The 144179-nt window shown below is 41.8% G+C and overlaps 1 protein-coding gene across 2 annotated transcripts; it reads right to left on the reverse strand.

Annotated features, from left to right (window-relative positions):
• Window positions 1–14650: 14650 nt before the first annotated feature.
• On the reverse strand, window positions 14651–90814 carry ADAMTS18 (ADAM metallopeptidase with thrombospondin type 1 motif 18; the record flags this gene model as incomplete). 2 transcript variants are annotated; one of them, XM_084214877.1, is made up of 23 exons in its annotated part: window positions 14651–14766; window positions 18370–18517; window positions 19623–19835; window positions 20182–20373; window positions 22799–23003; window positions 27458–27584; window positions 28784–28925; window positions 39333–39577; window positions 40634–40757; window positions 40912–41042; window positions 42899–43071; window positions 48498–48646; window positions 49655–49750; window positions 50776–50929; window positions 52349–52486; window positions 55507–55612; window positions 56149–56308; window positions 57172–57255; window positions 57953–58152; window positions 61826–62108; window positions 88293–88609; window positions 90468–90546; window positions 90653–90814. In XM_084214877.1, the coding sequence occupies 23 exons, from the start codon at window positions 90803–90805 to the stop codon at window positions 14651–14653; spliced, it is 3735 nt and encodes a 1244-aa protein (XP_084071003.1). The 2 variants fall into 2 exon arrangements, with proteins under 2 accessions (XP_084071003.1, XP_084071002.1); XM_084214876.1 differs by having other exon boundaries at window positions 90704–90805.
• Between the last annotated feature and the right edge of the window lie 53365 nt (window positions 90815–144179).

Here is a 144179-nt window from a genome sequence, read left to right on the forward strand (position 1 = left end):
TTGCTTAGTTTGGCATCTAACACTTTCTCAGAGACAAATAAGTTCTATAATAGCCGCTTCAAGAGATGGAGCACAGCATGCAGGAAAAAGAGAGTGCAAGAAGATTAGGCTCAGTATAAAATACATTTTAAGTGATGCAGATTTAATTTGCCATTCCTCTTGCAATCAAAAAATTCCTAAGATGTGAACTTGCTTAATTAAACATATCTACACTTATTAATATTTGGTCTAGTGTTGACAAAAGTCATCTCATGAACCACAGCAAAGTAGCCAGAACTGATGAAAAAATGTAAAACTTTTATTGTTTGGTTCTTACAGGGCAAGATGGATTTTAAAATTTATGCAGTGACTCTAACTGTGTTAATTCTTTGTTGGTCCACATTTACTGTTCACCAAAGTGGATTCATGGCTCTTCTCTCATAGCAAGATGTAAGGTTTTTATCTAACTAGGTTTATTTTTTTTCCTAAGCAATTGGATGGACCCCTGCAAGTTGTGTGCCATTGGAAATGATCTAAGGTTTGAAACATGATCTTTAGGTGTTGTCCTTGTGAGCTGCAGGCTACACAAAGAGATGGAATGATCCTTTATTTCTTAGTTTGGTCATTTAGGTTTTGGTTTTTTTGGGGTTTTTTTAAGCTTTCTCAGGCACTGTTTGGAAGGAATCCAGTTTGTGTGATTGGTGTCTCAAGCCTGTCTCTTGACAATAAATATTAGATCTTATCTGTGCCTCTTATTTGGTTTGTTTCTGTCATTTACAGTTGCTTTTAGCAGTCTGTACATTGCTCAAACAGCACCAGGTATCAGCTCAAGCATTTTTACTTGGGCATATCTGAGTCATCTGATCTCCTAGGGCAGGGACCATAAAAGGGTTTGCAACATTTCTGTGAAGGGGATGTTTTGGGAAAGTGGGCTTGCAATCTCTGCAGATACTTTAAATAAGTTATTTGACTTTGTTGTGCCCTCACAATGTGCTGGAGTTGAATTACCCGGAGTTACACACACCTGGTGCTGCTGGGCAACCTTACCACAGTTTCTGGATGGTTCTCTCCCTCTGTACAGCAGTTATAATGAATACTGGGTAGTGAAGCATCCCTCTACTGGTTTGTTTTTATTAATATGGCCTAGAACTGTGATAGTCAATATCATTAAATATTTTTATCCTTCTTGGATAAAAGTAGCAGAGTGGATATTAACTGAACAAATAAAAAGGCTTTATGGAACATTGTCATGTAGATATCTATGTATTTTTTGTGCAGACATTGAATCAGCTCACCTGTGATATGCCACACAACCCTTGCAGCAACTGCTATGCTGGTGTGGAAAAAAAATTCATATGCAAGTTATTTCTCTCAGGTTTGTTTCTCAAATCTCTCATTTACTATCTCAAAACAAATTATTTCCTTGTGAAGCTTAAATTATGTTACTAGCTTTTTTATTATCATTTTTCACTAACTTAAGAAAGCTTCTTTATGCAACAGACTTCAGTGAAGCTGTTTGCATAAGAATTATGGGAGCAAAAAAAGTAGGATTAGAAACTTTCTTACTAGAAAAAAAATTGCCGTGTTTGGGTTTTTTTCTCTTTTTTTTTTTTTTCTCTCTCTAAGCAATTATTTTTTTGTAGTACAACTAGAAGTTCCTTGCAGTTTTTTTTCTGGAAAGAGTAATTCCATCATGATCATTTCCATATGTTTTGTAAAAAGAAATAGCTGTCTGTGCTCAATTTGTTTCAACAATGTGCATTTAAATATTCATTATATATTTAGAGTGGACACAGGTTTGAAGTGTGTCTTCATGCCTTGTAAATAAATGCTTTTCCTGTTTTTCTGGTCAATTCCATGCTCTTAGCCTATCTGAGATACCATTCTGTTGAAATCTTAGCTGACATGTTTTCTGCCTTTTTATAACATTTCATTGGTCTGGGTCTTGAATTATAACGCATTCCTCAGTCTGATTTATTTTGTTATTTTAGTTTTTAAACTGTGTCATCACCACAGTCTGCTAATATGTACAGAGTAAAAAAGAAAGGAATCTAGAGCTTTCTTTCAACCTGTCTTCCAAAATTGGCAACACCAGGCAGGAGACTGGCATTGGCACATACTGTTCTCCAAATATTCTCCAGGGTATGCCCAGTGTGAGGAGTCCCTGGTCTGTGTAAAAATACCACAACCAGCTCCTTTGACAGATTTCCTTAGGGAATCCGAGGACATAGGGAAATTTTGTCCAAGTTCTGCTGCACTCTGACCATCCAGGTGTGGGGTGGTCCCGTTGGAGCCAGGGTTACACCAGTTGCTTGCTGTGAAGACTCAAATGTCTCATTGTCACGTAGTGAGACACAGCTCACATTTCCTGTTGCCTTTTTCAGAGAAGAGAATGTTTCTGTTCTGAGAAATGCACTGGATTTTCCTTCAAGTGTTTCTGAAGGAGGAGGACAAAGGCATTACACTGTCATGTAGGCTGATTTCCCAAGCCCACGCTTATCTGGCAGTAAATACTTGGACAGGAGTAAGATGATGTTGTGAAATTGAATCTTTATACCTCAACAGATGATAATAAGCAGCCTAAATATGAGGTGAGTGCACCATATATTTGACTTTACTCTGAGAAGAAGATTTATGCAGTTATATTCTACCTGAAAAGGAAATACCTAAATACCTTTCCTAATCTAGATCTGTGCCACATTAACTTTCAAAAGCAGACAAGATCTCTGTTGCACTCTGATGTAGATTATTTGTTCTCCTGAGCAGGAGGCATGTAAAAAGTAACAAAAGGGAATAGGCTCCTATTGAAGTTACCAGACAAATTGATAAATTTTATGTGAAAAGGGAGGTTGGAGGTATAAATATGTTCTACATCCTTTCCATGACAGGCTATGGAATATTTATTAAAAATGGAGTCATAAAGCAGGAATAATCTTCCCCATGACCTCACTGTGACAAACTAGCTTTCTAATTCTTGCTGAGTGCTGATTATTATTTGGCTAACACTCTGAGCTGAAGATGAAGCATGTGCTAAGTTGCAAGAAACCTTACAAATAGGCTGAGCTAATTCCAGAAGGGCAATTTTAAATACACATTCATGCTTTTACTTGTCGGAGTATTTTTTCCTAAGCACATGAGTAGATCCACACATGCTGAAAACCTTGAGGCAAACATTATGAATGCACTTGCTCATTTGTGCATTGTGCAATGCCTGGTCCAGGGAAGCAGTGGGATTACTGGGATTGTTCACAGGCTAGGAAAGGCACTTTCATTAAACACCTTTTGGAGGTGATACTTATAAACTTGCTTCAGTTTTTATTAACTCAGAGAGGATGCTGCTGGTGAAGGCAGCTCACAAATACAGAGCTATAATATGAAGGAGTAGAGTTAAGGGGCTCCTTGTTGAGTTTTATCATCTGCAGGAAGCATTTGAATTGTGTTTATGGAGACTTTGCTCATGGAAGGAGACAAGGACCCTGCTTCTCATAGCAGTGCAGCTGCTGTGTGTACATCTACAGTGCTTTCAGAAGCTTAGGGAAAGCTACAGTGAGCTCCTAGGCAGAAAGATAAAGTCGTTAGTTGAAGAATTTTGCCATCCTTCATGAAAGGTTTCCCCTATGGTCATCCTGATTATTCCACCATGACCTGAATTAATCCAAAGGTATTTCTGGTGTGTTTGTCCTTCAGCAAAGAGTCCCCAGAAGTGTCTTACCAGAAGTGTAACCAGAGCATCTTCTTTCCAGACTAGAACCAAAGCCAGCCCTCCTGGTGTGCCTAGCACGGACTCTGTACTGCTGGGGTTTCCACTGACACATTTTAATCCAGCAGGCAGCTCATGCCACTCAGATCTACCAGAACAATTGTCTCATCGTTACACACCTGCCTCATGTCCCATGATGTGCTTTTCCAGCCCTACCTTTCCCCAGTTCCTCCTACACAGTAATGAGCTCCAGCCACAGCATCTCAGCAAGGTCTTTGTTCCCCTGTTTTCAGTGGCAGTCTTTTGCAGCTCTGTTCCACAGCCCTCCTGATGTGCAATTATAGCAACAAGGGGAAAAAAGGTAAAAACTTCACAGGTAACTGCTACTGAGCAGCAAGGATAGCACACTTCTGAGGGTGTTGTTTATAGCATTTCTTCTAATAGTGTCCAAAAAATGTATAAAGGAAGGATTTATCATTCCTTTTGTAATAACCTAAACACCTGTCATTTGCCTTCAAAGATTTTGCATGTGACATAAGAAAGAAACTGCATGGCCAAGTCTGCAGCAGTGGATCAAGACTGACATGATCTGCAGCCCAGGCAGTTCTCTGTTTTGGTAGGGTTTTGGCAATAAATATCTAAGTAGAAATTCTACAGCAACTCAAACAGAGTATCATCAACTGGATGGAACTTTGAAGAACCGCAATTTTGACCAGGTTTTGACAAGTATCTTAATTTTTTGTTTCAGATTATTTTTTTAAAATTTTCCTTTCAGTGATCCCATTTATGACTAGAGACCATCTGGGAACGTCATAGCAAAAGGCAATTTAGCAGGCAGTGGTTAATAGGTAACCACTGGACTGATGAGGTGCTGACTCTGGCCACTTCATTATAATTCCACACATTCTGTGTCCTTCTAACACAGGGGTTGTGGCTCCGTGAATGCTCAGAGCATGAGGCAGTAAGTGTGTAGCTTTATCAGACGTCTCCCTGGGTTAATTTTCCAAAAGCAATTTTCAAAAATCATACCTGAATGTTTTTTCTGTAGATCCTTGTGATTGATGGGGCTCCCCCCCCACCACCTTTTTTTTTTTCACAGGGCTGGAATTCAGCACACAGAGCAAGCAAATACAAATGCTGGTTTTGAGGTGAACTGGGTTCACAGGTTCTCTTTTCTTTCTTGAGAGACTTTCTGCTAATTTCACACCAACCGACAAATTTGGCGTAGCAGAAATGGCCCAACACGCACCAGCAATGAAGCAGGCTCTCTGTGCCAATCCCCAGGGACACTACTGGAGTCACCATCCCTGGAAGGGTTAAAAAACTTGTGGATACAGCACTTGATGACATGGTTTAATAGAGAACGTAGTGGTGGTGCTGAGCTGACAGAAGGATTTGGTGTTCTTAGAGGTCTTTTCCAACATTAATGATTCTATGAATCTCTCTATCCCTCCAGACTTCCCCCCTTTTTTTATATTGCATGATGTCCATCATGTCCTGTTTTCAGTCAATAGAATTGTTTTGATTTAGCAATGGATATATAAGAAAAAGGTGAGGTGTGTGTATATATACAAATATATATACACACATACATATGTATGTCTATAAATAAAACCATACACATGTACTTGTTCTAAACAAAATTCTGAAATTCACATAAATATCAGGCGTGTTTTTCAGTGCTTGAACTCTTCCCTGTGGCATTCACATTCTCTGAACAGAGAGAGACATAATTCTCTCTCTCAGGATTTTTTCCTGGAGAAGCACAGAAGGGAAAAAAAAAATTTTCTCTGCTTGCTGCTCCTGGTGTTTTGCACTGGTGGAATATGTTGGGAAGGTTGTTCATCTGAAGTCAGTTCTTAATTGGATTCTGGTGGACATTGTTTGTGTTAATTAGACTATCAGGTCCAAGCTGTGTGGACTTTCTGGTCTGCAGACAGTCACGAGTTCTTCAGTTCACTTAGTTAGAAGTTAGTAAGTATGATATAGTATCTCTCTTTTATGTAATATAGTATTATTATAGTTTAGTATAGTTCTAATAAAGTAAGTGTTCAGCATTCCATCAGCCTTGGAGTCAGATGCTTCATCATTTCTGTGGTGGGGGTGCCCTGCAATTTCAATACTCCCCCCAACATTACCTTTAAGAATCACAGAGGGATGATAAATCTTGTCTCACAGCTCAGTAACTGAAGCACCCTTCTGCTCTGCTACTGCTCTGACTGAGGCAAAGCCCCTCTGCACTCCTGGCAAAGTTTTGGCAGTGTTTTAGCACTATATTTGTAAAGTAACTCCGGGCTCTGTGAGAATTCACGGCATGTCCTTGGAGTTGTTGATTCCTCGCTAAACTCACTAGATGGCTGTCTAAGAGCACACATGGGCTGTGCCCTGCTCTGTTCTGGCTGCATTTCCCACTGGGGCACTGGAGAGCACCCTCTCCTCGGCAGGCACCGGCTGCCACTTCCAGGGCAGGGCTCAGGAAACCCAGCCACACACGCCCTGGGCACCAGATCCCTTGGATTAAACCACTTCTGTTCTCCAAGGCAGAATTATGTATTTATATCAACCAAGTTCAAGCCTTGCTTGAATGAGTGCCTCACAATTTTTCAAATTCTATGAGGTATTTCTAGGAGTTAGGTAAAAATAGGGAATGATGTGTATCATGAAGGCTGCTTTTTTCTTCCAGTAAACCAGGGCAGTGAGGAAAATCAGCTTCCAGAATCTGGAAATTCTGGTTTGCATATGAGGGGACAGACTGAGAAAAGATCTGTGCTGTTTACTGAACATTCTTCATGTTCAAGCCCTTGTTGCCAGATGTGGCTTGAGTCTGGCCTGTGTGCACTGATGCTCTGTGGTTATGAATCCTTTAATGTAAGGGAAATTATTTCTGATCAAGATGAAAATTGGACCCAAGGCTTAGGCTGAGCTGAACTTTGGGAGTGCATCTCAGTTTTCCAATGCTTTTTATTGGAAACCCTGACTTGTGAAGGAAAGTATGCACGGATCTAACTCCAGTCCATGTGTCATCCTATTGTCTTCAGTTCCACAGAATATAGAGCGGGGAATTAGACCACACAGCAACGAATGCATCTCTCCAGAGCACCTCTGGATCTGACTTGCATGGTTTGTCCTCCTCTGGACTACCCCAGGAAGAGGAGGCAGGGAATTGGCAGGGTCATTGTCTCTTTGCCTTATTGGGATTGCACCAAAACTGAATTGGCACATGGGAATGATCTTAATTGCTTATGCATGGAGAAATGAGGGAGAGGATGGGAGAAAAGAAAGGAATAAAAATGTTATCTGTACTTAATCAGTTTTTTCCCATCATGTGTTTTTGACAGGATACTTACATTCCATGAAACAATAATTCTTCTTTTAGTTCAGCCTTGTTGAAAATCCCAGATTTACCGGACAGTTTAACAGTTTTCAGTTGGAAACGGTGACATGACATACTTAGTCTGAGGGCTGGGTCAACTCCATATCTTCCAGAAAATCTGAGACTGTGAAATAGTTTGTTTCCTGTCATCAGGACACCAAATGCTGATGTACAACTCTCCAGTGCCTTCTGGGAGTTGTAATTCGCTTGTTCTCTGCCCAGCTCTGGTATTTTTTGGCACCTTGCAGCTACACGATACCTTTTCCTTGTGGAGATAAATGCATAGTTTTAAGCCCTCATTTGCCATAAATCTTAATTTGCATATTTCAAATTTAGCTGAAATAATAACAAATTGCCAAACTGTTTTTGCCTGGCCATTAGGCAAGTTTGAAAGTTAAATTCTTGGCTCAGAGTCAGACGGATTAATATGAAATGCTAAAACATGATACTAGAGCTGATCAAACTGTGCAACCTACACCTGAGGGGAATTTTTCTCATGGAATTCATAAAAAGGTCCTTATTTTCTCTTGATTAGATCTGACGGTTAAGGTTTAAATAGAAAGCAGCAACTTTTACGTGGACAGCAGTGGGAGCTTTGCTGTTACGAAGCCATAACTTTTAATCAGCACAATTCCCTGTCAAAGTGGATTATCCCAGGACACTTCACAACCCACTCTGTTCCCACCCCCCAACGGCTTCAGGGGGGAGCTCTGGAACAGGAGGAGGGAAGCAGTGAAAAAGGGAATGCAATTGTCCGAGAGAGACAGAGCTATGTGCCAAAATGTCTGAAGGTTTCAGGACAGTATGATTCCCACATTATTGGTACTTCATTTTTTAATCAACTGCTGTTTTTAAAAAGGCAAATCCACTGTTTGCCTTCCTCTACTGTGTGCCACAGTAAATCAGCTTGGAACCTGAGGTGTAAACTTTCCTTTCAAAGAGTCCTTTGGTAGTGGAGGATGCTGGCTGGGATCCATCCAGTAGGCATGAGGTTCAAAAGGTTAATGAGAAGTTCAGGGAAGAGCGTCTACAAAAGCCAGCACCAAGAACAACCCAGTTCTTGCAGCACTCTCTTGTTGGGCAAAGTGGGACTGTGCAGTCTAGGAAGCTGGGGAACTGCTTCAGTCTGGCTGCTTCCTGATAAGATAACATAGCACATAAAGAATACTTTGGGTGTTTTTTCCACCTCATGTTTGTTCCTTACATAAAACAAGATCTAGATAAACAGTCTGTAATATATCTTGTATTATATCTTGCATATGTATGTATGGGATGAATTTGAATAGCAGTTTCTAAAACTGGCCTGATTAGAGGAATCTCTGAACTAAAAGCAGAGTTTTAGTCTCCCTCTAAGTCACGATCTCTCAGCAGATCAGGGCTGCCATCAAGACGATTACACATTGACACCAGGACCCACAGTACTTGCCCTTATACAGACATGAGGTGAGAGTTGTTTCTGCCCTAAATAAAATGAAACATTTAACCAAAGGGGATATTGGATATAGTGATCTAGAGAGAAGTGGTTAAATGCTGAAGGTAATCACTGGTTTTCGTAAATCCAGTCTCTGACCACAGCAGGCTGCAAAGTCACAGGTGTAGAAAAAAAAGAATTAATCCAAATGGGATCCACTCTTCTGTTCCAGTTCTCCTTTCCCTTCCTCAGAACAAGAAGAACTTGCAAAAACACCATCTGCCAACCTACAGGAGAGTCAATGCAGCAGGTCAAAGATTCAAATTCACAGATCTAGAAGTTAAAATATGTGCACCAATACCCACAATCTCTCTGGGATGATCCTATTGAAGCTTTCCAGTACCTGAAGGGCTCCAAGAGAGCTGGAAGGAGACTTTGGGCAAGGGCCTGGAGTGACAGGACATGGTGGAATGGCTGCCCACTGACCAAGGGCAGGGATAGCAGTTCTGTGAACTTTTGTATCCTCTGATGGAGGTTTTTCCCTGGTGCTCTCACCCAACCTGCCCTGAGGCATGAAGGCACAGGTGCTTTAGCTCTGCCTTACTTTTCATACCACTACCTTACTATTACCTCACTCTGCCTTACTCTTTAGTAGCAAGGCTGGTGAAGCTGGGCAGGATTCTCAACAATGTGCAAGTTCTTGGATAGAGTCACTGTGCTAAGGAGCAAATGGAATAGCTGATGAGTGGGACAGATGTACAGCATGTCTTAGAGAGCTCAGTGCTTGTACCAGCCTGTGGGAGCTGCACTGCTCTGCTCCCCAGTGCATGTGCCAAAGGTCACACAGCTCTGCTGGAGCTGGAGATTTGCTGGCTAATCCTGACACTTGTTTTTACCTCAACAATAACCTTATACCAAGTTTGTGATTTTCATTAAAAGTCTCATTGCAACTGAGAAGCAACAAAATAAAAAGTCAGCATTAGATGTTACATGGCCACAGGACATGAGGTCAGCTCAGGTTTGTGTGACATGGTCACTTACACCCCCTGATAGCCTCAATCAATAGCTGGATGCTTTTCAAATGAGACGTTCCAGTTTGTTTCTACACAATTTTGGGTTTGCAACTAGTAGTTTGGAAGTGGACACCAAACCTTCCCAGTAAAGTTGTGGGAAATGATACAGTTTGATGAAATATAGCCTATATTTAATGGGAGAGAGCTGTGTTTACAGCTTGTTACTGTCTGTGTTGGTTGGTTTTTCCTCATACACCAGCAAAGCCCAGACTCATGGAAGTTCTGGGCAACTTGGCCTCTGCAGTTTCTTTTTAAAAAACCTGAGCTGATGAGCTTTCTGCTGACAGGCAATATCTCTCTAAGAGGGAAATGTTCTGATCCACTTAAAATATCAATGGAGATAGCTGTACAGTTAAGGTCTTTGAAAGGGAAAATTCCTTTAATAGATATCCTGACTCTTTTCAACTAATCTAAACAGAGACAGTAGAGTGACATAGATGGTCCTCAGTAGAGGACCATTATTTCCATGGAAGCAGAATGTTGGTAGGGCATTCCTGCTCTGGGGAGAATCCCTTCAGTTTGTCTTATCAGACAGACAAAATTCAGATGTGGTGACTTGAGAAGGTCCCAAAAACCAAAATTCTTGTATATGCTTTCCTCCAAAGTCTCTTTGGTCTCCCCAGGTGAGAGCTTCAGAAGTAAATATTTCCCATAAAAATCCATTTATAGTCCTCTTTAATGGGCTTTTTTGTCAGCTGTGCTGTGTTATTATGAAAGGATTAGTGAACATTATCACAACAGAACATAATGAATTAATGTTTGGCAGCCCAAGGGATGCTAAAAATCTGTCATTATTAGCAGTAAGCACACAGCAGTTTTGAGGCTGACATGTATAGCTTGATTTAATGCTTACAAAGTAAGCCTGGAAGTTAGAACTTCACTGAAGGTTCTGCCTCCATTGGCAGAATCCAGAAATTATAAAGTAGGTTCTGTTCATGACTGAATAGTTCTTATTATTGAATGGAAAGTACATAAAATATTTAGTAGCTTGAAGCATAGGACCCATAATAGATGTTTTTCTTCAGGGAACATAAGGAATATTGCATTTGATGTTACTTCATATTGTGAATTGAGGAATTCAGATTTTGTCCCTAGCTCAGCCCAGCTGGCAGATGTTTGCTCCCCTTCCCTCAGCCCTGCCTGGTGTGTGCTGGCTGCTGGAAGGCCAGAGTTTCTAATTCCCTGTGCTCCAGGCAGGGGCTGTGGCTTCCCCATGGCACTGTGAGGCAGATGCTGCCAATAACCTTTGCAGGGCTGAGGGCCAGCTCAGTCCCACTGCCCCTCTGCCAGAAACTGTGCTGGTGGGAAGAGGAAGGACTCCAGAGTGTGGTCTACATCAAAGGACACATTGCAGCCTAGACCTGGATTTGTCCTGAAGAACAGGGCATGAAGAGTACCCACAGCAGTGGTGCCCAGTGAGCAGGAAGCAGGCAGGGAGCTTGGCTTGATTTGGCTGATGTCCATACAGTAGTGCCTGGGGAGGAATTTGAAGCATCTCCTGGAAGCTGCATCTCCTTATTTCAGGACTTTTTCGACAAGAAGGAGGTTTACTGCTTTGCCAGGTCCTCACTTCTCAGTCCCCAGTAACTGGCAGGTGAGTGATCCACATGGATCTCCCTCCTCTTGGGACAGTCCCTATCTTGGTTAGGACTCAGCACTGAACACGCCTCATTTTTGCTTTCAAAGCAGTGTCAGGATAAAGTTCCTCAGCGCTGTTCCTTCAGATCTCACCTGCACAGAGCTGCCTTGGAGATGTCCTGCACTGTCCACGCAGACAGTGAACCACCAGCAGCACTTTTTCTCCTAATCACCATGAGCTCCCTAATAATGTGATCTTTTCCTTAGTTTCTTGTGGCACACTCAGGACTCTGAGCCTCTCCTGACCTGTGCATGTAGCCCTGAACACAATGGCATCCCAGTCACTCTGTAGGGCTGCACTTCAATTACAATAGAAATAATAATGTTAATTTATTTTCTTGATGCTTTTGAATAGGATTTGCTGAAAAATAAAGGAAATATAGGATATGGATCGTGTTACCATAAAACCACATGCAGTGAAACATTCATCTGTCTCCAGCATTTCATGGCTCCTGGGCATCTGAGAGAGTTGAGTTTGATTTACACAATCAACCTATTCATTAAATATCTGTTTGAGTTTTGGGCAGATGCATCCTTTACCTGAGTGATGAAATCTGACCACAGGAAATTGAGCTATTCCTTTGTGAAAAGACCCCATTCTGCTTTATAAAGTGAGCCTTGCAGCAATACACTTCCATAAAGCTGCCAAGTTTTGTGTACCAAATACCGTTGTAAGGGCTCAGCAATAAAACAGTTGTGGACTTGGGGGGGATCCAAGCACACAATAGCACATCTTTATGCAATATTTCCTCTTTCAACATCCCCCTCCAACACTGTAATTCACTGACAACCATCGGTTCATTTGAATTCCAAAATTCTAGCCCCAAACACTAAGCAGTTTATAGTCTGAATTCCTGTGTGGGCATATTAATTACTTAAATCACTAGTCCAAATCCCATTCCAAAGAGCTCTTGCTGGGAGTCCTTCAGCAGCAGACTGATCTATCATTGCTTACTGGATTGTACTGTGTGTCAGAGGCATCTCAGTATTTCTATCAACAGCCCTCTGGATATCTGGCTCTTGTGAGAGCACTGAGTGATTGTGAATGAAGGGGAAAGCACCAATATATGTTGGAGAATATATCTGAAATGATCAGTGAAATGATACCCTCCCTCCTAGGGATTGGCTTGGAAAGTTCTTAGCCAGTTTTAGAAAAATCAAGTATCCCCAGGCAGATGGGAGAGGCTGTAAAACCTCCTGCTGTGTTGAGTGAGGCTCCTTATCTCGAATACCACCTTGCAGATAAAGACAGGGAAGAATCCTGCTGGTTCTGGGATACACAAATTCCCACTGTCTTTGCTGAGAGGAGCGACAGCTCAGGTTTGTCCTGCGCATGTACTGTTGTGTATTTTAGCTTTTGTGTTGTCATACAAATAAAACCATGAATTTTTGCTCCGTTTTGCCTTTTTGGGCCCAATTTCCCAATTACACAGCAGCAGAAAAACAGCATAACCTTCTCCTTGTGGGACAACCAACAAAGATGCAAGGGAATGCACAAAGCACTTATAACACTTGATATTTACTTATAACCTCCATATTTTATTCATGAATTTTACAATTCCAAATATAATGAAACAGTTAGAGTATTTTATTACAAAGCTTATAAAATAATTAAATATTACACTTATAGTTTTTGCTTTTTTTACATCATAATTCATACTTTGTGACACTACCATTTTTCTTTCCTCAGTTCTCACTTAGGGAAGTGAGAAAAGAAATATAAAGGAAAAGCTATGCATTAATAAATTAATTATTTTACATCAAATAATAAAAAGGACACAATTATAACAACAAAACAAAAACAACTTTTAGTTTTCCTAGAAAAAAGGTTATAATTACACAATGTCCAATATCAAGACAGAGCAGTGTAGGTTGAGATATGTTTCCAATCATTTCCTAAAGTAACAGAGAATACATGTTTTTAATTTAAATTGTTTCAGAAGGAACTGCTAATTTTAAGTGACCACTGTCTGGCATTAGTGCTGAGCTGGCTAATCCTACACTGAAACCGTACTTTAAAAAAACACTCAAACTGAACTACATTCATCAAAAAAAAAGTTGTGGGATTGGGTGGAATTAGATAAATATGTCCCTCATAGGCACTCCCCAGAAAATTACAGTAGGACACAGCTCTGTCTCGGAATGGGTTTGGCAGATAGGTTGGGGTTTTTCCAATGCAGAAACCTTCTGAATGGCACCATTTGATACATGGTGCCATCAAACATCTCGACATCTGAACGGCCACAAATATCAGCATTTTTACAATTCTTTAGTTGTAGATTCTGAACTAAATACAAGTATTAGGAGGGTGTATAAAAATAGAGTTGACTTTTATTTGGTAAGAGTGAATAATCCACTTATATTTTCATGCTTTTTTTTTTTCTGTGTGTGTGACATGTGAATAAATATCACATGTGTGTGACATGTGAATAAATAACTGTTTAGAGAAATTCAGCACGAATTAATGGACTAATATTCTTGTTATTTGCTTTGGGTAATGGATGAATCAAAATTTGCAGAGAGATTTGAGATTAGAAGGAAGACATTCTTCAGTATCTTGGCATTCAAACAATCTAGCTTCTGAAACAAATCTACTTAAAAATATCAAGTTTAAATTTTAAAATTACATATCTAATGAGCTTAGAAAGTTGAAAACATAACCATTGAGCTCAATCAATCTGAGTTTCTTGAGTTAGTTGAAATATGCAATTCTATTTTACTTGTAACACAGCAATATTAAAAGTCCAAATATTCTACTGCTGCATATTTCTAGGAATACATTTCAAGTTACTAGTTAACCACCTCTGAGTTTCTACACAAAGCAGAAAATGCATTCTTCAAAATTTATAAAAACATTAGCATGATGCACAACTTGCTTTTCCAGCAGCAAGTCTGGTAGAGAAGCACCATAATATCTTTGTAGTGCACTATTTACTTCTGGTGGCCACACGTGTGACACTGCCTTCTCCAGCCCTCAGCCATGGATGTCCCTCTGGGGCAGCAAACAGCTTCCTCACCCTGGGACAACAGTCACAAAAAATAGCAAAGGACATGCTTCTGATGGTGTGGTCTGTCCTGCTGCCACGCTGCTTCCTCCTCCAGCTGCCAAGCTCTCCTGCTTTGCATTCTGGTAAATCAGCCAGAAAAGGCTCCCTTGCCTTAATTTCTTCCTCGTAACATGTGACAGTGCAAAATGACACTTTTAAAGAAAGAAGAACTTCCCCTTGAGTCTCAGTGTTCAAGTGATCCATAGTACCCTGTGCTTTAGTGAGGTCAGCAAATTAAGAAAAAATAAGAAAGAAACATTCCTTTTTCAACATAAATCCAGCAATTACTGTACCTCAGACGTTGCCTTAGAAAAAATGTCTCTCCCATCAGTGGTTTATGTGGCACCATGTCTTGCCTCAAAGCAGAGATAATTCCAACATAAATTGAAGAGAATCCTGTCACTGAAGGGTTCAGATAACACGCTGCTATCAGTTCTTCTTCGTACATGATTTACAACATTGCTTGCCATAAAATTTGTGGTTACAGACACCATGCTGGGGCACCAGATGACACCAAGTGAAGAAATCCACACAAGAAGGATCATCTGAAGGAGAGAAACCCAAGCAATGTGGTGAGACTGTGTTTTAGCAAGTCTGCAAGTCGGGCAATAGTCCCACACCCTTGTATGCCTTTGGTAATATTAAAAACATGATGGGTGACTCAATTCAAAGGAGAGGAAACATGAATGGGCTTTCATCTCAAAAAATACTAGTTTCTTGCTTTATTTTAAGAGCTATTAAATTTAAACCAAGAGATTTGTTAACTTGATTGAGATGGAACTAATATTACAGGGGGGTTAAAAGCTGAAGGATTAAAATATTTGGATCACACTTCGCAGCTCAGGAAGACAGAAGGAAGTTCCACATTAGAGGATAAAAACCATCTGTGTTTACATCTCTGATTTTATAGTTGCTCCAAACCCAGGTACTCATACAAATGAGCCTACTCCATATTTGATACCAGTTGCTGGTTGCCATCACCATCATCACGTGGAGTTCACCTGCACACAGAGCTCATGGAACTTGGAATGCCTGGCCCCTGCACGAAGTGCTCTGCTCCATGCTTGCATTCCAGCACTTTCTGGAGACACTTCTTTCTCTCCCTTTTACTCTGCAGGGAACCACAGAAATCTCTTTTCTCAGACACTTCAGTTAGGTGTCATGAGTTAGCTTTTAGGATCTTGACTATGCCATGTTGGCAAAACCTTAATTAACTGCAGTGGGAGAAGAGACTTGTTAACCATGGTTAGTTCTCAAAAACCCAGCTTTTAATTACCAATACAGCCAAATTATATTTTTAAATTAAAGTTCTGTTACTCTTCGATTTATGTCCAGATATCATTTATACACACAGCTCCATGGCCCCATGGATTTATGTCCAGATATCATTTATACACACAGCCCATAGCTGCTCCTCTCTCGTTTTGCAGTGGATGCTTTATGTTTCTTTAAAAGAGGAGAGTGATGATTCATATGGGTGATTTATAAACAAATTCACCATGTCTGAGAGAGCAGTAAGACTCAATGGGGTTTAGCAAAATTTATAGCTAAACTGAAATCTTCTGCAAGCATGGGTAAAGATTTTGTTCAGCTCTCAGAACTACTGTTTACATGGTCAATAAAAGGAATTTACAAGGAGACTGAACAAAAATCTAGCCACCACTGTCTGCATTCTTAGATCAGTTACTGAGTCACAGCAGATAAATGCTCCCTCACAGAGCACAGACAACTTCTGCATGTTCCATGGGCCAGGAGGCATCTTCATCTCTCTATAGCAATTTCTTTGGTTTAATCACCACTGCTCTTTTTTTATTCCCTGTTATATGATGGTAAAGGTGATTTTTTATGCCTTTGTCACCCTAAAGTTTATTTGAGTGAAAAAGAAAATAATTTAATAACAATAATTCTTTTAAAATGCCATTTTTCCTCAGGTTTTAAAAGCATTAGCTCGTCTTTAAACTCTAATGGTAGGGAAAGAAAATACTGTTCTTGAACAGGAACTGGGGAGCTCAGGACTGAACTGCAGCCTTCCCACTCCACTGCACTGCCTTTCTGTTCTGCATGGAGTGTCAGGAGGGATCCAGCTGGGAGTTCAGCACCAGACTTCCCATTCCTTCACCTGCTGCCACCAAACAGAATTTGGGAGGGCCCAAAGCAGACAAGAGGTGAAAAGCACACACCACACCAAGGAAGGAAAGCTGTTCTGATGAAGACAGGAAGGAGCTCTCCTGCCACAAAAGAGTGAATTAAAAAAAATTAGAAATTACTGTTAAAAAAAAAAAGTATAAGCACTAAGGAAACCACATTAATAAATCTTTATGTCTCCTTTGAAGATCAGAGAGCAATGCTAATATTGCAGAGGTATGGCTGAAATTGGGACCTAATCCAAGGACTATTGGAAGGAACACAAAGAGTCCCACAAAATTCAGTGGATGGGGATCAGGCAGTCAGGCCCTTATTTCTATTTACCCAAGTATTTATAAGTTGTTTAGATTTTCATTCATTTGAAGCAGCTGGATTTACTACGAGTTATGGTGACCGTAACTGCATCTAGAGAGGGATGGAAATGACCCAGTTTGTCTAGGAAAGTGTGCAAACTCTCCCTGAAACATTAATTTCTTGCCTGTGATCACTGAGCTGGAGCTGCATGGCTGATAATAGAGACTGATTTGCTTCAATGTGATTCCAGCCCAGCTGGTTTCCTCTCTTTTTGCTGCTTTAGACAGAAAGTTAGAGAGCAGCGAGGAGATAATTGATCTCTAGAGCCTGACGACCCAGGTATAATAAAGGGGAAAGGGCTCCTGCAGATGTGAGGAGAGAGAGAAGCAGGCCAAGGCCAAAATTAATAACAGACAGGACTTCAGACATGAAATATAGCAGGGGAAAACAGAGGTGAAAGAAAAGTCCTTGCTATATCCTAACAGAAAAGGAAGTCATACAGAAACTCTGAAGTACAGCAGAACCTTTTAGGAATGTTAATTTGAAGTGTTAGGAACATTTACTGATAAAAACAGCAGAACTCTTTACTTATCCCTTTTAGGACCATTTCATCTCCACATCCTTGTTTGGATTCAGGTCCCCTGACAGATGAGCCTGATAGCCTGCATGTCTCAGGCTGATGCAGCAGAAAGGTCTGTTAGGATCTCGCTGGGTTTCACAGGGGTTTCGTGCACAGGGAATGCCAGGAATTGGGCAGATGTGGGGGTGGTTGGCTAATGTCAGTTTACAAGATGCAGGGCCAGAGCTTGACCTCTGCTCCCAGCTCCATTACCACCTTCCTCATGCAGTCCAGCCTAGATTTTATAGAGGTTGCTTTCAGCTCCCAGTTTTAAAGAGGTAACAAGTCAATTAATGTGCAGTATTTTGAAAGTCACAGTTTAAAGTGCTTTAGCATACCTAGATAACCGAATTATGTGGGACAAATGTGGACCTCCAGGAGCATTATTTGTGCAGTTAGGAAAGAGTCACAAACAGTAACCACCCTGTAAGCAAATCTCTGGAACAAGGGAATGCACCACTCTTTGTCTGTGGTGGTGCTGAGAGAATTCCCCTTCCCTCATTCCATGTGGCACAAACCCTCTTGTTCCCCCCTCCCTTCTCACACTGAGGAGGTGGAGAGATAGAGCAGACATGAAAGTGGAGAGAAACCCTAATTTCATGTTCCCTGACTGCATATCATGCCCTGGTCAGAAGCAGTAAGACATTCTAGGTAAAGCAATTTTGGAATCCCAGGAGCTGGGTGGAGTCTGGAAGACTAAAAATATATGGCAAATTCCTATTGTTTAGATCCAAAGTTCCTATTATTCATCAAAAGCAGTACCAGCATAGAATGCTTGTGTTTTCCAACAAGAGAGTAATAAAGGTGCAGTTCAGAACCAAACAGCATGACTTTTTCACATACTTCTTTTAACATATGCCTCTTTTTAAAATCTCCAGTACCAATTGTACTCCCAAGTCTGCTTTAAGAGGGCTCACTTGGTGAAGAAGAGATGCTGTTGATATCAGAGCGTTACTGTAAATCTGGAAGTCTGGGGAAAAAGCATCTATGAAGGAACAGGCCAGATCAGTGGTGTAGCGAAAAGGTGATGTTTGCTGGGTATAGAACTCTAAGCACCAAGCCTGCTGCAGCACCTTGAGCTGAGTTTTACCTCTTTTCACGGGGACTGGGCAGAAGTTGGTGTTGCAGGCTCTCAGGACAGCTGGTTTCTGCTGGGGCAGGCAGCCAGCAGCCGGCCTGCCCTGGCGCAGGCACTGCACGCTCCGGGTCTGCACTCCCCCGCCGCAGGTCACCGTGCACTGAGCAGAGGGAAAACAAAACCTTGGCTTCATTGCAGAGACTCTGAGAGCCCTGAAAGCCAAAGGGAGAGCTTTCAAGGGCCTTGGATGAGACTTTCAAAGCAGGAGAGGTCAGGATCAGGTGTGCTGCTGTCCACCAAACCCCATCAGGACCAACTTTTCAAAGACGTGTGTGTCTTGTGGTTATTTAAGGGCTCAGCTGAAAATCTGGTTCCTTACTTAGGCATCCAGACAGAAACTGAACATTTTAGAAACCTGTGCCTGATTGTTTGCATGGATTTCTTTTGATCTCTAAGCCTCTGAGCCCAGCCCTGCTGCCTGAACACAGATAAAACTCCCATCAGAACCATAATTATGGCAGTATCTGGGGAAAACCTTTATGGGTTTGCAGGAAGAGCTATGAAGTATTTTAAAATTAATAAGCCTTTTACTTGTATGTGTTTCATGAAAAGTTGTCTTTAAGATAAATGTGATCGTTTTCATCTGATTGCAATTGTCAGGCATACATTGTTTCATGTAAATATTATTAAACTGGTGCGTGTCTCATTGATATATGACTCATAAAGTAGATAAGTTCCAGAAATACAGAAGCTTGTTTGCAAGAATGTAGAAACAAATACAGACTGATCCCACAATTAATCATAGTATTTAGGGAATTCCAGGCAATCTGTGCAGATGCTCAAATATACTGTGCATAGAGATATGCACTAGTTCAACCACAGTGCACTTTGAAGAAGACTGAGAAGAAAGTGTTGGAAAATGGGTGTGGAATGTGGTGCCTCTCAAGCATGAGTAACATTTTTAAGTGGCATTCTTCAGTTTCAGGACAAAGCACTGAGCTGCACCAAAGTACATGATGGATGTGGACCAGCTGCATCCCATGTCAGTGGCTGAGTGGTGTGGTCCTCCTTAGGGAATGCAGGAGGCACCTGGGGCCTGATGGCACTGGAGGCAGCTCCTCTGAGCCATGCCACCTCTGATTTCCCATCCCATGTCAGTGGCTGAGTGGTGTGGTCCTCCTTAGGGAATGCAGGAGGCACCTGGGGCCTGCTGGCACTGGAGGCAGCTCCTCTGAGCCATGCCACCTCTGATTTCCCGTTCCTACCTGCTGCCAGGGTGAGGAATACCAGCCAGACACCATGTTATACAACGTCTGTGATGGACAGGCTCCCTTGTTACAAGCTTCCTCCAGGCTGGTGTTTGGTTTCTTGATGTTCCTGCATCTCCTCTGGGGGAAGGTGACCAATTTCCCGTGGATGCTCTTCTCGCCGCATTTGAGTTCTCGCTGTCGCAGGCCGGGCCCGCAGGAGGCTGAGCACTGCAGAGGCAAAGCACAGCTTCTACAGCCTCACAAACACATGCAGAGAAAGGGGAAGCTGTGATGTGTCACTCAGCCCCAGTTGTGCATTATAAAGCCATCACAGAACTAATCCCACAAAGCCCATGCTCCGTAAAGTGTAAACTGAAATATGAACCCAGACAGTGATTGACAAAGACATTGGGGTCCATCCATCCACATCTGGGGTTTACAGATCCTCACTACAATACCTGACTTTCAGACCACAGCCCAGCTGTCTTTCCTCCCCATGGCTTGTGTGTCCCCGAGCCAGCATTGCCAAGAGCAGCCAGGGCAGGCAGTGAGCCATGGAACTGCACCACTTTACCTCACTCCAGGAAGAAATCACCCACTGGAGCCGGTCATTTTTGGGACAGCGTCCGAGCACACAGGTCTGCTGGGACTCAGGCTTAGGGTCTGTGCTGCACATGCTTTCAGGCAAGATTTTCACCTTGGGAGCACCAGGACTCTTGCAGTAGACATCCCGTTTCTTAATACCTCTCCCACAAGTCTTGGAGCACTGTGATGGAAAGAAACACTTCTTTGAACTGGAGGAAATGAAAACTGGCATCATTTGCATTTTCCAGCAGAGCACAGAAAGCATGGCTAATGTGCCGTACAGCTGCCACAAATTTCAGTAAACCTGAAATTCTATTGGTAAATAAGTAACAGTAACATCTGTGTGTCACTTCTAAAACATTGTCCTAAGTGCTTTCTTAAGTGTAAGCTCTAAACTCTCTCAGCCCCTTTGTGGAACAGACAAGTAATCTCTTTTCCATAGATGAGGTAAGTTGGACTTGTGAGCAAAATGCTTTTGTGAGCAAAATGCTTTTTCCCTGCTCAGCATAGTTGAAAGCTGGTCCTAAGCTCCCACCACAGAACCTTCCATGGCAAGATGCTCTCAGCTATTTGTCATTTTGTCCTCACCTTGGCCTAGAGAGATGAGACCCAGGCAGAGGAAACTGCCCAGGGAATTGATACATAACTCCTCCACCAAAGGAGACAGAATCTGATACAGACAATGGTTAAGGAGATATTTTAGTTGCCAACTGCAGCTTAGGACGAGTCACCAGAATAAATGTGCATTGCTGAGCCGTGGTTCAGTGGAACAGACCTGCTGTGGTTTGCACTGCCTTTCATACAACAAAATGCCTGAATGAGCCATTTGTGAGGAAATGAAGCAAAGAGCCCTGAAATAATGCTGCCAGCTTCCTACCTTCTTGCCTCCTCTTCTGTCCTTTCTACTAATAATTATGGGGCATGTTCCAAGGCAGAATCATTCAGTGTATCAAATTACAAATGTCTTTAAAAGATTTCATGAAAGCACCGTTGTGCTTAGGGGGTAACAAATATCTGCATGCTGAAAGTCTGTGGGTTTAATCCTTCCCCAAACAAAATGATCTTTTCATTTTAAATGGCACTGATTTGTGCAGAGAGCCTGGGTTTAGATTAGATGTTAGGAAGAAATTCCTCCTCTGAGAGTGGGCAGGCCTTGGCACAGGGTGCCCAGAGCAGCTGTGGCTGCCCCTGGATCCCTGGCAGAGTCCCAGGCCAGGTTGGACAGGGCTTGGAGCACCCTGGGACAGTGGAAGGTGTCCTTGCCCATGGCAGGGGGCACGACTGGATGAGTTTTAAGGTCCCTTCCAACCTAAACCATTCTATGATTTTGCATTTTTTTCCTCTTACCACCTTTAAGTCTGCAATATAGCAGTTTTCAGCTGAATCTTAAAACCTTTACTAACTTGTGCAATAGGCCTGTTCCCTATATTCAGCAGGACTGGTGAAGTTAATTTTTATGGCCTTATTTGAAAATCACAACTTGAATTTTACACCTTTTAAAGAGGAGGAAAACAGATTTTTTGTAATGGTCTTATTTATTTGTTTATTTATTTATTTATTTGCCTTAGAAGAAAGAAAGTTTGTAAGTGTGAATGTGTTTGAAGACCTGGTTTTCTTCTGCTACACTCAGGTTTTCTCCAGCAACATTAGAAGAAAAAGTTATTTTTTGAGAGTTGTGCTGGACTACTGGATGGTTACTCATCTGTTATAGGATGTTACAGGGCACTCCCTGAAGAGGCAGTTTGTGCTCAGCTGGAGGTGATGAGGTCAAGATGTTGTTGAACACCTAAAGAGTGACAGCACCAAGAACAAAACACATAATATATTTTTAAACTAATTAAAATCCATCTTGAATCTCACTAAAGGATGGAAAAATAAAATGAATGTAGATCCTTTTATAAGGGTACTGTCAGCTCTCTCTTAAAACCCAGATGTGTGATTTATTTGAAGGATATTTCATTTGTCCTTACATGAACAACACCAATAGCAGTGAAAGATGGAGCAGAGCTGAGTTTTGTGTGTTTTTAGCTCAGGTGTTTCAGTGTCAGGTGTGTAAAGCAGGGTATGCACAAAGGAATTTGCCCTCATGGCAATAGCTGCAGCAGCACTGCTTGCAGGAGAGTTACTCTAATAAAGGCAAAAGCACAGAAGTGAGTAGTTATTGTGTAAATCACAAACTTATCAATCCACAATCCACAGACACATGTGCATTAATATGCAACTCTAACCCCAAATATTTCTTCATTCCTTGACTGCCTGCCATCTCTAAGAGAAGTCAATACTGCTTGGGAAGTAATCTCATAGAGGGTTGTTGGTCATAGAGCCTTAAATTATGAATCCAGGAAGAATTTTCCATCTGTTTGTATGTACCTAAAAGAACACCACGTGCCCACTTCTGGCAAGGCAGCTCTTCTGAAGGCTGGCTACAATGCACATTCAGTTTACATGTTTATACAAACATGGTTTACATATTATCTTCAAGGAAAAAAAAAACCACATGCAAGGCACTCATCTCCACAAAGTTTGCTCTCTTCTTTTGGGGGAGAATTTTTTGCAGTATTTTCATTATGCCAGCAGACAAAAATGTAAGTTTTTCTCCAAATTACCTGAGACCACGGGCCAGGGCTCCATTCGGGTGGGCAGTCCTGAGCACTGCACACTTGCACCTGTGCTGGGGTGCTGACAGGACACAGGGAATGGGCCACCACCTCCTCTCTTTGGAAAGCCCTCTTCTGGACACACTGAATGAGACGACTCTGCTGTCCCCCTCCACAAGACTTGCTGCATGTGCTCCATTCACCTGCCGACCAGCTTAAAGGAGGAAACGTGTGTTAGAAACACAGGAGTGCAATTAGCTGTAGAAAATCAATAAATGTGAATTATCCAGGGATCCTGCTCAGCCTATCTCCTGGTGGACTGGTATCTGTTCAAGCAATCAAGAAGCTGCAGTTACATGATCTATTTTCAAAGCATGGAACTTTCTGCTAGGGATGAAATACAAGTCACTCAACTAGAAAAACAAGTATTGTTTATTTATAGCTTTTATCCACTAGAACCAGCTTGCCTGTGAATCTGACCTGGAATCCTGAATTCCACGGGGACTGAAAGAGTTGCTGCTATTGAGGCAGGTGGAATATTTAGAAGATAGAATTAGAAGATAGAATTAGATAAGATAGAATTTAGCTGAGGACGTACTGACTGTGTTTGTGCTGTGATACGCTCCACTCACACAAGGTGACAAATGCTGGCATTTCTGTCAAACCCTACTGGCCCTACTGGTATTCATCAAAAAGAACTTGGTTGCTAAAAGCAGCAGTCCTGTCCCTGATGTCCTGAGGAAATGAAAAGGCTCTGAAAGGCTGAGAGAGTTGGGGCTCTTCAGCCTGGAAAAACAAAGGCTCCAGGGTGACCTAAGTGCATCCCTCCAGTACCTGAGGGCAGCCTGGGAGAGAGCTGGAGGAGCACTTTTCACAAGGGAATGCACAAGGAAAAGGGGGAATGGCTTTAAGCTGAAGGAGGGCAGGTTTAGATTAGATATAAGGAAAGGAATTGTTCCCTGTGAGGGTGGGGGAGGCACAGGGTGCCCAGAGCAGCTGGGGCTGCCCCAGGATCCCTGGAAGTGTCTGAGGCCAGGTTGGACACCGGGGTTTGGAGCAGCCTGGGACAGTGGAAGGTGTCCCTGCCATGGCAGGGGGCAGGACTGGATGCGCTTAAAGTTCCCTTCTGACCCAAAGCACACTGTGACTCTGTAACTCAATGATTTACATACCCTCAGACTAATGAATCTGGCAGACAGTTAATGCAGAATCTAAATAAAACAGAGGGAATTTAACCAGCACAAGCTGTTGGGCAGTGTGTGCTCAGGCACGGGGACACTGCAGTTTACACACCATGTCCCTCAAGTGCAAGTCTGAGGGGTTATTGCCAGTTGCTTGGGCTAAGTTCAGTTTTGAAATGCCAGGAGCTGCTGACTATTTCTATTCTTGAAGCTCTGACTGGGTCCCCAGGCATTGTGGGACACTTTGTACACATGCAACCAAGTGTCTTTGTCCTTGAAGGCTTCCAATGTAGGACCATAATCACAGCCAGACAGGAAAACAAAAGTGAAAAAGTAGAAGAAATTATGAATGACTAAATGATTACTCACTGAGAACTCTTATTCAAAGACCCAGCACTGAAATTAAGCTAAAGATTTTTAAACAGTTTGACAAATTTTCAGTAATTTATGTCATGGGAAAGGTCCTTGTCTCACATCTGACCACTTGGCCGATCCTGCTTCCACAGTTTCTCACAGCATCAATCCTGTGACCACTGGAATAGCTGCTTACATAAAGCTTTAGTGACAGAAAAGCTTTTTTCATCCTATTTGAAAGATGGACAGTGTCCCATTTGCCTGTCTAGCCACAGCTGCCTGAAAACAAAGCTAATTTTAATTGTATAAAATTCATAAAAAACCTATTTTTGAAAAATGTCTTTGGGAATAGAAGAAATCCCAGCTTTCAGTATCTAGCAACTTCAGGAACTGCCAAAAGTAGTGAGAAATGTAAGAGGCACTAATTTAAGGACAAAGAAATATTAATGTGAAAAGTCAGTCGTTATGTAATTCCAGAACATGTCAGAAGTTTCCTTTTTGTCTGATTTATAAATATTTGGGCCATTGAACTGCAAACTTCTGAGAAAAGAGTTTTAATCCATTTTACAACTTCTAATTAGTTTGCCTTGATGTTTCTGACAATGGCCATTGGTGGAGTGACCAAATGTGTTCATTTTAAGAGTTTATTCACCATAACTGCCCAGAAAGTTCCCCTCTTCACAGAGGAGAGGGCAGTAAACCTACTTTAATGTCCTCTAGTAAACTTCCATTTTCCAAGATTATCTGGGCTGTAATCCAAGAGTATCTTTCATTAGTTCACATAACTAAATAATTATGACCAGATTTGGCAGCTCTGAAATCCAACAGCAGTGTGCAGTGCTGGTGCCTTTCTGTGTGGGACAGTAGTTTGGTCCCACTCAGACTAATCAGCCTTTCTTCTTCTGCAGCAATTATTCCTCACTGACCTTTACAAGTCTGGAGCCTCTTTTATGTCCCCAAACTGACACACTTCTATCTCATCCTTCACCTCCTTCCCCTGCCTGTTCTGCCTGGTGTATTTGAGTTTGCTTTATTTGCTGGCTATTAAGCATTCTTTTGTTTCCTCCATGGTATTTATTAATCCTACTTTTTTTTTTTTTCTGTTGGCAGTCTTGTGTTTATGGGAAATATTACATGCTGTGAGTTTCTGGGCAGATTCCTCAGCAGAGATATCCTGGCTCAGTTTCACACAGCTGAATGGCAACCTGTTCATTTAAGGCATGGTCCTACATGTAGATCCTCCATGCTTTAATATATCCCAAGGATTTTAAGAATAATTAGTTAGTGAGTTGAACTATTTTTCCCTAGAGGTGCTTGGGGCTTTTGCATGTTTTCTTTTTGTACTCATTTTATGGTTTGACTCATTAATTTTGTTTTAAAGTAGTAAATCATAGAATAGCTGTGATTTCAGTATGAAAACATTGCAGTGTGTGTCAAAATGAATATTCAGCATTTTCACGGTAAATATATATCAAAGGATGTTCAAAATACGTCAGGATCTCAGGTTATCAGAAATAGAAATTTTGTGTGTGGTCAATACAAGTAAATCTGATTTGGGTGGAGCTTTATAGCATAATGAGGCCACATCAAAACAAAGGTAAACAGAAAGAGCTTAGACAGACATCACAGACAATACATTTCTGTGTTCATTGGATAAAAATAGTCCTGGCAGAAGATAAGTTGCACATGAAAACATTGTGTTTGGCTACAAAGATTACTTAAAATTGGTATTGAGAAAATCATGTGGCTAAACGCAATCTAAAGAAACTGCTGAAGCAGTAACATGGGGCTCTCATGTCACAAGGTATCATTATTTAAACCTTATCTCTATCCTTTTGTGGTCATAGTATGCAATTTGGCATTTGGGTTTGGTGTACTCTGCTCTACTCTTTAAATTTGCAGGAAATTCCAAACTATTACTGAACTATTTTTCAGTATGTTCAACATATTGCAAAGTATGGATTTTTAAGTAAAACCAAAGTCACTACAGAACATATGCATCTTTTTGCTTTGACCCACCATGCTCTCCTAGACTGGGGGGGATGAGGAATGCTTCCTATTAAAAGTCATAAAATGGGATATTTTATAACCTATGGGAGCAGGCTTAGCCAACTGCTTTTACTGTTGCTTTTATCACCCCAGAGTAAAAGCAGCAGAGGATGCCAGGTCTGGACCCTTCCTCCATTTCTTCTGCTTCAATGCACCTTCAAGTGTATTTACTTCCCACAGACTGAAACACTCTTAACTTTTTCAACATATTCCTTTGGAAAATCTCCTGTTTTGGAGGCTGAAGTGTCTAGTCTAACATAATACAGCTCTTCTGATATTTAATATAAAATTAAAATAATGTCGAGGTTGCAAATTCAGGAATCAAAAGGTGAAATAACCAGTGGAAGAAAGATGGCCACTGTGTCCTTTAATCTATCCATTTTCACTCTAAGCCACATAATACTGTGTTTAATTATATAAGCACAGAGCATTTCTTTTTCCAAAGGACCCCTACTTCAGCTACTATAAATCAGTGTTAACTCCCTTGGTTTTTAAATTGATTTAGACCAGCTGGGTTCTAAGTGCTTATCTATATGTCAATGTCTTCCTTTGCATCTCGCCTTTCATACATCTTCTAGAAAATTAGATTGTTCACAAAGGCAATGCCTTCATATATATTTTTGTGGGCACCAGAAGCTTTGCTGACAGCTCATTTGGTTCAGATAGTCCTCTGTGGCATCACAATACTCTGTGGGACATTTTGTCCAAAAATCACTAATTACACTCCTCAAGACCCTTTTAACCTAATCTAATATGTGGAATGCAAGTCATGGGGCTGAGCTTCCACACAGGGAGTAGCACTTTACTCAGGAAATGGGCTTAGTGGTTCAAGATGAGGAAAGGTGGCAGAAGGAGCCCATAGAAAGCTGGATTTGCCCTGTGTCCCCCCAGCACAGGGACAGAGCCCTCAAGAGCCTTTGCTTTAGGCACCAGACCCAAAACCCCATTGGGAGCCTCGGGCAGAGCATCTTCACCAACTCCTGGTTCCCAGAGCACCAGGGGTTCATCCAGCAGGCCAACAATTCCCCCTGAGAGGATTCCCTCCGTGGCACAGCCAGCAGGCACAAAACCCCAGAGAACTTACTAGGCTGGGCAGGGGTTGGTGTTGCACAGTTTGGTCTCAGTTAAAGGCTTTGTCCTTGGGCCACAAAAGGAGGTGTTGACTCGTGCACGATGATCTTCCAAACAAATGGCTTTCGCTGTAATGTGTCCTGGGGAAGTATCAGAAAAGAAAACACTGTCATAAACCTGTATTTGAAATGTAAGAGAAAAAAGTAGGGAACAATTTTAACTAAAGAAGTCTAAACTCATCCTTGCTACAAATCCGCTGACTTGAGCTAAATAAAATATGTTAATATATAAATAAAACGTTTTAGCATTGATTTCCTTCTCTGTAGCACAGATACTCCTGAAGTCAGATAAAACATTTTAGCTATAAACAACAGATTTGAAGACTGTTCCCCCAGCAAAAATTAGTAATTATTCAAGTCCTAATTCCCTGCAGACACTAGCAGTGCTTGCTTAGAGTTGTCCTCACACTTGAAAACTACACAAACATTCTGTACATAATAGATAAACATTCTTTTTACAGGGAATCTCTGCAGACTCCAGAGTTCTGCAGGTACCTGTACATTAGATGCAATCAAATGTCAGCAGCAGGACAATTACAGAAATGCCTTAAGTGATTTTATGATTTATCTTTTAAATGAGATCTATTATTCGCCTCACACATGGTTCATTGGGCACAGTGAATCAAATTTGGGAACAAGACAGTTTTCATCACTTTTATGTCCATGCTGCAGCCTTTTAAAGGGAAGGGAGAAAATACAGCTGTCATATTTTATGGCTGCAGTGCTTCTGGTGGATCTTTCTTCCATAAACCATTTACTGAGATGCTGTGAAGTTCTGACACTGCACCAGCAAGGTATTCCTGAATTTCACCTGAACTTTTTTGCCAATACAGGAGCATTTCCTTCAGTGCCCAGTCATATCCTTTGGTATTACAGACTTCCCACATGCCAGCTTTTTGCTTTCATTACATCCCAGATTTACTTTCACTGACAAAACATGCAGGATTTATAAAAACAAAAGGTGTCAGTGCAAGAAAAGAGGAAATCAAAGTGCATAATTAATTTACACATTACTTCAACAGGAAGATATGATATGCATATGGGTTGACCTAAACAAAAAAGACTGACTCACTGGAATGACTATTTTTCACTCTAAAGGCCATACCAAGTTATTTCCTCTGTGTTCTAAGTTATCAGATAAAAAAAATAAGGACCAGGTGTTCAGTGTAAACCCCTGTATGTATCAGCATGTATTTGCAAAATCAAAGGCAGCTGAGAAGCTTTGAGATGCTTTTAAAAAAATGAAAAAGAAGAGGCTTGGCTGTGTGAAAGTCACCTACCACCACCACAGGTCGCTGAGCACTCAGACTGCACCGTCACCCAGGAGTAGCTGTGCTTTCTGACAGATGTCTTGTTTTCGATGCTGCTTTTGGCAAATGTGTACTCCCAAGAAATCCCAGGGTTTTTGCCTTGTAACAGGATCTGCAGAGGGATATTTGGGGTTTGGTTTTTTTTAAAAAAAAAAAGGTGGGGAGGAGGTAAAAAAAGGATTCTGTCAGTCTGAAGGAAGATGAACTAAATGAGATACACACAAAGCATGTTTGTGAGAGGATTTTCAGGAGACCCAAAGGAAAGACCATCAAAGCAATTCCTAAACAGCAAATCATTGCCTGGAAAAACACCTGCAGAGAGGGTGCAGAAACAGAGTCCCCTCCTGACCATCAGGGGCACCTGGCTGGGTCAGAGCAGTGGCACTGCCTTCAGCAGAGGTGGAACATCATCCCCCTCTGACCCTGCACTCCCTGGGAGCCCACTGCAGGGCTGGACTCTGCCTGGGGCACTGCAGGACAAGGATTTGGCATCTGGGCATGGGAGACCTCTCCTCTCCTTAGTAAGCAAAGCCCTGGCTGATCCTTCCAGCTGTGGGTGAGGGTCTGTAGTGACACAGAGTCCCCAGGCAGTGCAAAGAGCTGCTTTATTGCAAAACCCAGGCCCTTCTCAGCTGCACAGCTTTAAATCATAACATACATAATTCAACCAACCACCATGCGCCATGATGTGAACACATAATTGTTATACAACTCGTTTTTCTACCCCTAATTCAGCTGAGTCACTTTCCCACAGTATTTTCCTACTTAGCTGGCCTGAGCCATGGTTTACAAGGCCTTCCCTTTTCAGGTTTTACCTACGTGCAGCATCTGGAAGGAGGAAGCCTTTGCCCACCAAGAAGGACTCAGATGCTTTCCTGGCAGAACCTTGAGCAAAGCAGCAGCCCAGGGGCTGGAGATGGCTTCCTCAGTTCTTGGGGCTAAGGGTATAAAACACAACTCTCTTTCTTGTAAAAAAACTCTTCCTATGCAGACTGGTGATAAATTTTGTTTGTAAGACCCTCAGCTGGAATTTTTCTCATGGTGTTTGAAGCTGCTAAAGTTTCAGTGCAGGAGAGAACCTGTCCTTGGGTGTCTACAGAGCAAAAAAGGATTGGAAAAATCCTTTTTTCCAATAGTGAATATTTTACTCACTATTTCAGCATAATGGGTTGGAAAATTTATAGAAAGTGTGATGGCTGACTATAATAACAATCTCTGTCATCTAACTCAGGGAGCCCAGCTCTCAAGGGTGTACTATTTTAGTGGTGAATTATATTGCAGTTTTCATTCACTGTATTAATTTCAAGACTGAATTATAATCACTGCAAGATGCATGAACATCTGACATATACCTAAATGTGGGGAGAAATTTCTACTTAACAAAATTTATTTTAGAAACTTTTGGCAGCAAAGTGCATTCATATCCACACTTAGCAGAAACAGCGTGGGAGTTTACAGTTACAGAGCTCTAATGACTTTTAACTCTTCACCAATATGGATCTTGTCACAGTAACATAAAGAGCAGGTGCAGTTAACCTCAGTTCCTAAATTTGTTTTTTGATAAGCCTTAGCATTTCAAGCACAATTCAAGTCTATGTTTAATAATTGCCATTCAAAATATGCATAACATATCATAATAGCTGACCTGAGAACTTAAGCAATCCATACAAGTAGAACTGATCTCTGTAGAGACTGGTTTCATAAAATAGCAACAAACTTGCTTTTATGTTGTTTAAGACTGAGGAATATAACATTTTGAAATGTAGCCAAGGGTTTTAAGCTATTCTGGAAATGTAGCTATTAGAACACAGAAATTGTCCATGGCAGTGAAAATTCAGACCAAATTTACATGACCTGCAGTTCAATAATGTTGAACACATGAAGGATCTGGACAGCACAATGTTTACTTTGCTAGAAGAAAGAAAAAATGAATGCTAACATTTCTATTCTTAGTAGCCAAAGATTTCATTTCAGTCAGGGAACCTCAATAATGATCCAAACTGAGAAAACAGCAATTAGGGCTGCAAAAGGCAAATACTTCCAAATTAATTGAAGAGTATGTGACTTCTCCTGGGAGGATTCATATTAGAAACTCCTTCAAGCACAGGTAAATCCAGTATTTCATGTGAATTTTTTCAGCCATCCAAGCTTAATTCATGAGCACTTTAGAATAACAGTGAGGTTATGGAAGAAATAGATCTGAGAGTGATTACTGACCTCTATTTTGAATGAAAATTCTTGTTAGAAATAGGATTACCAGATCTGCTTTAGGGATGAGTTATAGGTGCAAGTATGTATCACAGCTATTTTACAAGAGCAGGATTTAAATGGAATACTCTGGAATTAGGAAACATGAGAACTGAGACTGCTGTGCAACTCTCTCTGCCCTGCACAGATGCACCCCTGACCTCAGGATCTCTGACTGGAGGAAACCTCCACAGTGTCCAGTGCTCCCAGCACATGGGTCTCCCTAATGAGGATCTCACAAAGCCTCTGTGCTTCACTCTGGGCTCCTTCCTCAGGGGGTGCTTCTGCACCCTAGCTGCTGCACTCTATTCAAACCATTCCCAGTGTAACTTTTCTTGGGACTTTTCTTTTTCCCTTGGTTATTCATCATTATCTGATGTAAATGTGGTAAGGTTTAACAGCCCCTTCAGATGAAGGGAAACATCTCTCCTGAAGAATACTACAGGATGTATTATATTTGACCGAGTTTTCATCAGGAACACAGTACTATTGCAAAGCTGCAATTTTGCCAAAGTAACCTTTTTATTTTCACAAATCTATCAGACTGCTGACAGCAAAAATTCCAGCTGTTAAAACAGCTGCTCTAGAGTCTGAATATTGAACTCCAAGTCCACTGGCATTACAGATAAATCAGGTTGCAACAATGTGCTCACTCTACTCTTCTCTCAAGGACAAATTGAGACAAATATCTGAAGCATAAAGCTTCAGAACATGTGCTTCAGAAAAAAATGCTGCGTGTTAACTGTAGTAAGAACTGAGTCCTCTAATACTGTTCCTCATTTAAAACAATGCCTTCCCTGCTTCTTCTTACAGACCAGACCTCAAAATATTTTAATTTACATTTACTCATCCTCCAAGTCTAAGGTATTAGCACAGATCTCAGCATCTTAGGCAGCCAGACACACTTTCTCCCATTTCAGTAGGTGCTCTGTGTTCCTTCAAGAGCAGAGGCTGAAATTCTGTCTGGCCTTTTAATAAGTTTTGTCAGAGGAGGAGAAAGTTTTGTCCATACCACTAAACCTCGTGTAAGGGTCAGTCTTCATCTCATTTGACTCTGACAACTGTCATAAAACTGTGCTGTGCCAGTGGCCAAAAAGCAGCAAAGTTTAAAACTTTTCTAATAAAAATATCTTGAAGCATTAGACCGAACATATGTCTTCTGAAAGTGCTCTTTGTGACACTGGAGGCAAGGAACAGATGGAATGCATTCTGAACACGGAGCTCAGAGCAGGAAAGGGGGAGGATGAGAAGGTAAGAGTGGCAGTTTTACTCCTGTTAGAGCAATACTCTGCTGGTGCTTTAGCAGAGTGAAGGGGATGGTCTGGGACGAGTGAGAACAAGCCCCATGAGCATCCATCCCTCCAGAGCACAGGCACACCGTGGAGCACGGAGCTCACAGCCGGGGGGTGAATCCTGCACGCCGGGCCAGCCGGGCCATACACATCGTAGGAGCCTGGGCTGCAGCCCCTGCTTTCACAGGGGAAGTAGCCACAATTCTCACAGGCAGGAGAAGGGAACTTCCTCTCCATTTCCTGGCCAGAAGCCAAAGCCAGAGCCCCTTCCCACACAGCAGGCGATGAGAGGGAATGTTTACCAAGCAGGAGCAGCATCACTGTCTCTCCTCCTGTATCATCCCATCCATGCAGGAAAAGGGCAAAATCAAACTATGGAGCAGTACTGGAGACAAAAATATTGCAGGGCACAAAAAAACATATGCTTTGAAGTCCCTGGTGCTCAGCTGAAAAATAGTATACGGTGTATAATGTCTGAGTTTTCATCAGGAATGCAATACTATTGCAAAGTTGCAATTTTGCCAAAGTAACGAGCATATAAAAAGTTTTCTATCGTATTTTCGAACATTCATTATAAAGCCCCTTCTTAACAACCCAATAACTGAAGTCTGCATATTCAGCCAAGTTATCAGACCTACAAATTTGGAAAGACCTCCAGTGCTAGTCTACTTAACTGGATGCTTTCCAGCATCTTTTCAGCCAACTGGCATTTGCTCCCAAATTTACAGCTGGCAAACAACCTCCTTAAACATTTCCAGTTCCTCAACAGAACTGTTTAATGTCTACCTTTAACACACCAACCACCTGACTTCAGACACAGCACTCAGCAGCTCTGACCGCAGGGCGCAGAGTTATAAAATTTACAGCTTCTTGAGCTGGAAAACCACAGGCTCTGCGGCTGGAATCTGCTGGATCTACTCCGGAGGAAAGGAACTCTGCCTTTAGCTTACGGCACAAAATGTTAAAACAATGGATAAATTGAGCTCTCCTGAGAAAGGAACCTTTTCCTTTTGCTGCTAATTTTGATGTGAAAGCTAAACCAATAAATTCTCTACACTAGCTGTGCATCTGCTCCTTTGTTTGAGATTTTTTTTTTTTTCTCATGGCCATCCTGAGTTTTCAATATAATACTCTATTTTGCAGGTCAGATTTTTAGAGTCTACTAACATTGCTTTGCTATGATTGACTTGGTGCTTTCCAGTAGTTTTTTTATTGTAAGGTGTGCATGTAAAGTTACTTGCAGCACGCTGAATTAAGAGAGATTAATTGATACAAGCTAAGTTCCTATTCCTTCCACAATGTTTTGTTCAATGCATAGGAAAGAATACTATATGCTCGTTACTTTCAGCTTGTAGCATGCTGAAAACAAGACTCAATATCTCTGTGGAGGACTAACAGACATTTACAAATCACTTACAGACAGAAGCTGAGCACAGAGGAAATAAATCCAGGTAAAAAGGACTATTTTCATCTGCATGTGCCCAATTCACAAAATGGGCAAGAACCCAAACTCTGAATCCCAGCATCCACAGTGCCTTGGATCTGCATCCTCAGGCTGCATCTACATTGCAAACATCATCTATACTTCCTGGGCCATTCCCATGTTTTGGAGGCCTTGGATAATTTCTTTAGGGGGATGTACCAGCCTACAGGGAGGGCAGACAGAGAAGTCTGTGTGAGAACACGTGCCTGGCTGTGCTCTGCTTGAGACCTGCAGTTCTCATCCACTGGGGATCTACGTGCTGTTTAATAAATATTGTAACATCCAATATCCTAAGCCACATTCTGGTTTCTCTGTTCAATCAAGGTTAATTCCACAGATTTCTATGAATTTATTCTGGTATATTTAAGCATGCAGCACATGTTTCTAGTGGAAAAGTGTTTAAAACAAGTTTTAAAACTAGTCTGTTGTCCTCAATGGGCAGTTATTGGAGGGGATCCTTGACAGTGGCAGAACCAGGGCTTCAAAAGAAAGTGGGAGAACACCTGTTTGGAAAGCAGTAAAGGAAGAATTACCCACTGGGTCCTTAAGCCAAACCTTAAAACAAAAGGGGTTTTATCTCTTCAGTACTTTTAAAATAACTTTAAACACAGTCCTAACTAAAAGCTTATGACAAACTACTGTTTTTCAAGTCCACTAAGGTCATTAAAAGGGGAAAAAAAAAAGTATCCTTGAAAGGGTCCTATATGATCTCATTTCTACTTCAGCTGTTTCAAATTTATCTTCCATTGTTATTATGCTCCATTTTTTCACTGTTCACATGCTAAATGTACAACCTTCAGGGATGCTGTCCAGCTAATCTCTCCTCACTACAGGAGAACCCTTTTATCCATTGTATTGAGTCAACATCTGTATCTTATAAGTACATCTTAGGTCTCTTTAGCCTACTTTCTCTTCAGGGGAAATCAGTACAAATTTATCATCTAGTAGCTAATAATAAATGTAATCCTTTATAACTGCAACTTGGCTTTCTCCCAGTGGCAGCTACATCATCAGCAAAGCCATTCCACCTGGCCTCCCTTCTCCTGTTTTCCCCTATTGATAAAGAGGAAGTGATTTACTGGATTTAATTAGACGTATTCCTGCCTTGAAGCTCCATTCACCTTCTCTTCCTGTGGGTGTCTGCCTCTTTACAAAGCATCCTTTCCATCTGTTACTTATTGATGTTAAAATAAACTCTCTTTATTTCTTGATTTAATATTTCCCCAAGTTTGAGGTAAAATTCAGGGAGGATTCTCATCCTGTCTCATCCTGGAAAACTTTGCTTTCTCCAATTGTATTTGACTTCTCAAACCAGTCAATTTTTCCTTTATCTGCTTCTTGACAGAATGGAACACAGAATTACAAAACTCTCATGTTTTTAAATTAGTTCCTCAATCCCTGGCCATGCAGCCTTTTTCATGCCCACATAAAGTTTTGTTTTCTTGTGCCCTTTCAGAATCTTTCTCAGCATTTGAGCGAGTCATGGGGGGTGACTGAATATTTCACCAAATGGATGTCCCCAGTGAGCCCCCAGGTGACAGAGCCCTGTGGGAGCTCTCCTTCTCCAAAGGATTTTCAGCAGCTGCTGGTGCCCACTGGCAGCCCTGGTTTGCAAAGCTAGATAATTAATGATAAATATACTCACTGTTCCTCCTCAAGTTAAATGTCTTTCAGTTAACATAAAAACATTGAAAGGGTCTTTAAACAGAAAGAACTGACCTTGGATTACCCAGGTCTAAATAACAGATAAATGAGCTGAAGGTATTCAGCTACATTAAAAAAAAAAGAAAAAGAAATTTAAAAAGGTTTCTGTTTAAGATGAGACAAAAATGCTACAAAAACTATATTTTAAAAAGCTGGTATCAATTTCTCATCCCAGATTAGCATCTACAATATTTCCACCCCTCTGACCACTGACCATTATTTCATGTAATCTAAATTGGGCCATTTCAGCAACTGTCTTCTGAGTCCATGAATGCTTTCACTTCAGCTTTTACTGCCTTTGAAAACCCATCATCACCAAAAATATCAGTAATGTTAACTTCAGAAGGAGACTGATACACAAATTCTGAAGGACATCAGTTTGCTGAGTTTTCCCTTCCTCCTCTCTGTGAAATCAATTCCTGAACAATCCAGAAGGGATCCTGATGAATCCTAAAACCTCATCATGCATTCACCCTTCCTGCAGTTGTGCTCAGGAAATACTAGTCGTGCATATTAATTCACATTCATCTCACAATGTTCTCTTCAGAAAGTATCTGGCCACTACAGTTTGTACTTTTTCTGCCACAACCCACTTAAATTACAGAGTCACTGCTTTTTGTGCTTTTTAGTAGGATTCATTCCCATAATTACATATCTATAATATATAGGAGTATAGATATGGAGGGGAGTGTTTGGTGAAATTCTAGGGTAAATAAGAAGAGCACTTTATGTCTTTTTCTGGTCTCTCACCCATTTTTGAATAGTGTTGAGGACTGCAATGTCTGCTCAAATGAAACGTGCTCAGCTGAACTATTGAAAAGCCTGACAGAAAAGCAGATGCACAGGAACACAATGTACAATAAAATATAAATACACCACATCCCATAGAACTGCAAGGCTGAACTTGTGGTGTGCAAGGCAATGGGAAACTTAAAGATTTCTTTTTTTCTTATTTGCATCTCCTTCTGCTCTCTCAAAACATTCTTCAGTTGTCTCTTTCCAGAAAATAGTTTGGAGGATGACTGCATTTCAAAGGAAGTGATTGCCTTGAGCACAGACTTGCCAGACCTGTCTGGTCCCATCCTCTCCTGGGAATGTTGCTCAGAGGACTGTGCACAGCCTGAGCTTCCTGGATACCTGCAGCCTGCTTGGCATGCAGAGACAAAGGCAAAAACCTGGACCATTCCAGTCACCACACAAATCTCTACCAAAATTTTAACTGCAGAATGAAATGGGCACAAGCTGCTTTAATCTGGCTTTCAGTCATAGGTGCATGGCAATAAATACAGCTGCAAAACCTTCCATTTTCAGCCCACCTGAGTAATAAAAGCTCCTGTATTATACATGCCATTTATCCACATCCTCAATACCTGCAGTGCACCATTTTACTAGGGCTCACACTGAATTATTTTGGAAGAAAAACAACAGCCCTAATCTAGGAAAAAAAGTATTAAATATCTTTTGAATACAGCCTAATTTTAAAAAAAATTAAAAATCTAAAGATTACAGCAAGAAGTTGAGATCCAAACCCTGGAAAATCTTATCTTACATAAAACTAATTTTATTGAATAAAAAATTGCAGCAGGAAAGTTTAGTGTGCTTCTTTGAAAATTATAGGTGAGATAAAAATGAAAACAAAGCTACACTGTAGTATGCTCAAACTCTCCTTTTTTTCAGCCTACTCTCTGTTTCTGGTATTTAGAGCTGAAGCAAGATTTGTTTCACTATCATGGCAGCAAGCAGACATTCAGCAATTTTGTTTCTCAAAACATATTTCTTCAGTTTTCTGGCATTTTTGCTTCTTAAAGTTACTAGTAAGGTATAAATAATGCAGATCTCTTACAGAAAATTCTGCGTTTCTTTTTCAAAATTGAGCTTGCTGAATTTTGCCTAAATTATTAAAGGGGGAAAAAACCATCTTAAATCCAGTTCATAGATATGTGTAATTGGGGAACACATAACATTTTTAGTCATTAGAATCCCCAGCTACCAATACCAGTGGTGTAGGTATTTCAATAAAAATACAAGGGAAGCTTAAATAAGCTCTGAAAGCAGCAACAGCCTCCAGTTAAATGTTACATCTTAATAAAACTGTTTAGCATAATTTGAAAGGATGAAAATAGAAGTGCTATTTGGCATTAATTTCTTGTCTTTAATCTTTATCCTGCAAAGTATGTGCATTATATGCAGCCAAGTCTTCCTGCAGGTGATTTATTATTCATACTTCAGCTCTATAATAATAATAATAATAGAGCTCAAATCTACTTTGGGTTATGACAAATAAGATTCCTGGGAGTTCAGCTTAACATTTCACAGTATTTGTAAGCGTGGTGGTTTTGGTGCAAGGCAGATGGTTTGCAGGGAGGGAAGCATGTCTGGAGCTTGGTAGACCAAACTGATCGGACTAAAGGGACATCCCTACGAACACACATACCCAAAATGAAAATTCTTCAATGAGGAAAAATGTTTGCAAAGGGCATTGTGAACTGTGATGGCAATTTGTGGAAAGACAAACCCTTGGCCCATGTCAGACTGCCTGTTCTAAAACTTGTGTTCACCCTACAGAGGTCTAACATGCCCATGCTCCAGGGCCTTCAGCAGTTCCCAAGGACACATTTCAGTCCATCACTCAGCCAGCAGGAAGAGCAGCAAAGCTCTTCAGTATTCCAAACACACACTCCTCTGGACACTTGTGAAAGCTTTAATAACCCTTGAAGAATAAACTTCATGTCCCAGTCTGTGCTTGCTCTTTCTTGCTTTAACAGGCCCGAGCTGGGCGAGGGAGCAGATTCCAGAGCCTGGGATATGGGATGGGGGCAAGGACAGCAGGATGCTGCCATGGCCAGGGGGCACAGCACCCTGTGCCATGCTCCCCAGGGGCACTGCATGTTCCAGAGTGCTGCTGGAAGGTGTGGGAAGGAACTGAATCCCTGCTGGGGAGGGATCCTTCCTTCTCACACGGAAGGAAGGTTTCACCAAAACAGACCGAACAGCTGAGTGATGAAGCCAGAGCCCTGCTAGAGCTGAGAAGGGCAAACTAATAGAGCTAACAGGAAGCAAAGCCCTGGATGATTCTGCCAGAAATGGCCCCTCAGATATTCCAATGCATTTTGGAAAAAAATCTAGCTAAGCAATCTAATGCAGAAAGAGATTTTTCTCAGAAAAGCAGTAGCAAAGACCAATTTCAAAGTTGTAAGATTTGAACTAACAATGTAAGTACCAAGTTTCCTTTCTGCTTACAATGGTTTCAACACAGGGCATCTGGCAAACAAAGCAGGTGACACAAATTTGAGATAAACAGATATAATAGAATAACTGAACCAACAGAAATTCATTCTACAGGAAGCTGTGTGTGGTATCTTGACTGCATTCCAAGGTGGATGTGAAAATGGCTCCACTCACCTGCAGTTTCAGAAGCATTATTTGAACCTGTAACCATTGAGCATTGACATAACGGCACCTTTAATTTTTACATCATTGCATTTTACTGCATGCCATCTATGGGAGGCCTTCATAATCTCCATCACCACGGTGCAGCTCAGAAGTTATGCTATAGGGTGTTTTATGCACCTTCCTTTTGACTGAATTTGTGACAGTTTAGTAAACCTCAGACCTCGGTAAAGCAGTGAAAGGCGTTTCAATCCAGCATGACTGACCACACAATTAAGCCCAAACGCTATCATGACTCAACACTATTCTTTAATCTCTCTGAGAGCCCCAGTGCAGAGCTGAAGCTGTCGCTACCAATTCTGCAATGGACATCAGGGCAAGAACAAACAGAAGCCAGGCTTACTTCAAAGACCAGCGTCTCATTAGTGGGTCCTGCCGCATAGAGACTCTCGGGATGGTTAAAGGAGCGTTGATAATCAAAAACCGTCCCGGCAAAAGGGAACTTCCCCGGCCAGTCGATGGTCCAGTCTCCCGTCAGGTAGTACCTGCTGGCCAGGCTGCGCACGGCCAGGTAGCTGGGGGAGACGTGCAGCTCCTGCAGCTGGATGCTGCGCGCGCCCGCCGGCACCGTCACCACCGCGTAGTAGTCTGTGAGGAGAGGAGGCACCACGGGTTGGCAGCTGGCAGGCACACAGCTGGCTCATCTCCCTGAGCCACTTGGAAAACCAGCACAGCTCTACTGACCCACCCAGTCAGCCCGTTTTCACCAGTTCTGATTTGAACATCCCCCCCTGGCCCGCCCTGCCCCACGCAGCCTGTGATCAGGGTGACTCTGAGGTTTTTCAATTCCTGAAATTTTTCCTTGTGATTAAAGGCAAGAAAAAGCAAGTTCACCTTAGAAAAATGCAGAGCGCACTGATGGTGGCTCTGCTGTAGTTTTTGCTGTAGTTCCCTGCAGTAGTTGGAAGGTACTGCTGCCAAGAGCAAGGGCTGTGAGGTGAGGTGCACTGGGATGCAGAGCCTTCACAAAGCCCTGGATACCAGAGGATCTCCCTGCCGCCAGCCAGGGCTGCGTTACGCCATCCTGGGCAATCTCCTGGCCTATAGTACTGCAGTAAGGACTTTTCTTATGACCAACAGCAAAGAGATGCTCAAAAAGCCCCTGTGTGTACTGAAATCTTATCTGTGTTTTATGCCTGAAAAACTGCAGCACAGTGAGATTATTTCCCAAGAAGCCTGTGACAGTCCACTAAGGAAAAGTCCACCTCCCAGTGCCTGGATCTTCCACTGAAACAGCTTCCAGACTACTTAATTTGAAAATGGACATGGAAATACTGTCATGTTTGGCATTATGCTGTGCATTACTTTTTATATGTTCCACAGTCCCATCCCAGTCAGAGCTGCTGACAGCTATTTTTTCATTTGCCTGAATCCTAAAATCTCTTTTAAGAGGAAATTCACATGTGTAAAGGGAAACTGTAGCTTAAGAAACAAGAGGATTGTTTAAACTGACCAAGACTTATTGTTACCAAGCCTTCTTGTTACCAAGAAACAGGAGAAATGTGAACCCTCCTCTCACTCTCCCTGTGATTTTCTGCTCACATCTGGACCCTCAGCCACTGCCTGAATGAGTAGGAGTCATATATATTGCATGGGGACGCAGCAGAGCAGTGAGTTGATGGTCATGAGGAACAGTTTCCTTACCATTAGCTTTGTGCTGGGTCAAGTATTGGCCTTTAAAGAACTTGCACGTTGAATTATCTCCTTTACAAACTCCACAAGCATCCAACACAGCTTTGGAACCAAGTCCATGATCACACCCTACTTGCTGCAACCAAAAGGCACAAGTGAAGGACTCAGACAAAAGGGAATTTGAAGAAACAGCTGCATTTTCCCTAAAGGAGTCAATTGCCCACTAATAAACAAAAAAAAAAAAAAAAAAGATAGACATTAGGATTGTAAGAAACTTAATTTTATCTTACTTCACATATTCCATCAATACAAACATCATAGCTATTTGGAGAACACAGAGTTCCATCCTTCACTTTGCTGGACATTGCAAAGAAAAAGTCGAAGTCTTCAGCTGTGCAATACAATTTACATCTGTCTTGCTCTGGGGAGAAAACAAACAAACAGAAAAAAAGACAAGGAAGCATTAGCAGACCTGCACTCTTAAGGAGATAAAAAGCATCTTGGCTGTTGTTTCTCCCTGTATTCTGTAAGATAAGATACAAGGATGAACTGTGCATGATGACAACCTAGGACACCAGAATGTAGCTAAATAGAAATATAGCTAAATAAAGTACTTCATATTATGCTTTTTTAAAAGCACACGTGAGTTTGCTTGTCCACACAAAGAATTAAGAATTCAAACTCAGTGTAAAAGCATTGCCTTAGCCCTGCTGCTGCACCCTCCTTGCAGTTCCACTGCCTCACAGGCTCCAATTTCATTTTTATTAAGATAAATGGGAGACTGCAATAATTTTATCTGAAGTTTATTTAAAATTGGGAAAGAGATAACATGGCACAAATGACCAGTTCAGCTGAAAGCTAGAACTGCAGCCAGACTTCCCCCTAACAAAAGTATTTTTCCTCCAACAAATCCCAACCATTGTCAAATTTCTCCTGACACACGGGTGGTGTGTTATGCTTATAAAGGGCTGATGAATTCTGCACAGACAAAACCAGTCATGAAATTATAAATATTATCACAACTGCTGAAATGCAGGGTTTTAATACAAATTGGAGTGCAACAAATAAAACAGTTTTTAAGAACATGAAATTGGATTCAAAAGAGAATCCTTTTATTGTTAAATCAGCAGCTGGATTTCCAGCAGTGCCTTCCACAGAGGCAGAGAGTCTGTGGCGATTTTGAAAACCAGATCATGTTTCCAGGACGATAAATGTAGATCTTGGAGGAGCAGCTGAGAGGAAGGATGGGCATTTTCAACTTCAGAATCACCTGGGGACATCTTGCTTTTGACAATTCTGCCCCTTGTCCCTAATTTTAAGCCTCTTTTACTAAACACAGCTCCTCCCTTTAAAACCAATGTAGGCCACCTTAATTTCTTTTAAAAAAATGTACTTTTTGCCCTATTGTACAACATCCACTGCTACATGCTGTGAAACTTCTTTCCTCTGTTCATGGCCTGTTAGGATATTTTTAAATACCCATGGAAACGTCCACAAAGACTTTTGAAAAAAATATAATCATGCTATGATTGAATGTGCATGTATATATTTAATTATATACATTATCATCAAAAGCAAATTTGTTCATGTGCTAAACAAAGCAGCTCTGATGTGAGAAAATTCAGACACTTTTATTCAGTAGTGCTTTCAAACTGGAGAAAATATTTGTTTTAGCTGATAAAAGTGAATACTGATTCAAAATATTTGCAAAATTAAGATGCATAAAGTAAAAATAAACTCGCTTGTGCAAAATAACAGAAATAGTTATTGAGACGTGAACTTGATAAAGATCTCTCAGTAAAAGATGACTTTAAAAAATGTATGCCAGTACATTGTTTGCATTTCCCCTTCTCATGGGACCATACCAGCAGAAAAGTCAAAAGGTTGATTTACTGCTACATTTCGAAATCTGAGAACATTCCAAAAGAAGGAAGATTCTGGTAGTGTTATTGTGGAAGCTTACATTTCCCATGCTGAAAACTCCATGGAAGTTGTTTTGCTTGGGCTTCAGACTAAGCAATATGGAATACAAAATGAGAGAGAGAGGGGCGGCAGCAGCCGGGGAGTCACGGTGAGGACAAGGACTCGAATTCCCAGCCCAAATCAATCCTGCATGTCCCTGCAGGCAGGATCACACAGCAGCCTGGCTCCAGCTCTGCCAGAAAGCAAACACATCTCACCAGCCCCAGGAGCCTGGGTGTGCTCACAGGGGTGATGCTCGCCCAGCACGCGCGGGCGCTCAGAGCTCCCCGTCCCTGAGAGCGGGGCCACTCTCACCTTCCACTTTGGTGTAGGGCTTCCACTTGTAGAACCAGCCCCGGAAGGGTTTGCTGTTGTACTCTGCACACTGCAGGGCTCGGAAGTCCAGGCTGCCTGCTGGGCAAGGCTGCTTGTTGCAGAGCTGATAGACACGGCCGGAGCCTTGGCAGAACTTCCCGCCGTACTGCGGCCTGCAAAGGGAAGAGGAAAAGATGGTTTTGCCAAGTCTGATTTTGTGTGATTGGCATGTTACATGTGTGTGAGAATACAGGGGACAGGAGGGGACATCCTGCCCTGGGAGGTCAGGATTTCTTATATGGGCCATTAATTTTCATGGTTCCTAAAACCAAGCAAAGCGGTTGACATGAATTATCTGCTTGGATCGCTGCAGACTCAGCAAAGATGCAACCATCTAGAGGTGAGTCATGTTTGCACTAATTTAAATTTATAGGGCTATTTGGTACTGGCTGGGTTCAACCTTGTTATACAGCTATTTTTACTCTGCTGTAACCAAGGAATGAACATGTGCAAAGAATTACCTATCACAATTAGAGTTAATAAAGGAAAACATAACACTGATCAAACAAAAAGAGAATGAATGATTACATTTGCTTGTTCATTTATTTTTTAAATCGTTTTGAAAAAATGTGCTTTTAAATAGTCAGAGGAAACAGGGATTGTGCATAGTTGTCCAGCTTTAGGAAAGTGCTGGAATTCCAAGTTAATTTTAAACATGTCACATCCACTTCAGCAAACCTCACCTGGGCATTTTCCTTCACCTTGGCCAGAATGGAAGGAACATATTCTATTCCTTTGCTCATACCTCACGTTATCAGAATATTAATTTTTTTTAAGCATTTGGTCTGTGCACAGATATTGTAAAACAATGTAAAATGCAAGAGTTGCTCTTTTGAACTTAGCAATTCACTGATGTCATTTGTACAGTTTCACAATGCTTAGATACACATCTGCAAGCACTGAGCCAAGTCTTCAAAATAACAAATTCTAAGAACTCTTTGTTGTATTATACATTTCTGGCACCAAGCGAAAAGAAATGTACCAATGCTACACTTGCACTAATTTATGTAATGACTTTTTAAAAAATTTGGGAACTTACATACTTGAAAGAACAGATAAAAACTTTCAGTGGACAGCTTTGCCCATATTATACACACATTTAGGAAAAAAAAAACAGAATAATATAAAGGATACTGAATAACAGTAAATATTAACAGAAAGCAAAAATTTAAAATTCTAAGAGTATAGATGTGCAATTGAAACATACTGTTTGTTGAAATCCCTAAACACTATGCTGTAAGTAAACCCCACATCCAAGGATCCCATGCAACTCATCCCATGGCTTGCTCACACCTGGAGTAGCATGGAGACAGCTCTGTGCAACAGGGAGGAGAAAATCCAGGTGCTTCTTCTGTTTGCTGCGAATTTGAATTTTAACTCCCATATGTCTAACCCTCTAACCAAGCTGGGACTTGCCTTTTTTATGCTTTACTTACACAATATCTGCTTTTTCCAGAATTCTGGGCTGCAAAACAGTCTTTCAGAGAAAGAGATGGAAACCCACCTATTACTGTGTTTAAAGCTGTGTTAAATCACCAGTGCTGTGGAAAAAAACCACAACAACTTCCCCTGACTTTTCCTGAGGTCACCTGCCAGCTACACTGATACTGGGTACAATGGTGATGGTCTTAAAGCCAAATTTTCTGTCCTAGTTGGTGGCAATCCAGCCTGTGAAGGGCAGGGAGGATATGGAACATCAGTGAAATCAGGGAGTGTTTATGTTGACTTTGTGCAGTTGGTGAGAGCTTTGAGTTAAGGCAGCCAAACTGTTGGGTGCTGACTCAATTCCCTACAGACTTTCTTTACAGCTTCAGCACATGGAGGATTTTTGACCTCCTTCAACCCCAGAGAACAAATCTGCTTTAGTGTAAGGAAAAGAAGCAACCTCCTTCCAAGTAAATGCCACCAAATAAGCAATATAATAGAATTATTTATGGCTAGATCGTGATTTCCAGCCGCACTCTTGCATTTAAGGATGGGACAAAATTCCTCCAAACTAAGAAAGCTCTGAAAGAGGCATTCTGTTTCCCAGCTCCATTACAGCATTTTAATATTACAGTACATTCCCATTACTGAAACTGTTGGCTTGAGAGTGATGGAAACTTCTCCACCTTCATTTTTACCAACAAGATGTCAGTAGGAGTTAAGTAATTCACAGGAAAAGAGATGGAGATCTACAAGTACAATTTCCTATGGAAATACTATTATCCACACCGAGGCAATCATGCTTTTCTTGAGGATGTTTGTAACACCAGTAGGTTTGGGTGGACTGCCCCCAGAAGCTGTTTGTGTGTCCACACTTAGAGTGGAATGCCCTACACAAAGGACATTTCAGTTTTTCTGCAGTGGTACAGCTCCCCCAGCACAGACACAGCCTAAAGCTTTCACCCTCTGTGCCCCCTCCAGAACTGACACAAACAGGGTGACCTGCATGAGGTCTTGCTGAGGATAATTGGAAAAGGGAGAAATGTGGTGAGAAAGGCCAACAAGAAAAAGTCTCCAAAGATAGACTTGGAAAAGGAGTCTGAGTGCAAAATGGTAAGCACTCCACTCCATATAAGACTCAAATACTAAAATGCTTCAAGAGTAGTTTTAATTAATTCTAAAGTATCCTTTTAAGGGTAGAGTTCCTAAACCATGACTTTTCCTGCAACACAACACACAGAGTGAGAAATCCTGAAATTCATATGATCAAGGAAAGTATTTCATGCAATACCAAATGAATTAAGACTCTGAAATTCCAGACTCCTAATTTTCACTTTTTGTAATCATTTCATTTCACATAAGAACGCTTCTGCTCATCTTGTGCCCATATTATGATAATATCACAAAGCTTTATTATTCTGCATGAATCTGAAAGGTCTAAAATGCCTTTCACAGTATTTGTTTTTTAGAAGTATTTTAAATGGCATCATTAATTTGCATCACTTTACATCTCACATTTTCTGTAATCCCCGTTACAGATGTTATGTACAAAAGATTTTTAAAAGTGTGTTCAAGCAGTTTTGATTCAGTCTTTTGACTGCACACATGCCTACAACTCCATTCTGCTCTGCTGAACAATGCACTATTGTGAGGTGCAGGATGCAGTCCCACAGATATGATTCAGGTATTAATTTAAATCTCTCGGGCACTCTTCGGGTTCTTTCCCAGCCAAACCATTAAATTATGCAATCAACTTCTATCTTGGAAAAGTACCTCAACTGTAAAGTGCTGTGGTGTATGAAAACCAGATCCATGAAATTGCACTGTGACAATTTACAGGAACATAATGATTTTAGCAAATCTGCCCAGCTCTGTGGACTGCAGGTGATCCCCATGGGTGTTTGTCGGTGAGAATTTGTGCACAGCTCCAGTGGGAATTCCAAAGCTATACCCAGAGCTGTTTGGGTGTGCTCACAAGGGCTGCCTGAAAATTGGCAGGAGGATGGGAATTGAATTGTTGGATGTTATTTGCGAGAGGAGGATTTCACAAATTCACACAGGTAACAAGATTTTCACACACAACAGCCTCAGGCTGTATTCCTCACCTGCCCTTAAGTTTCTGGTAACGTGGGTCACCTTTAAATCACCAGAAACTGAGACATTTCCCTCAATGTTCATAAAATGTCAATCATTGTTATTTCATTTTAGAGTCCAGTCAGTTCTTCACAGAGCCCCACCCTTGTTCTAATCTAATTTTCAGAAATATCATTCTTTGTCATTTCAAAATTCTGCTTTTCAAAATCATCTATCAAGCTTTTGAACAAAACAAACATCAGCTCCTACACAAATCTGGATTAGGAAAAGTGACATGAATATATCACATATAAAATAGCATACATATCTGTATCAATATATTAATACATTTCAGAAATTCAGAAAGAAAGGAATCATTATTCTGAATTGCTGTATAATTTTAGAGGTTAACAATGAACAGGGACTAGTCCTTAAATCATTCTGTGTGGTGTAGCATTGAAAATAGATGATATTATTTTTTTTCTGTTTCCACATTCATACAAAATGCTGTGATGTCAAATACAGCTACCTGGACATTTGTGCACTGTTGTGTGGCTTATTTACACTCCTGTTATTCCATCAATGTAACTCTGAGAGAGAATTATACCATGTTCTCCTTGCCCTAACTGGATTACTACTAATACAATGGAATTAAATCTAGTGTCAGCATGATCCAGCTCTGGTACCAAGTATGACTTGGTTACATCAAATCTTACTTCATTAGAACAGACAGTTCACTCTGAAGGAAAGTTCTAAATGCTACAGCAGCTGACACACTTCATGTTGGAGAGATCCTGTTTGAAGCTCCCAGAAATCTTTATAAATCACACCAGAGCACCAAACTGAACCATTTCCACCCCTGGACATTCTCCTGTCACACAAGGAGAGCAAGGGGGAGCTTATGCATAAATGCAGAGAACAATGTGCAGCCATACCCATTCAGCAAGAAAAGCAGGGACCAAAGCAGGAAGACCAAAATATATACATATGGCCTCTAACTGAGACCCTGCATTCTTGTGCTAAACTGCTTAAAAAAGGAAAATATCCAAGTAATTTTATTTATGAAAATGAACTGAGAAACAACGAAAAAGGCTGATAAAACACTCTGCTACGGATCTGCAAAAATTGGCTTGACTGTGGGTAATAAAGACTATTTTAACTAACTCACATTCTCCTATAACATAGTATATGAAGCATGGATATTATACTGCAGCATTGTATAGTAGATGAGAGGCTTCTTTACAGCCTCATATAAACTGTGTCATATTTTCTCTGCTTTTTATTACTGCAGCTTAAATGCTGCTTTTACTGTGTGCAATGAGGAATTCATGTGTCCATGCCTGCTGAATTTGTGCATGAAATAAAACAGGGAAACCCTTCTTTTCTTGTAAGCTGCAGTGAGTTGAGTACTTGGGAAAGATGCTGGTCAGTTAACACTTTTAATCTAATTTGAAATGCTTATTATGATGAATAGTATTTACATAGATAAGATATTAATTAGAGGCAAATAAAAAAAATGTTTCATGATTTAGCACACAATTCCAGGGATCAGCAACTTTCACTTGACTCATGAAATACAAAAGAATGTAAAGGACATGACAGGCATGCAAAGACATCTGTCCTTATCATCCTGGATAATATGATCTCAGTAGAAGTCTTAATAGCTTTTAAGATCTTTTTCTCCTGCTCGTAGGCTGTTAGGTGTTAAAATGTCTCTATGGTGCTTCCTTAAATGTAAAATTTAAAAGTGTAAAATGTAAAAATGTCTGTACAGTGCTTCCTTCCTTCTGCAGGTATTTGATAAACTGCAGCATCCCAAAATAAAGGAAGCAAGTTGGGCTGGAGATGCTGAGGTACTGCAGGAGTCTGCAGCCTCCCTCTGCTTGCTGGTGTTAGGACACAGATCTGTCTTCCACCCACGGGCTGCTCGTACTGGACACAGGAGAAAGCCCAACAAACATTTCCCTGCAGAAATGGGCCATGCTCGTTTCCTGCCCTAGGAGCATGAGTAGAGTGCAAACACTCCCTTTCCATGTCTTACTTTGGATTATTGCAGTGTCTTTCCTGATAGGTGACCCCCCCTCCGCAGGAGCGGCTGCACTCGGACCAGGGGGACCAGGCAGACCACTGGCCATGGACAGGCTTGGGCCCGTGCTCCCCGTACTGCACACACTGTCCTCTGCGGCACCACTGCAAGACAGGACACAAAACACAGTCAGCAGCACCTGGGAGATGCAAAAAAGGAAAAAAAAAACACCCAGCATTTAAAAGGTTCAGTGTTGATCCTCATGGGGTCACCCGCTGAGCCCAATGAACAGCTCGCAGCAGGACAAGGACTCTGGAGGGGGGCATTGATCCATACAGGGGCATACATAGGTAATGTTCTAATATTTGTCCAGGTTTTGAGTTGAAGATCCCTGAGGTAGCAAATTTTCAAAACTGTTCTCTTGAAGAGGGCTTTTTTGCTGCCTTATTCTTCCCCCAAAAATCCATGTTACTTTGTGACCCTGAGCTGCAGAGCCTCAACACTTCCCATGGAATTTACACACAGCCTCCCAGAATTCTGCTAACATGTCTCCCTTCCATGATTCAGTTAGGAAATACTGCACAAAGAGAAAAAGCAAAATAGAACGTTTGTCAGTATCAAATCAAAACAATGTTCTGCTGGGAGAAATCTTATATAAAGAAAATATTTTGCATAACTACAGATGAGAGTAAATTAGAAGGTTCAACTCAAATAAATGCAAAAAAAAGAGGGTAAATACAAACAAATGAGTGTAAATTAGAAGGTTTGACTCAAACAAATAAGCTCTTTTGGTGGTGATCTCTGATGAAAATATGGCCTTTGTACAGCAAATAGTATGCCTTAAGGTATGCTCATATCAGAGTGGAATTGGAAATGTTGATCTAACTCCTGTTATTATTCATGTATTTTCTAGCTGATTTAGATTTGCCAGAGATATCTGATCCCACAGCTCCCTGGGAGAGGCACCAGACCCTGCCATCAGACAGGTACCACTGGGAGGCCTCATCCCGAGTATGCATCTCAGTGGAATCATTTACAAAGAAATCTCAAAGTGTAGGATGGCAAATCTGGAGGGATCTGGCAAAAACTGGTTTTGATGGGACCTTGTGTTTGACCAAACACAGCCTAAACTCCAGTTAGGATGACAATATTTTATTTATAAAACAACTTACCATGCTTATACCACAAGCTGTTCCTTCTGCTGCAGGCATGAACTTTGTCTCACACCTGTGACCCACTTTGTGACACCAAAGGGATTTGCAGATATCCTGAAAAGGAAACAGTACTCACTACAGTGCTCATAATTTCCATTATTTCCTGGTATTTAAAAAGAGTAACCAATGAAACTTGCTTTTGCTACCTTAAAAGACGTATAAATAAACTTGTCTGAATTTGGAAAAGCCTGGGTTAAGTTTCCTAGCACAGACATACCCTATATATAGCCTTCTTGTTTATGCACCATTTCACTATATATTTCTTAAAATTATATTGAGTGTGAGATTATAATAGAATACAAACAGTGTTAAAAAGTTCATGGCTAAAATTTCATCGTGTCTGCAGGGACTATAATACTGTGAAGAGACAAGATTTTTCTAAACCACAGAAGATATCTGGAAAGGCAGTCTGTGCACAGTGCTGTACACTCCCTCTTCCTTGTCTATTAGCTGTGGAAGAAACACAGCTGCCACCACTTGAATAATGTAGTTAGTATATAATAAATCAGAATACTCCAGGATAATAACAGGAGTAAAAGAAATTACTATACCTTTTTCAAAATGAGCACTCCAGCTTATTTAAAAAATGCCTTCTCTGAAGAGACCAGTAAGGAGTGTAACAGTCATTAAAACAATAGGTTAATCTAAATTAATCATTCATCATGAAGTCAAGAGTATAAGTTACATTTCATAGCTCTAAAATAACCCCATAGATCTCTCCCAGGCTTTTTGCTGTCATAAAAGTAAAACACAAGAAACTGAGTCCTTCTTACCCCACACAAGCTTTGATCAAAACTCTACTGCCTGCAAATTTCCCTTAGCACAGCAGGCAAGGGTTCATGGCTGATGTGGATTCGAGCTGCCCCCCTTATGACTCCTGGAAGGAACACATTTCCTTCTGAAACTCCCCTGGGGCTGGGATATTCCTCAAAAGAGGCCAGTACCTTCAAAGCAAATTGCCAAGCCAGATAAGGCAGAGAAATAGCCCAGGCCTCAGAAGAGCCCTGTACTTGTACTTTTTGAGTGCACTGCAGTTCTCTCATGCCATTGTAAGCTCCCAAAAGTGCATGGATAGGTACCTTTACAAAGCTGAGGTTGCATAGTTTTGCTTTCATTCCAAATTGCCATTTGCACTGGGTATCAGCATCATAGATCTGCCCTGGCAGTTTGTCAGGGTATTTATACTGTCCTGTTTGCTTAGGTTCATCAATCAGGCAGGCAGCTTGAGCTGTACTATAATGAGAAGGTAAATTAATCATGACTCTGATCTTGACATCAAAATATTTTAATTTGCTACAGACCAGCACAAATACATAATATGGTATACAGTACCTTTAACTAGTTTTAGAGGTATGCTCTGAAACAACAACATCTATGTGCAGGAACCAAAAGCTCTTGGCATCTTGTTGGTAGCCTGGCCTGCAAAGTTTTAAGGAAGCAGGAATTTCCAGGCTTTGGGACTGTTGTGACAACAAGAAAGAATGATGTCCATTCCTTGCCTCCCTGCATTCCTGGATAACCAAGAGCGAGCTGCCCATCAGTGGATTCCCCAGGTGAGGAGCCAGCAGCAGGAGCAGGCACAGGGTCCATTGCAGGGTTTGGGCTGTGTGGAGCTGCCAGGAGGCTGCTGCAGGGTGTGTGTCCCAGGCTGAGCAGGGCACAGCTCCCAGCTCCCCCTTTTCCCCTCATCTCTGCCTGGCAGCCCCTGTGCACAGAAGGGAATCCGTGCTGGATTTGCCTCCCAAGTGCCAGACTCTGGGACCATGTGGCAGGATGGAGGGCTCATGTCACTTTTTAGCTTGCAATTTGCTTCTGTACAAAAAATGCATTCCATCACCTGCAGCATGAAAAAACCCCCAGAACTCCATTACCTTTTCTGGCTGCTGCTCAAAGATATTGACTGGGAATTCGAGAACCAGATCCACAAACTACTGAGGTGCCTGCTTCTCACTCTAAGGAATTAAGATCTAAAATGCCTGTGTTGCTCTTGCTCAAAATACTTCCTACACATTTTTTAGCATTTCTATATAGTCTATCCCTGAATGACAAAAAAAAAATAAAGGAAAGATTAATGTAATCATGAATTAAATAGTGGTTGAAGAACAGTTCCTCTAAAGGCATCACTGAGTAATGACAACACACTGGGAAAAAACCTGACAACCTTCCCTTTCTCCCTCTTTGTTTCTCTCAGAAACAGGATGTGAAAAATGTAAAATGGCCTTTACTCGTGACATGAGCTAGATCAAGAGAGAAACTCCAGTGAGAAAGGCCACTGATGTTAATTTACATTTTGTAATGACTTTGGTACCACTGTGTCTGCCCTCTTTTGTGTGCGCTTCCTACTCATTCTCCAACAAACCCAGCTGCTGACAGGAATGCCTGGGAAAGAATGATATGCCAGTCATTACTGCAGGGTATTCCTGGAGGGTGAAACTCCTGCTTTTGAAACAAGGCAGGACAAAAAAGCCCTTCCAGCCACACCACCTCACTGCTTCAGGAGCCCAAGGGGTGGGCTCACACACTGCAAGGGTTTGAGCCCATTTGAAAGGAGGAGAATTTCACACTTCAGTAATTTTTATGCTGTTCAAGAAGTCAAGCCCAGTTACTAAAGCTGCATTCCCTGGCACTGGCCCAGATTTACATCTGACCTACCTGAGAAATTTGTTGAGATACTGCCTGCTGCACACAGACCAAGAAAACACTCCATTGTTTCCAGTGAGTGTGGGAGACATAATATTTCCCTCAGCTTTTCTACAAGCATTTCCTTCTCCATCGTGAATCATCCCGAAGCTGGAAAGAGAACCAGGTGGGAGAGAGAGAGTCTAGATTAAACAGAAGCAAGAAAAAAAATATGGGGGAAAAGAAACATTTTCTGGTTACAGCTCTATGCTTGAACTCCACAGGGAAGGTGGAGCTCATCCCTTTCATTCCAAAGGGATGAAAACTTATGCACCGCACAAATCAGCATTGGTACAAGTTTCAATTAGCAGCAATTTTTGTCATCACACACTGATGGGAAAGGATGGTCAGGCTGCAAGGAAGAGCCCTAGTGGTGCCAGTGACAGGACCCCACAGTGACAGGACACTGCCCAGAGGAGCTGCAGGCTGTGCCAGGGTTCCCAGTTTACCATTTCCCACCCCAAAGCAGAACAGTCCCATGCTGGGGTGGATGGACACCACAGATCTCATGTTCAGCCACACTTGTCCTTCCCTAGGGATCTGTCAGCTCAAAACCTGCACAGCAGTGAGAGCCTCTCTGCCCAGGGACAATGCCTGCCAGCATGAATGTTGTGGAGATCACAATCCAGGGAAACACCACCCCCAGGAATGTGCTTTACACACCACAACTGCCTTCCTGATCGGGGGAAGAGCTACAGGGCTCCATCTGTAGCAAAGGAAATGGGTGTGAATGAATAGAATACAGAAGTATGAATACAAAAATATTATTATTTTTTCTAATTTTGGCCACTAACTTGCTATGTTATCTCAGGCAAATCACATTGGTTTCCTCACCTTTGTTATACGGTGTCATTTTGTCTAGACTGGAACTGTTTAATGGGAATAGCCTCTTACTGGGAAAACTGCCTCTTATGGGGTGTTTTGCTCAGTCTGAGCCTCAGGAGGCCCTGCTTTCACTAGGAGAGTTTAGGATGATATTAAAAATAATAAGAAATAGTAAAAAAATCACATTATCATTACATATTATAGGGATTTTATTGATATAATAAAGCTAATTTTTAGAGGTTTTCTTTTCCCTGTTCTGATTTTACGGACTGTATGGGACATCTGTGAATTTCAATGTGTTTGGGACAGAAATTTCATCATCTGTTACTTCAATATTGTAGAACGCTGGTGACTTTATAAATGTAATCTGTGCATGTGCAGGGAATATCTCATTTACTGGACTCAAGCCTCTGCTGTTATAAATCATTACAGGCTCATCAGAGTTACTGCATGTGTTGCCACCAGCTGAGGCTCCAAACTTCCTAAAATATATGGCTATTCCTATAAATGGACAAAAAAGTACCAACTGAGGCAGTGTTTTAGAACCCCCCATAAAAGATGGTGTTCCCCTGCCCTGCAGCCAGAGAATTCCCAGCTTATATCCCACTGACACAACGGGCTCTGAACACCCAGAGGAGCTGCTAAGGTTTCAGGTAAAAACACAAACTTTAGAAAATTATTAAAATGTCTAACAAAACAGTAAAATGTCTAACCACTGAAGCTTTCAGTGGATCACAGAGTGTGATATTCCCCCCTGTGAAACCTCTGTTTAATGCATTCACAGTGGACCTCAGCGCCTCCAAAGCTGCCACAGGTTGTTTCTTTCCAAGAATCTCTGCATCACAGAAACCATTTTCTGTTGTCTTACATCATATTTTAGGTAGTCTCAGGACCATGAACATGACAAATGATCATAAAGACATTTTGTGTCTGGCACAGGCTTTTCTCAAGAGATAAATATTAGGAGCATGGAAGTATACCAAGGAAAGGTCAAATAATATGTGAAACAAAGGGGAAAAAAAAAAGAAAAAAAATTCCAATTTGACTCTCTCAAAGCAAATAAGAAAAAATAAAAAGGGAAGAGAACATCAAGAGACTAAGTGGGATAATTCTTGAAAAACAAGCTATGGGCCTGATTCTCTCCTAATACCGATCGAAGGGCACTAAAAATGTACTGAGGTCAGTGAAACTGCCTTGGTTTGACAGGAGGATCACACAATATTCATATTACATATCTGGTTCTTTGAATGCTTTGGCACAATTCCCACGGGCCTCAGTGCAGCTGGATTATTCTTTAATTCCTTGCTTCCCTTCAGATGTACAGAAACCTGTGAAAGGGTCACTGGGGTAGACATTAGGTCATAGTGTGCACTGCAGAGCATATCAGTGCAATGAAAACTGAATAGTCCTGGAGCAGTCAGGCAGAATGGGAAGGCTTCATGCCTTGACCAATCAGCAGAATACAGCACCACTGCTTTCCAAAGGTTTTCTGTGCATTAATGTTGCTGAAAAATAAAGACCTTTTAACTAAGCCTTGATGTTAGGTTTGTCCCACACAGAGAAACTCTGCTTCTCTACTAGCAGTGGAGAGACAGACTCCAGCTTGAGCTGTGCTAAACTAGAAACCAAAACCATGCACAAAGGTGTGGAAAGGTAATTCAAAATTATTGAGAACAAAACCTGATCACCTTGTTTAGATTTAATTCAGCAATCAGAAGAATAGCTGAAACCCCACAAAAGACTATTACTGGTTTTGTATGAGAGACATCAGGTTCTAAGAAAATTACAGACTTTCTACAATAGAAAACAAATGGAAATCCAATGGACATAAATACAGAAAGGCAGAAACCATTTCAAAGGTGGGTTTTACCCAAATCACTCATTAAACAGGTAGAGAGAACAGAGGACAGGTTCAAAGTTTTTTATGAAACACTGGGTCTTCTGGGAAAAGGAGACCTCCAAGAGACTCAGAGATCACTCCTCCAGGGAAGCTTCAGTAACCTGCAGCAACCCCTCTCCTTTTAGAGCAACCACAGGGATACCAGAATGGATTTGCCTGCCAGAATATGGGAGCAGTGTGGGAATATCAAAGGTATTAAAGAGGACTGGCTTGTTCTGAGCCCAGCAGAACCCCACTGGTGACCAGTGACCAGCTGGATGGAACCCAGTTCACTACCACTCCTCAGGCTTCCAAATTACTTATATTTAGAATGTGCCAATCCAAATGATCTATATTTAACTGATTTATATTAAATAGGCTATGTTTCCATTCACTCACATATTTGTTTACAGAAGAAGAAACTTACTTGTGTCCAGATTCGTGAGCAATTGTAAAAGCCAGTCCAAGGCCTGTATCTTCATTAATGGTGCAGCTGCGGTATTTGCTGCACATGCCACTGATGGGTGCAAATCCTGGAGGAAGGAAGGAAGCAGTAAAATAGCTTGTTCCTCTACAGAATTCCAAATTCACATATCATCTGCACTGGTCCTAATAAGGCAGTTTATTTTGGCACGTGGAGACACTTGTCTACTCCATCAGGTTTATCATGGAGGAATTACAGCAGACTTTTATTTGACAATTAAGGAACTCCTATGTAAAAAGTATAAATCAAGTCTAACCTCTCCAACTACACTTTATTTGTAAAAATTATTCTCCCCTCAACCCAACCCCCCATGCCTTTACTGCTCTCCAATTAGGGAGGAATCCCATTCAAAAAAAAAGGCAAACAGTCACAAAAAGAAAACAAAAATAGAGTGGCTCAGAAATATTCTCAAAATCAAAAATATTCCTTGAAGAGGTGACAATCCAAAAATAACACTGTCCTGCCCTCTTCAAGAAGACCAACAACAAGCCCCACAATGTGCAAAAAGGGCCTCTCATATTTGAAGCCAGCTCAGCTCCTGCTGTGGGCAGGCCCAGGTGTCCCAGCCAGGGTTTGGTGTCACACCTAAAGTGTCACAGGGCTCGTTCTTCCAGGAGCAGATGTCAAAGCCCGTCAGGAGGATGGCGTGGTCGTGGCGCTTCCCGTTCTTCCCGACCAGGGCAGACTGCCACTGGCAGAAGCTGTTCAGGGACTGGTCAGCGTGGTGGTTGATCAACAGCCCGCCCTGCAGGGAGGGATGGACACACAGACACACAGACAAGGTGTTTCCAGCAGTGTGTGAGAAAGGGGACTGAAAGAGTAAGAGCTGCTTAGGGAAAAGGGAGTTAATATTCCATATTTGTTCCACATCAGTTTATGTATTCCCACGTTGACTGTCTGTGATGGCTGAGTCAGCTGATGAGGGAATGTCTTACAACTGTAAAACAAAGCTGGGCCTCTCCCCAGAAACACAGATATTTCCAAAGCTGGTGGCTGGAATTAGTGTACAAATATATTTGATTCTTGAGAATGCTGAACAGCAAGCCGTATTCAATATTGTGATTATAGTGAATTGTAATTGCTAGGGAAGAAGAGTATTATCCAAGTAGCTCAACCCTTCACAAGTTTCTTTTCAGCAAGAGAGATTTTTGTCTTTTTTTGTCCCAGCACCTTTGACACAAGAATTGGCTCCACTCCCACCTTTTGTTCCATGTTTTCTTCAGTTTGGGACTTCTGACTCCTTAGCACTTTTGATCACCACACCTTAGAAAGCTCAGTTCAAAATTATTCCATTTATTTAAATACTTATTAAATAGACTTCTAATTCCAGCCATTTCTCCTCAAGGAAATGCTAGAAAGCATTAGATTTTATCTTACTGGAAGCATTTCAATGCTTTTAAAGAATATTTATAAGAAATGAAGAATTTAGAATCAAAACCCAAGAAGCAGTGAAAAGTAGAAAGTGTCATTTGGAGATTTTGGCAGTTTTAATCTTCTTCTCACACTCTATGCCTTAAGAAACCTCCCTGCACATAATGTGGGAGCCCCCAACTCCCAATGAACAGCAGCAAATGAAGTAGCTCAGACAAAAACTCTGACACAACTTACAGGCTCTTGTTCCAAAAGAAGCAGGCTCACAACAATAATGTTTATATCACTTCCAATTGTTCCATCCTTAAACAGACTAGAGACCTGCAAAGATTATTGGAGAGGAAATATCACCTACATGCATAATCCCTTTTTAATAGATTAAACATATGTACTCTATTATTGCCTTGGACTTCAATTTTCAGCACTAACTTATGGAGTTAGACACCTTGTAGGATTAACCCAAAAGAGCTCAACCCAGAAGAATTATGCCCCAAACTACACTTAGTCAAAAACCTTCTATTGACTTCAATGGGCTTTGATCTGTCCTTGCTCTCCTGGATCAAGTGTGATTAAGGCCAAAGTTAAAGCTCAAGTTCTGCAGTACAAAAGTAAAGAGCAAGGCCATGCAGAAAAACATATTTCTAGTCAAATGATATCAATTTTATAGAAATATATTTGTGCTTTCTCAAATAAGTGTTTCTAGGAGACGTGAGATGAAACAGATAAAGCTTCATGAGATTAAATGAAGGTTTCAATTTCAGAGTGTCTGCCTTTTTTGTACTGCACAGGAAGTATATTAAAATTTAACATTTCAAATACTTTCTAATTAGCTGTGATGTTCTAAAGATAAGTATTTAAAGGCTTTTTGATAAAAGTACTACATTTGATGATGCTTGAAGAAAGGCTTGCAAGAGGTGTCTCTGCTCTTTTTGTCATGAGTATTTGTTTAATAAAAGATCCTACTCTGACACACAAATATTCCCCAGAGAAAAGACACTTCAGTGACACCACTCCTTACCATGTTCATGACTGTTAAGATATATGTTGTCACATTTTCCTTGCCGTGTTTCTCCAACATTTTTTTATCTGCCACAACAAGGGTTTCGACATTTAGACTTCCATTTTTCTGAATTTTAGCAGATGATCTTTTGAACCTCGCAGAAGTCCCGTACTCATCTGAGCGAATGTAGGTCTCTTCTGTGGGTGGCTGGGGTGCATCTAAAAGGAAATAAAACTGTTTTGGAAAGAGTTCAGATCACCCATGAACAGTTTCATCAGAAAATGAAGTATCACAGGTTTAAAGCCTTAGATTATTTTTATAGCATGTGATTTAATACTTCTGGCCAAGTTCTTCCATATTTATTAAAAAGGACCTGATTCATTCCTGAGGGAAGGACTGCTACAGGGAGAGAAGGAAATGGGAGAACCACATTCGTATTCAATAAGCAGTTTAAAATAAGGAATTAATCTAATAAAATGGTAGCATCTGTGCAAAAAAATACGACAGATTTTTTAACAGAGTATCTGCATTTTTCCTGTCCTTCTGATAACTTCCTGAGGTGTTTGGCATGTGCTACTTACATAGCAGTTGGCAAAAAAGTCCTTTCCACAACAAATGTCCACGGGCAGCACAGAAATCAGATACACACCACAAGTAAATTCCTGCCAGCCTGATATTGGGACTGACTTTGGCCTTCCATGCCAAACTGCCAGGAGATTATTCCTGCTGGGAATGTATTTACTGAGTCAGGCAATGCCAAGGAGGGCTTGACAACAGGCAGTGCACATCCCAATTCCAGGGAGCATTTTCTCCCTCTGTGCTGGTGCAGCACAGGCAGTGGCACAGCTGGAGAGGGGTTTCTACTCCAGCTCTTCAGGGAACCAGAAATCATGAAGAGAAATCCATCTCCCACATCCTACAGTGCTCCTGCTATCCACAGGTTCTTCTGCATAAACCTACACTGCCTTTGCATCAAGAATTAACTCAACAGCCAATTTAACAAACTCTTTGGATAAAAATGGGGTTTTTTTGACACAGGATGTAACAAGACAAGGGAGGGCGCCTCAGGTAATGAAAAAAATCCTGCCTGTTCCTCATCAGAAATTTATTCCAAAGAGCTAAAACAGACCCTCTGTTCTTCCCTGCTAATCTGGAGAATCAGGAACACCACAGAATGCACTACAGTGGTCTGGTCCCAAGAACTCAGCATTCTGGTGTGCATTTTACACACAAAGGACCAGGTTATGGTGATTTTCAAGTGTGCCACTCATTATACACAACCATCCTTTACAAGCTCAAAGGACTTTTCTATTCTGGGAGCACATCAAGACACAAGGACTGGCCTCAGCCAAGAGGGCAGGGCTCAGCTCAAGGCACATCAGTGCCCAGGTACTGTTTTGAAGGCAGTACAGCTCCAGTGCTTTGGACACACATATCCATGAGCAGAGACATTTTGCTCTTGAATATATCCATGAGCAAAGAAGTTTTGCTCTTGAATTTATTTCACTGCTACTCAGAAAACCTAAGCAGCAGCAGTTTCCGTGCATGTTTTACTAACTATAATCCAGTCAACTCTCATCATCTAAAAGCATTTAGGTTGTGACAAAGAGTTTGGGAGATGATTAACTGGCTTTTCTAGTGCTTACAAAGTCCCTGCACATGAAATTTAAAAGATGGTGTGTGGGACAAGTTATTTTTATGACACCCAAGTGGCAATGTGCTCTTCCCTCTTACTGCTCAGCAAGTTTGATTTCATTCTTAGGTTAGGTTAAATTAACCCTGACTAGGCAGGGTTAATAGCAGAGGACCCCCTTTTATCAGCCTGAATTCTCCAACCCACTGTTCATTCGAGCTGAAACTCTATTCCAGGTGACCAGATTGGATTTAGCTGAAAATTTCAAATTTATATGACTCCAGATCTCAGAATAAGATCAGGAAAACAATGTAAAAACTTTAAAATAGGAAAAAAAATAAGGCAATAAGAAAAAAAGTACCAAATACTCATAGAAAAAGTGGTCCCTTTACTTTATCTATGTGTATTTGGTACTTTTTTTCTTATTAATTTCTTCTGCATGCTGTATTTTCCTCTACTCAATTAAACAATGACGCATGATTTTATTTATATTTCATTCAGTGAACATGAGATTGATTTGTTCTATGAATTAACCACGACTGGGTGTGGAAATAAGTTGTTATTTTTAGAACTCCTTCCTTTCTCCAAAAAGGTTACAGGTATGAACTGCACAAAGTGAAAGACCACAGGGAGTGAAAAGAAAGAGTTTTGTGGGTAAGGTGCTTAAATGCCATCTTGCTGACTCAGATCCTAAGAGTGTGCCTGACATCAAGTTCCTAAACAATGATGAGTAAATCACTTTACTAAATTCATCTTAGTTGGATGCCAACTGCATGTTCTTCATTTAACTCAAAACCTGCTTTAATATGCAGCTAAGAGCTCATAGCTATAAGTGAAATTATTGAATAAATGGATATACATGTAGACTTACCAAAGCACAAAGTATTTTAAAGAAAATTCAGTTTCTCAATTAGGTTCCCAGAATCAGTGGTTACTTCTGACCTCTCCTGTGTCTGTGACCCATTCATAAGACAAAAATTGCAATAATATCTTCTCACATCCCAGGAGGTCATACAAATACAGTGTTCAAAATGCTCTCCTCTATTATAGGGATAAGCACTGTGTAAAAGCTCAAGAGGACATGGATCATTCTCATTTTGGGCAAGCAAAGGAGGAGCAGTAAACAAAGCACACACTCAGTGGACAATCCAAACAAAATGGGCCAGTGTAGAGCAGAGCAGAGCACCCTCAGCCCAGCTCTGCAGCAGGAAAACCAGACAGCAGGGAAAGGGAGGATGCAATGAGGCAGTTTGGGATTGCAGTAGGAGGCAAATGTTTACAGGTTGAATCACAGGCTTGTGCATCTGGCATTTGAGGGTTGGCTTAAAAACCCAGGGGGAAGGATTTCTGAAATTTTAATAAGCCGCTTGTTTTCAGGCTTCAGTCTCAGCCAGCCACCTTCCCACTAACTTCTTTCTCATTCCTTCTATTTATTTTCTCCTTCTTCCTTACACACCTTTGGAAAAGGAAGCTGCTCATTTTCTAAGAACTTCTGTAGGAAGTTGGAAGAGTATAAGTGGACTCAGGCACTGTTTTCAATACTGTTTGCAGTCCTGGAAACCCTCATTAAGAAACTCAGCTCAGAAGCTGGTCAGCTTTCAAAAAGACTCAACTGAATGCTAAAAGTACAGATATAAGGTCCAAGGGGGCTCTAAAATGTTCTGCAATTTGAGGGCCTAATGAAGGACTCAGAATGGATCTTGGCAGGATAATATATTTCAATATATTTTTTAAGACATGGCTCCAAAATCTTATTTAAACAATTTACATGGGTGGTTCTCTTTGAAGATCTCAGTTGCTGAAAATTTCATTATCAAATGGTGAGTTCTGAAAGACTTTTTCTCTATCCTCTCAGAAATTAATGATTTTGAAGCTTTTAGCTCCATCTAATTAATTTTTTATCCCCTATCTAACAGAGGGAAGTTCAGGGACTTGGCATCCATCACTGTGCAGAACTGCTTACTGAAAACTATGTCAATATGAAAAAAAAAAATCACCACTGGGATCTTTTAATCTAGGCAAAGCACAAGAAAACTAAACAGTGATTCTGATGGCTTAATAAAAGAGATGACTCTAGGAACTTAGGGCAAAACTCAAGTTTCTTATATGCGTTTCACGTTAGAAATATATAACTTAAAGTCACTACTCCTCCACCCCGAAGGGATGCGAAGAGATGTGAAGCACACCTCGGCACCACCACAGGACACAGCCTGAAACAGCCACTACCTCAAGAAAGGAGAGAAAGTTTCCTTACATACATTTCTTGCGACGTCCACAAAAATGCTGCTTTTGGAACCGTCCGTGGCGGTACCCGCCGGCCGGCGCGCGGTGCGCGTGGGATGCGCGCGTTCCGCGCCGCTCCCAGGGGGAGGATTTGGGATGGGGCTGGGCTGGGGGCCCGTGCACCTGCCCCTCGGCAGTCCGCTTGTACAGCACGTGCGGGTGGTGGCCGGCGGGAGACGTGTAGTTGTGCTGCCGGGCCAGCTGCTGAGGTAGCGGGGAGATCAGGAACTCCATCTGCCGCGTCCGTATCAAACCCGACTGAAAAGAGACACGGCACCACGCGTTAGACAGGAGGCGTCAGCTGGCAGCAGTGACCTTCCTGCAAAGCCCAGACTGACCACACCTTGGCTCTGGTTAGCCACTCAAGGTACAGATTATTCAGGTAATGATCTGGATATTCCTGTGTAAATGTGAATCGTTTCCTTTTACAGACGACCATTTTCCCATTTGGAAAAACACAAACCAGGAAGGTTGTGGGATGGTGCAGTGATTAAAACCGTGACAGATGTGCAGCACAGCACCTTCACACAACAGCATGGATAGTTTCATATGCAATATTAACCCATTCTTCACAGTACAGGTTTGCTTGTGTACAGGATATACATAAAAAGGAAATGCTTTTGGAAAATACAACTTCTCATAGGTGCACATATCATAAAAGAAAATATTTGAATTAAGGTTCACAGTTTTTTCGCAACAAGGTATTACCAAACAGGACTCTCAGACTTAAGGGCATTCCAAGTAGAAAATGACATGACAGGTCAGCAGCACAAAGCTGAAACATCTGAACATTTAAGGACCACCATTCAGTAATCAACTCCCTGCAACTTAATCATAATTTAAACACAATGTAAGATGTATACCTTCCTTCAAGGGAAAGCTAATCAGTAAAGGCAAGTATCTGATGGTTTTCCTTCTTGGATCTCTGAAAGACACAAGTATGGGAAAACTACAGTGTAGTTTTCACATAGGATCTGTGCATAAAACTGCACATGTGATGAAGTGTTTCCAGGATCAGGGCCAGGGAAATGTGGGTGGCACTGAGGAAGTATTTCCATGCAGCTCATTAATCAGTTATGATTTTATTTCATTTCTTGGTTTTGTAAAACATGTTGTAATAAACACCCTTTTTTACCAAGTCAAAAACCAAAAAGAAGTTTCATCAGGTAATTCTATTACATTATATACGTAATACTAGATACAGATTTTTGGTTTGGATCAGTGAGGCTCTACCATGTGCCAACACCCTCCTGCCAAAACTGACATCCCACGAGGACTACATATCTCTTAGACTTCAGAAAAATATGTGCAGACAAACAAATGTCAATTTGAAACCATCTTGCCGCACATCTTGAGTCCTCCAAGACCATGATTCCAACCTCTTTCCTCAAAAAAATCTTTGAAAATGCAGACATGTCACATGTATCACCTCTTCCCTTCTGAAATGGATGTTCTTCTTCAGAGCAACCTCCCAGGGCCGGAATGCCATGGGTAAGACCAGGAGAGCAGTTTGAATGCCTAATGTAAGCATTGTATTTTTTAAGGATCTGTGGAATTTTCTGCGCTTTAAGAACTGTTTCCCAAGAGGAAAACTCAACACAGTGAAAAGCAAGTGAAAATTGAAAGTTACATATGAATCTTCACAGCTTTAACCGTTAACTAAACCAATGCAGAAACTGATTTTAAGTCTATTCCAGGTGGAAAGATTTATCAAAGATCTACAGGTCCTCAACAGACTACAGTCATCCACTGCACTCTTTTCATAGAAATTCTCTTCTGTTGATCCAAATCAAAGGCAGCTTTGCAGTACTCCCCAATATAAGCATCTTTCACAGGGGCCCAATAACAATGTGACACTGTGATCTCAGTTTTGGCAATAGAAGAGATTCCACACTATGAACTGAGAGGGTCTAATTGCCCCCTGAAAAAATAATAATAATAATAATAATAATAATAATAATAATAATAATAATAATAATAATAATAGTAGTAGTAGTAGTAGTAGTAGTCAACAACAATAACAACAACACACACAAATTATATTCTGATACACAATTGTCCCGTTCTCCTCTCTTCCACATGAATTCATAATTAGGTATCTCAACCTGTATCTACTTAACATTCTAAAAGAAGGTTAAAATTGCCTCCATCAATAAAAGACAGGTTTTAAATAATTGACAGGAATTTAACTCGCCTGCTCACTGCAATAAGTTGGCATATTTCAAATGTCAGATCACATTTGGTCATGACAAAGTACTCTCCTGTAGGAAAGATGACCAATATTTTAATCCTTATGATGTGTGTCATCACACAATTTACAAGTGGTTCTGAGAGTCAATCTTTATCTTGAATGCACTGATAATTGGGCACTGCTAAGACTTTTTTTTCAAGCTGGAAAACAGAAATGTAGTGAATCTGGTTCTTATTTCCCGATTTTAAAGGCTTCCACATCTGAAATTATTCCTGTAGGATTCATTTTGTAAATGATTCGAACCATATGGAAAAAAAAGGGGGTTCTACATTTTCCTGTAAGAAACTGCCCCTGATGCACAAGAAGTCTCAGCCCCAAACATCATTTCTATATTTAACATTATAAGGATGGATTGAGAATTCGTGGTTGTGGGGGAAGAAGTGACTGAATTCTGGACCCTTCTTGTATTTTGCTGTACCTTCACAGAGGCAATAGCTGGCTGAGTGCCTTACAAATGTAGTCACTTTTTTCCAACAGAAATGACCCTAAATCTCCAATAAGATATTTTTCCTTTGGGTTTCACATCAAGCTCATCCTCCAAGATGAAAAATGCTGTGTGAATGAAAGATACCTTCTTTTTGATAACATCCAGTTTTATGAAGTTGTGAAGTTGTCAAGAAGAAAGGAGAAGTGCCACAGAGCAGTCTGGACACTCATTCAATCACACACCATTTGCCATTTTTTCCAGGCATGGGATGGTTTCAAGCATTTGTGTTGAATTAATCACTCTGGGAATTCCAAAGCAATGCAGAGAATGCTGACCTGGCTTCAGACAGATCTGCAGCCCTCTGGAGCACTGCACAGGGGGCAGTGGGGCAACAACAGCCAGGTACTTTTCCTGCAGGTCCTGAAGTTGTTGTGTTGGGTGGAGCAAAGTGGCCAATGGCTCCACTGTGCTGGCTGGCACACATGCCAGCTGAGAAATGCCCCAGCACAGAGGCAGGAGATTCATCTTTTCATTCTTTTTCTTCTTCATTCAGATGCACAGATTCATCTTTTCTAGCTTTACACCAAGAAGGAATTCCAGTTTTTGAAGGCCAGATTTTGGTTGCTGTGTACTCCTGGGTATGCTGGGAATTTTTTTCTACAAATACATGAAACATCTCCATAATTGTGAGTTAGATTCAATGTATTCATCCAGCTCAAGTAATTCAGAACAAATACTGTCAAAACTGCCATGGAAATTTTTGTATTGTGTTTTCTGCTTTAGCTTTATGTATTACATGTGATTTTCCCTGAATCAAGGATGACTTTCCATGAACCTCGATGGGTTTAGGGCACAATGAGGAGAGGGTCAGATAGGTCAAAATTCCATTTTTATTTCAGATTCTCTGCAATTATAACACCACGAGAGGAAGCAGGATGACAAAATCTAACATTCTTGTAAGTCTAGACAACACAGCATGAAAAAGGCCAGGGACTCCTGTCTATTCCTTCTGTATCCCACTGTGGCTATCACTAATAATAGCAATAATTGTGAGAATATGGTGGGAAGGAACACCCAAGAGATTGCTCAGTTGGAATTTGCTGTTCTCTTCTTCCCTCACAGCACATATTTGCTATCCTTCTGGAAGGGATATTCCATGCCATTGGAAAGAAAATTGAAAGACACAAGTTGACCTGTGTGGTTAGCAAATAATTTTGAATCAATAATTTAGAGGAACTTGCAGTTTGTTTGTAGAAAAGCTGAGAAGAGATAAAAAGGCAACATTTCTCCTCCTCTCGTTATTTGTTATGAAATGTTTGCTTAGCTCTGGGCTAAAGGAATGTTCAGAACCAATACACCTCTGTGAAATTCTTCAGTATCTGGCTGTTATCACCACGGTAAGGAACCTGCTCTGTTTTCTTGGTGTGTTTCAAAAGGAAGAACAATTTCAAAATGAGATTTGGACCAAGGCAATGGCAACATGGTATCTGCTTCAAGAATTTTTCATTGAACATGGACTACAAATTGTAAAAATAAGGAGAATTTGTTTAAACCACTGAAAAAGATCATCTTAACTACACAAAATCAGGTAGATTTTCCACTGATTTTCAATCCACAAGGAAGAAATTTCAGGGTCACTAACATATCTGTCCCTAACACATCTCATTGGCCTCTTACTGGAACAGCAGAGGCTGCTCCCACTTGCTCCCCTGTGTTCCTAGACTCAGAGTGGAGCCTCTGGCAGCTCACCAGCCTGTAAACCTCATTCACTTTGGGGTTTCAGCATCTCCAGAAAAAACAGACCCTCCATAAAAAGCAGAGCAGAGACAGTAAGTGAAGGATTTGCAGAACTTCTGCTCCTCTCCCATGATTTAACAAAGCTGAGTGCTGACAAATCCTCACTCCAGACTGGGAAAGCCTTGTGTCTGAGGGTTCTCTGTTTTCATACAAGGCACTTTGATTACATGCTAATTAAACTGAAGGCAACAGCTTTATGCATATTAAAATTAGAGGAGTTTAAGAAACCAGATGCAAATAATGGGGTAAAAGCCTAAGAAAATGAAACTGAGAATTAAAAAAGATGAATAATTGAATTTCAGTGTCTCTGCTAAGCGTAGCTACTCAATACTGACTGATGTAAAGTTAAATTACAGTTTGCACAAGAACAAGAGTATCTCAACTAAATGAGGTATGAAAAAGCATGCACATATTTCCTAAGGAATACTACTCATACCCAGAATGCCTTATTCAGGGTTAGGAGCATATACATAAAATAAGGTGTTAAAAAATCCACTGTGTCTTAACTAAAACAATGGCCAAAAAAATCCATGAAATCTATACCATTATGTGGATGTGAGCGTGCTCAAGATGAAAAATCACTAAAAAGGAAGAATTAAATGTCATTTCACACCCATTAAAATAGTTCCAAATATTCATGAAATGTTTTAAAAGACTTGACAAAAGGCCAACTGAAATTGGCATAAAGCTTTCTACAGACTTCAGTGGACATTGATCCAAGACTTCTGTTATTTCCCAACTGTCCAGCTCCTAAAAGAACCCAAACCATTGATTCAAACACATCCCAAAAAGAATTACAGAACGTGAAGTGCAGAGACATAAAGTACAGTCTTTAGTTCTACTTAAAACACATAAAAATGTAAACTAAGAACTTCCCTGAAAAACAAAGAATAAGGAGAGCAGATGACCTATGAACTATGGTTGCTGGTTATTTAAAACCATCTGAGGCCAAAGATTCCTAGAAATCTGATATGCACATCACAGTGTGGTTGGGGCTATCTCACATCACAGCATACTGGAGTCTTTGCTCATTCACTCTGCAGAGACAAAACTCATGAAATTACCTTACCTGCAGCTCATTTTCATCCAACTCTTGGTTCCTGCCCCAACGCTCTGTTAATTCTTCAGTGCTTTGGCACCACAAAGGAAACACAAAAGGCCCAGCTCTGTCACCAGAGCTTTCCATTGCTGGAGGAGAGACTGTCCTCACTCAGCTGTCCCACCTGGGGGTTCTGCCTGCTAGACCATTTCCCACATGGAACCAAGGGCAGCTTGGAAGCCAAAAGAGGGCATGGCAGAGACCCAGAGAGCACAAAGCTGTTCACACAGCTCAGAGCTCCCTGACAAAGCTGCCTTTTGGCCAACACTGGTCTCTGGAATTGGGCAGATGTCCATTTTTAAACACCAGCATACAGCAACACGTGCTAGAAGGGGAGAGAGGTCTCCCTGTAAGTCCTGTACCTCTGCTCAGACTCCACCCCAGACCCAGGGGAGATGAAGGATGTCAGAACACAGGACATCCCTCTGGCTGTCCTGAACAGCCAAGACCCCTGCCAGGGGGCTCTGAGACCCTGGCACAGAGCCCAAGATGCCTGTGTTTTGATTCTGACCTGTGGAGCAAGTTACCAACCTTCAATGAAGATCTGCAAGCCGCAAAAGTATAAGTAGAATGATAGTGAATTTATCATGGGGTGAAAAAGTAGATTTTGGGGTTTTTAGAATGGGGGTTCAGGGGGCAAGATGGAGGGATCTGGGCATGTCCAGCCTTGCTCCTTCTTCTTCTTGGCCTCCATCTTCTGCTGTGATGGTGGCACTTTGGGATTGGTTTAGAGTAGAAGCTCACTGTCTAACATAGGTGATGGGTATTGGGAAGTTATTGTAAATATTGTACACGTAGTTTTTAGTATAAAAAGATAACACCCCCCGGGGGCAGGCAGAGTGCCTCTGTCTGTCCTGCTGAGCAGACCTTGGCAGGCCAGGAGAAAGAATTTTATAGATAAGGAACAATAAACAACCTTGAGACCGAGAACTGAAGAGCTCTGACTCGTTCTTCAACCACCAGGCTGGGAAAAGAGACTTTAACCCATCTCAGGGTCACTGTGAGCAGCTAAAACCTCGAGACAAGGGAGGCCTTTCTCTCGGCTTTCATGAGCACATCATGGCCATGCCCTCACCGAGCACAGAAACCACCCTGGTGTTTGCCACCATCCCTCTGCTCCTGCCTGGAACACACATTTGCCAGAGCAAGGCAGCCCAGCCCAGGAGCCACAGGTCTGCTCAGAGCCTGGCTATCGAGAGGAGCTCAGCACAACATCCACATTGGACACAGCATTTCATAACAGTGAGTTCAGGGCAGCAGCGAGCTCAGAAACATTTCTAATGTCCCCGTGGACAAACCCGTGAGGAGGTGGCAGTCCCTGTGCACCAGCAGAGACAAAACCCTGCCAAGACAGCAGGGGAAGTGCCAGCTGCTTAGAACAGGTTCTGGGTTAAGCCTTGAAAATGTGGTAAATGTATCATTTTCTCACTTATGCCAAGGAATCCCAGGAAGAATAAAGTCCTGTTAAGTTTGCCAACATTCATCTTATGAATTCCTCTGTCCTCCAAAGCAAGGGTATTCAACCAATACCATCATGAAGCTGTCCAAAGAACTCCTGCATCATGTAAGTAGTTTAAATAATAAATGATTGTTTCTTTAGGGAATGTGTAATGAAGTAGACTCACCTCTTGGGATGGGTTAAGTTGGTAGTCTGAAAAATATGTGAGACTATAACCTTACTACAGTCATAAGCAAAACTACTTCCAAGAATTATAGCCAGCAGGATAGTACAGCCTGACCTGGAACTGCAGATACCCGATAGCACTGACTGACTTTTTGAGAGATGGCTTATTGAGCCCCTCTCAAGTTAGGGTCACAGTGTCAATGCTCTGGAAAATATAATCAAAATGAGCAAATTAAGATGTGAAAGTAGGTAGAAAAAAAATGACAAGCAGCATATCTGGAAAGGAGAAAGGGGCTGAATTGCAGAAAGTGTTGCTGAGGTGAAAGATATTTTTACCCTCGGGAAGCATCAGGAGCAAAGAGCCAAGCCAATGGCAGTAAATCATGGTAATTAAGGGAGTACCTTCCCTCTCCACTCTGACCCACAGCCCTTTTTCTGGGAGGTAGCTGCAGCCACAAGGCTGAGGGGCACTTTGTCTCCTTTTGTCCCCCTGAGAAGGGCACTTACACCATGCACCCACGTTGCTGAAGCACTGGGTCAATGGAACAAGCTTCTGAGACACCGTGACAGAGACACAATCCCTGATCCACCAACAAAAAGTGAAAAGTCTGGACCCTAAATCCATACACAGATTGTTAAATTAATGACAGACTTTTACAGAGTGTTAAGCACCCAGGAGCTCCCATTGAGCTGAACATTGTCTGTGCAAGCATTTCCAGAGTGCTTTTATACCAATTTGGGAAGGAAAATGTTCTGGGAAACTAGTGAGAATGGACTCTCATGAGGTTTCCAATAATACACATGTATTATTGAAGTCAGAAATCCCACGAGTAAAACTCAGAGCATGTTCATTTTTGATCCTATCCCAAACCAGGCAGCACAAAGGCATGCGAACACACTGAAGGGAAGAGAGAATTTCAGTTAACTAAACTTTTCCCTAGCTTTTATGTTTGCCAAAAAAATTCACCCACCCTCCAGAAAAGTATCAAGCCTGTTAAAGGGCAGTTCCTGATGCTGGCCCCAGAGTCAGGGAAGTACAAAATGATGTTTTATGGGACTGGGTCCTTGGCTGATGAGAATAACCTCAGCAGACCTTTGCTGATTTTCACCAGACTGGAATACCTGGCTCTGTACCACACCAAATGTTTAAGTTAAGCTAATGGCCCTTATACACACTAAAATATTTTTTATCATGAAAGAAGCATTAGAATCGTTGGTTGCCTTTTCTGACTTGAGAATTGTCAGCAGATGGCATTTTTCTTTAGAATCTGACTCAGAAAAATAACTCAATTATTCTGTTTTCTAACATCATATAGATTTCTTGCCAATGTAAAATGTTAAGGGTTCTTAACAATACAGTATTTTATTACCTGACGATCTGACAGAAGGAGAGTACAAGGTTTAAATTGCCAGTCTGAGTTAGCCATGAAAGACTACTCTGTTTGGTTGCTCAAAAGAAGTGCTATGCAGAACAGTCAGCAATTAAAACAAGGTAACAAAATTGCATGTCTTTAATTATTCCTATATGAACAAAAGCCAGAGTTATCTCTGAATAGTGCCTTTGTATTTCTGCAGTTGACTGAGCTTGTTTCAAACGTCTTAATGCAACCCCCTGTCAGCATATGGCAAATAAGGAAATATTCTTATTTGTTCCTCCACTTACGGTAATTGAACCAGTCACATTGGTATTTAAATGCATTAAATTGGTATTTATTGCAGGGTAATGAGATATTCTAGAACTAACACAAAGTTGATTGCTTTGCCACAGATTAAATACTTGCTTGTCAGTACGTGAGCTCGCTCATTTCTCATGTTTTGGGTTTAAAAAAAAGCCAAAAACCAAAAAGAAACCACCCCAGGAGCAGGCACGATAAATGAATAGAAGAAAAATACTAATGCAAACTACAGCATAACCACACTAACTGTGCACCAATGTGAAGTGCCAGAGGTTTACCAAGCTACAGTCAGGATCACTTCATTTACAATTCCATCAGTGGGGCTCTTTGGCTCCCTAGAAAGGTTTTGGAAGGCAATTAGCTAAAACCAACAGCTCAAATTTAGCCTTGGTAGCTGTACAAGCACTTGGGCATGGCCTGTTTAAGCAAATCCCTGCAACTGTAAGATAAAATCTAGAGCTTTTATTAGTTATGACAGTTCTGAAATCCATCACAAAGCAAACAGGAAACAGCAGGATTATTTAATGAGTGCATTTATGCTTCACTTTCCCTAAAAAGAGGCAGCCCACTATTTGTCGTGTGCTGACAGTTGATTAGTTACTTAGGGTACCCCAAGAATAACAGAAAAGCTGACTTCAGAGGGTAGCTCAGTGTGTCCCCTGAGCTAACATCCCATGTAACTAGGTGCACAGCCTCAGAGAACACTCCAGGTGAGAGCAGGATTACCTTTAGAAACCTTCAAAAGCACAGGAAATGCAGCTCTCCCTCTGTCCTGTCATCCTCTGTAACACCACAAAACAAAAGCACCATTTAGGCCCCTCTTAAATATCTGAAATGTGCCTTAAGATGCGCAGATCTTCAGACAGAGCAGCGTTTCTCCCTAAGGTGGGTTTGCTATGAATTATTGATGCTGCTCAAGGGATTAGGTGAAATGAAAATGCTCTGGCAAGATTCTCCTCCCTCTTTGTGTGCAGCTAATCAATTTTACAGGGCTGGAGTTCAGGTGCACCAATATTCTAGGGACAGTGCATGCCTTCTTAATGAAGCTGCTGCTCCTGGAGTGGTAATAAAGGCAAAACCAATAAGATTAGGGCAGAGTGACACAGAAAATTAACAGCTTTTAAAAAAACCCAAAAAACCAAAAAACCCCAAACAACTGATGATATATAACTAAAATCAGTACTTGGAAATTCCTTTTCCATAGGTACTTAGCATTAACAGATGCTTGCTTGAGTGTTTCTGATCAGCAACATTCCTCCCTATCAGACAGGCAACTCCAAACATTAAAAGTCATGAATCAGGCCTTGCAGGAAACACAACTATAAATTATGAGATTTTTAAAAATAATGCCAAAGGGCTTCAGTGTTTTATTTTCTTTCTGATTTCTTGAACCATTTTCAGCTGAGCTTTTAAAAGTTTTTTTTATCCTTTATAATCATGTATACTAGAATCAAAGTTGAGTGGGGTTGGGGTTTATTTTAGAGAAAAAAACCAGCTTTTCCTGTGATGATGGGACTTTGGCAGCTGGACCCTTCAGAACATTTCATATTGTAAGTGAGAATTAGGCAAGGCTTCATACTCCCTCTCCCTTACAGGACACCCTGTTGAGGTTGCAGACAATAGAGAGAGAAGACACTTGCCCAAGCACTGAGACACCACTTGGAGCTACCTGATGGCAGAACCTTCCCTCTGGGCTGCAATGAGTTACACCCAACTGCAGCAAAGCCTCAAGCAAATGCTCCCCACATCTGGTGGCTCCCTACCCATACCCACATCTCCCCAGAGCAGATCCTCCAGATACGAGCTTTACCCTGCCAGAGCTGATGCAAATGAATTTGAGGGGGCAGAAGATCTGAGCCTGTCTGACCTGGGATAATTTGCATTCAAACAAAATAAATCCAGCTCAATTCCCATAGCAATTTTGCTCTGCTATGAATAGCTCAGGCAGCTCCAATAAGGAGGAGCTCGGGTTACATCTGATTGCCAGCTGTATTGCTTACTAAGAAGTTAGGTCAGTGCTTCCCAACCTTTTAATTTTCCTTGTTGGAGTATACATTGCCATGGATTAGTTACATGAGAGAGTGGTCACAAGGAACTCTGTAGGGAGCAAAGTATCAGCTTTGCTGATATTCCACATACACAGACATATCCATATGTTGAAATATCTACGTGGGAAGGAGAAAGGGAGTGGAACAAAAGAGCTTAGGACATTAAGGGAATGGAAAACAAGAAGCAAAGATGGCCCAAGAGTGAGAATGTCAGGCTGGCGCCTGGGCTATCTGGATTAAACTCCCTGCTCTTCAGCATTTCAGCTTCTCTGTTCCTTATTCGTCAGTTTAATAGGCAGGATTCTGTAATCAATATAGAAAATGCTCATGAAGGACTCGTGAAGGCTCACATTTGACCCTGGCTGGGTTGTTCTGTTAAAGTGCTTCCACCTCCTCTACACTAAGCTGCAGCCCCAGCCTTCAGGCTGCCCCCCAGCCAGAGCTGTGACCCAGGAGCACAGAGACCCAGAGCACAACCAGGTGTGTGCCAGCTGACAGAGCTCCCAGCTGGCACTGCCCTGGTCAGGGACACCGTCCCCAAGCACAGCCCTGTCCCCCAGCACACCCTGGGCACTGCCAGGTGGCTCCAGCACTGAGCCAGAAACACGCAGCACAGCCAGCTCTGGAGGGCTGCAGCTGTGCTCAGCACCGGGAATTCCTGTGCCACGGGGCACCCTGCTTGTCAGGCCTTCAGAGAAAGGGTGGTCCCTGGTGCCAGGGGGTCAAACCCAGCTGGGGATGGGACACCACATGGGCACTCCTCTGCACCAGGCTGGCACCGCTGGGAGAGGCAGAGCAGGGGACAATCAATGGCATCCTCTGCCCTTTTGCTGCTGTAATCTCTTTGAAGCAGAACAGCAGCCTGGGTGTGTCTGAATCTCTTCTTGCCACCACGAAAAGGTACAACAGTAACACAGTGACTGTAATACACACAATTAAACCCAACATACAAGGCAGCAGCAGCCCAGAAATCCACCAAGTTGAAATAAGACTTCATCCTTTTCTCAGTTCCCCATGACATTAAAAACCTGCTCAACAGCAACTCCACATAACACTCCCATGACCACACAAACACCCTCAGCATTCAGGACTTACTTTACATGGGCATTTAAATAGTTATTTAAAAGATAGATGTAATAAGATACATCTACATTCCATGGCATGGAAAAGCCTCATATTTGTAGGCCCTGCTTACAGTCACAAAACCTGCCTGCACCATATTGCACTGCCAAGGGAACCCTGAGTCCAGACAGTCTCTGTCTCCCTCCTTTTAGCCAAATGCCACCAATCTGCACTGCTCAGCCATTCTACCTTGGGTCTGCTCTAAAGCTGTGCTCTCATTCACTCCTCTGCCACAAATTAGCCTCAGCTTCTATTTTAAGGGAATGATGCCCAAGGGTGAGCATGTTGTAACTGCCCTGCTGGAGTAAATGAAAAATTTTGTTAGCCTGTGACAAACCAAGCAAGATTTCCTGCTTTTAATAATATCGTAAGTGAAAGTTTGATAAAAAAAAAAATTTTGGTATTGTTTTCTAAATTTCTGTAGTAGAAATAACTCTGATGGCATGCAAAACCCACCACAACGAGGTCCTGGTTTGGTATAAAATAAAACATAATGCCACAACTGTCTTAAAATGGACACAGAAATATTACTGAATACTGGACCAGGTTGTGGTAAGGTGAGGTAAATCCATTTTTTGACCCAATGCATCAATTTACAGCTCCTGCCATGCTGTCTGTGACAAGGTCAGACCCAACACACAGGTCTAAAGCAGCATTTGGAGTGGCAACCAGTGACTTCCAGGTATTCAGCCCCATGTTTGACTTGGATCCCCTGAACAGGTCTGCAGAACTAAACTGCTCATGAAAGGTTACACTGATTTTACCATCATCAGACTTTAGTACAAGCATCTGAATTATGCAACCGTTTAGCAGGGATGAGTGTTAAGAAAACAGTGGGGGGAAAAGGCAGTGGGAGCATTTACTTGTGTCTTTTCACTGAAGAAATCCATTCAGTTACGTGTTATGTCAGCAAAGCACCATTTGCCAGTGTTTCCATGCAAGTGAACAGCATTTCTTCACAAAAGCATCTCTTCAGTAGAGTGCTTTCAGCACAACACCTTACATATAAGGCTCTCAAAGTATAGTCTGTGGATCAAAGATCAAGATCAAGCCCTGTGATATTCTCTGAGATCTCAGGAAATGGGAAAATGCAAGTGGCAAAAGGGACGGTAGTGTCTGAAAGCAACTTTGTATTCTATGCGATATTCTTTGTATTAAATTGGTCCAAGACAACAAAATATCTATTGAACAGATGTTGCCACTATGTTAAACACTGCAGGCCTTCTGACTGAAATAAAGATGCAGTGAAGACAAGGGAGATATTTGTTGACAGCTCAGAATGCTGCAAAGTTACAAAGGGATGGTTAAAAAAAATTGTATCAGCAGAAGATTTAGGAGGCAAAATTTCCTAAAGCAGCCTGACCTTGTTTCTGCAATGAATCTACTGAACAGTAGGTTAAGCAAAGGTCAGGTTAAGCACAGGTTAAGAAAAAAGCTCCAAGAAGAGGAATGTGCTGCTAGGGTCACAGAGGCTCTGGGACATCAGGGGAGAGTGTGAGAGTCACAGACACTCCAGCCTCCACTGCAGCTCCTACTCCCAGGGCCTGAGAGTGCTCTCTGCTCCATCCTGGCAGCTCCAGGAACCTGAGCTGGCTGCACAGCACAAACAGCAGGGACAGAGGGGCTGCACAGCTCAGCCAGCAGTGACAGAGGGGCTGCACAGCACAAACAGCAGGGACAGAGGGGCTGCACAGCACAAACAGCAGGGACAGAGGGGCTGCACAGCTCAGCCAGCAGTGACAGAGGGGCTGCACAGCACAAACAGCAGGGACAGAGGGGCTGCACAGCACAAACAGCAGTGACAGAGGTGCTGCACAGCACAGCAGTGACAGAGGTGCTGCACAGCACAAACAGCACTGACAGAGGGGCTGCACAGCACAAACAGCACTGACAGAGGTGCTGCACAGCACAAACAGCAGTGACAGAGGGGCTGCACAGCTCAGCTGCTCCTGCATCTGAGCCCTTAGCCAGGAATCAGAACATGCTTGCTCTGCTCAGAAGCACCACGTGAGTGGAATAATTAGTACATCAAAGCACCCAACTCCCAACAACAGGAGATAATTTGTCTGCTTTCATAAGCAAGAACTAGAAAAGTGAACATGAAAAGTGATAAATGTGGTCTTCCCACTCCGAGTCTCTCTGAAGCTCCGTGTGACCTGCACAGCCCCTGATTTATTACACTCAGATGGTATCTGCTCTGCTGGAGCCTGTCCTCAAGCCCCATCCCTCACAGTGGCATATCCCCAACTTTTCCCCAACATAATCTGGCTGCTCAGTGGCCTCTGAAGGGGCACAGCCTGCCCCAAGGTTATGGGCTGATGGTAGTTCAGCCCTCCTCATGCCTACACACTTTCCTCCTGGAAGTTCCACGTGCTTTAGTGCAATCCTGCCACTTCCCAGTGAGGATTTGCCCAGCTTAACACATCTGACCACAGCCTTGACTGCTCCTGCAATCCATCTGGGTCATCAGTCAGTCCCTCCACCTTTTCTTCCTTCCAGGTGGTAAGGCAAACAGAGGAAAAGCCAGAAGGAGCTCTTGTGAAACATTTCCTCTCTTCACAGCATGTTACAGCACACACTCCTCCCCCTGCAGAAAACCAGCAGTGTTAATGCGCTAGAGAAGTAAATTAGGCACAAATAGCACCGTGGGGAACTTAAATATTTTGAGTGTGTACCATATAGTCAGGAAATGCCCACCCTCTTCATCTGTTAGGAACAAGGAAACCGAAAGCTTTGTAACTTTAAACTGCCCATCAGTTGCTGTGGATCAGGCAGGCATCTTGCTGGGGAGAGGGAGAACACACAAGAGCACTGGCAAGATAAGAGAGGGTTTAAGCTACACTGCCCATCCTGTCAGAATAGATTCAGCCCAAGATTTCACATTTGATCACCCCTCTCCAGGGCTTCTCTTTATACACCTCCACTGAGCCTCTGAAAAGGAGTAAAATAGGACACTGATCATAATTTTTCAGATTATTTATACTAATTCTTACAAGATTCACCAATCTGAAATAAAATTGGTTTGGTTTTTCAATAGCAAATTAATTTTATAAAATACTTTACAGATTTACAGTGACTTACTCCTTTAACATATTTTAACAAATAATAAAGGAAGTAATGTGAGACTCATTCACATGCATCCTCCACATTATAAACTTTTGCAATAAACCTATACCCTCCATTTACTACAACAAACTACAACAACCTTCTCTTTAAAATGCAATTCCTTTCCTGAAAGAAGCACAACAGTGTTGCTTTAAATCATAACAATAATGATTAAACAAGATTTTGAACAGCAGAAAAGACTACAGCCAAACACAGCATTGTCATGTGTGCCTCTATAGAAAAACAAATATATTCATATTTCAGATGCAGTGGACATGGAATTGCACTGGCTGTTGCAAGGTAAAGATTTAATAAAGAGCAGGCACCAATTCAGTGCATTGGTATAGAAAAGAATGTATCAGTATATAAATTCTTCTTCCTCCTCATTGGCAATCAGGTCCAAAGGCTGAGCTGTCATTAAAGGATGTGCAATATCCATGGAGATATTGTGGAGCGTATGGGCACCATTCTGAGCAGGCTGATGGTGGGCAGGAAACATTCCCAATGGGAAACTCTCCCCATCTTCTGCTAATCCTGACACAGGAGGGGGGCTGTGCAGGCAGAACAACCTTGGCTTTGCACAAATGCTGGCTTGCAGAAGACAGGTCTTCATTCTCTATGAATAACATTTCCTTCTGTTTTGTTTCTCATATTAGAGTGGGTTCCTGACTTTCCCAAACTGTAGTCTTTCAAATGACTAAATAAATAATGTGAACAGCCACAACAAAAAAATATACTATTCCCTCAGCCCTCGAGCTATTTGCAACTAATTTAGTGTTGTGGTGCTGTTCTGAGCACCAGAAAGCTAACTTTCAAGAAATGCTTGGAAAATTAAAACAAAAATAAACTTCTGATGGCACTACAACCCAAAAGCTGGGAACCTGTAAACAGAATCAGTGCAGTACTCAGAGGCCAAGAGCACAGTCTGGCACATTTTTGTTCATAGCTTTAACTGGTAATAGATGGCAATATATCAGCCCTCTCTGTCTCAGCTGCTGGTCCAAATTGCCCTGTCCTTGGTATTTCATCTATCCCACTGATGGAAAACACAAACCTTCGTCACCACAGCATTATCCTGATGCTCACAGCCATGGCACCACCTGCACCCTGTTCTGTCCCTGGGATCATTCATGGTCCTCATTACCCAGACCTGCAGGGCTCTGTGCCTCAGGCAGCTCAAATGACCACCCAGCTCTCCCTGGCAAACACAGGAATCAATTAACCATTTCTGTAACATGCTTCCCTCTCTGCAATTACTCAGCTTTCCTACCATGAGCAGGAGATGAATGAGGTCTTGTCCCCTACAGGTGCCCTGTGGTGACACCTGATAATATTCCCTCACAATTTCCCAGCCCAAAACCTGCCAAGTCCATCTCCTGTCTAACAAGGACAACAGGCCTCAAAAGGTACCATCCTCTTTTATTCCCATCACCAGACTTGACTTTATCAGGACTGGATTTGGGGTAGGCCACATAACCTCTTTACATTTGCTGGTGGCCTTGCATTTTCTGGTGGCCATTGTGCTTCCTTTGCTCCTTCTCTCTCGGGATGCTCTGGCAGCACAGTGGAATGACAGCACTTGGCACCAGGGCACTGAAACCTATCTGGCAACTGCAGGCACTACATGCCAAGCCCTTGGGTGCACTTTCTAGCAGTAGTAGCAGCAGTTGACTCTCTGGAAAACTGGCTGAGCTCCTGCCACGTCTCACTCCTGGTCTGAGCAGTCCATGAGAACAGCAAGGCTCAGCCTGCAGATGGGGTTTGCCCTCCATCTAACTTCTGATTCAGTGAAATCTGATTATACAGCACCACCCTGGAGTATGTCCAACGAGCATTTCGGGGTCCGCCAGGAGCAACAGACACGTTTCACTTTCCTGATGAGCCAGCGGTGCCTCCCCTTTTCAAAATATCTTGCTAAACCAAACAGCAGTTGCAGCAGTGTATCCCAAAAAAATGGGGTGCCTACTGACTCAAGGGCCAGGATGGTGCAGGAAGGAATAAAAGACACTTCCCAAGGCCAGGTTTAGATCCAAAGCAGTCAGCAGAGAACTTTTTACTCAGCACAAGAAGCTTTAGATGGAGCCCATCAACCAGGGCAGCAGAAATCAGCAGACATCAGTAGCTCACTGCTGTCTCAGCTTGGAAACTCTTTTTTCCTGCTCCTCTGCTCAAGCTTTTGCTGCTTGGGGTAGGATAACAATCCCACCACCAGTATGTGATGTAGTGTAAAAGAATACCCATATGGCCTCCAGTGTGGAGAGAGCCAGCTGACAGAGCGAGCCCCAGCTCCTCTTGTGGCAGACTGGTCTCCACAGTGGTTGCAGAGATGTTTATTACAAATAATGAGATGCAGAGCAGCCTAAAAGGAATTATTCCTTATCAGAAAATGTAACAAAAAAGTGAAAACGTGACAGAAGCATTTTTCTTGTACATGCCATAATCATCCACAGTGGACTGCAAAACAAAAAACATCTCTGCCCTAGTCCAAGACTGTTAATTTAACATTTAATTTATATTTGCATCTAACAAAACAAGTACCATAGGTTTCTGTCAAGTGTTAACAAAAAAATGGCAGTGGGTAGCCACATCATTAGAGAAGTTTAAACTTTCTTGTCTGATGCTGCATTACAGCATTTTTAGCTATCCCTCACCATGACCAGCTTGTACTTTACAGCAATATTAATTTGAAATATTTCTTGAGGTTTAGTCTAGCCTAATTTTAAGGCCTACTGTTTTGATGACTTCTTCCTAAAAAAAAAAAAAAAAAAGCGTGGTATAAGACAGGCCTGGTCAAGAAAGAATTATTTTTAAAATCTTTTAAAAATCACACAAAGAAAAAGAAAACCTCTTTTTAATTTCATGACTTAGAAAGAACTGATTACATTCTGGTGTTACATAAATTCTATATCTCATGGCAAGGAAAATGTAGGTCTGAAGAGTAATCAATGTTTCATTAGTTTGTGTGCTCTGCCCCAAAATATAATATTACGTTCTTAAATTAGTCAGAAGCCACACTGCGCTGCAGAGTATAAAAACAAAAGTGAGGGCTCAAGCTAGGTCAAGCATATTTTGTATAAGTCCATTAAAGATTTCATTCCATTAATATTAATAAAGATGTTGAGACACAAAAGTCCTTCAATTAACATATATTAGGCAGGCAGGCACAAGCATTCAAGTGATCCCACTGTGAACAGCAAGAATCCAGCCCTCAAAGAATAAAGCCCCAAGTGTGCTGTGTACAGAGTGGGGCAGCCTGAAATGCAAATGCCCAGGGGAGTGAAAAGGCAACACCCCATTGTCTCTGCAAGCAAATATCACTTTATTGCCTCAGCTTCCTCTTCTCTTAAGCAGGTTTGCTCTGGGCCTTGTTATTGCAGTAGGAATAACTTCAAGACCTATTATCTTTGTCATCCAACTTTTGCCTTTTACCATTTTTTGGCAGTCACTAGCTGGGCAGCCACATATGAGATTCAGGAAAAGGGTTTTCATCTGACTGTAGAAGTTGTTTGCAGATTTCCCCAGCTTATGAACTAACATTGTAAAAAAAGAAATTAACTTGCCTGCTCCAGAAATCACTCTGGACAATAATGGTTCCCACGGTACCAAGCTCCAACCATCAAGACTCATTCCCTCCCATCTGCCCTGATTATTTGACATTTCTTCACCCTCATTCTTGGTGACTTCCGAGCACGATAAACAATAAAAGGTTACTGATGTCAACCCATTGTGTGCCAGGATGTTGTTCTCATCAAACACAGAGCAGAGCCAGCACTGAAGCTTAATTAATACATGTTTGTAAATTGTGCTGAGCTGCAAGGCTTTATGATTTCAGGTTTCTTCTGTAAATGTTTACCTCAGAGCTTTAGTCAATGCTCCACTGTCTGAACCCAAGACAAGCTCTGCTTCCATCAGCTATTCACATAGCTGGTCAAATCACTGTCAGAGCAAATCAATAGGAAATTCCTTTAGCATACAGTAATTTGTGGTAGACCTGCAGCAACAGAATTGGGATTAAAATGGGATAAGAAAAGGCAAGAAAGAACCAACATTTCTGCTCCCAGTGACATGATCAAAAAGACAGAAGAAAACCTTGTTTGCAATGGAATTATCCGTTAAAATTCAATTCAGATACCACTTAAGGGCTAGTCAGAGACTTTTGAAGACAAAATAAGTGTTTTTTGGGAAAAAAAAATAAAATTCAAGTCTGGGTTTCAGCTGCTAAAACTCACTGTAGGTCCACTGCCAGCTCTCACTGCAGAGATAATTAAGTTTAACCCCGCTCCTGCCAGCTCACTGGGAGAAGACCAGGACAAAGTGAGGCACACAGAGCTCCTGGAAAGCAGGTATTTTCTAGAAAATCCCTAGCAGGCTCTATCTCTGTAAGTCAACAACAGCGCTAATGCCCAGGAGAGAATGAAATCAGATGCAAAGGGCTCTGAAGTGATCTTGAGGAACTGACTGGTATATCATGGGCATCACCACCGTGGATGCCTTTATTTAGCATAGTTCCAGCTTTTATTTTGATCCATGTGCTGCAAATTTCCAAACCACAGGTTTTAGACCTCCAATCTTCCCTCCTGTTGCAGTACTGCTCAGCAGTCCCAGTGATCCTCTCTTTCAAAGAGTAAAGAACCTGCTGTACATCAGGAAGACAGACCCTTCCCTGAGAAGCTGCAGATTAGAAAACATTATCATAAATATCTTGTGGACTTAAGCACAACACCGTAACTAACAAAAATTTGAGGAGCCAGAACACGTGAGGGACTTGTGGAGCTGGTGACAGAGCTCCCAGTGAGCATCCAGAGTAGTTACAACCCAGCAGCCTACAGTGACTTGGAGTCAACTCCCAAGGGAGTGCAAGTGTGCCACAGAGCTGTCACCACCCTCAGGGCTCTGCTTCTGCCCAGGGTGAGCAGAGAACAAGCTGGGGAAAACAGCACTCTTTAAGGAGAGTTTTGATGGCACCATTTGTTCAAATTAAGTGAATTGTGTGGGGGTCAGGGCACAACCAAGATGCTTCTGTGCTTCCCACTCCTGTGCCGAGTGTCAGGTACAGAACTCCAGGAGCAGGCTGCTTGAGCTGGACTTGAGCTGCAGCTTCACAGACTGTCATTGTGTTTTGGGTAAACAAAAGCCTTTACACACCAGGTCTGCCAACCTGGTGTCCTCCTCAAACACTTCCAAAGTGGAGGAAGAAAAGGGGAAAGACAGAAATAAACCCCTGTTTAGGTTAATCAGTGACTAGAAGCTTCTATTAGTTATTAAAATCTGCCTCCAAAAAGAGAACTATTTGTGATGTGCAGCAGTTCCCAGCTGTGCAGAAGAGAATACACTGCCCCTCAGCAGCAGAGATGGTGCAGCCTACATGAAAATAGTGGTGCTGAAAATAAAAATCCTCACGACATCAAAGACATCCTGTTATGAAGGGGTCACGTCTGTGCAGGCAGGTCATCCACTCCTGACCCTCACAAGGGCATTTGTCTAAAAGCTTCTCTCTAATGGACTAGGCAAAGTGTGGGAACTGGGTTTAGTGGGAAGGCTTTGCTACAGCAAGAAAAACACTGATGTTTCAAGCATAGATAGCAACTACTGATTCCTTTGGAAGTGATGATAAGACTGCTGCTTAACAAGAAGGGCCGGGATGAACTATCTCTGTCCAAATGGATACTCCCTGTTTCTGGAAAACCACTCCAAGGGTTCAAGCAGTGGTGCCCACAGAAGCCTGAAGTTTGGTTGGAAATACACCACTGAACCCTTTATTTTCACACTCTGCTGCCAGCTGAGCAGTGACAGAGCAGGCACAAGTGACAGAGGACCAGCTCCTGCGGACACTCGAGAGCAGTTGGGCAACCACAGCCTGCTGTGCTCAGTTTCCTCTATGCACATTCCAGGGTGTTTAACATAAAACAGGAAGAAATACAACTTCTACATTAATCCTCTTTAATTCCACTCCTTACCTATCAGGAATCAGTGGTGCCAAAACACCTGGGATAACACAGCCTTTGTCTTGCAGAGCTAAAGGCAGAGTTAAACAGAAAGCTTATCAGACAGATATGGAGAAGGTTGATCAATAACCTAATCACACAATTCATCACCAGTCAGGTCAATGCTGAGACCAGAAACACTGCCTCATATTTTTCTAATATAACCTAAAATATCCTCAAGAATATGACTCTTTCCCATTGTCATCTCATTTTCCTGTAGGGATTTTTCTTATTTTCATATTTACCATAATATGGAGTAATGGAACAATAATGGAAAAACCTTCACCAAAATAGTGGACAAAAGGATGATCCTGTAAAGCACAGTTTGTGTTTTATAAAGGATGGAGATGCAATAGTGTGTGAATACAAAGAAAATCATAGAACTCCCATGAAAGAAGCTGTTCATGCTGTGCTGGTACAATGGCAGAAAATATAGGATGTGTGTATTGGCTTCAGGGTGGACTAAAAACACCTTTAAGAATGAGAAAAACCTCCAGCTCTGTACTTAGCTTCTCCTCAAGGTCCCACTGGGCCAAATTTTGTTGTATTTTTACAGCTGTCAATTTCTAAAGGACCCTCATTGCAAACAGCAATTATTCTGTACTTTCCCCAGCAGTCTGGCTCAACGAGTTTAATGGCAGTTTGTCTGCCTAAGAACCTTGGGATTTGTCTCAACATATTTAATTGGACTTAAAGTGTGAGCTCTAGGAATAGGAGGCTGCTGTTAGCATCAACTTAAATAATGCTAATACCAGGTGCAATTAAAGGACTACAAAGAGTGGGTACATGAGCTGCCTGGCCTGCTTGCCTCTTAGGTGGTCAGGCTGCATCAAGAAGCTTTAATTTTGTGGCTTCTTTGATACATTGAGCAAAGCCCTGCCCTCAGACACACACACCTCCCTCCACTGAATTAATACATCTCCTGTTTATCTCTCAGTCTATAACCCTTCTTGTCTAGAATCCTCTGACAGCTCAACGAGTGCAACATGATTCATCCCTCCCTCCTCCTTCTCCTCCTTTGACTAGACACTAATAAACATAACACAGCTTGAGACAAGAGGCTCCTTATAATGACAGATTCAAACACATCTTGCCAAAACCAGAGGAGGGCACCACTACCTCTGACTGAGGTACACAAATCAAAGGGAGAGAAGAGCCCAAACCCACCTCTGGTGTGAGCAGGTGCAGCCTCCCAGGCCTCCCTGCCAGTGATAAATTTGGCCTGGAAGATAACACTGTGTGTCACATAAAGGACCTGAACTGTTCCACTGAACTGAACTTCCTTTTTCTGACCCAAAATACACACACATCATCCCTGTGACAGAATGGCAGGAGAGTTCCTTATGCTGGATAAACACATCTTTCCTCTGGGCACGCATTTTGTACTTGCTCTAGACCCTTCACCTGTGTCCTGCAGCCCACAAATGCTGTGTAACAAACCCCTCATTCATTAGGGCCACAAATTGCTATGTTGTGTACTGGATTATAAACTTGTTTGGCTTTGCCAGAGTTCATGTTCACAAGGGGAACACGATTTCTGCTCCCAAAAGCACAGTTACAAATTACTTTTGAGAATGTCTCTACAATACAACTGGAGACCTCTGAGGTTCTGTTGTGCTCTGCCCTGATTTACTGTGTGACTGCAAACAACTCACTTTATACAGGAGATTCTGTACACATAAACCTGAGGTAAGGAGACAAAAACTGGCCCGTAAAGAGAGGCAAACAACACACTGTGATGGGAAGGCAGCAGTAAATCTTTTAGATGCCATCATGGAAGCAGAGTTTAAGATGGTGAACACACAACAGATCTCCTTTCTAATGCAGATTAAATAGCACAAAGTGGATGAGATTGGGAAAGGGGGAAAGAGGTAGGAATATACACAACCATACTAAGTCTTAAAAAACCAATTTCTTATTCAAGGAGGGGCCAGCATAATCTCATTCAGAAAAAAACCTGAAAAACCACGGTAGTCTGTGGATTTGGTACAGTCTGCCTCTCAATGAGCCACCTAAAGGCAATTATAAGGAATAATAGATTGCTAAATAATAACAGTAATAAAAATACAATTACAGTAAATAAGAATTAGCTCAAATCAGGATTTGGGAAAAAAGGTTGAATGTGGAAAGAACAAACAGTTTGAATTGGAGAATGCAAACAGGGGATGAAGCACCAAGACAAACCAGTAGCCTGGATATACCAACTGGGAGAGCACAAGGCACTGAAGGAAACTCCAAAAAGTCATGCAGGAATAAAACAGGAGGTTTATTAAATGAATCATGAAAAATCAGTGAAGAAAGGAAAAAATTTTGCATTACTTTTTATTTGGGACACATTAAGATGATGCTAAAGAGAGAAACTAGCTTTGCATTTACTAACATAAACTCATTGTCCCAAAGTACAAGAGTGAAAAAATGATCCCAGGGAGTGAGAATACATTAAAAAATATGTGAAAAAAATTATAACTTCTGTAGAAAGGAATATATCATGTTCTCCACAGAAGGTCCAGAACAGAGTTTTCATTTACAAAACAAGTAAGAGCACTGGGTTTTTGCTGTATAACAATGCTCCAGCAAGCAAAGGATGCTGACTGAAGCAGAAAAAGGGCAGAAGACAGAAAAAAGCAAGTTACCATTTGAAAACTGAAGCACTTTGATGATGAAAAGAGGCAGCACTCACAGTAAACTTGTGCATATTCTCTTGAAATGCTCACTTACTCTAATAGAGACTTGTTCAGATAAAGATCCAGTTCTGCCTTCTGACACACCAAGAAAATTGTGTTGACTGATGGAAACATTTGGTCTCAAATCAACAAATCAGCATAAAAACGTGGGGCCTTCCTGTCAACTAAGCCATTAAAATGTAATATACACACATCTCTTAACAGATCTAGACCAAAGCAACAAATTCTTGCTCCTTTCCAGTGTTAAGTTAAGGTCATCCTGCCTAACAAACCATTTCATACAGCCTCTCCCCAAAGTCTCCTCTGCAGGCACTGGCAGATAACAGACAGCTGAATGACTGAATACTCTAGGTCATCCAAAAAATTAGATCAAAGAGTCCCCGTAGTCTATTGAAATGCAATTGCTTCCAAATCACATTGTGGTGTTCCAGGCTTGAAAGAATGGGTCACTGCAGCTTTATTGTAGAGAAGCTATTGCTAATGAAAGGAACAATGGAAAGATTAGTGCTACCAACCATATAGAAGAAACACCACTTTCGGTTTAATTGCAGTGAACAAAGCAAATAGGAAAGAAGGGCAACCAAGTGACAAAAGTAGTTGGTGCAAAAGGATATAGAAGCTATTCACAAGGTTCTCTTGATCAGAGCACAGCGTCCAGACTTAACATATGATTACTGAATTTGGATCCCAGGGAAAAGTGACGTGGGTGTCATTACAGACAGCTGACGACATCCTTAAGAGGACAGCCTTGTAAACTGAAAGACTCAGAATCCTGTTGGTAATTTGCCTGGGATTCATTAGGTGCACTGAAATTAATAGATGGATAGGAAGAGAAAGGAACAATTACACGTTGGAATACCTACCCTACAGGAGATTATTGCAAGTAAAGGTTTACTTCATTTGCCAGTTTGAAACAACAATTGAAGGCAAAAATCTATTGAACCTTGAAATTAATTTTAAACAGAGATTCTATTTGTTGATAGTATAGGTACTTCCATAATAAGTTTGTTCATACCACAATATTTATTCTCTTTTGATCAGTTTCTGGATCTTTTCTAAGTGAAGTTTACCAGTCATAACAACCTCTGTGTTGAGACAGTGGTAAAAGATCCATTTCATTCTCAGTTAAGATCACCACATTCTGTTCCTCTGTGACCTGAGGCAGGCTTGAACCTTCCTTCTCCAGACAAGACCTGACAAGCCCAACTTCACTTAGCTCAGAAAGCATGTTAAAAACCAAAATGTGGCCAAACAGAGATCTCCCAAACTGTACCTGCTGTGTGTAGGTAGAGCACTTCCCATAGCAAAACGACAAAATAAGGCAAGGAGTGAAAACAGGGTATTTTTCTGGGTAAATCTGATAAAAGGTGGCAGTTGTTAACACAAAGCTTCCATTAAAACAACTCAGCACATTTGGTAGTAACAGTTCAGCATCACAAACACAACTTTAAAAGCAAGAGAAAGTTTCAACCCACTTCCTGGCACCTGCTCCAAACTCACATTTGCAACTGTTCAAATGAACTGTTAAGATTCCTCTAACTTGATAGGAGAGGAGAGGAAAAAAAAAAAAAAGAAAAAAAAAAAAAAAGAAGCACAGCATTCAAAATATAACCCAGACCACTTCAGCCAGTTATCAACAGCCCTTCCTAATGAACAGGCTTCTCAAGTCACTGATTCCAGTTTCAAAGGAAACACTGGCTGTCTCAAGTGCTCCTTCTTTGGTCCCGTCACACAGTTTAATAGCCCTCAGAGACAAGTACCTTTGCAAAACAGATTTCTAGAGGGTGACCCAACATATCCTCTGGACCTTTAGTCAACCACAAAGCACACAGATGACTTCATAGACTTCCCACTCAATGTCACTGCCTTCCTCTGCAGCCATAGCAGACTGCTTTGCAATTGCAGGCGATTAAGCTTTAAAAAACATCCTTAGCTATTCATTCTGTAGACAGTTCTCCTAAATTACATCAGTAAAGCCTTCTCTGCAGGCAATGAGCACCATCAAACATATTTAGAAAAAAATCACCTGTGAATAATGATTTTTCATGGACTTGGCTGACAGCCATAAATGGAAAATACATAATGATAATATTTAACACATTCATAAGAGAGCAACTCATCAAGACTTGTAAACCCAAATAATGCTTGAATTATCAAAGGAAACGAAGGGAAGTTTGTTCATAAGTCCTGCCAAGCTAGGAAATTCACCCTTCCTTAAATTAGTTGACGAACCTAGGTATAATATTGTTTTCTCACAAGCTTCTGGACTGGATTTTTTCCTTTATTCACCACAGTTCACAAAGGCAGGAAGAACTTTTACTTAAGAGTGAGCAGAAATGTAGAAATGATCACAAACTGTAACAAATTGCTATGGGATAATTACTAGGACTACCAGCTAGTCTTGTTTTTGTTCCTGAAAGACTGTCATCAAAAATTACAGAGGTTTGATGCTGTCCATTGGCTATAACGAAGTCTCTTCTGTTAAATACAATAGCAACTAGTGATACCAGAAAAATCACAAAAGGGTTCATGGTGTCTTGACTATTATATGAACCGCATACCTTCAGCTACTACTGCACGTACAAAAATACTTTTAATGCTGATTTGTTTTAAATAGACACTTACCAAGCCTACACACGTAGATATTGCTACTGAAGAGGTGCTATCATTCCTTATAAATCCCTGGTAGAAACACTGCTCAATTTCATGGTCCTGAGAATCTGACACTCCATCTTTCCCGAGTACCTGGACAATAAAACTGCTGCTTAAAATGGTCGAAGGTTTAAGCTCTAAGTGAAGTTCCTGTCCAAATGCTGAAAATTTGTAGTGCAAGGAACTCTTTGAACTCTGAGTTGATCTCTTTCTCCTAGTACTGTGCAAAACATCGTGTGAAATGTACGATCCGCTGGCATCCACTCTGACAGGTGTCACAAACACATAATCTGTAACGATAAAGAGTTGGCCATCAGCTCTGGCATCCCACAAACAAGGCACTCTGACAGGGTATCAGGCACTTCCTATGGCATGGAGCATTGCCTCCTTTTGGGGCTGCCCTGCAGGCTCTGTGTGTGCTGTCTCGCCTGCATAAATTCACCCCCGTGAGTCACAAAGGCTCCCAGCCTGTGTTTGTTTCCTTTGTGCCCCACTGAGAGGCACAGACTAACTAGCATAGCTGTGAACATTCCCACAACTGCTCCTCTCAAGACATTTGTCATCACCAGCAGATCTGTAGGTTTTCCCCTCCCCCTGTATTAATTGTTGTCAAATGTGAAGGCCACTCCGGTTTGAGAGGCTTTTCCCTTCCCTAAGAATGCAGCAAATGTTGTATCACTGTAGGAGTAGCTATGACTGAGACCTTGCAGAGCTGTACCACTTGTTCAAATGGATTAAAGGATTAATTTATTAATGCCTTAAATGAGTGAGACCTCATCTCTTTGTAGTGACTTGATTAGACTGGGTTTCAAATTGTAACTGACCTCCAGCAGAAAGAGATTACATCCTACCTAATAACCTTTAGTCAGCCATTGCAAATTGCATGTCAAAGAAGTTTATTGTTTTGGATAAAATATGCAAAAAAATTACGCAACTATTTTTGAGGAGAGCACTCTGATCTACTCAGAACCACCCAAAAAAAAGGAGGGTGAAAGAGGCCATAATTCAGCTGGCTGTACAAGCAGGTGCCTCACTTGCAGTACATTACCATTGGGGTTGACCTAGCCATGCAGGGATTACCTGTGTCCTGGAAGAAGGGTCTGTGTTTTAGCTGTTTCCTGAACTAGGATCTTCATACCCATTCCTAGTAGCTTAAGGAATTATGCTGAAAAAACTGCTTCCCTACCCCATTTGTGAGCTGTGTTTCTCTGTTGACACTTAGAGATGTCCATGCACTTGACAAACAATTAATTTCTCTTCCTAAATTGAAATAGCACCATCAATAAAGAAGAAAACCCCCTCTTTTTTGTGTTCTAACAGATGTTGCAAATCTCTCAATCAATCTCTTAGCCTGAATAGACTTTATTGGACACACATTAGGCTGAAAACGTAACCACTGACAGGTTGCTTTTCCTTAGACAGTGGAAACAATACATCAAGAGCTTTCACTTTCCTCGAGTGGTGTTAATCAACGGCAGAAGTTGAGGGCGCTAAGCAGGCTGGTGGCCAAAAAATGCAAGCAGCTGCTGGAGAGAGGGAATCCCCCAGTGAGCAGAGCACAGGGTGCAGGAGGGGTTTCCTTTCTGCACCCTGGTGTGGTTCTCTGCTGTACTTTGTTTCTATTCACACACAATACAAAGCATATACTGCACTTCAAAAGTCCCAAAGCCATCAGCATCTACGTGCTAGTCACTCCAACCTGGGAACAAACAGCTCCTGAGCTCCCACTCACACAAGCCCTTTCTCTCCTGGTTTTCCCCCCCTTAGCCTGCATTGCACAGCTCCTCCTGCTCCCCCACACAAATCTTTTCATTACTTTTCTCACTGCTTCCACAACAGACACGTGAGGTTTTGCTGTTGTGGCTACACACACATTCATCTTTCTAATCGCACATGGAAACGTGGATGTATTTACCATCTCATTCATTTGCTTTGCTGCTACATATTGTTCCTTTCAGCTTTAGCACACAGGGCTTAACAAGTTAATCCCTGCTCATGGTTCACCATCCCGCAGTAGCCAGCCTGCTTGCACTTTATGCTCCCTAAACACTGCTACTTCCCCCCCTCTAAATGTTCACCCCACGAAAAGAAATTAAAAAAAAATCCATGCAAATGTTCACATAGAGACATAGAAAGAGCTATACAAACCATGAGTCAATTCACTGATGCTGTCACTGGTTAAAGCTGCTGCATGAGACATGCAACAGAGGCAACACAGCTGAAGGGTCTGCAAGAGAAAGAAAAAATAAAAGAGAGAAAGAGAAAAGGAGTATCGGGCGAAGTTTCCTTGACAAGGCAAGGCAGAAAGACAAGGCACCAGAAACCGCAGTAACCTGGTATGAAAATACACTAGGCGACTGCAAAAGAAAGTGCTCTCGACCTGCCTTTACAGTGCTTCCGAGCCACGGGAGAGTCTGGAATTGCATGGAGCTGCCGCCGAGAATCGCAGCAGGTAAAGTCCAGACGGCCAGCAGGAGACAGTCCATGTTCCGCCGCGCACCTGGCGAGCGCTACCTGCTCCCCGAAGCGTGCGGCGGGCGCGCCCGCCTGCCCCGCATGGTCACCTGGGCGCTGCCCCGCAGCCGCTGCGGCGGCCGGCGGAGCGCGGGGAGCGGCGCCCAGGTGAGCGCGGCCCCGGTGCCCGAGCGCTTTAAGCCCCGCCGCCGCCGCCGCCGCCGCCGCCGCGGGGCAGCGCTGCCTCCGGCGCCGCGTCTGGCGCGGCCGCACCCGGGGGGCGAGCGGGGCGGGCGGGACCCGCGGGGCGGAGCGGGGCCGGGCCGGGCGGGACGGCGGGCGGGAGGCACCTGGGGCCGGGCACGGCGGAGCGGGGCCGAGGGAGCCGCGCGGGGCAGGGCAGGGCAGGGCGCACCTGAGGGGATGTGCAGACAGACAGCGGGGGACCTGCGGCGCGGGGCAGAATGGGGGGCCGGCCCGCAGGGGATGGGCAAAGGATGGTCGGGCTGGGAGGGATCGCGGTGGATCGGCTGGTCCTACCACGGTCATCCCAAGCACCGGGCACGGGGTTGTCTCAGGTTTGGACAGGTTTGGACAGGTTTGTCTCAGGGTTGACAGGTTTGGAATGTCCCCAGTGAGGGAGACTCTGCACCCTCTCTGGACAATCTCTTCCAGTGTTCAGCCGCTGCACAGGGAAGTCCTTCATGTCCAGGTGGAACTTCCTCGGCACCAGTTTCTGCTCATGGCCTCTTGTCCCATGGCTGGCCACCTCCAAGTTGCACTGGCTCCATCCCCTTGGCACTCCTTCTTCAGACTCTTCATATGCTTGGCACTATGTCTTCATACATTGATGAGATCCCCTCTCTTCACAAAGATTCCATCTCTTTACAGAGAGAGTTCTGGGAGAATGCTGGGGGAGCACAGTCCAGGACAAGCCACGCAGCTTACAATACTGACTTGGAGACAATGTGCTGTTATTTTCTATTCTTTTTAAAAGTTGCATCATTGGAAAACAAAGAAACAAATCACATGAAGATGAAGGTGCCTGGGAAGTGAACACAGCTGTGGCAGGTACTGGACACTGATGTCCATCGAGGAGCTGATTTCACACAGTGGTTCGCACAAACTGAGCCAAACACAGCACCAGGTTCTGCTCCCAACCAATGCAGTTGTGCCATTACACACTCCTTTCTGCAGAAAACTTCAGGAAAGGATCAAAGATCCAAATAATCTAATAGCAAACAAGTATTGAAGTGGATGGGACTGGTCCAGGCTGGGAATACAACACAGAACTTGTTTCTGATGGTTTTGGCTGCGTTTGGGAGAAGGGTCCCTCACCTGATCTCCCTTTTGTGCCAGACAGTTTTCCAGTATGTGTCTCAGTCTAATCTCACTCAAAATCTCCCTTGTCCCACAGTCACACAGTGAAAATAAACAGTAGCAGTGTCAGATTAAGGTGCCTCCTTGCCCCAGTTGGCGCAGGAGCTGGAGAGCAGGATGGCAGCTGAGGTGAGGTGGAGGTCATCTCCTCTACCTGCCCCCTTCACCAGGAGTATCATGGTGACTAGTCTGGGGCAGTGGATTAGAGAGATCTGAGATATTTTTGCTTTTAAAGAATTTCCTGCCTTTAAACATTAAATAAATTCCCAGGCGTGGAATTTGTCCTTCACCTCTCTCCATTTTCCAGCAGCTTTTACATTATCACCTTTATTATGATAAAGTTTCAAAATCTTTTTGTCACAGCACACCTGCCACCTCCCACTGAATGTATTCAAATGAAAGAGCTGGCCACAGGTTTATGATGGTCCCAGTGGAGTAGAACGTATAAAATATGCTGTGCATGGCAGATAATAGGAGAAAAAATATAAAATTACTGGGCTGTAATTTTATTATCAGACCTCAGCACCCTGAACAGACAGACCTGACTGTTCTCAGAGTACTTGACCATGAAAATTGACATTTCATTTGCTGTGAGGGGAGAGAAATAAATACAATTCTCTAACAATTACAGGAATCGTTTAAGAAATAAAACCACAACTTTCATCATCAGCTGTGCATCACTGAAAGGAGGTTTGCTCTGGGTTTCTGTAGAGCTAAGATTTCACCCTGGGGATTTATAGTTTCTGGGTACGATCAAAGAAGAAGAAAAAAATGTGACACTGCTTTGCATGACTATAAATGACATGCATCTAAATTTGAGTTGGCATGAGGCAGGGGACCCCAACCTTTCCTGGCCTGTAGGCAGCAACACTGATCAGTTAACATAGGCAGACAACATCATCCTGTGCTCCCCAAGTCAATCAAGATCCCAGCCGTGATGGCCATAAACATCAGAGAATCCTGCAAGGCAGCTCGTTCCATGTGCAAACACACCAAGAAAACATCAGTGAAAGCTAAAGCCCCACAGCCAGCAGTGGAGTAAACAATGCAGTCAGAGGGGGGCTTTCCTCCCCCCTCTCCCCAGCAAGTCCCACCTCAGATGACCACAAACACAGATTTCCTCAGAGAGAGCCATTACCATACTGCAGCCTCATTGGGCTCTATCCTGCCTAAGCTCCCAAGCTGGCTGCTCCCACCAACTTTTTGTGCTGATCAGTTTTATCAGGTTCTTAATAGGTCATTATTTTCCCCTACTCATTTGTATCCATCTGTTCTAATTGTTTTCTGCCCATGTGAGAAACTCCTTTATTGCCATGGAACTGTGCAGAGCCAGTAAAGGTTGTCACTCTGGAGCAGCATTACCCTGCAGGCAGCAATAACCTTCTTGGGGAGGGATCTCCAGAGTAGAGGGATCAGCCACAGACCCAGACTGGGGAGGTCAGGATTCCTCTCGGAGCTGCAAGGCAGAGCAGGAGGTTGCTGCTCCACAGCAGCAGTGAGTTACTGTTTCTCTTCCCCCACACCGAGGTCCAAGAGCAGAGCCCCAGTTTCACCAGGATGTCTCAGCCCCCTCTCTAGACCACACCTGCATGCAAAGTGTCTGTCCAGTGTCCTGATGTCTTCATGCAAAGATGTTAGATGTTCTTGTTTAGACCTGGGAGCATACCACAGAAAAATGATTACTATTTTTTAGGAGTCTATTTCTAATTCTTAATCTTTCTTTTCCAATAAACTTTCCTAGATTTTTTCCCCAAGAATGATGCTGTCATGGCCATCATGATAGAGTCAAACTGCACACAGAACTCACTCAGCTGTGGCTGTCCCATCTCTGCAATTACCCAAGGCCAGGCTGGATGGGGCTTGAATCAGCCTTGTCTGAAGGAAGGTGTCCCTGCCCATGGCAGGGGTGTTGGAAGGAGAGGCCCTTTCCCATCCAAACCATTCTGGGGTTCTGTCATTCTGTGCTTACTGCTCACATGACTGACAGGCATGCAGGAGGAACAAGCCCTGGACTAAAACACCACCATGTTTGTTTTGCCATCTCTCTTAGAGCAACTCTTCATCATGTGGGACATTTGTGATCACTGACCTGGGAGAACAATTCACAGAAGACAGAGAGCTGTCAATCTAGATAATCTTTCAGATTTATTTGTGTTTAAAATTAATTTGTATAATTGATACCACAGTTAAACCACGTATGGTTGGATGACTGGACACAGAGTACTTCCAATGGGAAATGGTGCAGGGAGGGCTCATTTTAATTGATATTCAATGAATGTGCCTAGTAGAATCAGAGCAGAATTTTCCTTTGCTAACTCAGCATTGAGTTTCTGCGACTGTCCATTCCTCCTTGACCATTTCTGGGACCATTTCTTGCCAAATTACATACTTGTTGGGTTACTCAGGATACATGTAAGCACTCCATAGGATTCTTCCAGCTCCATCTTTACCCCCTCTATGTTTATCCTCACGATGGATTTTCCCTCTTGTGAGGCACAGAAGCCTTTTGCCTTCAGTTCTAGTGAGGGATGATTAACCACATGCTGGGTGAAACTCTTTGCATAGACGTCTTCTTAGAATCCCCTTTACAAATGACTCTCTTTAGAATGAGCTGGTAGTGTTTAAAACCCATCAGTTTCATCTTTGTCACAAGTTGAAGAGGCCCTGTAGTGAAATTATGCTCCAAAGTTGGTTGTGCTCCATACTCAACACAGCAGCTAAGGAGGCTTTTCTTTCTCATTACATTTTTCATTCAATAACCTCAAGGCATTTTATGAATTTATATAATTTGTCTAAAGAGTTCAGCAGCTGTTACTCAGTTGAAGCAGGATGAGACCACTGGTTGAAAAATATGAACAACTTAAAAAAGACCTCGGGGAAGGGTTCCTGTAGATTCAGTGGAGTTGCAGGGATGTGCTCAGCTGGTATCAAATCCCACTGGCACATCCATCTGTACATTATCTAAACCCATGCCACACTATACAATTTGAGGCCAAATCAGCCAGCCGGTGTGTCTGACCACAGCTCCTTTCACTGGGTGGGTTGGAGAACCTGAGAAGATCATCTCTGTATCCTCTCTGCCAGAAAGATCCTTTGTGCAGAGAGGAGGCTGTGAACAGAGAGAGTTGGAGCCCCTCAGGTTTGGGACGAGGGCACATCCTGACACACTGAGGGTCTGAGGACACAGCCCAGCTTCCCCACAGCTGCAGCACCTTCTGCACTTGCTCTGACTGCCACAGAGCAGGGTTATAAAGTATTAGACAGTGCTGGAATGGCAGCTGACAGGAGATCTGCTCCTGCACCGTCCTCTTTCCCCCTCCACCCCAAATTTTAAAAGGCTACTCTCATAAATAGAAACTCCAAGGACTCCTTTGTCTACTTCCACAAAATCTGAAGCTGACTACAGTGTTCTGAGGAATGGAAAATGCTAGTCTAGCATGTTCCCAAAAGCATGTTTCTGCATTTCTAACCAGTGTTCAGTTTACCCTGTGAGCTACTGGAATAGAGTTGCTTTTGTGTGATGGTTAATTGCATTTTTCAGTGACACGTGGCACGGGCTATACCATGCCACTGGTTATTCTGTTTATGGGTAACTATATTTCAGCTGACATGAAAACTCATAAGTAACAAAAACACATACTAGTTGACTTAGTGTAGTTCCTCCATTAATTCCTGATCCTTAAGGACCTGAAAGTTCACAGAATGAAATTCCACTGTCTCACCAGTTTCTCTATTAAATTCTGCTCTCTGCAGCTGCCCTAAAATATGGTGTTAGGACAGAAGTCATATCCTCAGCTTGTCCCTAAACCCACAGTTTTCAGTTTGCATCCTATAAAGTCTGGCAAACTCCTTGCAATAAAGAGTAATCATTGTGGAATAGGTTTCCACCACCACTTACATTAATATTTTCTGTCAATAAGCCCCTTAATTCAGTTCACATAGCTTTTTAATCACAGCCCCCGGAAAAGGAGCTCCATCCAGCATTCCTGTTGCACCCTAACCCCGTGAAATCAAAGAAACAATGTTTACATTTTTTCCTCACCCAATTTGCACGTAGCACTGGGCTGTGATAGTCCCAAATAAATGCTTTTGATTACAAATATTAAACACAATTTTCTGCTTACATGCATTTCTCTGTATTGCACAGCATGTCCATCCTAATTTGATTAGTTCTACACATTTATTTGTGCTAGCTGGACATCCCCTTTTCTGGCATGGAGTATGAAGTTCCAGCTATCCTGCTGACTTGTTGCCATTGTCCTTGCTCTGTCCTGCGACACAAGAGATTTGGGCTCAGGAGCGGAACTAAACCCACCTTCCAAGCAATGTTCTGCATTTCTCCAGCCGCCTCTGCTGTAGGCTGGTGCTTAGATTTTAGAACAGATTAACTGACTTGCATTTCTAGTGTCACCAGCAATTTTTTGGAAGGGGGAGGGGAGACCAAGGAAGCAAGACAGACAACCTAAAAAACTTTGCAAACAGCATTTGCTTGGCTCGGGTCCAAACGTCACAAGTGGCTGCCACGGTGTCCCGACCACTCTGTGGCTGAAAAGTGAACAGGGGGAAGCTGCAGCTCAGTACACGGGGGCTCTGTCACACACCCAGACTGAAATTAAATGAAAATGTCCATCACTAATAGAGGAAAAATAAAAGCTGTCATTGTGGGTGGCCCGACGAAGGCTTTGCAAGCACTACATTTTAGAAGAGTTTTCCTGGAAGCATGCCAAGGGTAATTAAAGCACAGGTACCTCCAAACTCACAGAACTCTAATAAAAACAATTATGCAGTTTATAATGTTGTGCACGTGCCAAAATTTGTATTTATACAATGGATCAAAAATGGCACGGGAGAAACTGCGCAGTCCAGCAGGTTCAAAGATCCACTTTGAAAATGCTTTTTATAAATTGCGATTTGCACTCTACCCGGAAGGCTGGGCAGCCTACAGAGTCACAAAGACACAGTTAAAACCCCTGCAAATTACTTCTAAGACACTAGGATTGGTTTCAGACGTACTCTGGCATCACGTGCAGGAAGGAAAGCTCAGGCCCTGCTGCAGTCAGCCAGCATCTGCACCCCAGAAAAGGATAAACCAGGCCAAGAAACAAAATCCATATGGAAGTTTCCACCTCTGTCTTCCATGTTAGGAATGTATGAGATTATTCCACCCCCAAAACAAATGGCATCGGGATGAAATGGTTCCTCATTCATTTCTTATGGGTTCTTCTTTTCATGTCTGTAATATATATATTTGTTTCATCCAACAGAGACTAAAAGTTTTGCTTTTCTCCCCCATTCCTGGTAGTGTTGCTTCATCACACCCAAGCCTGAAATATTATCTTGCTTTTTCGTTTTATTACTGGACTGGAAAGGTAACTTCTGCTGATGTGACTAGTTCCCACAAGTCCTGGCATCAGTTTGAAGGTAAGATCTCTGATAACAATTCTCCAGTTAGTTTCAGGTTGGGAGTCTGAGTTCTGGGATGAAAATTTTGGGAAATAATTTTCCACAGTAACAAGAATTCACAGCTCCAGTTGGCATCAAGAGGAACTGAACCTCCTGAGCATTTCTGAACATGGATCCCTGTATGCTTTTGAGCAACATACCCCAAGAAGAATGTTGCTGGGAAGATTTAGTCTCCAGTCCTTTTTAAACGTGTTTCTTCTTTTATTTGCTGCTCATTTCATGGGCCAGGCAAAGAAAATTGGCTTCCCTTTTCTCTGAATTTCATTATTTGCAGATTTTTTTAATACAAGATAATGCTTCTTTGGCTGGCTCCTGGGATTCCTCTATTAAAAACTTCCCTCCCTTCTCACATCAATGAGCCTTTGTTTCTTCAGCCTTCTTGCTGGGAGCACAGATTGCAAAGGAGCTCAGGAGCCTTTTCAGTCCCTTCTGTGGAACAGTTGAGGCGTACTCACAAGTCCTTTGTTTTACCATTCTCAATTAAGTATCAGCCCATTTCCTATGAAAATTAGGTGGTTTTACTTCTGGTACAGTGTTTGTTCATCTTCTCCTGGTAGGTGTCAGCCCAGACCCACCACCTTCATGTCCTTCTTACCCGAGCTGGACTTCCCTGGGGGAATTATAACTATAGCTTGGCAAACAAAGAGGAAAAGGTCTCCCACAGAATTATGGAGCTGTTCCATATTTGCTTCTATAAGAAAAGGCTTGCAGCACCACGCAATACTGTACAAAGAAGGTGTTGTCTAAAAGATCTGCACAGATACTCTGTTTGCTGTGCACTGAAAGACTCTAAACTCCTGTTCCATAACAAGGGTGGGATTTGTGTCAGACACTGGAACGTGGTGTCTTTTGAGGACCAGAGCTCATTACTTGAGGACTGCACTGCACCACAATGGCAGTGAGCAATCACAGCTTTGGATAAGGGCATTAATTCCCTTCCAATTGCTTTACACTCTTTCATCAGGAACACAAGGCCCTTGTGACCTACCTTTTATTTTTCTGAGAAGAGATTTATTTTTTACCACTAATCTTTATGGCAAAAGATGATGAGAACAGATGAAGAATATGGTAGCAGTAGCTGTAGAGGATTCCTTGAGCTAGGTGCCGAACACATGCAGAACAGAAAACTGGTCCCTATCCCAAGAGCTCAGCTTACTGTTTTTAATTTACCACAGCCTTCTTTGCATTCCTAATTTGCAAACAAAACTATTCCCCGACTGTGGTGTTGATTTCCAAACTGATTTCAGCCTGCTGAAGAATCAAACAGCTGTTTTACAAACTCAGTGTTGCACCAGTTGCTGTGACAACATTTAATAATATCTTACTCTGTGTGTGTGTGTATAGCGAGTGGAAAGTGTTTGATTTTTGCCTGTTTTCAATAGAACAGGATGTTGGGGAAAAAAAGGAATTAGATCATTTTATGTTGTATGCACTGTAACACTGAAATCATCAGCTCTTATTAAACTGAATTTAGTAAGGCAAGAGTTGGGCATTTACAGTAGCATTTCAGGAAAAGTGCTGCAGTGGAGCATAGATAAAAGGTAGCTAAGAGGGTGATTTTTAGTTCTATTACAATAAGAGAAATGTGGAATAGAATATTAATGAAAATTGGAGGCCTGAATGTTGAGGCTTTCCTCAGCAAACCCTTATGTACAAGTCTGTTTATGTTTGCTGGGAGGTGCCTCATAATCAAAATCCTTCCCTTCCTTGCCTTGAAGGAATAGCAGATACTGTGACAATGCTGTTGTTTTGCTCCATGGATGAGCTCTTTAAGACTTTAATAAAAGTGATTTCATGGCCATTTCAATCATTTTACTTCTAATGAGAGCAGGAGTATCTTAGCTTGAATTTAAATGAGATTTAAACCTCCTTGGCAGGGCAGACACAGCAACATTGTGCTAGAGCTTCATAACAGGAACTCAGACTGATTAGTCTCTTTGAGGGTAGCTTGATCAGTTTTTCCCCATGCTTCCAGGATAATTGTACTGAGTCTAGCAGGAAGAACCTTCCTGGCTCCAGCTCTCCCCTTCCAGCCAGCCAACCTCATGGAATGAAACTGGAGTCCCATGGCAGGACATGCACAGTATCTTCCAGAGAAATATGGAAGGCAGCATGTCAAGGCAAAAACCATTTACAGTCAGAATTCTACAACTGACGTTCAGGACTTGAGTTATCTGGGCCTATTTTCATAGTCCAGTAGAAAATAGAATTAAAAGTAAATAGAAGAATGGGACAGTTTAAATATTCATTAGATTGACAAAGCAGTTTTATTTTTTATGGCCTATAAGAGTCTAAGCTTCAAGATTTATTTTTTTCAGTATCTATCTTTAGTTTCCCCTTGACTATATATATATAAAAACTAGTGCCTTGTTCATCTGTAATCCCACACTCAGGGTGTCAAGACACAAATGCAGCTCCCATGAGTCGAATTTTCTCACTGCAAACTGAGGAAAATGGGCAGTTAATTATTAAGTTTCTGTTTTCCAGATACATTTTTTTCTGCAGCCTGTCTCATGACAGTATAGAGACAAGGAGAGGTGAATGCAGATGGGTCTGGACGAGTGCCAGCCATCTGGGAATCCTTCACAAGTACCTGAAATAGAAGCAAGGTAGGGCACATTGAGGTGAGAGGATTCCAGATTCTACCTGAAAGCTCTGTAGGTGGCCTAAGGCCACTTGAATCTAATCCAAAACAGGCACCTGGCTCTGGCCTGGATGCCTGCCAGTTTCATAGCATATTCTATCCCTGAATTATGGTGTCTGGACTTATTTCATGGCTTATTGTTGTATGTCTTTTAAAACTAATTCCTCACTGAAAGATGTTTGAAATTCAAAGCTTTCTTCAGTTTCCCACTTTATTCTGGAGCTGCAGACACTTGCCTTATTGGGTCCAGGACAAACCTGCTCTAAGGATTCCCTAAACAGAACTTAATGCTTTGGTAGCTGCTGGTTGTTGTTTTTTGGGAGGAGGAAGGAAAGGGGGAATGGAGGCTTGTGTTATGGCTTTGCCTTGTTGATAACTATGACGAGGTGTAGCTTTTGTAATGCCAGAGCTGACACTGAGTGCCTGAGCAACTTTTAAAGCACTTTTTAATAAGTGTAAAGGGATCCATCTCCTTGCAGTGATTAAAGCTTGGTTGCTTGTTAACTACTAACGTGGCTTGTAGATGCTAGCCCCTGAATTATCACGCTGCTCTTATTGAAGCTGAGTCTTCCATAACTTACTCATACTCCAAAACTCCAAAAGGAGAAGAAAAATCTCCCAGAACCCAAATGTGAGTTGTATAGTCTATATTTCCTCCACAGAGGAATAAAATGCTTAAAATACTTAAGGGAAAATTTAGGAATGGGTGATACAACTTCTCCCTTGAGAGTCAAATGTTTAGCTTTTGATGCTGAAATATTTTAAGTGGACAGCACTACAGGATTTCTCAGTGCTACAAGGGCAGCTTAGATGATAATGTGCTCATCTTTCTTCTTTCTATCAGATCTGTCAGAATGGTTTGTGTCTTCATGATTTTGTATAACCAGCAAATCTAATCCTTACCAGATGCCTGGACTTTATACTGCAGTGTTGCATATTCTTAATTGTGCTACTATCTGCCCACCTCAGTACTTGGTTATCATTATCACACTAAGCAGTCTACTCAGTTAAACTTTGAAAGAAACAGAAAGGCAGACTTTTGCAAACTCTTTTCATAAGTTAGGCAGTCTCCCTGTAACAAAAAACATGTTGCTGTTTAAACAGCCCAGAAAGGAATTACCTGACCAGAATAAATAACAACTGCCTGAGGGCATGTTCCCTCTCAAATGTTGATTCGAAATTGCTGATCAAGTGTTAGATTAAGTGAATTACTTACAACTCTCAATTAATAAATACCAAAGCAACTTGGCTAAGAAAACAACAGAGAACATGAAACAAAGAGAACAATGCCCACGTCTGCAAAAATCTCTGGGAGAGGTTTGTTAGAGACCAGGGCATTACGCAGAGAAGAGATTTCTCCTGAATCAGCCTGAGAGCTAAACCAAGGGTCGTCTGTTATGTCCCACCTAAAACTCTAATAAGCAACTCAGAAGGATTTAAAGACTGTTGGGCCTATAGGCAAAAGGAAAATAACTGCAAAGTCAGGAGAACACTTAACCTGAGATTTATGTGTTGTATCAACAATAATGGAAAGCCCGAGAGAGACCAAGGGTTCAAGACATGAACCTATTATGTGTGTGTGTGGAGTGTGGAATGTGGGAAGCTTAGGGCTACCATATTTCTGTCCAGGTTTTCCCAGACAAAATGAAATGCAGTGAGACTAATGTGTCTGGGATGCATCCTTGATTTATACCCATACAGTGAGCTGAGGGTGAATTGGATTTACTGTGCTCACACAGATCACCTACTCAGTGCACACAGGTTAGATCCCATTGCATCCCAAGTGCAGGAGATCCATCGTCCATGTGCCACAGAACAGGTCTGACCCTGTGCAGTGGAGGTGTCTGCAAATGGCCTTGATCTGCTTATCAGCTGACTAAACCTTGGCTTTTCCTAGACAAAATACCTAGGTAGAAAAAGACAACTTTCCTGGAAAAAGTCAGATGTAGTCCTAGCTAAACTGCATAAGCAGAAGTTTCATTTAATGTGCTTAATGGTATCTTTAGAGAAGCATTTGAAGATATCATAAGTACCAGAATTTTTGTAAAAAGAATGGTACCCACAGGTACTGGCAATTTTATTGCCCTGAGTGTCCACAGAGTGAGACGAGAAAAATATGTCATTGTCCACTCCTGTTTACAAAGGGACAGAAATAAGTGCAGCTGTTCCAAGACAGAGGGATCCTCCTTGAAACGTTAAAAGTCTAATAAGCCATTTTCCTTCCAGCCTAATACATGTCTATTGTTAATATACACTAAAAATCCTGATCTTAACCATAGATTTTAAGGACTTTCAGTGTTTTTCGGAAATGCACTTCAAAGTATTTGTATTTTGAAGAGGCTCTGCAGTCCTCAGTTGGGGACAGTCCTTCATACTCATAAGTTTTTGGAACTCCACAATGTGCACTTGCTGTGCATCCCCACATTCCCTGCCTTGGACTACAAAACTGGAAAGTTGAATGAAGAAATAATTATATCCTCAGTAATGTAGCATCAGTATTTCAGTAGAGGAAAGGCAAGAAGAGGATGAGGAGCAGCTAGTGCAGCATGCTCCAGGGTGGCTGAGCACAACCCAAGCAGACACACTCTGTCACCTCTTTCTTGGACCAGGACCCAAGTCCTGCACATACTGAGTGACTGGCAGCTACAGAAGCACTCTAAGACATAATCTGATTTCAAGTTCCAGTGTGCACTGATGGCCACAAAGTTACTGTATCTTATCTGACTCCTGTTTCTTTGGATTAAAAAAAAGGGAAGCTTTATCTAAAAATCTGCCTCGTTACAGTATACACTGCCAGAGGAACTTGAAGCTTATCTAAATAACCTAACTCAAAGCATACCCACAAGTACTCTTTTAAACAGTGTGAAAATAAGGCTAAGCATTTTTTTCCAAATCCATAGGGTAAGAAGCAGGCAGTGACAAACCCAGGAGCACTTTTCCATCCAGTCCCTGTGCATGCTCCAGCCTGAGAAGCAGTCGGTGTGGGAATGGTGGGATCAGCGCATCCGAAGGTTATGCTACACCTACTGTGTGCATAAAGGAATGTCTCTGTTCTACACCACCATAACTTTTTACATCCTGACTCCACTGCAGCCAAGGAGCAAGTCAAGACAAAATTACCTTTGCCAGTAAACCTGAAATTCCCCTCAGCAGATGTCAGCAGCGAGACTCGCACACCCGTCCTCAGGTTACACACTCTGCTGTTGTTCCTTTCAGGGCATTTACTGAATTCAATTTATACAAAAAAAAAGTGAAGACAAAGTCATTGACATATGAATCAAGAAGGAAATACATTTTTGTATTGAAAAGATCAGTGAATATTCCCTTTGCAGGGGTGATTATGTGAGAGGCCTTCTGCCTTTTTAAAAATCTCCGTCTTTCACCTGTTAACTCTTAAACTGAAAGATGTTGTTTAAAAGCTACCATTTGAGCTTGCTCCTCTCAAATTGAAAGATGCTATTTAAAAATTACAATTTCAGCTTTCTCCCTTTCTGTTGGAGAGACAAGAGTGCTCTCACAGAAAGCTTTGGACACCTGTTGCTCACAGGATGATTCCAGTGGTTCTTGGGGAGTCACTGTGACACAAAAGTGCAGTGGTACTTTTGGGGAAAGCTCCCAGAAAGGCTCACAAATAGAAGTGAAGGCAATTACTCTTAGCCAGTCAGAGTTAATATCCAAGGAGCTACAGCATCTGCTGCAGCTGCCTAAACTCACTTTTCTAACTTCATGGGAAGACACTGCTGAAAAAATAATTGTGTTCCTTGGGATAGGTGATTTTTAAGGTCCCCTCCAACCCTTAGCGTTCCATGATTTTGTTGTGGAAGACTTCTAGATGGAGGACTACTCTGGAATGCCCCCTAAATTGAAGATTGCTCTGGAATGCCTCCTATCAAAGCCCCAAGTCCTCATGCCAGTAGCCATCCACAATTCTGGAGAGGAAGATGGTCCCCCAGGGGTGCTTCAAAGGAGCTTTAACTTGAACAACATTTCAGAAGCAGCCAAAAAACTGTCTTTGTCTGTCCCAGTAAATGCACACAGAGAGGTTTAAATGTAGCAGTGGTCTCAAAATCAGCTAGACAAGGTCTGTTGAAACCTTTAAATAGCATCAAGTCCACATGCTGAACCCTCTGAGAGCCCTGCTTGAATACATGGGTTGGTGACATTCCTCGTACTGAAGGGGTTGAACTTTTTCAGCGCCTTTAACCTCAAAGAATTCTGGTAGTTCGTTTTATTTTCAAATTTCTCATTTCAAATTTCCATCTGTAATTGTCTGTTGTAACTCTTCAGAATAAACTTATAATTTTAATTCAAGAGACTTTAAAACTGTCTGGACAAATTAGACATGTACTTAGAATACTGGCACTTCTCCAAGACAAACAGTGTCTGTTGTTATCAGCAGTGCTGGTGTTACCAGAATAACTAGGAAGCTTTACAAATCAGCATGACAAATTAAAAAGAGGAAAAACAAAAATCTCCAAAGGCAAGGAGCTTTTGGCACTCATTTAAATTTAATCTTCACAGCTAGATTTGCTTCCACAAACATAAGTTTGTTGTAATTAGCTACCAAGACTGGAGCTTAATGTGTTTAATAAATATTTCAGGCTGTTAAGAGATGCAAATGGCACTGTGGTGACTGGAGATTTTCTGCAGTACAATGAAATATAAATGAAGACTAGAAATTAATAATTAAAAGAGAATTGGAATGACTGAATCACACATTTCCTAAGGGCACCACTCAACTTTCTGTGGAGTGGAAAAAGTTATTAGGAACTGGGCATGGACCATAAGCTTCTAAACAATTGTCCAGCACAAAGAACAGCTCAGTCTGCTGGAGTTATCCACTGATCCTAAACAATCATGTGCAGCTGAATATCTACTCCAAAAAGAAACTGGGGAGTGCAGTGCAGGTATTGCCATTTGATTCCAAACTATTTTCACTGCAACTCCTGTGAATAGCACAGAGTCTGATGATGCCCTGTGAGGAAAGAAGTGGAATGGGAGCCACACACAGAATTACAGAGCTCATGGAGCTTCAGACACCTTTCTCCATTTACACCTCTGGCTGACAAAATATCTTCCCTCTTCTTGTTCCTCTATTTTAGAATATTTGGGTCTGTGATGTTATAGCCAACAGTTTTCACACTGTTGGGATTTTGTAGCCTTGAGCATAAATGCAAGGACATTTCACATGTGTGTGATCCTGGGGCTACTTAGGCACAGTTTTAGAGCCCATCTCACCACCCAGATGTCCAAGGCACCATTCCAGTCCTGACCCTGGCTTTTCATGCCAAACCAGATGCATCAGAGCTGTCTTAAGAATCAAGAGGGAAATGTACAAACCATTAAATTATCATGTACTGATGTTTGCAGGAGGATTTATGCAGCAGAAATCAATACTCCTCTGGTTACTTGCTTTAGTTTTCTGTAGACTTTATTCTGTTTTTACAACTACAAGATGGAAATTTGCCTTTTTAGATGAAAGACTAAAGGTGCTTAAATGACCTCATCATTTCAAGGATGTTGGGACATTTACCTCTTCCTTAATGCCATCACTAAGATTGAAAATAAGCATCAAACAGTGGACTAAAAATTCAGAATTTTGGAATTTGGAACTTCCCTCCAGTACTAACTGACCATGCTTAGAGCAGGGACAATTTTTTCTTTTAGATTAGGAAATCACACTTCAGAGGAAATAAATTTAGTGCTGCTTGTTGTGAAGATTCTTGCTCACACACTGTCTTCAGGTACCTGTGACTACAGATGCTTCTTAAAGCAAGACAAGGAAAATTCAGTTCCCTAATCCTGGAGCAAGTACAAAGCCAGACCTTGCAGCTTGATGATGTGTTTGCCCCGGCTCTTGAGAATCTCCTGACTGTGCTCCATGGAAAATAATCTATGGATAATCTAGTCCATACTGTATAATAATTCACTACTTCAAAGGACACAGAGAACTGTGCATTTATCAGATAATGGTAATGTAATGAAAGGCTGAAGGATGTAAGAATAAGATTAAAGTACAGAGATAGAAAGTTAAGTATTTAAATGTTAATGTGGCAGCACTTGCTGCATACCATAAAATGCATTAAAAATCTTAAAATAGAAGATCGTGCTAACAGTGGAGAAATTATTCCAGGCCCACTCTCATCTGTTATCTCAGTATCTGGGTTATCATTCAATAATCAGCTGTAATGTAGCAAGCAGATAGCCCTTTGAAAGGAGCCTTTGGAGAGCCACCTTACTTTGACTCCCAGCAAACACAGAAGCTGCTGTAATGAGGACTGAAAATATCATCTCAGGGCACACTGGTGAGGCTTTTCCTTTTCTTCCTCTCTGGCTCTTTAAGTGATGCTGTTAAATTAGCCTGACTCACAGGCAAACAGGTAAACAATCTAAACTTTTGTCTGCAGCTGGATGTTTTCCTTATTTCACTCCATCTTTCTCTGTGTTATTTCATGGGCCTGCAAATGGAGCACTGTCAAACTTGTTTTCCTGGTCTGACTCATGGCTCATTTCTTATGCAGGAAGAATTCTACATGGGTTCAGCATGTCCTAAATTATCCTTATTTTATTTAGTTCAGACAGGCTCTTTCACTGGTTAACATATTTTGCAGAGTACACGTGTCTCAAGAAACATAGCAACATATGAATACACCAACCACAGAAATCAGCTTATCTCAAGCTGCTCAGAAAGACAAGAATTATAATGGATGATGAAATTAGGAATCAGCTGTCGTCACTTTGTAATACTCTCACCCCATATATTTTCATAATTTCACGTGGTTTTGTCACAGAACTCTTTAATGATTGTACAAGTTGTGTCCCATGAGGTGGAAAGATTTAAAACTGCTGGGGGAAAAATGGTAAGTTTTTTCTTTCTTTTTTTCTCATGAATTTGAAAACTTTCTCATCATGTTTTTACCAGAGCATTCCAGTAGCTGAAAATTGCTCTGTGTATTCCAAAAAAACATGGACATGTTTCAAATAATATTGATAAATAAAAAAAAATTGCAACTGCAATTAAAGCAAGCTAAACAGAAACATTTGATATTTTTCGAATATATCCTCAAAAATCGAGCCCCCTGAAAGAATATTCTCATGCACTAGAGTGGAAAAATGTGATCTCAAACCCAATGTTTATTTTTCAAACAAAGAAAGAAGTAACCAGTCCATTTTATTCCAATGTCTTCTATGTGGTCTAATTAATCAAATCAAAATGAAATTTAAAAAAAAGGTAACAATTTGCCAAACACATAAAAGAGATGTCTAATGCTGATGACTAAGAAAACAACTCCTCCAAACAGTCTGAATTTTTTTTCTAGAGGAAAGAATTTTAGGGGCTTTTGAGCTTTCTGAACTCTTTCTTGTAAGTTTTTTTTAAAAGATCAAATATAAATTAACCATTTATCAATCATGGTACATATAAGAATTGTGTGTGTCTTTGAAATTCTCTTCACTTGAATTTCTGCATTTATTAAAAAAAAATAAAAGGCCTCTGTGGAATTTTTATCTTCTAGAAAAGGCCCCATTTATGAATAGCTCCACTAAAATATCCATGACTACAAAACTGAGCACAGATGCAGGTGCTGGGTGCATCATTTATAACATGCATTCCTGATGAACTCAAGCAAGTCATTTCCATTCATCTCTCAAGTGCAAAGGAAATTCCAATGCTGCTGGGAAGCACCTTCATTGTTGGGATTCAGAGCTTCTTTCTTGCCATATTTCCAGCAGCCTGCAGCCTTAGTGTCTGATGGCAATTTCCTGACATCATTTACACCTGCAGGACCAGTTTCCAGTGCAATTCTCTATTTTCATGCTCAGGCCATGTTTATGCCTCTGCATCCCAATGCTGCTGAGCAGGACTCCTAGAGCTGAACACCAGATCTATCAGTTGCCAAATATAAAATTTCCCTGAGGCAGCAATAAATGTTGATAAGAGAATAAAAATCACTGGGTTTTTTGCTAAATGGCAAAAGGTTTTAGGTGTTTTCACCCATGCAGGGATAGAGAGGGAAGTTATATTATACTTATATAGTTATATCAAGCATAAGAAAGCTGGAGGTTGTACCTTGAAAGAGACACTGGGAGACTTTGTGTGCGCCACCACTCTGGGAATGGTGACCCAGCCTCTTTTTGCCACTTGCACATTATTTTAAGGCCAGTTAATCTGTGTTTCCATTAATCTGTGTTTTCACACACCCTGCATGTGGTGTCTAGTCAGGTCCAGCCACACTGCTGATGCTTCACTGTGCCACACCAGACCAATGCACTGGGCAGCTGGCTGTCATCCCCACCCAGAGCTGCTTCCTGCAGAGGAGCAGGAGTTTCATGGCCTTCTGCATCACAGTGGGCTCCACCTGCTTTGGAAACTGCCAATAGCAAAACAATTTCCATGTGCTGTGGCTGCTGCTCTGCCACTGCAGCTACTGCGCTTCAGTCAGAGAAACAGGGAATGTTTTTGCATTGCTTTATTTGGTACCAATCTGCATGGAAAACAGGTCAGAGCTCTGAGCACACTTGTGCTTTTTCAGCATCTCAAATCAAATGGAAATCTGGACACTTAGAGACAAAAAACAGTCCAAAGGTCAAAGGAGGCTTTCAGCAAGAGCTGTCAGCTGAAAGGACTCAGACATGAGGAGGATGTAGAAGTGTATCTGAGGGCACGTGCACTTAGCCATAATAAACAGCAGCACATACTGGGAGATGAGAGATGTCCTGAATGTTTGAAACACTGATTAAGTTATTGTTTCTCTGCAGGGAAAGCCCATTTCTGATACCATAGCTCTTATCTGTCACTTCTAGATATACATCAACACAGTGAGGTTTCTTAGTGATAAATATCACCTGTGTTTTACAGAGAACCTGACACTGAATAATTCATATTTATGGTCTGCTTGATAATAATCACAACTGTCATCTTGTAAATTGAGTATTCCCCCTATTTCCTGCCTAGCAGAAGATCCTTTACTAATATTAATATTGCCATCTATTGCACTGTCTGAGCACAATACTGCACATGCTCTGAAGGATCCAGGGACAGTCCATTCCCAAAGGACTTGTCACAGAAAACTCTTTCTCAAGGGCTGAACATGAGGGTAGCAAAAAAATCAATTGAGAGAAAGTCAAAGGATTGCCTAAATAGCTGTTCATATAAGTATGGTACAATCTTTCAGGGTCTGAAGAGCTGATTCTTAAAATCCAGAAGCTTTGTCCAAGCTACTTTGCAGCCTTGGGTTTTTCATAAAGCCTTTGGCATTTTCATTTTTGAGTAAAAAAATAGAAAAGGCTTTTGAAAATTGACTTCCTACCCAGTTGACTGACACAGCCTGAAATACATCTACCCACAAAGGATTTTCAAAACACACTGGAAGCAAGAGATGCTGTTGAGTGGAGCTATTGCTGCAACCTACAAGCATGTAAAGTATTTCAACAGGCTGTTCATGAAGTCCTCCCTGTAAATTGAGGTGACCTAAATGGATATGGATAAAAAAGCTCCCTGCATTATTCCCTTCACCCCAGCTAAGTCTCCTGTAGGTTTAAAGGTCATTGATGCTTTAGAAACTGAGGAGAGGGGTCTGTTCCACTCCCTCTCACTCTGGTTAGGGGAGGCTTTTCCATATTCCTGTGCTGGAACAGGGTGTGCTGGTATTGCCTAGAGCATCTCTTTGCCTGTGGGCTACCAAGAGAAGCCTCCTGAACTCTCTGCCAGCAAATCCCCTCTGTGAGAGCAGCAGGATGAGCACTGGGAACACACATCCTGCAGTGGGGCCATCCCTACTGACCAGGGTTTGGGATCAGGGCAAGGCGCTGCCCCAAAAATACCCAACATTTCACCATTCCTGCAGTCAGAGCTATGGAGCTTTACCAAGAAATGAATTTTCATCTCACTAAGGTCTTCAATTCTTTTATTATTATTGCTTTTGAACAAACATGCCCGCTTTAATCAATATGGTTATAGTTTTCTCTCTGCTGCTCTCTGAATTCAGTAAAGTATCAGTAAAGTATCTCCATTAAAGCCCAGCCAAAAGGACATTTGTTCTTAAGAAAAGAGCAGCACTTTTCATGAAACAATTTATTTGAACAACATCTGCTTGAGTTTTCAGAATGTTGCTGTAGGATATGGTTACACTGAATTGCAAGACAAAAATGTCTGGTCTTACTGTGCTCTGTATCTCGGTTATTAAGTCAATTTTATAGGAACACTTATGTAGGCTGAAAGTCTTTCTAATAAATCATTAGTGGATATTTAGGCCTCTCTCTCAGTTTGTGGTCTTTGTTTTCCAGTAACCACAAAACATCTGAATTAAATTATCTAGTAAATTTGATTACTTGTATTCCAGAAGTTGTACATCTTCAAGATATGTGGATGCCATTGCTACATCAGCAACCTCATGCTCTGACTGCACTTAAATCACTCCATTCCTCTTCCAGTGCCTTGCTACCACAGAGGGGTTAAATCAGCTACAAGCTGCACTATACAGCCCCAGCTTTCTCTGAAGGTGAATACACAAATTTAAAAAAAAATATTTCTGCTTGGATCACACCACCTGACTTGTTTGACCTTTTACTAGCCACAGCTGCTGCCCCTGCAGATGATGAAGGAAATATAATCTGGCATCTTGCATGGTGCTGTCCAGGCAGGAGAGGGTTGGGGAGAATGGTTCTGAAGGGGGTTCTGGTGATGCCCAGGTGGTTATTTGTCCATTCCAACAAATTCTTTAATGAAATAGATACAATTGAAAGTGGCTGAATGTTCCATCTAGATATGCCTCACCTAAGAAAGATCTGATTTTATTTAAAATTTTGGGAACAGCTTTTTCAGAATTTAGAGCCTTCAAAATAATTAACAGCCTGTGATTATATCTTGAGGCACAATGGTTTTTTTTCTGAGCAATCTCAATATTTTTTAGAAGATGAGGCATTTCTGTTCCAATCATCTGTGTTTGGTTGGCTTGGCACAGCCCTGGTGTGACTGAACTTAGCCCAGAAGAGAGGGCAGACGCCTCACTCTGGGATTGCAGACATAGGAGGCAGCCCCTTTATTATCTATAATTATGTCTTCACTTAGACAAAACATTTTTTTTGACAATTTAATGCAAAAGATAAATAAATCCCAAAGATGATACAGTAACTCTCAATTTTCTTCAGCAATATAAGAAACTACTGGGATTTAAAATTTGCTTTTGCTACTTAAAAGTGACCTTTATTTGTATGCAAAAACTCTTAAATCCAAACCCAAAATAATCATTGAAGAACAGCTCATGTAACCCATGAAATGACCAGGCAATACCTGGTAGATGTCTTTCCATATCAGCATTCCTCAGCACAGGGAATACAAAAGTTAATTAAATTAGATATTAAATTAAGCATGGTTTTGGCACAATACACTTCATTGGAATTTCATTCAATGCCCTCCCAGAATTACTAATGGTCAATAAAGAATTACCTCAGCAACCCCCCATGGCACAGACATTGTCCCATCAGACAGAGCAAGAATGTACCACACATTCCACTGCTCAAAGTGGGCTTTTAAGTGTTTAGGTTTTGGGGGCAGATGATGGAGAGAAAGAAAAGGAAAATGAACAGTCCTGCAGCCATCACTTTGATATAACAGTAAAGGAGCAAAGTCTCCTCTGCATTGCTGCCCTGGCCTGCAGGAGCAGACAAGGAGCTTTTCAGATGCTCCATTTGTGTTCCACTCCACATTCCACATTTCCTTGCTTTGGGCACCATCTGTAGTTCGCAGATTCCTTTAGGACGCCAAACATCCCTGGGAAAACAACAGCAAAAACCCAAACACACACAATGCACAGCCCATTCTCACACAGCAGAAGCCACAGTTGGAAAATCTAGACAATAAAAGCTTTAAATAAAAAATGCTATCTCTAGGCAGAACTGTATTTTCCTGGTCCCCTAGAGATTTATTTTCTTGTTTCTGGCTCTGGTTTTTGCCAGTGGGTACCCTGCTTCCCTGTTGTTTGAGGTAAAGAAATCTATAATGATGTCTCTTTCTCCATTAAAATGTCTCAGCAAATGACTAGAGATAAATTCAAAGGATTTTTAAAGGCCTTGGTGGATGCAAAGTTGGAAAACCAGATTGTTTTACTGCCACACTAAGTAGATTACACACGGCCAGTAAACCTGAACTCCAGCCCAAGCACAGGGATCAGATCCTTGCCTGCCAGCCAGAGCTGCAGGGCAGGTTTGCTTCCCACATCCCCACATCCCCACATGCCCACATCCCCACATCCCCACGCCCCCACATCCCCACATCCCCACACCCCCACATCCCCACATCCCCACACCCCACATCCCCACATCCCCACATCCATCTCCAGAGGCTGCAGAACCTTTGGCAGCAGCGTGGTGCTTTCCCCCTGCCCTAGGGTGATGTTGTGATGCCTGTATCCCCATTCATGTGTTCTGTTTATGCTGGATATTATGTTCTGTGCCTTCAAGACTGCTCTGAAGAGGGAATGTTTTGTTTTGTGTTATTATCAGCCTGCTCCCCCACGGCTGGTGGGACACAGAGACGGGGCAGTACATAGTGCTGCTTCTGCTTTTTGCTTTGCTCTTGCTCTTGCTTCTGCTTTGCTCCTGCTTTGCTCTAGCTTTTTTGCTTCTGCTCATTAGTTAGTTTAGCTAAGGGGTCTGAATTTTTCCATGGACTGTTTTTCCTTTCTCTTTTTTGGAACCTGCTCTGGACTGGGACCTGGGAACACTGAGAGTTTGCACCCTGTGGCTGCAGCAGCTGCCCCAGAAGCAGAGGGACTGATAACAGAGTGACCACCCCAGGGGAGACTTTCTGAGTTTGTCATCTTTTTCAGAGCAGTGACAGAGTGGTGTCACCTGGTGTTGTTCATTTTGTGTGCTGGGGGTGCTGTGCCTGTTAAATAAACAGGTTCTTTCCACTTCTCTCCCAGGAATCCTTCCTGAACCAGTTGGGGGGAGAGGCCGTGTGGGTTTTCTGTCTGGAGGGGCCCCTTTGGATGTTTTCTCCCATATTTTCCCTAACCCAGGACACCCCCCATCCCCTTTGCCAGCTGTTTCCTCCTGCAGGGTCCCAGAGTCTGCCCTGTGCTCCCTGGCAGCTCTGAGCCCCCGTGGGTCACTGGGAGATGCTGCAGTGACCCCACAGAGTTATTCAGAAGGGCACCAGGCTGTGCAATGCCTAAGGGTGGACTTTGGAGAGCAGCAGGAGGGCACTGCATGAGGCCCCAGTTACTCTGTGCTCTCAGGGAAGCAGCAGCACAGCCTGTGGATCTTTCCTAGCAAATCCATGTCAATCTGCAGATGTTCAACCTGTCCCCTCCCAGGGCATGCTCTTTGAGTGTGCCTCTTCTTCTAAGGACCTTTATTGAGGCTCCATTTTACTGAGCATGATCAGGATCTCAGCTCCTTCACTGGCTCCTCTGATATCACTTGTATCAGCTCTTTCCATGCAAACATATCTCACAGCACCACAAAACAGCCAGACCTCAGAAGGGAGTGTGTATTTGACACAAGAGGAATGCACACTTTACAGAGGAGTATATTTTTAACATCCAGGATTTGTGTGGTTTGGCTCTTTTCTTTTCATGACTGCACATTTTAAATCATGCTTGAAAAGACTGACCTTTTGCTGAAGAGACATAAAGCTGGGGTGAGAAGGATTAGGGGAAAGGAGTAATAGCACTATTAATTTTTATTTCTTCTGTTGCTAACAAAGGTGAGTACACAGAAGAAAGCACCCTGAGTGTATTTCTGCCCATCACCTCCCCAAAGCTGTTCATGGTACACTTAAATCTGAAAGAAGTAAGGCCAAGGAAAGACCAAGATATATTTTATTTTGTTGTGCATGTGGTCTGGTTAAAGCAGTAACAGCCCCACAGAAAAATCCCAGTCCAAGTGCTGCAGACGTGGCTCTCTGTTTACATCTCTATGTGAACATTAGGGGGTTGCTTTGTTACATTTTCACAGAGTTCACAATCCTCCAGCCCTGAAGCCCACCAACATTGGAATTTCTGTTTTTCAGCTTGCACCAGGTTTTCCTGCAGCTCTTTGACTTGTGTGGACTTGTACTTTGTTGTTTTGGTTGGTCAGGAAAAGCACGACAGGATTTCATAAGGAAACTTAAGAAGGTCTCAAGAATCTTTGGTTTCAAAGCTATTACTGGGACAGTTCTATTGAATTTTTGGGTGGCTCCAGGCTCAGAGCCCTCCTGTAGCAGGCACCCTATGGTACACTATTGCCTGTTCCCAGTGAACTAGTAGGAGGTGATTTGGTTCTTTAATGTGATACAAATAGTTTTTTATTAAAGAAAATAGGGCTGGAGAAGGGGATGATGTCTTGTGATGATGAAAGGGTCTTTTACTTGTTCAGTGTCAGTACAAAACTGGGGCTCAGCAATATATGAACATCTGCTACCACTATGAATTAACTGCTGCTCTTTGGTTTGATCTGGGACTGGAGAGATCACTGTAATGTATCTCAGAGACACTTTTCTTTTGGTACCTCTTACGTCCCTTTTACACCCACCCATCAAGTGCTTTGCTAAATGTAAATTAGAAGCCATTTGGTTTAGAACCAAACCCTTTTTATAGGTTTGAACAGTGCCTAATGCAACGACTCCTACCTTTGGGGAGTTCTGCAGTGCAAATTAATGACTTCAAGTCTCCCAAACCCTATTTAGAAAAGGACATTAAGCTTGTGAAGTAAGGATTTGTGAAGTAAAGTACCAGCAGGTACCAGAATAAGGTTTCCTCCTCAATTGCTGCAGGGGTGGCATGCATGCCTACAGGCTCTCATAACACAGCCAAATTCCCTGTACAGAAGCAGGCAGTGCTCACTGCCACCAGGGAGGAGCTGATTTTGTTCCCTGCACTCCCAGCTGCTCCCCTCAGGCTGGTGAGGCTCCCAGAGCTGCCAAGGGTGCCGTGGTCCTTTGGTCACTCTGTTGAGAAGCCAGGGCTTGCCTTTGTGAAACAATCCCAAAGGATAGCACCTTTCCACCCCAACCAGATGTCAGTGCCACAGAGGTCCTGCCACATCTGCTAACCAGAAACATCAGCTTGGACATCTCAAGTTGGATCCCCAGTAAATGAGGAGCACAGCATTGCCACCTCCAAACCCTGGGTTTCAATCACTTCCTTCACTGACTGCAAAAGAGTGTGCCAAAGGCATCATTCAGACATGGATGTCACTGCACAAACGCTGATTTCTCTCAGTACTTGAATCCTCTGCCCCTTGTACTGCAGCCACAACACATCTCCTCAGAGATCACTTTGATCTGGCACTCATTGAGCAACTTCTCCTCAGGACTAAAGCTTATTTTAGCCTGTGTAAACTAAGCACCTCCAGATAAGTGTTCTCAATAGATTTCTCAATAGATTTCTATCTTGGAGGAGAATTTGGCACACATTTCTGTTTCGCCCAATGTCTTCAAAAGGAGTCTCTGTGTGATCCTGCCAGGTTCCTAATCCAAATAGTTTGGAAAATCATCCCCATGTTATGTCACATACCTGTGGCAGGGTGCACGTACAGCCTCAGAAATAAAATCCACTGCAGCACCCAAGGAGATTAATTTCAGTTCCCTTTGCTCACCAGAGGCTGATCTTTCCTAAATCACCATTGACCCTGGACTTTTCTTGTACAGTTGACTTCTGTGCCCTGCATTTGCCTCCCTGCCATACTGCTGTTTCAGGCTGTGAATGGTGATTAGTGATCATGTCTTTATTTTACAGAAAGATCCACAGAGCAATGATCTCCTCCTGTTGCTCCCTAATCAGCCTTGAGACATAATTGACAGTTCCCTATCCAACAAGGAGCATTCCCATAAAAGCTGTTTTTCCTGGCTGTTTTATTTTTTTTTGGGGGGGGGGGGGTGGGTTTTGGTTTGTTTTGTTGTTGTTGTTTTTGTTTGCTTGGTTTGGGGAGTTTTTTGTTTGGTTTTGTTTTTTTTTCTTGGCTCAGACCTCTTTTTTTGGCCCTCAAGCTCTATTTTATCCAAATCTGTGAAGCTCACTGCCCCCTTTGGGGACAAGGAGCAAATATCCCAGTGACCAACCACTTGGGACTACCCACATACATACAAATCAAGCAGTGCTTGTGCTTTAGGCTTTACTGATGTTGGGATGATCTTTCCCTCTCCCTTTAAGGAGACAGAGATAAGAGTGTCTTCCCCTGAAATTCCTGTATTAATTAAGGAGAAAATAATGCTCCACTGGAACAAATCCCTTGGGTGTTACTTCTTAATCACCAATTTACAAAAACAGATTTTAAAGCAAAACACCTCTGGGTGATTCTGAAATCTTTATTAACAAGATATAAATCTTTTAATAAATAATCTTAGGGGTATGGCATCTTAGGAAGACTGGTCCTGATTTCTACCCCAATTTGAAGCCTGCTGTGCAGTTAGGCTGGATGCCAGGGCTGCAAAAGAACAGCCTGAATTGATGATACCCGCAGTGGGCAGCTTCACCCTGGGAGTGGTGACAGTGTGCTCTTCCAGGGCACTCTGAGCAGAAGTTACCAGAGGAGGAGGCTCATGTACTGTAGTGGAGCATCAGCCATGTGTCAGTCCAAGTGTTTTCGTGCTGCCAACCTGACAGGGCTGTGTGTGCAGCATGTAAATCACCCTGTGAGAGCTCTGCAGTGTGCTAAGGCCACCCTTGCAGCAAGGGCTGGGCAGGAAAAAGGGCTGCCCTGTCAGTTTTTGTGGACTTTTTCAATAAAAACATGGGGGACACTGTGCCTGTCTGTGGGGACAGTAACAGGAGGAAGAACTTGCAGGGGACCATAATTCTGGGTGTGCTTTCCCTGCTGGCATGGCCATAAGGGATGGAAATCTCAGTGCCGTTCTGACTGGAATGATAATGCCATCAGGAAGATAACAAATGAGATGAAGCATCCAAAATGCCTCGTTAGCCTTTGATAGGATGGGAGGAGCTGCCAGCAGGAGCAAAACATATACAACCTGCTTTTCAGCTGCTTTGTGTATGGAAGGGCAGAGCTGGAGCAATGTGGAGGGTGAGCATACATTAATTCCCCTTCCATGAGGCACAGTCAGGAGGAAGAATTATTGTAGTCTCCCTTTTATTGTTGTAACTTTATGTGCAGTCAGCTTCGTCCTTTCAGGCAGTTATTTACAATTCTGGTGTTTATTCTATTTTTTGTAAGAGTTTCTTAGACCTGGCCCACAAAGTTAGGGGTTTTTGCATGAGGACTGTATCATTTTGACATTTCTCTCAGCAGTCTTTTATCTATTCTAAACTGCTTGCTGTGCCTATCTGGTTTAAATTGCTAATACAGAGTTAGCCCATTCATTGGACAGGAGCACAAGGTCTGGGACAGCTTGTGGGGTGTATTACAATGAAAGAGCCCCCAAACAACTGAAGAAAGAGGCTTTGTGTGTGCCCTGCCCCAGCTGACTCGCCTGTTGGTTGGGGCAGCAGCACAGCATGTGCTCAGGCTGCTCCTCTCCTCTCCTTGGCTGCTCTAGAACACAAAAGTGTTCATTTGTGTATGCTGTCCCCCTGGGAATGTCTGGAATGGGGGTGTCTGGACCTGGTTGTCCACCCCAGTGTCCTGCAGTGAGCCTTCCTGGGGTGCCTGCTGTGGCTGAGGCAGTCACAGGAGCGCCTGCCAGCCAGGAGATGTCAGGAGGAGCTGGAATGGAAGGCACAGTGCCCATGCTGATGTCTCTGCCAAGCCCAGCTGCTAAAGCCAGCCTGAGCCAAGCACAGGCTCATCAGACTGGGCTTTTAGGGATGGTACATGGAGCTCTCTCTGTCCTCTGACTTCTGCTCTCCAGCTATGGAAGGTAGAAATACAAATCAGTTACACTCTGCTATTCTCTTCAGACTTATTGGACATTCTTCACTCACATTATCAGAAAAGCTTTTTCCAAGGCAAACACAGATTCTGAGGTTTAGTTAAAACCTAGACCTAGAAATAAAAGCTTTAAAGCTGAAGGACCTTGATTTTCAAGGGACATGTGACAAATCATGAATTGCAGCAGTGGTACATATTACAGATAGAGAGAACTTATTTTATCAAATTAGGAAATTAGGCCTTAAACTATTAGTGTGGTCTCTTATTTTCTCAGCAGCTAACAAATATCTTCAAAATATTATTTTTTTATTGCCTGTTAACTGAGGCTATTTACATTATTATATCTATTATGCTTAATGGATTAAAAAAGGATTGACCTTAACTCATTCCTATTAAGTGAGTTGGTGAAACTGCCCAGAAATGAAGGGGCTGCTTCTCTGTCTTGGCTCCTTAAATCCTGCCCTAGAGGTGTATTTTCTCACACAGATCTCATCAGCTATATGGCTCCTGCCCTCCAACTCTATGGACTGTTCAGTCCTTGGAAAATCCATCATTTCTTACAGTAAGCAATTTAACCATTTTAGCCACATATCCTCAAGATAAAATCTTGAACAGGCAACTGATTTAGTTTAACAGCAAGGTGTTCATAAGGAAGTATTCAGCAGTAAGGCAGTGCAGGAGTTGTCAGAGCTGAATAAAAGGAATAAACGCAAGTTTTCTCCTATATGTGTGGCTGAGTGATTTAGTTCAGCTTGTTCTGTATGCATAGAGAATGTCTCAAATGAAATCCTTTTCCCAGACCACACTCATGGTTCTGCTATCTCCACTTTTCATCACTTCAGCACATGGCAGGACAGATCTGATAGGACTCTGTCTTCAAACTGGTCTTTATCTCAGGTAATTTTCATTTCTTCTTTACAAATATCCTACTAGATTGAGAGAGGACTGAAAAAAATAAAAATCATATTGCATTTTGGACAATTAATTTTTTTTTCCCATAAAGGAAGAGTTTGTAGAAATCATGAGTGAAACCCACTTGAAAACTTCTTCTACTGCAGATGTTGCCATCCCACGAGAAGGAAAATATGTCAGGAATTCTTTTCCCATCTCATATGATTATGGGACAAGCTTCTACATGCTTGTCTCACCAACAGCTTGAGGGTATGCTGCAGCCAGGAGTTGAACCAAACATGCAGCACCAGAAAGGCCCTGGCACACTGCCCAGCATTTACTGCAATCTCTGCATCTGTAGCTGACAGCAGATTGCTTTGCACTGCAGATTTCCCAGATCATGTCCTGGGAGCAGCGCTGGAAGCCAAGTGGCAGCCAACATTTAAAGGGAGTAAATCTGAAGGTGCAATGCAAGTGCCCAACACCTGGCTAGTGAGTATGAAACACTTTTGTGCCTGGCACCAGCTCGGGTCTGCACAGCATCTTCTGCTGAGAGCAGAAGCCAAGCCCTGGGCTGATGCCTACCCCATACACAGTGGGACACACTGGGTGAAGACTGGAGCCAATGAGCTGATTTACTGTCAGCTTTTGACAAAAAGGCCAATTCTGTGGTGGTGAGTTCAGGCTGTGCTGTGTCTCAGAGGAGCCCCTGCACCCAGAGCTCTCCCCAAGGCATGTGGCTGTCAGGGTGGGTGTGCCCATCAGAGCCTTGGCTTTGGCCAGGCTGCCCTGAGTTAATCAGCAGCCCTGGGTATCAGCACTGCACTGGAAAAGCTCTGCAGGCACTGCCACTGAGCTCTCATCAGCATTCCCTTCCTTGAACTCAGTCTGATATTCCCAGGCCACTACAGACCAGACCCACCCACCTTCTGCCCTTTCCCAGCTCCCTCCCTTCCCACCAGCCAGGCTGCCTGGCTCCTTTGCCCTGCCACCAGGAAAGCAGGATTGCTTTTCTGACCTCCCACAGCCATCAGACAGAGCAACCCTGACCCTCGGTGCCTTGCAGAGCAGAGGGAGGCTGCTCCTGCCAGCAGCTGCAGGAGGTGGGCAGTGTTTGCAGACAAACCAGGGCACCTTGTGCCAAATGCTTCAATGCCAGCAGGGGAATTCCCACTGCCCTTCCCAATCCACAGGGCTCCCAGAGGGGCAGATCTTCCTTAGCATTAGATCAGTCTTCAACTCTGCATGAATTATAAAGGATAGGGTTCTCATAACTGAGTTAAGGATTATTTTATAGGCTTAGAAACTGAAGTGATGTAGGAAATATACATAGTTTTTAATGCCAAATACATTAATGCCGATGAGAATGCCTTCTTTGATGAAGGATTTTAGCTATATGATCACTACTAAAGCATTTGAAGCAGCAGCTCCTGGGAACAGTAATTGACAGGGCTTGTTGTAAGGAATTTTAGCTAAGTAGAATAAGAGATAATGACATGTGGTTAAGCTATTTAGGCAGGATATCAGAAGAAAATTCAAAGTGAGATCTATTAGACAATGAAAATATTGTCCAAAGGAAGTGATAAAAGCCACATCACTTAAAATATTTAAAGCTGGTGTGTTTAAAGCTCTAGAGAGGATAATTATATTGAGTCAATCTCCATTCACAGAGAATGGAATCAGCTTCTATTCAGGAGCATGCAATAAATCACTTAAGAGGCCATTGTAGTCTCTAACTGAGGTGACTCCATGGGTTTTCTTCTCTTAGGGGGATGCTGCTTCACTCTATACATTTGTTTTGAGAGAGAAAAAGCACTTTCAAAAAAGTATGAATCTGCAATCCCAGTTTAGACAGTCCCCAAATCACTGCTGTACTCCAGTGTATGCACATGCCATGGTGCTGAAAAATCAGTAAAATAAACTATCCCAGAGTGTCACAGGTCGGCTGGATCCTGTACTCCCCACCAAAATGATCACTATAAACCCAAATTTATTAATGACATGTAACTGAATTTCTACCTCAATTTCAGATTGCTCTGAAACATAAAGAGATTTTCCACGTGTGGGTTTGTAAAATCCTATTCTGCAATATCTGAGGGATTATCTTCGGTATACTCTCCTTCAACACATTTAATCAACTCATCTGACAGTGCTTGTTTCTTTCCCATAATTTTGAGTATCACTTCTACTTAGGGATGATTACAACTTAGGATCCCTGTGAAATTATTACACTGATGGAAAATGTTCACTAAAGTGATTTTTAAGTTTTCAGCTCTGAGCCTCATCTAGATGTGCTCTGATTTTTTTGCAATTATTCCCTAGAGGAAATATGAAAGGAAATTTTCATTAGTGGGGTGGGTTCCTGTCTGAGAACAATGACAACTCTAATTGCAGAGAAGGAACTGTTTGATTCTGCAGTCAGTCCTGGTATTGAGGGCTCATATCCAAATGGAAGGTTTTGATGTAGACATCTGTTAATAAAATATTTCCTACTTAACTTTGATATGGAAATAAACCAGCAAGTCTGATTAAGTCCCTGACAATCCTTAGGGCAAAAAGCAAAACAAAACAACCCTCCCAACCCTCAGTTTTAACAATACATCAGAGTTACATCAGGGTTTCAACTATAAGGCAGTTTTCCAATAGACTTAAATGCCACCAAAAAAAAGGATCAGCATTTGCTACAGTGTGATCAAATGTTCTCAGCATGATGTGCAACCATCCATATAAATGTCTGTTCTTTATAATTTAATTTATATATTCATAACTCTAGAAAGACTTATGTTCATATTTAACTAAACCCTGGTAGCAATCCACTGATCATAATGAGATTATCCACAGTTTATTGACTTAAGCTCATGCATAAATCTCTACAGCAATGGAACAATAGTTTTTTGCACAAATGTATTTATACATTGCACAAAAATATTTAGGACAGCACTGACGTGTCTACACCTTATTTTTAAACTGATGCTGCTTGATTTTGTGCAATTCTTGGTGTTTCTGCATGCAGCAACATCTGTCATAACATAATACCTTTTCAAGGAAAAATGTGTATGCAAAAGGCAAAAACTATATAGGTATGCATCCACATACTTCTGACTTAGCCACACCTAATACACACATATTTATACATATAGAGAAACTTACATATTTATGCATCATAAATATTTAGATGTATGTCTGTGTGAATACACAGCTATACATACACATATATAAAAATAAATGTGATAAGAAGCAGAGTAAGTGGAGAGCCAGAGCTGTGCAACGCCCTAGAACCCCTGCTTCAAACACATAAATACAGGGTATTAACACAGATTAATTTTAGAAGGGATTAGGAAGAAAAAGAAATAGTGGATTATCGTGAAAGATTTGACATTAACCATGATGAATAAATAGCTAAAACTTTGAATACTTCCCCAGCAATTATGGGATATTACTCAGCCCCACTCTCTTCTCTGTGTCACTGATGTAAATATATAATATAATATATGTTATATTATAATATGTTTATAATATATAATAAATATAATTTATAATTCTTTATAATAATTTACATACTAGCTAGATTATTATATGTATAATAGAAAGAATAGAATAGAATAGAATAGAATAGAATAGAATAGAATAGAATATTGAGAAATTAATGTCTAAATATTGACATCAGTCATGATCAGTCAGTATGTCATTTTTGTAGGATAATCTAATTGTTCCATGTGCTTCATTGCTGGTTTGCACTATTAAAATAAACTCTGTCCATGTCACTGTGGTTGTGCCACACCTAAGCACAGGTATGACCAAATTATGTCTTTGGTGTCTATGGGACCTTTCAGACATCACTTTGTTCTGGAAGCTACCAATGTGCCTGGAACACACTCTGCTGACTCCAGAAAAAATTCCAAATATACATCTCCTTCACAGCTAATACATTTCTTCCATAGTTAATAATGCTGAAAAATTGCTTAGCTAATCTAAACTAGTAATGGCAATGAAATAATCTACAGTAGGTCTCTAGGTGAGATTCCTCCTATTACAATTTGGTTTGCAGCTCACCTGAGACACAGACTGAGCACATCCTACAACACTGAGCTGCTTCTCTGTTCTGCACAGCAGTTTGGATCAGAAATCTAATTCCAACCCTCTCAATGGGCACAGGGGCTCAAACCATCACAGATTTTCTTCCCCCCCCCCATATTTTCTGGAACAACTATTATCTGAGCTGTTTAGAGGATTTTTTAAAATAGTATTTTCAGGCAATTACAGGACATTTTATGTAGGCCATAAAGAATTATACACATGCAGTTTTCTGCTCATATATGCCATTAGAATCTGCAGTAAAAACACTTAAGTTTGGGCATTCTTTTTGTATAAAACATAAACCTTACAGTATTCAATGTAGCTGTGTTGATGCCAGAAGAGTACCTATTATCTTAAATTAGAAGTATTGGCACAGCTGCAGTATGATCAGTTAGGTCTCCAAAATGACCATTAGCCATCATAATTTTAGAATAGCACTATGAAATTTGCTTTAGCCTTAAGGGTTGATAGTTATGTTTTTCTTTCCACGGTTAGAAGAACAAGGAAGGTACCTTTAAAAAATAAAACAAGAACTAGGAAACTATTGTAATTCATGCTATAGGAACTGGAATTATTTTTTAAAATCCCAGTTTTGTGAGAACTGGCAGCTCTGAGTCTGGATGAAAATTGTCCAGCACTTCCTTCAATAATTTTATAATTAAAAAAAAAAAAACCAACAAATTCATTTCCACAGAGTTTGGGGAAGTACAAAAATGCCTGACATTTCTGGCCCAAGAGCTTGAGCATGCTGTTTGAAGTATGATTATTTAAGAAGCTGTCTTAAACCATTTTTAGATTTTGGCATACAGTGTTGGGCTGAACTATAAATTTTCCTTTGCCTTACTTTTCTTTTGAGCAGCAATTTGTGTCAGCATAAAGCCACAAGGGTCTGTAAAACCCATAACTTCAAGCATGGCCATGCGTGTTAATTGGCAAAGTCAAGGAAGATAAACAAAATAATATGCAATAGGGACAGGATACTTCTTGAATTCTAGAAATGACTAGAAATGCATTAAAATATATATGACTCCCGTTGGTCTCCACACATCAGTGTGGCGAATCCAGAATTCCAACACCCTGCGCGTTAACGGGCACTCGCTGGTTTTTATTTGTATAAATCTTACTTTTGATTTAACACTTTCAAAACACAGAGGAAGGGAACTACTGCATGAATTACAGTTCAGTTTTTCCACTCCACACTTAAAGTAGGTAGATATAAAATCTTATATGAAACAGCTTTAAAAACAAGGCTTGCTGCAGGACTGATTTTCCCTGCTCTTTAGCAGTCACAGCTGAGTGAGCCGTATTCACCAAGGAGTGTGGGGTTACTTCATGGGAGAAAGTGGCTCCAAGGACAAGGCAGAATCTTTACCACAGCAAATCTCTGCCGTTGAGGAAAGAAAAGCCATGGAAGGCACAGAATGTGGCAGCTGGCTTGGACACAATAAGGTACAGCCTTCGGAAGGCATGCACACCTTATACGTGGGATTTGCTCCTGGCATCCTCTCAAGGAAGTTTTTCCCTAGGCTGTGCTGGGTCAGAGCCCTGAGGGATACCCACAGCAGCTCTCTCTCTGCCTGGCTGATGCACAGCCCTCTGCTGTGCCTACCAACACTCCATTTTCCTAGGAAATTGTAATTGCTGCTTCCTGAGACACTTTGGGTCACCTACAGCATCCAAACCAGCCCGGCAATGATATTAGTTTCTGGAGGTTGCTGGGCTGTTCATTGGCCAAGAATTACCCTGTCACTCTCCACAACTGCAGGCCCCTGTGGAAGATCAGGGTCATGAGAAATCTAAGCAGAGAGGAATAGCTGAATTCACTCTTTACAATGGTTCTTAAAAGTTGGCTTTGGCTGTGGCCCGGAATGGGCCGCCAAGAGCAGCTCCAGGAAAATCCTTTCTAAAGCTTCCCCCTCTGCAGACAGGTGGCAGCTGCAATGCAAAGGCCCCTTTTTGGGCTGAGAAATGGACCACATGGGAGCATACATTTAAAAATTTTAAATGTCTTTTTTTCTGCTTTTGCTGTCTCTGAAGCAACAGCTGCTTCAGCTGAGCTGCTGTGTTCTAAACTCTCAACATCCTTCTCATAATAACAGATACATTGTTGAGCATTATGAAAGAGGCTCTCCAGGGGAACAGAGACTGCTCTTGGGGTGCCAAAAAACACAGATATTAGTAAAAAGACAGATGATTTGTGAATTTGAAACTGCCTGGTTCTGTCTCTCACTGTGTTAATAATGAATTCATTACAGAAGAACTGCAGTTCTCCCCCCCCATGCAAGTGAATCACCTTTTCTTGTCTGGCAAGCCAGCACTTACTAATAAAACCAGTTCTGATCTGAAACTACACAGATCCTGGAGACACTCTCTGTTTATGTAAGCAGCCATCAGAGTCGTGTGCAGCCCCAAAGTTTGCGCCGTGGCTCCCGTGCTACCAACTGCAGGCAGTCTCAGACTGTTCACCTGAGCGGAGGAAAGAAAATACACCTGTATGCTCTGTACAGATTGCTGCCAACTGTGCTCCCAGCCCAAATTATGGACAAGGAGGGTTAGGTCAAAAAGAGAACGTTCAAGAGTTGCTTTTCTTTCTGATCAAGGGTGCTGAGCTCCTCACTGGCTTAAATCCCTGGGTTTCCTGGGAGGTTGCAAGGCACAACCACGGCAGGTCTCAACATCCTCTGAGCCTCTGACCCCCACGGAGCAGCAACGTTGGAACAATACAGTCCTTCAGTGTGGGAGCCACAACCCACCTCCTACAGGATCAGGTAATGATGGAGATCCCACATTCTCAGGCTATGAAGGACTCTGCTCCCAGCCTGCCCTTGGCAGTTCTTGTAATGCTCCTCCCATGGGGAAGAAGAAGCCCAAGGGAAGGAGTGATAGATGAGAGGGACACCAGGCTGAAACAATATAAGACAGTTGCAGGAACATTTTTAACAGGAATGAACTATGGGAAAAAAATATTTTTGCTCCTTTTCACAAAATTAAGTTTTTACTGTTTGCAGAACTCCAGTTACAAAACACAACAGCACCACTTTGTCAATTCTCTATTATAAGCAGAAAACAGCAGTTGAAATAATAAAAAATGCTACAAAACAAAATTGTCTGACTTCAGGAAAGGAGTTTGGTAGGGATGCATTCTGCCACTCCCTTGGGTGTGCTGACACTACAGCAAAATCCTAATGTACAGTGATCTTGAGCATTAGATTATGGTGTGTGAATCTGAGGAAACAACTGAGAGGTCTTGGCTACAGCATGTTGATGATGATGATGATGATGATGGTGATGATGGTGATGATGGTATTGATATAATTCTTATTTGAGTGCTGGTCACAGAAATGTCTAAGGTGCTGTGATTTCTGGGATACACATGCAATGTGACCCTTTTTGGTTTTCCTCCTTTGGAACTGGTAAGGCTCAACAATGGACACTGGTAGCGAAGTGCCTGGGAAGGAAGTTCAAGAACTCCTTTTCCCAGCACATAAAGATAAACCACCCGTGGAAAATAATAATGATGAAAACTAGGAGAGTGCAAAAAGCAAGTGGGATAATTACAGTGCTTGTTCCAGACCTTCTGGGGCTTTCTTGACTCCCTAAAGAAACAGCAGGCACAGACAGGTGTGGCAGAGGTGAATTGTATTAATCAGGTGGCAGCACTTGAGGCCAGTGGTGCAAGGAAATACATGAAGACTGCTCAGTGAAAAATAATAATTACTTAAAACCTTAGGTGAAATGTGAAACCATGTATAACATTTGGTCAGTAAAGGTCAGCTGGCCTGGCTCTGTCTCCTTTCAACTTCTAATGCATCCCCATCCTCCTCATGGCCGAGGTGGATGGGGAGCAGAAAATCCCTCCATGCTGTGGTTCACATTCCTTCTGCAAACTGCACATTAGTGAAAGAGTTGACTTTGACCAAGTTAAATCAAGCTACGTTGAGCATGGGTATGAAGTTCACTCAAAACCTTTTCAGGCTGGTAAATCTGTCTAGATGTTATTCTTGGCTGATATGAGGACCTGCAGGGACAGTTCTGGAACATAAAGCCATATTAATTCTTTGAACATAATCGGTGTGGATTACGTACCTTTAAAAACTGAACAAAGTTCTTGCCTGACCAAGAAAAATGTTTTACTTATTCCTATGATCATTCAGATTATTATGGCCTTTCTGACCCCTAAGTACTATTTAGAGAATATATGGGGAAAAAAAACCCAAATCAAACCAAAACATTTGGATCTGGGTATTAATAACATAGAGCCAGATACAATAAAAAATGCAGTGTTACAGAAACATGGCTGTTGTGACACTTGCTTCTCATTACATTTTTGAGAAACAAAATTCATTATTTGCATAATTTCCAACTATACAAAAACAGTGTTCTTTTAGGATCCTGATCTAGCCAGACCATATTGCCAATATCATGAAAAAAGCTATGTTAGGATCAAAATTATAACATGTATTACACTTGATATTTTGCATGCAGCGATGAAAAGTTTTGATTCACATTTTTAGACAGAAATTCCCTTCTCCTCAAGTGATTTTTCTAACTCCTTTTGAAGGTCATACCAGCATGGAAGCAAGTTGGCCTGAGTCAGCACAGATAGTAGCTGTATCATTCTTCACACTTTAAAGTCTAACTCATGTCTTTTTTCAATTACAGAAAAAGAGTTCACAAATGCTTTTTCAACATATTGCATTTCAGCTTTAAAAATAAGCCTTCAGATATATGCCCTTCTGAAAACACAAAAAGGAGATTTCAGTTCAAAATGAAAAACCCATCATTCCAGTTAATAAAAAACACTTGTTAAAGCAAAGATGAGCCTTGGTGGAAATGTAAGTTTAAAATTATTTGGACTAAATGCATGTGTAATAAAAAACCTCCCAACAGAGAGGATACATTTTTACAACATATTCCTGTCATTTCTTGTTTTCTAGAGTACAGAAGCACTTGTACAACTTTACATAGAGCAAATCTCCTGGCAAACTACTATGTGCAATCATTCTGAAAGCTAATGGAGCAACACAGCTCAGAGCTGAGAGAAAAACACACTTTCAGCCATTAACCTAATACACAAACTCTTTTCATTTTATTGCCATTTTGCTAATTAGACATATTTCAGTTTCTTCTGATGATGAATGCAAATGTGGTTGCAAAAAGCCATAATTGCTATTAAGAACAACTGGGTTAATTTCTGAAAGGGGATTTCTAACAACTTCAGTTCAAATGCAATGTTATTGTAATAACACACAGTGATTTACTTAAATGTTTATGCTGGCATAAACATATCTGCTAATGTTTTTCCAGGATTTGACCCATGATAGTCGCTAAAATTGTTTATTCAACTCACTCCATTTATTAGGATGCTTGAATTTTGGTGCTAGCTCCTCTTCTGTACCATCAGTGCTTATGCTTGATATTAACTCTTTTCCACTTCTGTCTTTCTTTTCTCGTCCCCATTAAATCAAATTAAAGCAATGCAATATAACACAAAGTCATTGATGGTTTTTCACCCAACAGCAAGACCCACTCCCTTCTTGCCATTTGGAGGTGGAGGGTTCTTCCCAGATACAGTGATTGCTCTAGGAGTTCTCCATTCTTTCCATCCTAAAAGTGGAAAAAGGGACCACGTGCCCCTGAAGCAGCAGGAAGCTCCTTCCCAGCTGCTAAGATGGACAGAGATCGCAGCAGGGAACCCCACTGGCTCCAGCAGCTGGGAAATATCCATTTGGGTGTGTGGGTTGGCCTTGTGTGACTATTTGTGGAATCTGTCTATGTGCAGCTTATAAATTCTGAGCTGATATTTTGAAGCTGTTGCTGTAAAAATTCTTGAAAACTGGAACGCCAAAGGTGGCCAGAATCCAGAGCTGCAGTGGGCTGACCTGAGCCCTGAAATGCCTGTGCATTATCCCTGTGGGCAGCCTAGGGACATGCTGCAGCTCCTGCCTGTGACGTGGCTGCCCCTGGTTCAATGCTCTGTGCCCTCTTTTCTTGCCAAAATCCTACCAGGTGCTCTCAAGAGCAGGCCAAGGACTGTGTGTTGGCAGAACAGTAAGTGTGTGAAGTAGCTGAGGTGAAAAACGCTGGTGCTCAGAAGAGATAGCTGAATACAGAGTGGTTTTGTACTAGAATTTTGGCATATAACTATCCCTTGGAAGGTGGGTACACACACTAAGGTATATGCCTTGGGGAAGGGCTGAGGTAATGTATTTCTCATTCCTGAAAGGATTATATGAAGCAGAGCTGTATTAGAATGGCTTTACTGTGGGGTGAGTCTCCCTAAACACACATTTTGACCTTGAGTCTTTTGAAGGACTCTGTTTTTATCAAAATCTCTTTTATTTCCTCCAATCTCCTTATTAAGTCTCTTTCAGCTTTGTTAGGTTCAGCACTTTGTTGATAAGAGAATGACAACCCATGTAATCCTACCTCTTCTCTGGTCACTCTACATTGTTGAAGACAGAACCTGTTGATTTATTCAAATATACCTCGCTGTGTAGTTTTCTTTGTCTGGGTCTGTCTCTCTCCTGCCTTTCAAACCTCAGTTATCTATTTATCACTCTGTCTCAGGTCCCAGGCACTGAGTCTCTGTTGGGCAGAAACTATTTTTGACTCTAGAAAGTGCTGAATACTCTAAAGGCACTTAACAAAGTGAATCTCTGATCCTTTGGGGATCGCATTGTTATGAAAATATTATCATTTGTCAAAAGAGGAGATTGAAACTTCTATTTCATCAAAAAAACCAGCACAGATGTCTGTGTATATGAAATCTCCCCAGCTACTTAGAGATTACTTATGGGAATCTGTATTCACCTGTCTGAATAACACTACATTTAAGATGATTAATATAGACATAGAGACAAATCTATCTGTGCCCGTTTTGCTTTTTCACCTAAACAGATGAACTTTTTACCGTCTCTTTTTAACACACAGGTTATACAATTTTGTCAGTGACCTGTATTTCTTTCTGTAAGAACAGTTTTGGCTTCACTCCCATTGTGACAAACCACCAACAATACCTTTAATAAAATACTGTGTGTGTTTGTTTTTTTTTCTCAGTGCCTCTTAATTTAAAGAGTACATTCAAGGAAAGATATTAGCCTCAACTTTGTTCAGATCATCTTGAATAAAAATATTGTAATCAACCCTTTTCTGAGTTTCAATCCACAGTTTTCAAAGAAAGGGACTGTTTTACATTTAAATATTTCAGATTTATAGACATACTGAAAACACATTGCAGAGATTTATTGCTGTTTTTTTTCTTGCTGCTCTTATAAAGATGGGTCTGTATTGCCGACACCACAAAGATGTAAACACTCTGGATAAGAAATAAAGAGCAACCCCCACCAAGAATGAGATCCAAGCCACAAGACCTATAAAATGGCTGTGGGTGTTGCAACGTTAAAAGCATTCTTGTTTGTAGACTGCTCAACTTGTTTTAGCAAGGGCTTGAAATGGGCTTCTAAAGGCTCCCTGTATGACGTGTGCAGTGCATGGGGCTGTGTCCCTGCTCTTTGTGAAGAACACCTAGCAGTCTCTTTCAAAAGGATGTGTACAAACAAATTCTACATGGCAGCACACTCACTTTTCGCTTTTTCTGTTAACATTTTCTTCTCTTTATTCTTTCTTAATTTTTTGCTACATTATCTTTGCTTTTTCTTTCCATCTTTCTTTTTCATCTTAAAGAAAATCCTGGAGACTTTGTGTGCTCATTCTCTCTTTAGTCTCAGGCTTCAGTCTGTGCCTGGCAAAGTGACTGGGAGCACACTCTAACCCTGAGTACACCTGCGTGTCCAGGCCATGTGTGACAGCCTCTAGTCCAGGACAAAGCTTCCTCATCACTGCAGGAAAGGTCTGCACTTCACCTGGAAAAATATGTCAATACATTTCCCCACAGGTTACATATTACTTTTGCTTTATGAATATTGAAAAGGTTAGTGAACATGCAAATGCTTGAGGCAATGTGTGTACAGATGAAAAGAGGCAAAGGAAGAAAGGAGAAAAAAGAGGGGACAGAAAGGGAAAGAAATAAGTCTTATTGATGAAAGCTGATTAATGAATAGACCTTTATTGTTTCAGGGATTCCAAAGAGAAGCAGCAATGAATTTTTATTCCAGTACCACTGCTACTACAGCTACAGACAACAGAGTGGCCTCACAAAAGTGAGGCTTAAAAGACTTTGGAGCAATCTCTTCAGCCCCACGAACACCAGCACTCATCTCCTTTGGCCACAGCTTTGCTTCCCGAGCCCTCTCATCCACAATTGCATTGGTACTGTTCAAATCACCAACCAGTCACTGTCTGTTCTCCAAGAGAACACACAATTCCTCTGCTAGGACACTGCTCTCTCCTTGGCTGCCTTAGGAGCAGCTCCTGCCCAGAGCTCCAGCCTTCCCTCCAGTCCAGGGCAGCAGATCTCACACCCTGAGGCTCTGCTCCATCCATGTCATGTGGCTCTGGTAGGAAGGGTTGATCCTCTGAATTGCTCCTGCACTTAAACTGAAGATTTGGATCCTGACTATGAGCAACTGGAGTTTTCTTGAATGTTCCAGAGAAACAAGGAAGAAAGCTATACTCAAAGGCTGTGGGGAGTTTTACAAAGATCCAGCTGGTTGTGAGGATGGAGAGAAAAGCCTTTACCTCTGAATTTTTATTTTGACCAGGGAGGTAAACCAGCATTTCAAGGAAATGTCACCACCTGCCTCAGTTTGCTTTAAACACCAGGATGATACTTTGAGAGCACTGCTTGGTGGTGTTGCCTACAGCTGGCACTAGAATTGGTACAGTTCAGGCTCTTTTTCTCTGGGGAGAGAACAGTTCTTCTTGCAGAAAACTAGTGCTCTGTGCTCAGTACTGTGCCTATTCTTGTAACTTAACAAGCTCATCTGAAGATTTATGTAAGCAAATGGCATCTGCTACATGTCAAGGGAAAATATGGGCCAACACTTTGATTTAAAGATGATGCCTTGTGCTGTGTAATGCTAAATAATGTCATGTGTCTGACATACCCATCAAAGCATGTGAGACACACCCTATAACATGGTTTAAATTAATTTATCCTTATGGAGAAAAAATTGTTTCCTTGCTTGTGAGGTTTTTTTTTTTAAATATTATTTTTATTATTATTATTATTAAGAAGTTTCCTGGCCCAGCCTTTTATTTAAGTGAAGTAAATACTCATTGTCCTGCTCTTGAATAGAAGGTACATCCAACTGCAGAGTCTTCCTGCCTGGCAGTACCATGCCAAGGTCTCAAAAGCCTGGATAAGGAAAAGAAAGGAACAACTTCATTATTTACATTTTGCTTGATTTCCAAGGAGGGTTAAGGAGCAGAAGGAAGCCTTGGAGAAGATGGGGTGGCAGCTGACTGCCAAATTGAGTCTGGTTTTGATGGCTCCTTAGAACGCCCCTCCTCAGCTGTTTGCTTACCCCTTCAAAATGCTGCTGTAATGCAGTGCAACACAGGTACCATTGTTCCTCTTATCTGTGGGATAAAACTGTTTGAAAACTTCAAAAAGAACACTGATTTTAAAAAAAAACCAACAAAGTTAAAGGTCTCAGTTTCAGTGCACCTTGGGCAAAGAGATACAGACACTTCCTCTGCCTGGGCTTTACAATGCATGCTTGTGATATATTGAATTATTCGTGTAATTAACTCCACTGTAGGCTACCACAGGGTTAAAAATTACCCTTTTACTTTGATCTTTAGACATTACTCTTTGCAATCAGGAATACAAATGCACATTCAGGAGTACAGAGGTAGTAAGAGCCTCTGGAATACCCTGTGACCCATGCAGGTGAGTATGAACAGCCTGCTTAGCCAAGGCTGGGTTTTGTGCATGGTCTAGAAATGAGCTGTTTGTGCAAGAGAAATCACTAGTACCGTGGTGACTTCCTTGTCCCTAGTTGGGAAATAATTCAAATATATATTTCACAAATTAGATTTGAATTACACTTATGGCTGAAGAAGGAACTACAAGCAGAAAACTGAGGCCCCTATTCTGAAGCTTTGTTTTCAAATCCTGTCTGTACCCACAGGCTCTGGGAGTTCCTGACAGTCCTGAAGACCTAACTTTGCATGGAACTGAGTGACTCTGTTTGTATCATGGAGTTTTTTACATTGGAAAATATTTTAAATACTTCTGTGTTTTGAACATCAAGACACTGCTATTGTCCTGTCATAACTGAATAGCTGCTGATGACAAAGGAGCATTCAGTGAGCATTACAGATTTTACACCAAGCAGTTCAGAATACTTTTCCCATCAGAGCCATTTGATAGCATGAATAATTACATGTTCCTCAGCTATAATAAAATCAGTAATAATATACCATGTGAAACACAGAAACACGACTGCCATTGGTGAAGCAGAGAAACTTGCATTGAAAGTATGGGGTAAACCAAATGGGGCTGCACCTTGGTGGGACACAACTCTAAATCTGAGTGTTAAGAGATGGCTGAAGACTCAGATTCCTTCCCTGACTTTCCCCCTTTTGAGCTGCCTAAGGGCATAAAGAGCTCTTTGAGGGCCTGACACCAGGAAGTTGAAGACTGACTTAATGCAGACCTTATGACAACTCAGAATAAAATTATCAGATGTCTCCCTTCCAGAGGGAAAAAAGCTAGGAGTGATGATTTCAGAACCTGGGGATCAGCTGGAAGCTGGCTGGATAGGCAGAAGGAGCTCTTAGAAAAGGGAGTTGTGTACACTGAGAAGCTTTGTCCAGGCTGACTCTTTGGGAGGGACCATGGAGGGGAGATTTCAGTGATGGTTTAAAAGCACTGAGCCTTTCACCAAGGACTGTGCAGTCCCTGCTTCACCCCTCAGACCAGTGGTCAGTTAGAATAATTTTCTTCAGTTCTTTGAGTAAAGAAGAAAAACAGTTTACACATGAATTTCCCCAATGAATTATTTTTATTTCTGTGTAGTGTTGTAAACCAGCCATTGACTTCCTCAATAACTTTGAAAAAAGGAACCATGTTATTCATTATTATAGTTTCTATGGTAGTCTCATGACTGGGGACAGAGTATCCCAAAGATTCCTTGGCACCCAAGGCACAGAGGGATTTGTGTCATTCTGCAGTCTCTAAACACTGCTCCCATCTGATAGCTCTGATATTTTACAGCTGAGGTGGCAGCTTGACTGAAATAATTCAGTTTCATTCAGCAAGGACCAAAGACATACAAATGTTCCCTTGCCTCTTTGTACCATAAATGAGCTAACTGTAATGACCAGACTCAGTGTTTCCCACTGACAAGCCTAATCCTTACACATGCACTTTAGCTTGCCCATCAAGTCAATCCCCATGAAAACCCAAGTTATATTTTCCCATCGATATCAGTGACATGATCAAATCTTTTCTGGTACTTATCTTTGCAATCAGGTTGTCATTCCTGAAATATCTCTCATACTTTCCCACAACAAAGACAATCAACAAAGAAGCTGGAAAAAAGTCACTATTTGATGAGTACAGATTTGCCTGTATCTTTTAAAGTTAGCTTATCCACTAAAGCTGTAATTAATTCTTATACATGATTATGTTTTTTCTTCTGATCCCAGCTTAAAGCCAAATCTGTGCAATAGGGCCAGCCACATGAAAAATCCCTCAGCTATTCAACTAAAAACATACTAAATCCACATTTTAAAAGATGAAATTCAGAAATGTGTAATGACTACTGCATGAACAACAGTCTAAGTACAGAAGTTCATTTCAACTCTAGCAGCTATAATTTACATGGCAAGTAACCTAATTACACTGTGCTTTTTAGTAATATATTGTTCTATGACCTTTTTGATTGGACTAGGAAACATTAGCAGTCAGAATGCTAAATGCTTAATCACACTGGTGAGTGATAAGTGAGTCATTCTGAAAGATCATTAGAAATATCACTGGAAAAACAGTAAAAAACTTGAACTCTGAAAACCTGATTCATGTAAAAAACTGCACAGAAAAATAGATCAGCTGTGGACACAGTAATTTGCTGCAAAGATCTTATGTAAAATTTCAATTAAGCAAACATCTTAGGATCTGAACTGTGGTGCCTTTTAATTAATTCCATGAGTGGCAAGAAAATTAAAATATCGCTTTTATTTTATACTTGGGACTGGAAGAAATATAAAATACTTAAACTGAAGTACAACCATACCAGGACTCCAAAGTTTTTCTCAAACAGAATGTGTTTTTAACAGGCACACTGAAGACCTAAAATCACATAAATACAGAAACAGGATGCAGTGATATGGCTGGGCTGAGGATTTTATTGGAGTAGCTTTACCCCAGTTTTAGGACTGTTTAAGGATAACATCTCTCAGCTACTGTTTTCTCACGTTTTACATCTAATTTTATATTTTGCAAAACAAACACAAAACGTGAGTTTATCTTGTGAGGGGAATTATATGCAAGGAGCCTCACGGAGGCTGGTGAAATCAAACCTCATTAGTATTTCCTGCCTTTGAACATAACTAATGACAGGGTTTCAAAGAGTGACAGATCTCTGAATGAACGGCAACAATGCTCATTGTCATCTGGGATTGTGCAGGAGCCATTTTGAGCACTGCCCAAAGAGCAGGGAAAAGGTTTATACTTCTTCAGAGTGGACATGAAGGCTGAGAGAAGCCTGTGTTGGTCCCTTGTCTCCAATTTTCTGCCCTGATTAATTACAAAGACCGCTAATTGTGTATTGATGTTAGTTAAAACCATTTGGCATTTGGTATCTGTCTAGTCATGTCAAAATAAAAAAACTTTCTGTGTAAATGTTGGGTCAAAGAAAGTACCATAGTGTTTTTCCCCTCATTCATTTTTGTTTATAAATCCTTTAAACTACAAGTATTTGTATTTGTATCATACTGAATTGACTGTAATGGGTTAAGAAAACACAAATTAGAAAAAAAAAGGCAATTATAAAAATACAGAGTGGAAGTGGTGATTTCTAAATGTCATTAATCTATGGTGATTCTGCCACAGTTTGTAAACAATGAAAGGATCTGATTTTCAGCAAGTTGGCTATTCATGTGGTGCACAGCTCATTTCTGTTTACTGTTGTTACACATCAACACACAAGTGAGCAGCTGAATTTTGCCTTGCCTTCCCTGCCTGGCAGTCCTGCCTTCCTTACCCAGAGCTTCCCAGCCACGGCACACCCAGTGTCCTCTGCACTGACAGGACCCTCTCTGTGCCTTACAGCACGCTGAATTTCAATTTCCAGCTCACATTTATACATTCTTTGCCTTTTCGCTCCTGCTGTTACACAAACTGATTGATTGGATGATTGCTCCACAATGGCTGGCACATCTGGGAGCCCAACATCTGGATATGCTCCCATTTAGTGCATGTTCCCAAGAGACATCTTACACTGTCAGTGGTGAACTGCGTTTGCCTCCTTCTACCCTATGTCTTGAAATAATCCAGAAGCTGCTGAGTCCCAGGGGTGGTACCTCAGTGATTGCTTTACCTCCAAAATTTCATTTGGTGTTAGTTTCACGAGTCTGAGTCAGCTGAATGAGCCCTGAACTACTTTTACTGAAGGCACAAGTTTCTTAACTACAAGATTTGGGGATCCACAACAGATACTTGTGGTGGCAGAGCAGCACACGGATTGGGCCCACCCTTCTCCAGCCCTGCTGCAAGCTACATGGGAACACCACGTGTAAGAACTGATTTCTTTGCAGATTAAAGGTGTTATAGCCAACGTTTAATAGCTATTTTCCAATGAGACAGCAAAGCATAGCCTAGAAAGAAATTAGTGCACCTAGTGCTGTGGGGGTATTTGGTTTGTAGGATGCAGTCCAGCCTCCCAGGTGATGTGTCACTCCTGGGGAATGTGCTCAGCTGCTGAGGGCTACAGGAAAATCTTGAAACAAAGGACTTCAGACAAATAAAGGCTTGCTCTTAAATCAAAACTACCTTCTGTAGTTCTCAGCATCCCTCAGAACATCATCCCGCAATTTTCCTGCTTCCATAAAACACCTGAATTCTGAGAATGCCTTTCTCTTTTTAATAAAAATGTTCATTTGGAGGGAAAAGACTTCCCATATAAATGGCATATATATTTGACCCTTTTAAAATGACCTTTTTGTATCTGACCTTTTAAAATTGTTTTCTGACCCTGCCCCAGGCCACTTGCACACATCCCTTCTGCTCCCCACACCCTGCCAGGCAGAATCGAGCCTGTCACCCTCCTGCCACTGCTGAAGCCATTTCTGCCACAAGCTGCCACTGTGATTCCCTTGGATGCCTTTGCCACTGCCCACACAAACCAGTCTTGCTCTGAGCAGAATTGAGATAACTTTTCAGGCCTCTCCCAGAAAGGGAGATGTGGCTGTGGAATGACATGGAAACTGAGATGCAAGGGATTGTTGGCATTTATCAGCTGCAGAGCTGCCTCCTGTGTTAGAAGCACTTGGATGGAATCTGAAAAAGATAATTGGTGAAACAAAGACAGAGTCCAATCCAAACAGAGAAATGAGAAGGCAGAGACCACACGATGTGCACACAGTGTGTCACAATTAACAGCAAGGAGAGAGATTTCAATACAGCTGCGGAAAGGTACGAGCAGCTAGTTTTAACAGTTTTAACATCAGAATGCTCATTATCTGAGAGCAGATCAAGCAAAGTGAGGCCCAAAATACTTGAATTTAGGCAGCTGAGAGGACTCAGAAAAGGTGCTGAGCTATGTCTCAGATAAAATGTAAGTACCAAACTGTAATAAGCAAAGGAAGTATAAAGCGAACTCTGCTTAGATAATTATTTATTGACATGGTGGCAAGGAGCCTGGGAGGGTTCAAATGTGTTGTCTCCCTAATGCATTGCAAGCCATCACAAGCAATCTGGAGGAGCTGCATTTCTTGGTCCTTCAGGAGCATTTTGAAAGCATCATCTATGAGATATAAACTGCGGTGGACTGCTCAGCTGAAGCCCTTCATCTACAGTCTGTTGCCCTGAATGCAAGGATTATCACACAACAGCTTTCAGATAAATACCAACCTTTTGTCAAGCAAATATTTTTTTTCCACAGAAAAACAGACCGAAGACAAAAAAAAAAGTTACTATTGTTTTAAGGTAAAACAAGTAAATTGAATAAGGGGATTTGGATTATATTTCATGTCTCACCAAGCCCCAGATATTGAAATTCTGTTCCTTCAATTTCAAATGTATGTCTCTCCAGATTAAGAGCAAGGATTGCCATTTACTACAGCTGACTGGATCATGCTAGGAAGGAAAACAAAAATTCGGAGTTCATAAACTTCTAAAGTAAACTGAACAGATTATGTACACATTGACAAAAATTTTGAAAAACTATAACTTCTTGTGATGCCTTCTCCTGGCCATTTTCTCTGTGTGTGATTGTATAAACATGACAGCTCTGAAGGACTATTGAAACATAAAAGGGATCTGTTTTTCAAATCATCTCTTTTTTCTCCTAGATTCATCAAGGAGCAAATTAGATCAACAAATCCTCTACCTGTTTTCCTGCTGTTTGAAAAAAATTCCTCATGGAGATAAACGGTTGAGTTGGATGTGTCCAAAAGATGCATTGCCCTTAACCACCTACAGACAGAGCCAGCCAGCCACACTCCCTTTGGCACACCCCAGCAGAATGGAAAGGGCCAAAAGTGCTGTAAGGCACCATTGTTCCCCCTGGGAACAGGTGGGATCCCCCCGGGATTGTCACGGGACCGTGGGAGGCTCTGAACTGCGGCTGTTGGAGCCCAGGGCCGCTAACGGCCGCAGCACAGCCCGTCCTTCCTGCCCTCCTTCCTTCCTGCCCTCCTTCCCCACGGAATGGCAGCAGGAATGTGCTGGCAAGGAAGCTGCTGGAGCAGCGTGGAGCGCAGCCAGCCCTTGGCCACCAGCCTCTCCAGCACACCTGGCAAAGGCAGACGGGGAAGGAGCTGCTGCTGGTGGGGAGCCTTGCTGCTGACACGGAGGGAAGCCTTTCTCTTTAACAAACACTGTGCAATGTTTTCCCACACAGATTTTCTCATCCTAGTCTCCAGAATATTTGAAAACACTCCCAGGCAACTATAGCCTACAAGTTTGCCTGTGTGTTCCTCTTAGTCATTAATGGAAAGTCAAATAAAATTGGTTAAAACCAGACTTCTGCGAAGCTTTAAAACTACTTGAAATATAGACTTTTACCTTCTCCAATTGCACTAACTGACAATAATTAGCATGTATGTTGTCACAAACACTCAAAATCTACAGAAATATATTTACCCCTTTCTTTCATTAAATACCATATTCACAATTAAATTTGTATGCTTTGAATTTTGCATAATCTTACATTTTCTGTCATTTCCAATACCATTTTCTGCAATTTTCTTAAGAGAGGTTCAGATGTGAAACATATAACTGTATATAACCTTCTTTCTTGGAACCAGCCTATTTTTAATTTTTTTTTTGCTCATGTGCAGAACATAATTCCATTTTTCAGACCAAAAGTGGTGAAACTTCTTCCTAAATAACACATGACCATCAGCATCTAAACACAGCAAACAACAGCTCCAATAGTTGCATTTTACAGATAACTGCCACGTGGTTTTTTGCAACAAATTTTTTTTCTCTGCTCTGTTACTTTTACACAGATTTCAGCATATGCCCTTCCCAGGACACTCTCATGCTTAATCAGAGATTATTTCTCAATGCCTTTGAGGGGGCACTGACATCTACAAGTGTCACCAAGCCTCCCCAAGGGTCCAGCAGCTTCACAAGACCCTTCAGCATTCATTTAAGAGAAGCTGAGCCAATCCCTGAACCCAGCAGTTGGGGTTTTGATAGAAACAAAGAACTGGAGCACACCTCCTACATCTTTGAGTCAACTCCTCTGCTATTGTAAGCAGCACATCCTGCAGATTTGGTCAGAATCTCATCAGCTGACAGTAAGAAGAACAAAGGCACCGATCTCAGCTGGGGCTGGTTCTGGGAGGAGCATCTCAAAGCAAACTCCATTGGTGCCACCTCTGGAATTGCCTGTAACTGCTTTTCCTGTGTTCAAGGGACAGCTGGAGGTGGCACTCAGTGCTCTCTACTGGGTGACAAGGAGGGCACCAGGCACCAGGTTAGACTCGATGAGCTCGGAGGTCTTTTCCAACCCAAAATGATTCTGTGGTTCTGTGCTCTGCTTTAAAACCCTTCTCCCCACAAAACTGCAGCTGCCTCAGGACTCCAGCCCTGGGGGAGAATCTGCCACTTGTTCTTCATAGAAACTCTCTAAACAATCCTCCCTTCTGGCTTTGTCTGAAAAGAACTGAACTGGGAGAGCACAGAGGTGTGGGATCTGGAAGCACTGAACACAGCAGAGCAGGAACGTCCTGCAGCAGCTGTACTGACAACTCAGGGAATGAGAAGCAATCAGGAGCCTGGCTGTGCTTGTGGAATTGTTATGGCAATGATCTACCTCAGGATCACAGATAACCTCCATCAAAGCCCTCAGCCTTCTGAACATCTTGAATTTGGTAAACTTTGGGTAAGCTTGCTGAAAGCCAGCACTGCTGCCCGTCTGGCTGGATTCCATGTGCAGCCTGAACTGTCACTGCACCAGCTCACCTACAGTGCAGGGAGTGAAGGAACTCACCCTGCCCTGGCCAGCTTCTCCAGCTGCCAGGGAAGGCTGTGTGCTCAGAGCTGCTCCCTCTTTCCTGAACACACAAAGGGTGTGTGCAACGGAGACCAACGCACGACTTTTAACCTGGAGGCGAGCAAGAAGTGGGAGTCAGCATTATTCACTGCTGCAGCCAAGGGTGTTACAGTCTTGCAAACAGCTCTTTCAGGATGATTGATAAAACACAATTGATCCAACAGCGTAAAAAGAACTAACATCAAACACATCAAAGGCAGGGCATCAGCTATCCTCCCCGCGGCCACAGACCATGAGACCTCTCTTTGCATCCTACACATGTGGAAACTCAGCCTAACAAAAAGAGAGGCCACACAGCCCCCTCCCACCTCCCACTTCCAGCAAAGGACAAGACACACAAGTCTACATTTAATCAGATAATAGTGTAATTAGATAAAAATAGTGTGATAGTATGAGTTGGTGAAGTTGTGAGGCACCACCTAAGTTAAGAACACCATCTCATTTTTTTCCTTATATTCTCACGAGGTTTAGAGTCTTTTCCACTTAAACATCTAGGGAGGCACTTTTTTCCCTGAATTTTACATAAATCTCACTACACATAAAGCGATATTAAAAAGACACATCAAAAAAAAAAAAAAAACCATACAATTTCACATCAAAATATGAGCATGGAATTATTTCTCATTGAAGAAGCAGAAGTCAATCCAAATAATTCTTGATGCAAAACTGAGAAGTGTTTAGTTACTTTTGAGACAAATAGAAACAGAAAACTATTTAGTTGTGCCAGTAGAGTTTGTGCTTATTTTGGCATATTTTACCATCTCAGTCAACCAAACAGAACCAACCCATTTTCAACAGCCGCTGGCTTTTTATAATCTGTGCTGAGTCAGAGCTATTCAGAAGCTAAAACTGGCTGGTATATTATGTGATATTTATTGATTTCTTCTGTCTGACAAGATCTATTAGAAATACTAAATAAATGCACAAAAATCTGTCTACATTAAAGTATTTTTAAAAAATGCTTAGTACAAATATTTTAATGAAAAAAAGCACATTTCTATTCCTGTGGGAATTTATGGTAGAAAAACACATTTGATAGGATCTGGTTCTTAAAAAGAAGATCAAGAATGTGGCTTTCTACACTTTTTAAATTTGCAAAATAAACCACATTTCAGGAAACCTCAATTAAAAAAAAATTAGAAAAAAATACAGCATTCCAGTAAATGCCAAGATAAAATTGGCTTATGTTCAATCCTATGATAAAATATGCTTTAAACCATATAATCCAAATTTGAAACACCATTAGGTTAAATAAAAGCTAACCTACACTCTAAGTGAAAAGTACCTACTCACATTTGGTGATGTCTACAAATAATTTGTGACCGTGACAAATAATTTGTGATGTTCTTACCATTAGTTTCATTTAACCCATCACCCCTTGGCTCTTTTTATTGTGATAGAAGCATTTATTCACTTAAAAATTGCAGTGGATAATGTAAGCTACATGTTCACCAAGGAGAACCTTTTAAGGTTCATTCAATAGTATTTCTCTCCCAAATCTACCTTCTCTGTCTTTCCTTATTCTGCACAATTTTTCAACATTTTTCTTCTAATTGGTCACTATTTAGGGACTTTGCAAGTACTTTGGCCTCAGCAATCCAGAATATCTGGAATTTATTAGATTAGGGAATTCCACTGGCTTTATTTGATTTTTAATTTAAGGCAATAATCTTGTATTGAATTATTCTTCCATGCACTATGACTTTTATGCCATCCAAAATATATGCTCATTCTGGGGAAAGAGACTTTCTTTTAAATTAATTCAACCTTTTGAAATAACACTTCTCAAAAGAATGTCTGCTTATGAGACACATTTGAAAGCAATCACAGGCTAAACCACAACCAAACCAGTAGTGGATGGGAGCAGAAACATATTTGAAGTACCCCATGGCAATCGAGGACTTAACAGGCCCTCACAATTGCAAGCCAAAATAAATGCTTTGTGTTAATTCAGATAAAGGATAATCCACAGAAAAAGAACAAGGATTATGGGTTTCATTTTGGCTTTAATATATCCACACCATGACGAAGAAAAGTCTGTGTTGACTACAGTTCAGCACATTTCCTACCATCAAAAAGCAGCCTTATCTTCCTGGTATGCACTTCCTAGAAACACTCCTCTTTCTGATTTTCTCCTAGGTAAGTTTACAACAGTCTGCCTTTCCTGTATTCAGATAAGTTAGTATGTAAAAAATATTAATTTTTTTGATTTTTTGGTAATGTTACATGTGCTTTTTATTGCAATACCACAGAGCTGGACTTGAAAAATTGATCTTTGATGCAGGCAGTTGCTGACATGTTCCTGCATCTCCATGATGTACTGACATGTTACTGTAGGAGAGGCTTAGACAAAGCAAGAGTCTGTGTGCTCAGAAATTCAAAATAAAAGGCAAGCTTTCATTGGATTTTTAAATTTTTGCTTGCTTCTGGAAAGTTAGCAAAAGTGACTCCCAGCAGCAGCTATTTTTAGAGGTAGTAAGTTCTATAACTCTGAACCGTTATGTGGTTGTGTGGAACATGTCAGTATTCAGGAAAATGAACCTGAAAATCCATTTACCAAGATGTAGAGGAAAGAATTCGCTGAGCTTGGTTAATAAATACCAACAAGCATCTAAAACATTCTAAAATGTGCCTTAAGCAATGCTTCCTTCACTTTCTGTGATTAGTGATAGCATTATCTTTCTGCATGGACCCACTCCATGACTGAGAAGCCTGACCATCCGATATATCCAGCTGGGAGCTGTGGCTTTCGAGGGGTTTCTCCTGAATGCAGGTGTTTCCTGAGGGTCTAAAAGCGAGCAAAGAACCCCCAGGCTCTGCTTGCAGGATGTCCAGCAAGACAGGCCATTTAAAGTAAAAGCTGTTTCTTTCCTCATTGCCTTCTTTTGCCTGATTTCAAGGGAAATGCATCAGCCAGGACAACAACAGAACGTGTCAGAACTGAACCTGTTGCCAGAATATGTCAGTTTAGATCCCTCATCTGCCATATATGTTTTTGTGTATATATGTTTTTGTGTGAACTCCAGCTAATCAGCTTCCTGTGCTTTAGTTGCCTGTAGGAATAACAGCATTACACTGTCTCACAGGCCTGTTTTTAAGAAAACAAACACCAAGAATCTAAAACTGACAGCTATTTGGGGTAATGGAAGCTAAATATACTTTAAAATAGATAGATTTGCTATGCCACATTTGGCTTACCCAGGCTGCATATTAATCAGGGCAAAGAGAAGGTCTTGTTCCTTTTGGTAAAGTGCAATGCAAACACATACGTGTTAGCTATTAATAAGAGATACTCTTAGATTCGGGACTGAAATCTGATTTTCCTGGCAGAGAAGTGCAATTTCAAGGGTATTGCATTCTTCTACTGCATTTCCAGAGTTAGCACACTAGGAAAGGAGATATCCCATTGGGGAGGGGCAAGTCACAGCGGGTTTGGTTCTTGGGCAGTTTAAACGGCAACGTTAGCAAAACGCTGCAAATAAATGAGCTTGCTAAAAGCAGCAG

This window comes from Fringilla coelebs (genome assembly GCF_963513975.1).
Source record: "Fringilla coelebs genome assembly, chromosome: 14".
NCBI lineage: Eukaryota > Metazoa > Chordata > Aves > Passeriformes > Fringillidae > Fringilla > Fringilla coelebs.